General features: G+C 44.4%; 3 protein-coding genes and 1 long non-coding RNA gene across 12 annotated transcripts; 1 reads left to right on the top strand and 3 right to left on the bottom strand.

Moving 5' to 3' along the window:
* Nucleotides 1-1,080: 1,080 nt before the first annotated feature.
* Nucleotides 1,081-56,683, bottom strand: LOC117203061 (uncharacterized). 2 transcript variants are annotated; one of them, XR_007476580.1, is made up of 4 exons: nt 54,745-56,683; nt 54,354-54,473; nt 52,457-52,574; nt 1,081-2,570 (listed from the first exon to the last, which is right to left on the bottom strand). It is a non-coding gene; the product is annotated as an uncharacterized LOC117203061 (long non-coding RNA). The 2 variants fall into 2 exon arrangements; XR_007476581.1 differs by lacking the exon at nt 1,081-2,570 and adding an exon at nt 49,995-52,272.
* Nucleotides 56,684-60,884: 4,201 nt separating this feature from the next.
* ATPSCKMT (ATP synthase c subunit lysine N-methyltransferase) lies at nt 60,885-84,535 on the bottom strand. 5 transcript variants are annotated; one of them, XR_004485645.2, is made up of 8 exons: nt 84,205-84,396; nt 78,364-78,653; nt 76,685-76,822; nt 75,019-75,069; nt 67,889-68,042; nt 65,975-66,122; nt 63,904-64,028; nt 60,885-61,301 (listed from the first exon to the last, which is right to left on the bottom strand). XR_004485645.2 is itself a non-coding variant. In XM_033436596.2 (7 exons), exons 1-7 carry the CDS (start codon nt 84,230-84,232, stop codon nt 61,298-61,300), a joined length of 813 nt encoding a protein of 270 aa, XP_033292487.1. In that variant the 5' UTR covers nt 84,233-84,396; the 3' UTR covers nt 60,890-61,297. The 5 variants fall into 5 exon arrangements, 4 of the variants coding, with proteins under 4 accessions (XP_033292487.1, XP_033292485.1, XP_012390156.2 ...); XM_033436596.2 differs by lacking the exon at nt 63,904-64,028 and having other exon boundaries at nt 60,890-61,301; XM_033436594.2 differs by lacking the exon at nt 60,885-61,301 and having other exon boundaries at nt 63,287-64,028.
* Nucleotides 84,536-84,771: 236 nt separating this feature from the next.
* On the top strand, nt 84,772-101,728 carry CCT5 (chaperonin containing TCP1 subunit 5). 2 transcript variants are annotated; one of them, XM_049708242.1, is made up of 12 exons: nt 84,785-85,055; nt 87,771-87,831; nt 88,312-88,476; nt 89,595-89,793; nt 91,556-91,748; nt 91,832-91,981; nt 94,426-94,545; nt 95,155-95,340; nt 96,079-96,216; nt 96,627-96,807; nt 98,077-98,231; nt 101,426-101,728. In XM_049708242.1, the coding sequence occupies exons 1-11, from the start codon at nt 84,951-84,953 to the stop codon at nt 98,202-98,204; spliced, it is 1,626 nt and encodes a 541-aa protein (XP_049564199.1). In that variant the 5' UTR covers nt 84,785-84,950; the 3' UTR covers nt 98,205-98,231; nt 101,426-101,728. The 2 variants fall into 2 exon arrangements, with proteins under 2 accessions (XP_004274541.1, XP_049564199.1); XM_004274493.4 differs by lacking the exon at nt 101,426-101,728 and having other exon boundaries at nt 84,772-85,055; nt 98,077-98,275.
* A 2,426-nt stretch (nt 101,729-104,154) lies between these two features.
* CMBL (carboxymethylenebutenolidase homolog) lies at nt 104,155-126,411 on the bottom strand. 3 transcript variants are annotated; one of them, XM_004274492.4, is made up of 6 exons: nt 126,271-126,411; nt 113,976-114,209; nt 111,824-111,931; nt 108,706-108,848; nt 106,099-106,190; nt 104,155-104,937 (listed from the first exon to the last, which is right to left on the bottom strand). In XM_004274492.4, the coding sequence occupies exons 2-6, from the start codon at nt 114,188-114,190 to the stop codon at nt 104,758-104,760; spliced, it is 738 nt and encodes a 245-aa protein (XP_004274540.1). In that variant the 5' UTR covers nt 114,191-114,209; nt 126,271-126,411; the 3' UTR covers nt 104,155-104,757. The 3 variants fall into 3 exon arrangements, with proteins under 3 accessions (XP_004274540.1, XP_033292484.1, XP_033292483.1); XM_033436593.2 differs by lacking the exon at nt 126,271-126,411 and adding an exon at nt 126,169-126,189; XM_033436592.2 differs by lacking the exon at nt 126,271-126,411 and adding an exon at nt 114,319-114,511.
* Between the last annotated feature and the right edge of the window lie 17,768 nt (nt 126,412-144,179).

Here is a 144,179-nt window from a genome sequence, read left to right as displayed (position 1 = left end):
CACCCTCCATCGACCCTCATCTCACTGCAGAGGGTAACACATAGTTGTGTCTGACACGATCCACAGAGCACCCTGGAGCGATGCTGCCCCAGACCAGGGGTGAGCACATGACCCCCAGGCCGGCCAAATCATCTGATCATCTACGTGCTCTCTGTGGCTGCTCTCATGCTCGGGAAGCAGAGCTGAGTAATTGAGATGAGCTCTGCCTATCTGGCCTTTTACAGAGAAATGTTTGCCGACCCCGCCCTAGGCCATTTCAGGGGACACCGTCCATCCATCCTTCTCAACGCCGCTGGTCTGCTCACATCTATGGCTACTCACTCACCTTCTCTTTTCTTATTTTCCATGAGAAAATTACATCGGTAATAACGATGAGATGATATTCACTGAGGATATTAGTCTCCTAGGGCTGCTCTAACTAATTACCACAAACTGGGTGGCTTAAAAGCACAGGAATGGATTCTCTCACAGTCCTGAAAGCTGGAAGTCTGAAATCAAGGTGCCTCCAGGGCCAGGCTCCCTCCAGAGGCCCTAGGAGAGGATCCTTCCTTGTCTCTTCCAGCCTCCGCCAGCCTCTCAGGGCTGCCGGCGTTCCTTGGCTTCTGGCTACGTCACTCCAGCCTCTGTCTCCTCACGGCTTTCTTCCCTATGCATCTACCTTTTCCTGTTCTGCCTTTTTCAGGGGCATCTGTCACTGGACTTAGGGACTATCCGCATATCCGGATGATCTTGTCTCAAGATCTGCAACTTAATGACATGTGTCATGACCCTTTTTCCAAATAACCCCGGGGTTCGGTCACGGTCACTGGTCCCTGGAGTTACAACCTGGATTATCTTTACCTTTCGGGGAGGCCACCATTCAGCCCACGACACCCAGTGTTTGTGCCAGGCGGTTCTCAATTGAATATCATCCTCCCAACAGGTTTATGACCTAGGGACTGTTGTCCCATTTAATAAATGAGTAAATCACATCCCCAAGGGAGCACAGAAGGGGCAGACCCAGGATTCAGGTCCAAGCAGCCTGGTCCGGAGCCCACACCTGTAACCACTGAGAACACCCCAGCCCCGGCATCACTGAGGGCCTTTGTTCCCCGCACTGTGTGTGTGTCGTGCCCTTTACTCCTCACAACCACCATGGAGGGGGTGGACCGCAGGCCAAGCCCTGCAGCTGGGCCTCCCCCAGGCCTCGGAGTCTCGGGCATCTGCCCCAGATGGGAAGTGGGGCGGGAGCGGCACCCACCTCTCAACTGCGTGGCCCGGAGCGGCACTTCCTGTTCACAGCCCGCTGGTCAGCACCAGACACACCCAAGGGGGCCTGGGCCACCTCCCCACACGTACTGAAACTATTTACAAAATGTTCAAAATTCTCAGGGTTTCGGCACACAGTTAGCATTGAGTCATTCTCAATGAGTAAATGAATGTATGAATGAATGAACAAATGAATGAAGTTAACCAGGGGAAAACGAAGGTGCCTGCACAGCTTGGTCAGCTGAGGGAGTGGACAGGTGTAGCCCAAGGCACTGCTAGCCCATATTGGTGATTTCCTGCAAATTCTTAAAAGGCACCCCCTTCTTCAAGACTTCCATTTATCAAAAAATCATCATACTATACCAATCTTTGTTAGAACAAGACAGTTTACTGCCATCTACTGTAGTAAAATATACAAAGCTGCACCCTCTGTGATGTCAGTGGTGCCCCCTGGATACGGGCACCACTGTGCAATGCACAACCTGCACAACTGTACAGAGCAGCTCTGAGTGTTGATGGTGAGACCAGATGAGCAGCAGTGGCCAGGCCAGTCAGCAAATTGGAGTCCAAAGGTGTGAGGGGATCTCAGGAAGGACCTAATGCTGCTGGTATTGGCCCCTCATATTTTAACTGCTGGTGGAGAAAAGATATGGGGAGTGAAGCACAGGCTTCTTGCACCCCCAGAGGGTAAACATGTCTAATTTCCAGACCCCATGGTCCGGAAATGGGTCAACCAGATGCCCCAAGGAGCAATCAGACGCATGCCTGTGGGGCTGTCTTGAGCCCTGGCTGGGCTCTGGTTTTGGAAGGGCAGCCTGGCCAGTGGATGACTCCAACCGATGGCAGTGTCATATTGGTTTCAAAGGTCTGTGTGACACCAGGCTGCCAGAATGGTGCTGACATGCTGATTTTGGAGATTCTCACTCATGTCAGACACAGGACAATTTCAGGGTTCTGAGCTCCTGAAAAGCCACTGCTGACCCGTGGACCTGAGCCAAGTGTGCGGGTCTGTGGATTGGCTCTTGTGCACCTGTGTTCCACCCACAGTGCTGCCTCTGGTCCCCAGCACCCAGGGACAGCTGGGGTGCTAGCAGGTGTCCTTTACCCTGGCAGGCGGGGTGTGGGGGGTCACCCCAACTCTTCTGCAGTCTCCACGCCACATGGCAGGCGGTCCTGAGGCGGCTGCACCCATCTCCTCTTAAGACTTCCCCGACCATTGCCTCACAACACCGTGGGGCTTTGGAGACATCCTCTTCCAGCTCCAATCAACATGGTGACATCACACTCTTCCAGGCCAGCCTTTTTTATTTGATGTTTTTTTCCTGTTAAACAGGGTGTGTTGTTTTAGCAGTTTTAGGTTCACAGCAAAATTGAGCTAAAAGTACAGAGCATTCCCACATACTCCCTGCCCCCCACACACAGCCTCCCTCACCATCAACATCCTTTCGAAAATTTTTATGTCTATTATTATACTTTTTCACAAAGGAAAAATAAAATCAACATCAAGGCACACTTCACAAATGGGTGCAGAAAATTATGAGAACCACTGAGCACTTATAAGAGTTCACGTGCACACACACACACAATGGCCGGGACATACAGAATGCTATTTTTACAAACTCTTCAGCTCTTGGATAATTCAGGATTTGTCAGGCTTCCTGGTTATCTGAGAATACCTCGTGCATTGTCTCTGGGATAACTCAAGAGACTGTCTGCAAACCTTCAGGTTGACATTTTTACAGAAATAACAGTAAATCTAGTGGGACTCCTTTATGGCTGTACTTCCCTAGGTACAGGATGAGGGAGGAATACTCCCTGAACCAATGGACCAATCTTCTCACCCCGCCCTACCCCTGGGTTGTGGAGTGTAAAGCTGTGATCAACACTGAGAGAGAGCACATCCTAAGAACGCAGTGATGAGCATCTAAAGAGTTAAAAGACGCAGTTGGAAGATGTGCTGTTCTACCTTTATGCTATAAAATTAGTATATTTAACATGACCACAAAGAAGTTGTCATCCAAGTGTTACTGCATTCTCTGGGGCAGGGTTGCATTTGTAATCATCACTGACAAAGCACAGTAACACCCTAGAGGTTGTCCCTGGAAGCTAGTGTTCCTGGACAGCTCGAGGGACGATGTACATCGTGAATAATATAGTGTAACTAGCCCTCAGTAAGTGGTCCGGGGAGCTGCACAGGCAAGATGAGCTGTACTGTTTCAACACAAGCAGGTTCCAAAGAGCCATGTGTTGTGAGTGACCACAAGGTGAAGGATGTGGAATAATCAGGGACTGATGCCTTTGGCCATAAACACAACGAAGAGATGGTGCCTAGACTTGAACAGGAAGAGAGGGTGCCTGAAGAGGAGGAAGCACCTTCACATGCACTGGTTGGAGAATAAGTAAGTACGTAAGTATCTCTTCTCTACCGTGATTCCAAATCTTCGCTGATAAATCAATACACCTCAATGGGCCCAAGCATTTTTAACATGTTTCAGTCAAATTGTTAATATGGCCAGAGGCCCCACGAAAGAATATTTGCCCAGGATCCCACACAACCTATGGGAGGCCCTGGTAAACACCACAGTAGACACTTCTTGATGGGCCTAAGGAAAAGGAACTAATGGGCTCACAGATGAGAGCTGGGAGAAGCCAAGAGTACATCAGAGGAAACTGGAGAATGTGATAATAGGAAGGAGATTTTTAACAATAATAATAATAAAGGATTGATAGTATGGTTTGCATTTAAGAACAGTTATGTTGTCCCTACGTCTTATACTTTGGACAGAAGAGAAGAAAATCAGCTCTACACCTTGTCAGAAAATAAATACATTGAGATTTAGAAAGTATACACGCAACCCGGGACATTTTCTTCTCCAATAATATATCACTAACCTAGCCAACAGAACCAATAGAGACATTAATATAGGTTTAAACAAGTATATCTCCTAGGCAGATCCTTAAATTCCTTTAATGTTACATTAGGATATAAAATCGCTCATTTTAATGGGTTAGTAAATGCATAGTCCTTCAGAAGCCCCATTGACAAAAACACAACATAGGCAGAGGGAAATATACTGTTATTTCTGCTCTGGCTGTATTTCCATTTCCTAATAGCAATAATGAACTTGAAGCATTACATTTGCATACAGATAGGCCTAGATTCCTGTATCGCTGCGGCTGTACAGTTAAGCACGTCATTAATGTGCACTTCCCAGCCTCAAAACACAATTTAAAGGCCATTTTATGAAGAGCCAAATTACAGCAATGTACTTAAAGCATTAGGGCTGAGGCTTTTCCCAAAATTGTTGCCAACAGGGCAAGGTTCTATGGCACATAAAAGTCAATCACAAAGTTTTGAGCTGTTACAGCTCATGGATCCGGGCTGTTCTCTACATTTCTTAATGCCTACCCCCCCATCCATGGCATACTGCCACCCATTCCATTTCCCAAGCCTTGCCACTGTCCCTTCCTCCATCCCCCCTCCTTGCTCAATGACCACTGGGGCCATGCACAGCACTGAGCACCTGTGCAAATACAGGAATGCACAGGACCTACCCTCCAGCAGCTCAGAGGCTACTTAGGCCACCTGGGAGGCAAGCAAGCGCAACACAATGTGAGTATCACTGCCTTCCTGTCACCGTGAAGACAGAGAGAAAAGAACGTCTGCCAGGGCCCCTTTGAACAAAGCCTTGGTGAACATGAGTTCAACAAGCAAATGAAGGGACGGGGTGTGAGAAGTGGCATCCCCAGCAAGTGTCAAAGCACAAAGGTACGTTTAAAAACAAAACAAACTCACAAATGCACAGCTTTCTCAGGAAACAGAGGCACAGTGGCAGGTGGTGTGGCAGAATTGTAACACAGGGGAAGGGGTTGGAAAGTCAGGGCCAAGTGATGAACATCCCTTACTGTGAATCCAGTTCACCCTGCCGGCAACTGAGGGCCACCAAGGAGGTTTTACGTGTTTTGTTGGTTGCTTGCTTGCTGCTGCTATTGTTTCCTTGTGTAGGAAAAAGAGATGATAAGTATTCTGTAGAGCAGCAGTGTGGAGCATGACTGTGATGGCGTTAGAAAAGAGGAAGAACAGAGGCAGGGAGACCAGCTAAAGGCCATCCCTGTACTTGGGCACCAACCCAAGTTCTGAGTGGAACTGATGGACAGAGATCCGGGGCTGTGAGTGATATTTAAGAAGAGGATTCACCTCGGGCTTGGTGTCCAAAAAGAAGAGAGGGACAAGTTTCTACCTTGAGTAAACAGACAAAAGCTAACGCCATTTTTAAAACTTCAAGAACGTCAAAGAAAACACAGATTTGAGGGGTCAATAATTTTGACTTTGGCCATGACTTTTGTCTATCCACATGGAGAGGTCCAAAGGTCAAACTGAGGCAATTTGCAGGTGTGGAATTTGCATGGGTCCCAAGGGAGGGGTGAGGAGGACACAAGAATGGGGCAGTGGTCTTGCCAAAGGAAGCCAAAGTTGAGACCCTTCCCCCCAAAGGGGGAGACTGGTTTAAAGACCTTAAGGAACACCTAGAGATAAAGTCTATGAAAGTCAAGTGCTGTTGGCAAGGGCTGAACCCAGGAGAAAGCATCAGGGGTCACAGGCCTTGGAGGAACTGGACTTTCTGCCAGGTCACAGAGCAGGGTCATAAGTGAAGGGAGGAGGTGCTGGGGGCTGTCACACGTGGGGAGGAAGGGCCAGGGGTTGGTCTTATCAAGTCAGGTGTGGGTGGGACGAGTTCAACTGAAGATGCATCCACAAGATGGACCCCTAAAGGGCAAATGGAAACGTGGGTCTAGAATTCAGGAGAAAAGTCAGAGACACAGGGATGACTCCAGTAGTTCACACAGTAACTCACCATGTGCAGCTGGGCCCCCAGGAAAGCCCGTGGGTGGCATTTACCTTGGTGAATTCTCTGCGGTCTGGGGCTGGCCTCCAGCTGGGCAGCCCAGGTCTGTGCAGTGTCAGAGGGTGCAGGGCTGGGATGCTGACTCACACTAACGAAGCAATGCCATGTTCAACTACACCCAGACTTACCAGTTCACAGAGTGACATATAACTGTTGAGTGGCCTAAAGCCCCTGTTTAGTATAGCCATTGCGTTCTCTGTCTGTGAGTAACCTGGAGAGAAGACCTATGAGCGGTCACTTGGTGAGCAGGGAGTCAGGCCCTGTGAGCTACGTGGCCTCCCATGTGGTGGGAACAGCCTGGTGGCCTGATGTGCCAAAGGCCCCCAGGTGCCCCTACCTGGGTGTGCCTGACAGGCACGGGGAGCATTAGTCCCGCTCTTGTCTCCTTTCTCTTTGTTCCCCTCCTCCAGACAAGGTCTCTGTTGTGTCTCCATCAAATCACTCCCTAAATCCTACCCTATCATTCCAGCCTCAAGAACCTTCCATGCTCCCTAGTACCAAAGAATGGAGCCCAAACGCTGTCCCAAGGCTGCCCAGGGTCGGGCCACATCCCGCCTTTCCAGACTCACCGCTTCCAATATGATCGCACACATCCATTCACTACAGAAGGCAGTTAGTTGCTGCATCCCTGTCTCCTGCTCGCTCCGTGAGCCCCGAGTCCTCCTTTCGGTGGTACTAGTGAGGACAGTCCACATCAGCTGAGCCTCTTCTCTGCTCCAGGCACTGTGCAAAGGCCTGCTGAATACCTCTGGGTCCATCTAGTCCTCCACCCTGGGACATTATACAAGCCTTTGAACCCAGCCCTGAGCCTGGAGTCTACACTCTCAAAGATTCCACCACATGTAACTTACATGTCTGCACGGCACTTACGTGGTCCACACGGCACGATGTTTGTTTAATCAACAAGCGAATAGTTTAGATTTGTACTACGAGAAACCATGGATTAGAATCACGAAAGTAAGACCTTAAAATTAAATGCTTTGTTATCTTAAAACCAAATATTTTCCTTTACAATAAAATGAGATTGTCAAGACTGCTTCCCTAATTTTATTTATTTACTGAATTTTTTGGCCATGCCACGCAGCTTGCGGGATCTTAGTTCCCCAACCAGGGATTGAACCTGAGCCCACAGCAGTGAAAGAGCTGAGTCCTAACCACTGGACAACCAGGGAACTCCCTGCTTGCCTAATTTTAAAACCCATATTAATTTATTCTGTACACATCTCCTTGGAGGTGTAAGATTGCATTTCTTTTCACACATTCTGTCATTCAGACAGCTCCTCCCCCAGATCTCCAATGTAATCTGAAGTGACGAGGTTTTACTGTGGGAAGTGATCTCCTGCTGTCATGCGGCATCGTATAGGGGTTAAGCATCTTGACTTGAGACTTTGCCTTCTTGAGTGTAAAAGTTGGCTCTACCACAAAATTGCTGGGTGATCTTAGGCAAGTTAATTAACCTCTCTGACCCACATTTCTGCATCAGTCAAATGGGGGTATTCATCATGACCCATCCACCCCTCACTAGTGAGGTCCGCAGATAACCTGGGTATGGGATGGCATAGAGTAATCACTCAATAAACACCAGCAGTTGCTATTCTACACTATGTTCTAAAGACCTTGTTGAATATTTTATTTGTATTTTAAAATGGGATGAAAAGCTGTCTTTGCTCAATTCTATTCAAGAAACTCTTGGGAAAATTATTAAAATAAATAAATAAATATAAAATTAAATTGGGGGTGGTGGTGGTGTGATGAACTGGGAGATTGGGATTGACATATCTGCACTAATATGTGCAAAGCAGATAACTAATAAGAACCTGCTGTATAAAAAATAAACAAATAAAATATAATTTTATAAAAAGTTAATTGTAAAATTACTTGGTGATTATAAGCTGTGCACTACACCATTTTTCAACTTTTCTTTAGGTTACACAGTCTTATCAAAAAAAATGTTAAAAATATTTAAAATATTAAAGTGTGTTAAAGAGCAAAAAATTAAAGTAAAGTAAAATAAAATAAGTAAAACCACACACTTATTTTGGACCGATGGCCAATCTCTTTGTTTTCTCCTGCGTGGCCCTGTTGGAAGAGGGAGCACCATGCATCTGTGCCATAATCAGCAGCACTGACTCATTGCTAAATGAGAGGAAAGCTCAGGACTCTAAATTCTCAATCTTTCAGACAGTCTCACCATTTTCTAAGCATTGCACCAACATCATGAAATACTTTAAAATCAATAAAAACAGATCTGGCTGCAGAAAGCAATTATTCATACATTATCTAAAAACAATAAGGTAAAATATACTTTCCACTCAACTTTCAGGATTATATGTGTTACAGGTGAGTTTTTATTTTTAGCTAACTTTCCCCCCTTTCTTCTCTTTTTGCTCCAGTTGTTAGTTTCAGAGGGTCAGAGAGAGTTCAGTTGTAGAGAGAAAGTACTAAGTGCTGAATGGTTCTGTCAGGCTCCTGTATTTAAGGAGACAGAATTGCATATTACAAGAAAATGATTGTTCAGCTACCTTTTCATTAACAATTTGTCTAAAAGGAGACAGACTTAACTGCTTCTATTGAAGTTGGGAAGCAACAAATTGAATGTGTTCCATAAGGATTATGTCATACTTCAAACATACGGTGAGCTACAAACACCAAGACAGCACATTTGGAAATAGTGGTGGGTTCCAGGTTGTTTGGTGGCTGTTTAACTGAATAGCCATAAATTCTTCCAAAAAAAAAAAAAAAGGAACTTATCATTATCTGCACAATCTCAAGTGAAATACTGTAATGATTCTCTTTTATATATATTTTTGGTCCCTGACACATCACAGAAAAATTTCTTTGGGGGACCTATACGGAAGTTTACTAAGGAAACATTAGCTACAAAATACATCCCAGGTCAGTCCTTGTAACGGGTTTCCACGTTAGAGCGCAGAGGAGACCACCAAAGGTGAGGCGGGGAAAACTTCGGAATGAGCCCAGGGTTAATGCATAAAAGGCTTCGTAAACTACACCTCGAGACTGAGGTCCTGGGGCAAACAGTCCAACCAAGTTGCTTCCACATCCGTCTATAGAACAGGATGTCCATTTATTCCCCATCCTTACCCCATAATGTTCTAAATGAAATACTCTACTTTTCAACACTCCCAATGATAACATTAACTTGCATTGTCATAACTTATATGGCCAACAAGTATACAGCAGGTGAAAACCCCAGAACCCCAACTGCGGTTTATTCTGTTGTGTCTCTGAGACATGTTTCCACCAGGAAATCCACACTTGGTCAGTCATGGAAACATTACTCATTAATGTTGTATGTAAGTTCAAGTGCTCCGTGCCAAAACAGCAATTCTGGTTTCCTACTTAATAGAAAGAGATCACTAATTACTGCAGAGGGGGAAAAAACATACTGAAAAATGCCTAATTCCGCACAGAACAAAGGAAAACCACAGAGGCCACACTAGACCAAGCTGGTGCCAAGGGTCAGCTATGGGAAAAGAAGAGCATCATTAGAGAGGAGGAAGGGATGTTGTTTTCTAACGAATTTTCAAAGATACTGTTGTAGGTTAACAAGACTGTTGTCTTGTCATGCAGAAAAACACTAGAGCAGCTGTCCTCAAACCCTTTTGATAGCAAGCATTTTTTAACTACCCCTTTACTATCTTAAAATAGAATACATATAAAATATAGTCTATAAAAACACTCATTAAGGTGGCTCCTATCAAAAAAAAAAGACCAGAAAATATTAAGTGCTGGCGAGGGTGTGGAGAAATTGGAACCCTTGTGCACTGTTGGTGGGAATGTAAAATGGTGCAGCCACTATGAAAGATAGCATGGAGGTTCCTCAAAAAACTTAAGTATAATTACCATATTATCCAGCAATCCCACCCTGGGTATACATCCAAAGGAAATGAAAGCAGGAGCTCGTGTTCATAGCAGCGTTATTCACAATAGGCAAGAGGTGGAAATAACCCAAACGTCCATTGATGATGAATGGAAAAACAAAATGTGGTCTGTACATACTGTGGAATATTATTCTGCCTTAAAAATAGGAAGGATGTCCTGTCACATGTTACAACACAGATGACCCTTCAGGACACTCAGTGAAATAAAAAACTCACAAAAAGACAAATTCCGCATGGTTTCACTTATAGGAGGTACATAAAGTAGTCAAATTCACAGAAACAGAAAGCAGAATGGTGGTTAACAGGGGGTGTTTTTTAATGGATATAGAGTTTCAGTTTTGCAAGGTGAAAAAGTTCCAAAGATGATATAAAATATATATAAAATATATACATCCTAACGCAAACTTAATTTTAAAAATAATCATCACAGCGCCCTAAAACTGTAATAAAAAGGGGAAAATAAATTTGCAATAAAATGTACATATATTTCAACACAGAAAATCTCAGAGAAGGCAATACTGGAGGATGTAATGCAGTAGTCAGATGCTTGCTCCTGTTCTTAGAGACTTCATGAACACGAAAGCCATAGAGGTGAGTGGACAAGGTGACTACACTGGTAAGTCAAACCCCACAAGTGACTTTCCAGCTCTAACTCAGTCAAGTTCCAAGCAAAATGATTTATATGGTGGCTGCCTTCAGAAAATTTAGAGTAGCTCACACCTGTGCACGTGGAAAACAGAGAGTATTTTCACCCGTATGAAAGTCCCATGGCAGGAAACAACATGAGACTACGAATGTGCATCGCTCACCAGCTCTGAGTGTCGACATGGCATGTGTGATACAATTCAATAATTATTTTGTTTCATGAACAAGTAAATGAAAGAAAAGGAATCTGGGATTTCTACTCTCTGTTTCCTTGCTTTTCATAATCCCAACGCACTCCATGCAAAGGAAAACCCTTCCAAATGTAAAAGACAAGATGTAATCTTTGTCCTTCTTATGCAGCTTCTTAGAGACTGTCATTGAAGACACAGGCGGGCATGGAGAAACTCCTCGGGAATGAATGGCATGCTAAATGCTGTGGTTTAACCCAAAGTATCATGGGTTAGAATTCTCTTCCTGTGGATGACATGTTCAAAGGATGGTGATGACAAAAAGGATATTAGGAAGCTCTTTCTGCAGAACATATGGCCTAATTTTGCCACATTCTTTCCCCTTGAACAGGGCAATGGTGTCCTTGGTCAGTAACTCTGTGTGTTTCCTTAAGCAGTGCTGGGCATGGGCTTTGTCAATGTTCACTGGTAGAAACTATGTAATGTGTGGTTGTAATTGCTCAAATTGTAAGTATTATAAACGCAAACATCTACTGCATTATTTTTGTTGTTTTTAGGTCATTCTTCCCAAGATTTCAAGGCTTATGTAAATTTCGAGATGAACCATTACATTCCCTGCGAGTAAATTTTGAAATTCTGGAGGCTGCTTGGGTTGCGGTGTCTACTTGGCTGTACACTTGCAAAGGCATCAGTGAAAAGACCCCAGGAGCACCAAACATAATTAGAAACCTGATCTATGCTCAAAAAGGAAAGAAATAGTCACAGAAACTTAAATATTCAGGGTAATCACCTTTTAGTAAATAAATATTTAATTTTAAAAATTAAAACAAACAAACGAAAAAGAAAGCCCCATGGGACATTTGAAAGTCCGGCAGGACCCAGGGCAATCCATCCATGGGCAGTACTACCTCATGCACTGCAGGATGCAGGGTCCCTAGGCCATGCTCATTAAATGCCAGCAGAGCCCCCTGAACCTTGTCACAAGCAAAAATGCCCCTCCAGTTTCCATAATGTAGCACCCCCCAGGGAAAACCACCCCAACAGGAAGCAGTGAGAATTGCCTGACTAAACCATGAGACCCAGAGAGAAAATCAAGGGGGGGCCTCTTACCCCAGATTCTGTACTCTGCCAATCAAACAGCTCAGGCCCCACCCCTAGGCCCTTGCCCAGGGGAGAGCCACACAAGTCCCAGAATGCAAGCAAAGGATCCTCTCTGCAAAGCCATCTCAGGACAAAATTCAGATTTCGTGTTTTAATTTCTTTGACACACAGTTTATGCCCTCTCCACACAAGTCCCTGACGTGGAGTTTTATTTTACTTAAGACTCTTGAAAAAAAAAGGTTTCAGCCTCAAAGGAGCAAAGCACTAATGGTGAAAACCTATGTGCTGTTAGACCACTGAGGGAAGCATCCTTGATCTTCCTGATGGTCCCCAAATAATCCCCTGCTTGGAGACACCCAATCTGCCAACAACTGGCACTGATCCTGTATGGAACCTGAGTGTCCTTGCATTTTCACTTTGTGATTGGCATCTTCCTTCCTGCTTTGTGGAATTGTGTGGCCGCCTGGAGACTGAACAGAACTGGCATGGCTGCAATGGCACAACCAGCCTCTGCAGCTTCCTCTAGCCCCAGCATCTACCAGTGTTTAGAGGAAACAGAGACAAAGGGCGTAATGAGGAGTTACATCAAGGAGAAAACTATACTTAAATGCCAATCAGACACAAGTTAGCATCTTACCCACGTGCCGTACACAGAAGGAGAGGGGCAATGGGCTTCCTTCCAGGGCTAAGTCCACGTCAGAAGGATCTTTAGAGGTTCTAATGCCAGCCAGTTCTCCCTGCCCTCATGCATTTAACATACATTTATCGCACAATGATGTGTGCTGCTACTAATACTAAACACTTACTGCAAAAATGAGACCTAGTCCCTACACCCAAGCAGTTCCAACTGAGGGTGCTGATACTGCAACAGAGATAAACACAGCACCCTCGAGAATACTGTGGGGTAGGGCAGGGATAGGAGTTGGCAGTAAAAAGTGATAACTTCCCCCTCAGTAAAATGCCTGAGATCCTGAAATGATTAGGGCAAACGGGTTTCACATGCCTGAATGACTGAGAACATTAAAAACTGGAAGCAAGCTTTGTATCTAGACACAGCTGAGTCCAGGAACCTATTTGATATGCAATTTTCTACTTAGCAGAGCAGGTACGCAGAATTCAATTTGGGGGTGATCTGTATTCTATTCAGTTTCCACAATATCATTCAAATGTAGGCAGGGACGGGGAATTTATCTTCCTGCAAATTCACTCCCTAGGGGTCCGCTGGCTCACAGCATGTTTCAGTGCAAGCTAGGTGGGAGGCAGAACAGACAACAGCAAGAAATTACAGCCACAAATCGCCCTGCGGGAGCCTCAGTGCTAAAACCACTGGCTTTTGCCCGCTCCTATAATTGCAGACCAAAAACCACTGCCAGAAAAGGGATAACTAACCTGAAAAAACGGAAGCCTCTGCAGCTACCCAAGGAGCTGGTTTTGCTGTAGTCTGGAGCAGAAACATATTCTTTTCTAACATATTTCCTTGAGCTAAAATATTACCATTTTATCACGTTTTATCACTTCTAAAATTTGGAATGTGTTTTGCAGTCAAACTGCACATTTTAAACAGGAGTATTTTGTTCTCCTCCTCAACACACCAAAAATACTGCTATTAAATTGATAGTGTTTTACAATCAGTGATATCTTAGAATCTAGGAAATTCAGTAATTACCATGATGTAAGAATTATAGAACGACTAGAAACATAATACAGAGAGGCTAAGCATTGCTTTCCACACATATCCATTTCATCAAATGTGTTTTGTTTGCATCCCAGCGACCCAGAGGTTCAACTTTGGGAATTTCCAGAGAGATGTTAGACCTACCTCACACCTAAGGCCTTGCAAGGTGAACCTCCTGACCAAGGTCTCCCTGGGCAGGAGCCACCCACCTCTCACCAGTCTGAGGGTACACCAAGCCGAGACAGAGGAGTGGATTAAACCTCTGAGCTCAGCCCAATGTCAAGCCCTCAATTTTAAGAAAGGAGTGGCCCTGGCCACCATTGCCTTCTGCCTCTGGTGGGGCCAGTGTGGGTAGTGAGTCAAATCTGCAATGGCCAGTGTTTGTCCCAGAGTCCCTGCACTGCGGCAGGGCGCCTCTTCATTCAGCAGTCAAGTTTTGTGAATAACCAGGCAAAATGGTACATTTCTTGGAAGCGCGTGACTAACAATGATAGTCTTGGAGAAAAGGTATCCAGAGAATAAATATGATGCTGACACAGTCCTGGGATAAAGCTAATTGGCAGGGAATAGCTCACTACATAGTGGGGTTACCTTTAACCTTCCATCCTCTTGTTCATTCATCCTCCCTGGCTATCAAATCTCAAGCCCCTCATCTTGGGCACCAGAGTAACACACTAAGAAAGAATCAAAACTGATACACTATAGACATTTCCTTTCAAATTCTCGATCCCAGGACTAGCGAGAAATTTTTTTTTCCCCTAACCGGTCTAGGGTTTTCATAAGAAACAGCTAAATGTGGAACAAGGTTCAGAGAGCTTTAGGAAGGGCTAGAAATACCCCCACCTGTGGCTGACAAACTTGAAAAGGCCAGCGGTGACTTGAAAGCTGACTGTGGTGAATCCATTTAAGGAGCTGTTAATAGCCTGAACAGTAACACACAAGAGCCAAGAAATATCCATTCTCCATGGGAGCCTGTTTGAGCCAGGCATCTGTCAAAACACCTACAGAAGCAACCCTTGAGGTGGGAAATGCGAAGGGGAGCAATGCAAAAAAAATCCCAGACATTGTCAAGAAATGCAGTTTTGCTGAAAAAAAAGCTAAAGGGAAATATGAGGCTAATATTTGAGAGTGAGAAAAATATATGGCTTCTCTACTATTGTTTGGAAATTAAAAACTGGGAGGCAAAAAAGGCCTACATTAAGGTTTACAAACTTTGTTTTTAAAATGCTGGTAATGGCATAGTTTACCAAGACGATACAAAAATATAAAAGTCACCAAATGCGAGTGTATGTGTGACACTGTATATTCATGAGAAAAGACGGGATTCCAGAATAATGAAAAGACCTGAGTTTGGGTGGAAGCCAGCTGGATGCTGAGTGCTCCAAGGTCCCAGAGAATAGCAGAACCACAAGACAGAAGGAGCCGGGGGGGGGACTTCCCTGGTGGTCCAGTGGGTAAGACTCTGCACTCCCAATACAGGGGGCCCAGGTTCGATCCCTGGTTGGGGAACTAGATCCCGCATGCATGCCACAAGTAAGAAGCCCACATGCTGCAGCTAAGAGTCTGTATGCTGTAACTAAGACCAGGTGCAGCCAAAATAAATAAATAAATATTAAAAAAAAAAAAAGAAGGAGCCAGGGGACAAAAGTCACCCACCACCTGGGAACCCCCAGTTGGGCTATCCCATGAGTAAGAAACAAATGTCTGAAATTTAGAGGTTTGCTTGTTCAGTAACTGGTGTGACCCTAACAAACACACAGCTCTATCTCTACTGATGCACGATCTTGACGTTTCCTAAGTTCTCCGTGTCCATGTCTGTAAAATGGAAATATTAACAGCCCTTTACAGGTTTGTTGTGGTAATTAAGTTGGGAGGGGGATGGAAATCTGAACCTACAACATTATAAATCTCCAGTACAAGCTTGGATTTGTTTTTTTCCAAGGAATAGAGACAAAGAATGACCAGAACTGCAATGAGGTAAATAAAATTTAACATCATCACTAACAATAAGAAATAACTGGGCTTCCCTGGTGGCGCAGTGGTTGAGAGTCCACCTGCCAATGCAGGGGACGTGGGTTCGTGCCCCGCTCCGGGAGGATCCCACATGCCATGGAGCGGCTGGGCCCATGAGCCATGGCCACTGAGCCTGCACGTCTGGAGCCTATGCTCCACAACGGGAGAGACCACAACACTGAGAGGCCCGCGTACCGAAAAAAAAAAAAAAGAAATAACTAATTAGAAACAGATATAAGGGGGAAATAAAAATTTTAAAATATGACCTTGTTGCATGTGTTAGGCTGCAATGGGTTTCCATCTTAGAGTTCTTCCCTTTTGAGTCGTTCCTAACGTTGGGACAATTTGGAATTGTAAAATGTAGGATGTGAGGTAGAAAACTACTGCTTAAGACCTGCTCTTCCTCTGCCTTTGATTCACATGCTGATCTTCCCCATTAAATTAAGTGTGTCCTCATAGGGCAGGTAGGAACTTTCCAGAAGAAAGGAATGTGAGCAGAAGTGATGAGAGCTATTTCCAAGCCTGGTTCCTGTATTCCACCCCAACCCCCAGCCCCCACCAACAATCTTTCCCCTCTTCCTGCTGGTTGGAGTGCCAAGGATGAGGGTGACCTTGAAAGCCATGTGTTGAAAACTGCAAAGCCCAGCATCAGCCAAAGTCCCTGAATGAGCAGAGCCACCTGCCAACCTGCAGGGCGCCCCTCAGAACTCTCACAAATGGCTGATACTTTCGGCTTCTCTGATTTGAGGTCTTGTGTTACAGCAGCTCGTGTTACCCCAATTAATAGAGACTTTCCCTTCTCTGTATCTCCGGTGCTTACAGCAGAACATGGCTCAGCTATTCACTGAATAATCCAAATGAAACATCTATACCTGTGAGCAGAGCTATCCACAATTGCTCCCAGGTCTCAGAAAAACAAAATAAGACTTATACTTCCCAACACCCATCCTTCTCAAACTCTTCCAAAATATAGCAGAGGGAGGAACACTCCTAAACTCATTCTACGAGGCCACTATCACCCTGATATCAAAACCTTGCAAAGACGTCACAAACAAAGAAAGCTACAGGCCAATATCATTGATGAACATAGATGTAAAAATCCTCAACAAAATACTAGCAAACAGAATCCAACAGCACATTAAAAGGATCATACACCATGATCAAGTGGAGTTTATCCCAGGAATGCAAGGATTCTTCAATATATGCAAATCAATCAATGTGATAAACCATATTAAAAAATTGAAGGAGAAAAACCATATGATTATCTCAATAGATGCAGAAAAAGCTTTTGACAAAATTCAACACCCATTTATGATAAAAACCCTCCAGAAAGGAGGCATAGAGGGAACTTACCTCAACATTATAAAGGCCATATATGAAAAAACCCACAGCCAACATCATTCTCAATGGTGAAAAACTGAAACCATTTCCACTAAGATCAGGAACAAGACAAGGTTGTCCACTCTCACCACTGTTATTTAACATAGTTTTGGAAGTTTTAGCCACAGCAATCAGAGAAGAAAAAGAAATAAAAGGAATCCAAATTGGAAAAGAAGAAGTAAAGCTGTCACTGTTTGCAGATGACATGATCCTATACATAGAGAATCCTAAAGATGCTACCAGAAAACTAGTAGAGCTAATACATGAATTTGGTAAAGTTGCAGGATACAAAATTAATACACAGAAATCTCTTGCATTCCTATACACTAATGATGAAAAATCTGAAAGTGAAATCAAGAAAACACTCCCATTTACCATTGCAACCAAAAGAATACAATATCTAGGAATAAACCTACCTAAGGAGACAAAAGACCTGTATGCAGAAAATTATAAGACACTGATGAAAGAAATTAAAGATGATACAAATAGATGGAGAGATATATCATGTTCTTGGATTGGAAGAATCAACATTGTGAAAATGACTCTACTACCCAAAGCAATCTACAGATTCAATGCAATCCCCATCAAACCACCAATGGCATCTCTCACAGAACTAGAACAAAATATTTCACAATTTGTATGGAAACAGAAAAGACCCCGAATAGCAAAAGCAATCTTGAGAATGAAAAACGGAGCTGGAGGAATCAGGATCCCTGACTTCAGACTATACTACAAAGTTACAGTAATCAAGACAGTACGGTACTGGCACAAAAACAGAAAGATAGATCAATGGAACAGGATAGAAAGCCCAGAGATACACCCACGCACATATGGTCACCTTATCTTTGATAAAGGAGGCAGGAATGTACAGTGGAGAAAGGACAGCCTCTTCAATAAGTGGTGCTGGGAAAATTGGACAGCTACATGTAAAACACTGAAATTAGAACAATTCCTAATGCCATGCACAAAAATAAACTCAAAATGGATTAAATGTAAGGCCAGACACTATAAAACTCTTAGAGGAAAACATAGGCACAACACTCTATGACATAAATCACAGCAAGATCTTTTTGACCCACCTCCTAGAGAAATGGATATAAAAACAAACAAATGGGACCTAATGAAACTTAAAAGTTTTTGCACAGCACAGGAAAACATAAACAAGACGAAAAGACAACCCTCAAAATGGGAGAAAATATGTTCAAATGAAGTAACTGACAAAGGATTAATCTCCAAAATTTACAAGCAGCTCATGCAGCTCCATATCAAAAAAACAAACAACCCAATCCAATAATGGGCAGAAGACCTAAACAGGCATTTCTCCAAAGAAGATATACTGATTGTCAACAACACATGAAAGGATGCTCAACATCACTAATCATTAGAGAAATGCAAATCAAAACTACAATGAGGTATCACCTCACACCAGTCAGAATGGTCATCATCAAAAAATCTAGAAACAATAAATGCTGGAGAGGGTGTGGAGAAAAGGGAACCCTCCTGCACTGTTGGTGGGAATGGGAATTGGTACAGCCACTATGGAGAACAGTATGGAGGTTCCTTAAAAAACTAAAAATAGAACTACCATACAACCCAGCAATCTCACTGCTGGGCATATACCCTGAGAAAACCATAAATCCAAAAGAGTCATGTACCACAATGTTCATTGCAGCTCTCTTTACAATAGCCAGGACATGGAAGCAACCTAAGTGTCCATCAACAGATGAATGGATAAAGAAGATGTGGCACGTATATACAATGGTATGTTACTCAGCCATAAAAAGAAACAAAACTGAGTTATCTGTAGTGAGGTGGATGGACTTGGACACTGTCATACAGAGTGAAGTAAAGAGGAAAACAAATACCATATGCTAACACATATATATGGAATCTAAAAAAAAAAAAATGGTTCTCAAGAACCTAGGTGCAGGACAGGAATAAAGACGCAGACATAAAGAATGGACTTGAGGACACAGGGAGGGGGAAGGGTAAGCTGGGACGAAGTGAGAGAGTGGCATGGACATATATACACTACCGAATGTAAAATAGCTAGTGGGAAGCAGCCGCATAGCACAGGGAGATCAGCTCGGTGCTTTGTGACCACCTAGAGGGGTGGGATAGGGAGGGTGGGAGGGAGACGCAAGAGGGAAGAGATATGGGGATATATGTATATGTAGAGCTGATTCACTTTGTTATACAGCAGAAACTAACACACCATTGTAAAGCAATTATACTCCAATAAAAATGTTAAAAAAAAAAAAAAGAACATGGAGCTACAGCAGCATAAAATAAAGGAGAAATGTTATTTGCCAGGAAAAAAAAAAAGACTTATACTTCTCACTATGAAGAAAAAGGTCATCAAGAAATGAAAACACTGAAATCTGCGAGTATCTGGTCAGGGCATGTATAGAGTACATACAATCTAGAAAACACCCATGAATGAAGTAGCCATCTGCTACTTCCTCCAGCATTACCTCCCTTTATTCCAGGCATAGAATTCCAAACGTCTTTACAAACTTCCCATACCACTCAGCTCTGTGGTTGAGAGACTGACTCCACCGTCCCCTCCCCACCCCATGCAAGGTTCAAGCCAGATGGGCTAAAGTCAAATAGATTATTCCATCCCCCAGCCATGGAGATTGATTGGGGCATGGTTTTGGGAGTCGGGTCAGACCACAGAGTCTAAAACAGACCGGAATTAAAAGCGTGAATTCAGTCCCCTTCAGTATGCCACTGAGTAGCAAACAGTGCAAAAGATATTCCTGAGATAAGTTTAAACGTAAGGGAACAAAACACCCGTGGCTTTCCTATATGCTCAAAGAGGCAGGTCCAAAATTTAATAGTCAGTGCAGCCTTCATGGAGGAGTAATCCACCAGGTCAGAGAAGCTCAGAGCCGACAATTCATCATTTTATACTACGAGGATGGGCTGGGGGCACATCAGCAGACAAGGGTCTAAGCAGTACTGTGTAAGGAAACTACAACTAAGTGACATGTTCCATGTTCCATGTCTCATGTCCTAGGAGTCATTGGGCCTGCAGTAGTTCCGGCCATGACCCACCACAATCCAGCCCCTTGTGGGGATATAGGTGGGCAACTGTCACAGCCCACCATGTCTAGTGACCCTCAGTGACACAATGAGTGTTCCCAGGACACAGCAGGGCATTACAATAACAACAACAATAATAATAACCCAACACTAAATTGGCATGTCCTATTAGCCGTAGTGTAAACCTCCGCTTTGAGCAGGTAAAAGGTGCAAATCCATCAGTTGAGCATTTCTACTCCTGTGCCTGTTGGAGCCTGTGAGGTTGCAGCTCTGTGGCTTGACTTGCAAGACTGTTCTTTGAGTTTTCCAAGTCATACTTCTCTCGGTAGGACCCACTTTCCAAAGCGTTCTTTGGAAACCCATGGAGGCTGCGCTTCTAAGATGCCTGGGGTCAGCAATGCATTCCGGGAGCAGTGGGCTCAAGTGCGTTTGGCTAGGCCAGCCCCTCCATCCCGACATCCTCTGTTTTCTGAGGACACAGCTGGTGGAACTCACTACCCCCATGACAAAAGGCTACCACGAGAACTCTACTTCATGATCCTGCCTTCTCTCTGCCATCCAGAATGCAGTGGGTTGACGGTGTCCCTCAAAACTCATGTCTACTCCAAAACTCAGAATGTGACCTTATTTGGAAATAAGGTCTTTGCCGATGTAGTTAGTTAAGGATCTCAGGATGAGATCATCCTGGATTGGGGGCAATCCCTAAATCCAATGACTGGTGTCCTTATGTGAAGAGAAGAGGACACAGAGAAACACAAGGAAAAGACCATGTGAAGATGGAGGCAGAGGGCTTCCCTGGTGGCACAGTGGTTAAGAATCTGCCTGCCAACACAGAGGATTTGGGTTCGAGCCCTGGTCCAGGAAGATCCCACATGCCGCGGAGTAACTAAGCCCACGAGCCACAACTATTGAAGCCCACACGCCTAGAGCCCGTGCTCTGCAACAAGAGAAGCCACCGCAATGAGAAGCCCGTGCATCGCGACGAAGAGTAGCCCCCCCTGCTCGCCGCAACTAGAGAAATGCCGCGAGCAGCAGCGAAGACCCAACGCAGCCAAAAATAAACAAATAAATTTATTTAAAAAAAAAAACAAAGATGGAGGCAGAGATTGGAGTGATGCACCCACAGGCCAGCCACGCCCTGAAGGACAGGAGTGTCTCCTGAATGCTGTGGTGTCACTGGCCTGGGTGCTCGTCTGAGCGAGATGGAGCACGGTACCTTCTGGGTGATGACGAGTGATGCTGCTTCTGGTCCCAGAAGACAGATCTCACTGTCCAGGGGTGAGGGACGGTCCTAAAATCCGCCACTTCCAGGAAGTCTCTTCTTCCTCTATTGAAAGAGTGCACAAAGTCGTGGGAGCATACACCGCGATGCCCAACAGCCCAGCTTGGAACTGGGAAACAAGAGCCTGCACTGGACGCTGAGGATCTGATGGGGGCAGGGTCTCAGGGAGACACCGCAGTGCCCCGCAGGGAGGCAGGGGCTCACTCCGGAAACCTCGCACCCTCCCCTGTGCTGACACAGCGGCAGTCTCCAGCTAGGTGTCCAATTCTAGCCACCCTTAGTTGACCCCATGAATATAAACTCTCTTCTAGAAAATACACTCTATACATTTTTTTCTTAATTTCATGCCACATGTAACTGAGCCTGGAGCCCAGTGTGTGCTGGAGAGAAGACGGAATGTCTGGATTCCGGCACCAGCTCCATCGCTGATTAGGTATAACTTTGGTTGAGTTGCCTAACATCTGTTCTGAGGTTTCCTCACTTGTAAAGTGGGAATAAAATCCTTCTCTCAGAGAGTCTTTATTAAAATAAAAGCAAAAATACACTTTTTGAAACACAGGAGAAAAAAATGGAATAAAACCACGTGTAAAGCTGAGGAGATGCTCAGTAAATGGTAGCTACTTCCAAGATGAAAGCACTTCCAGGGAAACCAGGCACAGGAGTGCAGGGGCCACAGATCTTCCAGGGGAGGCAGCCATGCAAGAAGGGAGGCACCTAGTGGCCTGAGGTGAGGGGGGCCCTCCAGAGCTGGCCAGCCCCGGGTTCAAGTCCCCTCCCTACAGCCCAGCCACTCCCCAGCTGTGCAACCCTCAGCCAGCAGCTGAGCCTCTCCAAGCCTCGGGTCCCCATCTGTAAAAGGAATATTGACAGTACCCACCCCTAGGGTACCTACAGCAATTATATCAGGCTATGCATTTCAGTGGCTAAGAACAATTAGCAAAATGTTGATAATGATTGGAGCTGTGTGATATGCACATGGAGAATCATTTTAATGCTTTCCCTACTTTTGTACATTTGCAATTACCCATAATAATATTTTAACCAAGTGCTCAGGTCAGTTATTGCACATAATCATATACATTATTATTAATAATGTGCTTAATACCCATTAGCCCTTTTGTAATAGCCAAAATAATTTCTAAAATAGTCTTTGGTAAAAGAGAGAAGTTGTTACACTCCGTTCTTGGCATTTGGAAGATCATGGACCCCTTTAAGAATGTGATGAAAGATGTAGACCCACTTCGCATAAATATACACATAACCCATGCCCTGCACCCTGTCCACAAAGCCAGCCCAGGGAACCCCGGAGACTCCAGGCATCCCAGGTCAGGAGCTGCTGCCTTTCAGTTATGGGGAAGGGGCAGAACTGCAGTGATTCTCTGCCATCCTACACATAGTTTCCTGACTCCCCTTGGGTGACAGTGTACTGTGGGAAATCACTGAAGGAAGACTCAAATGATGAAACAGCTCTCAGCAGGAGAGCAGCCAATCTAACACAGATAACAAGCAAGACTTGTTTCATCTGTATGGTTGGTATTTATTTTTCTACCTCAGGACATTTATCTGAACATATTTTCCTTTTCATTTCCAGTCAGCATATGAAAGTTTTAGCGTCATAATTTTAGAGGTTTGAAAATTTGGTATAACTGTATTAGCCATCCTACTCTTGGGTTGAACCTTCTCCACAGCAATAAATCTCAGAAAACAATAAAAGTAAGGTGATACAGTGTATCATTTCTGATTCCAATACTATTCCTGGTTTAACGTATGACTTTTATGCCTTTGTTAACATTTTTATCTAGCTTTGTGAAAACAGATGGAAAAATATTTAACATGGTACAAAATGTAACCGTGAAATAAAAGCTCTAGGTAAAGCCATAAGCAAGAATAATCAGCTACAAAAATACCTCTCAAGTTGAATAAAATAAAGTTTCAACTGAACTATGAATTTTGAATACAATTACAGCCCAGTAGTTAGCAAATCATTCAGAAATAGATATTTTAGTGTTCTACTTTTCAAATTACAATGTGGAACTTCAAGCAATAAAGGGCAGTTTGAAGAAGTGAAAAGTCATAAAATGGGAAATGTAACATATCTAGCACGAGCAAGGGGAAATGGGAAGTGTGCAGAGCATCAAATGGGACTGGAATCAGTGTAAAATCCTAGGAGTAGTAATACCACTGATCTGAAAGTCCCAAGAGAGTGTATAATAAGGAAGGCTAGATGAGTTATGTTTTTTAAAAAATAGAGTAAGTACTCTGAAATAAACGTTGAGGAAAAATATAGACAATATCTGCAAAAATTAAAATCAATGTTGTTAAATGGAATTATCAATAGTAAACTGCTATGGCAACAAATGCAACTCCAGGATTAATTACATTACCATGAAACGTGATTAAATACTCCAGAAAACTTCATTAAAGTGATTATTTATCTACAACTGGTAAACCTCCTGTCTAAATAGTACTCACTATGCTCCAAGAAAAAAAAAAAAAAAGGCAAAGCTGGGCTCAAAACATCTCCCACAACAAACAGGAAAAAAATCTCAGTGCACCAAGAAGAGCTGAAGAACCTGAGGAGAGGCTCTCTCAGCTCCCGAGGCTCTAAGCAAGCCTACCCCTTGTTCCAGAAGGAGACATCATCTCCACCTTCCGGGGCTGTTTGTTCTACAAACCTCCTTAAAAAGATAGTCCAGAACAAAGGCTGCCAGTTCCTCCTTTACAAGACGGTCAGAAACACAAAGGGCAATTACAGTGACACAGACTTCTCTTCAACAACGTTAGATGTTGGAAGACAATGGAATAATATCATTGAGGTAATGACAAAAATCATAGTCTAGAATTTCATCCTCTCAAGAGGAAGGGAAAAATAAAAGATTCTCAGATGAATGTCATCATGAAGATGAACTTTCCAAAGTCTGGGATATAATCATAAAGCAAATGAAACTTATTAACATCCACTTTCGACTCACTTTCCCTTTAAAACTGCTAATGGACAAGTTCTTCTACTTCTGGATAAAAACTCATCCCCATGAATTTTCTGGTCACTGTTAAATTTAAAACTTTAAAAAGACCTAAATCACGAAACAAAAGTTCGATTCCACACTTTAAATATCCAGTCCCACAGAAGCATTCAAACTTCAAACCTTGATTCTAAGTTCATATTTCTTTCCTTCCCCAGGTCAGGCTTTTGCAGTTAGGAGGGGAGCTGCCTCTTCTCTTTTCCTTAGCTTATGTTTCTGCTCCTGTTTGCTAGATCCAGCTCTGACCCCTCCAGCTCAGGCAGGAAGCGGGAGGCAAGGAGATCAGGAAAGTTCTTACTGACAAGTACGAGAGGTAAGCCAGCATCAGTGCTCTGTGGGTTCAGCAATATCCACACTTTATCTCATGATGTGTTATGGACTGAACGTTTGTGTCCCCCCAAAATTCATATGTTGAAATCCTAACCCCCAAGCGATGGTATTAGGAGGTGGGGCCTTTGGTAGATGATTTAGTCCTGAGGGTGGAGCCCTCATGAATGGGATTAGCATCCTTATAAGAAGAGACACAAGAGCTTTTGCACTCTCTCTCTGCCATATGAAGATATGCCAGGAAGATGTCCACCAGATTGCTGGAAGTAAGATGTATAAACTCCAGTCATGCGACAAGGACATCCCAGGAAAAGTGTGGCACAATAGCAAGATGTGCAGACACTACATTTGGAGTCTCCCCATCAAACATCTATGTCCCCTCACAGTCACTATATAATCCACAAGCCCCATCTACATGCACAGGGTCTTGGGCCCGTCTTCAGTGCTCCATTCTTAAAAGTGGGCCATCAGCCAAGGGTCTCTAGACATATGAGGAAAGCCTCTTTATCATTCAGCTATTGCTATTTCCTGCATGGAAAAATAACCACAAAATCTCAAGACTGACAATTAGCAAGAAAAAAGAAATAAAATACATCCAAATCAGGAAAGAAAAAGTAAAATTGTCTCTATTTTCGGATGATATGATCTTATATATAGATAACCCTAAAGACCACCAAAAAACTATTAGGATTAATAAATAAATTCAGTAAAGTCACAGGATACAAAATCAACAAATCAGTAATCAGTTGCATTTCTATATACTAACAACAAAATATCTGAAAAAGAATCAACAAAACAATATTATTTATAATAACATCAAAAACAATAAAACCATTAGGAATAAACTTAGCCAAGAAGGTGTACACTGAAAACTACAAGACTTTAATGAAAGAAATTGAAGGAGACACAAATAAATAGAAAGATATCCTGTGTTCATGGATTGGAATAATTAATATTGTTAAAATAGCCATACTACCCAAAGCAATCTACAGATTCAATGCAATCCCTATCAAAATGCCAATGATATTTTTCACAGAAATAGAAAAAGCAATCCTAAAGTTCATATGGAACCATGAAAGACCCCAAATAGCCAAAGCAATCTTGAAAAAGAAGAACAAAGCTGGAGGCTTCACACTTCCTAATTTCAAACTTTATTACAAAGCCATAGTAATCAAAACAGTATGATGGTGGCATAAAAATACACACATATTTGGAACAGAATCAAGAGCCCAGAAATACACCTGTACATATACAGTCAACTAATACTTGACAAGCGAGCCAAGAACACTCAGTGAGGAAAGGATAGTCTCTCCAATAAATGGTATTGGGAAAACTGGATAATCCCATGCAGAAGAGTGAAACCGGACCCCTACCTTTCACCACTCACAAAAATTAACTCAAACTGGATTAAAGATTTAAACATAAAACTGAAACTGTAAGACTCCTAGAAGAGTGTTGGCGAGGGTGTGGAGGAAATGGGAACCCTTGTGCACTACTGGTAGTACTGTAAGTTGGTACAGCCATTATGTAAAACATTATGGAGTTTCCTCAATTAAAAATAGAACTACCAAGACTTCCCTGGTGGCTCAGTGGTTAAGACTCCGTGCTCCCAATGCAGGGTGCCCGGGTTTGATCCCTGGTCAGGGAGCTAGATCCCATATGCATGCCACAACTAAGAGTGTGCATGCCACAACTAAGGAGCCCACGAGCCGCAATAATAGATAAATAAATAAATATTTTAAAAAATAGAACTACCATATGATCCAGCAATCCGACTTCTCAGTGTATATACATAGAAAATGAAATCAATATCTTTTTTTTTTTTTTTTTTGGCCATGCCATGCAGCTTGCCGGATCCCAGTTCCCCAACCAGGGATCAAACCCGGGCCCCAGCAGTGAAAGCGCCAAGTCCTAACCACTGGACTGCCAGGGAATTCCCTAAATCAGTATTTTCATGGGATAGGATATCTGCACCCCCATGTTCATTGCAGCATTATTCACAATAGCCAAGATACAGAAACAACCTAAGTGTCCATCTATGGATGAATAAAGAAGATGTGAGACAGATATATACACACACAATGGAATGTTATTCATCTGTTAAAAGAAAAGAAAAAAATTCCGCCTTTTGCTACAAAATTAATGGATGGGTGGATGGATGGACCTTGAGGGCATTATGAGAAATGAAATAAGTCAGACGGAGAAAGACAAATACTGTATGATCTCATATGTGGAATCTAAAAAAAAGCAGAACTCACAAACACAGAGAGTAGAATGGTGGTTGCCAGGGGGTGGGGTGAGAGAAATGAGAAGGTGTTGATCAAAGGGTACAAACTTCCAGTTATAAGATGAGTAAGTTCTGGGGACCTAATGTACAGCATGATGACTATAGTCAACTACAGTTGATATTATATACTTGAAATTTGATAAGAAAGATCTTAAACATTCTCACCACCAAAACAAATGGCAATTATGTGAGGTGATAGAGGTATTAATGAACCCTCTTGTGGGAATCATTTTGCAACATGTAAGTGTATCAAATCATCATATTGTGCACCTTAAACTTACACAATGTGATATGTCAATTGTAACTCAATAAAGCTGGGGAAAAAAACATAAAATCTCAGTAGCTTATCCAAACAAATATCTGAGAAGTTATCTGAGAGGTTTGTTGGGAAAAAAAAACTGGTTGAGAATGTGAAAAGATAATGTCAGAAAGAGATATGAAGAAAGACAGGATGGGGCGAAGAAGAAAACAATTCCCAATAGAAGGAACCAGAAAAAATGCACAGGAAATGAAATATAATCACTAAGATATAATTTGTCTCATTTGTAAGCAAGATTTACACAGATAAAATAACGAAAACACTAGATATATAAACCCACCCACCCCTGAATGTGGAGAAAAGGGAATTACACACACACACACACACACACACACACACACACAATATTTGTTCAGACTTTTAAGGGGAGATCTGAGAAAGGGAAATATCTTTGTGTGAGGGTTACGTAATCATGAAACACAGCTAAATCCTGATTTTTCATAATATAAATTCAATACTAATAAAACTGTAATCTAAAACTAAAAGTCAAGAAATAGCAGTAAAAGCATCATACTTAGAGTTATGGAGGGAAATACATGAGAAAACAACGAACAGGTGTGGAAAGTGTTTGCTGACGGCAGTGGGGAAGGATGGGGAGAGGACTGCAAATTTCATTATAGCCTGTTATGCTTGGTTTTATGTATCGACCTGACTGGGCTAAGGGATGCCCGGAGAGCCAGGAAAACATTATTTCTGATGTGTCTGTGAGGGTATCTCCAGAACAGAGTAGCACTTGAATCAGTAGATAGAGTAAAGATCGCCCTGGCCACAGCGGGCGGGGTTCACCCAAGCCACTGAGATCCTGAATGAAACGAAAAGGTGGAGGAAAGGTGAATTCACTCTCTCTGCTTGAGCTGAGACATCAGTCTTCTCCTGCCCTTGGACAATGGCTCTCCTGGTGCTTGGGTTTTCGGACTCAGACTGAATTACACCATCAGCTTTCCTGGTTTTCCAGTTTGCAGAGGCAGACTGTGGAATTTTTTAATATACATATATATATACCCTATTCGTTCTATTTCTCTGGAGAACCCTGACTGATAGAGCAAGCAAAACAGTCTCACATTTTCTACATCCCATTGGTCAAATCAAGTCACATGGCCAAGCCCAGCTTCAGAGTTGGGGGAGTTTAAAAGCTAGGGGGCTGGGGGTAGAGCCATTCATTGGGCCCATTCACATGATCAACCTACCCCAGTACCCTGCTTTCTGGGGTTGTTAGGAGAACTGAATGAAGCAATACAATGACAAGATTGAAAAAGTAGATACTCAGGAAGAACTGAGGAATCTATAGTGGGTGTCTAACCTGCAATGTCCAAGGACAGAGTCAGCCTGCTCTGGACTCTTCTCTCCATTTCCTTTGTTCAGCTGAACAGTGCCCTTGAACTATTTTAATATTTGGCAATACATTTTACCATAGAGAATTTTTCATTCTTCTTGTAATTTTTGTGTTCTGAGCTGGAATGCTTCAGATTGAAGTAAGCTTAGATTTTTGACAAACATTGGTAGGACCATACATGGATCTAGGCCAGGAGTTTGTAAACTTTTCTCTATAGCACTCTAGAGGTAAGAGGGAAGGTAGGTATGAAGAAGGAGATGCAGCAGTTGAGGCATCTCTGCTTCAACAAGCACAAGTTTATGTCTTATCTCCTGGACTTCTGCAAATGATTTAACATGAACCAGATTCAAAACCCACTCCCCTAAGTGCTCTCTTTGGTGCCAGGCTGTCAGGCGAAACAGGATCCACCTGGAAATTCTCTCAGTATTAATGGACAGGTACTATATATTACAAGGTACGAAGAGCCCCAGGCAGACAGGCTCACAGAATTCTTGGAGGATAAACAACTGAGAGTTTGGAGCAAAGGTCCTAGTTGCAAGCTTAGTTCTCCCATTTCTCTCAACAACAGCTCTGCTGCTTTAATTGTGGGTTGTGGATTGTTACAGCAAGGAAGAGGGCAGAAAGGTTGCAGAGGTGCCTGTAGAAAGATGCCAGGTGGCATCCTACATAAAACCTTACCAAATTTGCTCCTTGCACCTGGGGCTCCCACATTTTATCACCTACCCTTAAGATGCAGGACGTCACTGGAGGTCAATAAAGTGTTCTATCCCAAGTTCCTACAAGTGTCCCTAACCATGTTATTTCAGGCAGGAACGTGTACCTAATTTGCAGGACCCAGTGCAAAAAGACAATGCAAGGTCCCTTGTGCAAAAACTATTAAGAATTTTACGACAGCGACCGTGGTGCATTAAACAAAACACAGAGCCCTTCTAAGCAGGCGACGCCGTACAACAGCCCGGGTGGTGGTGCCCCTGTAGGCAGCCGTGATTTCTGGACTACAGGAAGCCCACTGCTAGTGCAAAGGAGAGTCACAGCCTGCTGAGGAAGTGCTTAGAGACTGTTTGTTCCCTCCCTTTCACAGCAACACGGTCAATCCTATAACTTTGGTTTTCTTATCAAATAATTACACAAAAATAGCGAGTGAATGTGAAGGATAAACATTACTTTAAAGGCCACCTTTTCTCCTCCCTTATTCTAGAAAAAAATAATTAAATCTCTGCTTCAGGTGCCCTGCAGAGAATGGGAAGGGCACAGAGGAACAGACAGCAGCCCAGCCTTTAGTTTAAACCTTATCTCTCAGGAAAGCCCTTGTCTCCCTCTGAGGAACACCAGGCATCTGTGAGAAGCTGGGACAAGTAATTTGGGAAGAAGGGGATGTCTTCCCCAATGAAGTTCTTAGAATCTATGTAGGTATCTACCTGATCACACTAGAAGGTATGTCAACAATTCAGAATTACTTTCTTGTACATCCCAATGTGTAAGTACATTTTTAATTACAATGGAAGAGTTTATATGTGTACATGAATCTTTGCCCTTTGCTCATAACCAAGAGCAGAGAAAAGTTTTGCTGACCCTGAGTCACAGAGGTAACTTCAGAGCAATTAAGAGCTCAGTTCTGGAGTCAGAGAGACTCTTCTCAGGACCAGCGCCACCATTTTCAATCCCTGTGACCTTGAGTGAGTTAAGCCTCAGTTTCCCAATCTATAAAATGGGGATGGTAGCAGGTGAGGATTAAATGAGATGGTAGGTATAGAGCTCACCTACACCCTGGCACAGTGCAAACTCCTCACCCTATCTACTAAGTCTCATTATTGAGCCATGGATCCCACAAGGACGCTTGGTCTGATGTGAAGCTCTCTGGGGTTGAGTCAGGAGCAGAAGCAGAACCCCAGGTCTCCAGGCCTCCTGGGGACCCTCCGATCTGACTCCAGGGATGCCCCTGAGAGTCCTGCTTTGAAACTTGCCCCTTGTCTGTAGGCAGTTCCTCTGCCTCAGCTGCCCACCCAGCCCTGGGGAATGAGCCCTGAGTGGGCTCAGCCTGGGGCTGGGACAGCACATCCACTCAGGTTCCCCTGCTGTGTCATCTGCCCTCCCTCCCACCAATCCTCAGCCAGGCCAGACTTCCCAAAATGCGGTGACTGCAGCTCTCTACTCACAGCTCTGTTCCTTATCACCTTGGCCTGATACTGAGGCGCATCCGTAGCATGGCTCCCTCCAGGTGGACCCATCTTCTCTCTTCCACGTCACATCACCAGCCCATCCTAGGCTAGTCTCATTCCCAGCTGTGAACGTGCCAAGCTCACGTCTGCCTCCAGCTTTGTCCCAGCCCGAAGTCTTTCCCAGTCCTCTGCCTGCTCAACCTGACCTGGGGTTGCTCGAGCCTACAGGTGGAATGTCTGCAACGTATAACCTCTAGAAGGAATACAGTTTAATCTAGAACTCTCTGCTTTCCTTTGATTCATGTGGAAAGTATCAAGTTGGATCCCTATGACACTCATCATATCAAAATAAATCACAAATGGGTCAAACATTTAAATTTTTAAAAATCCATAAATATTGTTGAAGAAACTAAGGGCAAATTCCCTGATGTTCTCAAAGTAGGGAAGGACTTTCATGTATGATACAAAATCCAAAAGCTATAAATAGAAGATTTTTCAAATCTGAATAAAGAGCATTAAAATTTTATGCATGGCAAAAAAAAGACCAGAACTGGTATATGTTTGTAGCACTATGACAAAGGGCTCCTATAAATCAATAAGAAAAAGTGCAGCAACATCATATAAAAATGGACAAAGGACATGAACAGACTAGTCACGGCGGGGTTGGGGGGGAATGTCTTTTAAAACTGAAAAACACTCAGTCTCATCATTTAAAAATACAAATTAGAAACTACAATAGAATATTATTTTCCATTACTGGTTTTGCAAAGTTAAAAATTTTTTATAATTCATTGTGTAGACAAGAGTGTAAGGAAAGAGGCATTCTTATAAATACTCTTTTACACTCTTGGCTGGAGATGCAAACTGGTACAGCCTCTCTGAGCAGCAATTAGGAAGTATCAGTTGAAATTTAAAGTTTACATACCCATCAACCCAGCACTTCTCTACACATTGCTTGCACTGGATTGTCTGCTGTCAACCCTTCATCACTACCCACCCCTTCTAAAGTCTCTGAATCAGAAAAGAAAAGGGAGGAGCTATATTCCCCAGAAGCCGGTCGCAGGTTTGTTCTGAGTCAGTCCTCCAATAAGAAGCCCTTGCAGATGAGAAACAGGAGAGGAGCCACCACTGTTTTGCATATAGAGGTGGAGCCAGGCATGGAAGCCGGGAGTCTGATGCTTGCTTCCTGGTAAGCTCTTGAGAGCCACGACCTTGCACTGCACAGTGAGGTCCTTGGTGAGAGCTTCCTGGAGCTACAGCAATTTCACAGTGAGCTTCTAAGGACCCCCGACTCAGAGGCTTCGACCTGAGATTGCCGTTTGCATCTTCCCTAACCTTTGCTGACCTGGATCTGACAAGGATGTGTAAGCCCTCACTGCCTTTATTCAAATCTTTAACACCAGAACTACATGGACTGGCTTCTGTTTTCCTGACTGACCCCTGTCTGACACATTTATCCTTGGGGAATGTATTCTACAGGTATACTTGCACCTGTATGAAATCATGTATATGCACAAAAAACTTCATTATTTCTAATAGCAAAAGGTTGTAAACGACTTAAAAGTATATCAATGGCGGACGATTAAAAATATCATGAACCGGGCTTCCCTGGTGGCGCAGTGGTTGAGAGTCCACCTGCCGATGCAGGGGACGCGGTTCGTGCCCCGGTCCGGGAGGATCCCACATGCTGCGGAGCAGCTGGGCCCGTGAGCCATGGCCGCTGAGCCTGCACATCCGGAGCCTGTGCTCTGCAACGGGAGAGGCCACAGCAGTGAGAGGCCCGTGTACCGCAAAAAAATAAATAAATAAATAAATAAATTATATATATATATATATATATAAAATGAACCTAGAGATTGTCATACTGAGTGAAGTCAGAGAAAGAGAAATATGATATTGCTTCAACTTGGAATCTAAAAAGAAATGATACAAATGAACTTACTTACAAAACAGAAACAGACTCACAGACTTAGAGAAGGAACTTATGGTTACCAGGGGGGAAGGGTGGGGAGAAGGGATAGTTAGGGAGTTTGGGTTGACATATACACACTGCTATATTTACAATGGATAACCAACAAGGACCTACTGTACAGCACAGGGAGCTCTGCTCAATATTATGTAACAACCTAAACGGGAAAAGAATTTGAAAAAGAATAGATACATGTATTTATATAACAGAATCACTCTACTGGACACCTGAAACTATCACAGCATTGTTAATCAACTATACCCCAATATAAAATAAAAAGTTTTAAAAAATTTTAAAAATTAATGTAATTCATCAAATATAGTTGGTATTTTAACTCCTCCAGGAAACCTTTTCTATCTATTTCAGTAAAAAGCCTTCTTCTTTCTTTAGAAAAAAGAATGTTATGTATAGTTTAAGTAATTATTGTAGAGTCATATTTTGTTTAAAAATTGGCCATTCAATAATGTATTCAAGGGCTTCCCTGGTGGCGCAGTGGTTGAGAGTCCGCCTGCCGATGCAGGGGACATAGGTTCGTGCCCCGGTCCGGGAAGATCCCACATGCCATGGAGCGGCTGGGCCCGTGAGCCATGGCCGCTGAGCCTGTGCGTCCGGAGCCTGTGCTCCGCAACGGGAGAGGCCACAGCAATGAGAGGCCTGCGTGCCGCAAAAAAAAAAAAAAAAAAAATAATGTATTCAAATACAGCTGGGTACTCATTTTTTAAATATTATTATTGGTATTATTAATTTTTAGACATAATAACAAGATATTTCCTGGCTCTTTTTGATATTTCCACGTAAAAGAGCAACAGTTATACTTTATTCTGCTTTATATATAACATCTCCTCTCTTCCCAGTTACATGTGTCAGTAATTCCACCTCCCTTTTTTTTTTAATTAATTAATTTATTTATTTTTGGTTTGTTGGGTCTTCATTTCTGTGTGAGGGCTTTCTCTAGTTGCGGCGAGCGGGGGCCACTCTTCATCGCGGTGCACGGGCCTCTCACTATCGTGGCCTCTCTTGTTGCAGAGCACAGGCTCCAGACGCGCAGGCTCAGTAGTTGTGGCTCACGGGCCTAGTTGCTCCACGGCATGTGGGATCCTCCCAGACCACGGCCCGAACCCGTGTCCCTGCATTAGCAGGCAGATTCTCAACCACTGCGCCATCAGGGAAGCCACCCCTTTCTTTTTTTTTACTTAAGCAGTTTTGAGCTGGATTTCTGTCTTCCAAAGGCAAGAGTCCCAACGGCTCTAACCCTGGCTGTCCTCTCCTGAGCCAAGAGTCTATGCAGCCTCACACACCTCCCCTTTGAGTCATTCTATTAGTTCCGCTCCTAATCCAGTATCCCCTCCCAACACCGATGGATACTTGTACAGTTCTCTTCAGTGCTCCTTCCCTCACACCCACTCTGTCTTCAGGGTCTCAAGTTCTGCCTCAGGTGCCCTCCCCGCAAATCCAAGTGAAACTGCAAGAGACAGAGGTCATTTCCAGGAAGCTTAAGGGAAAAGATACGTACAAGGTGTTATGGTTTGAATTATGTCCTCTGCAGAAGATGTGTTCAAGTTTTAACCCCAGCACCTATAAATGTGACCTTATTTGGAAATAGGGTCTTGGAAGGTGTGATCAAGTTAAGATGAGGTCATTACAGTGGCCCTCATCCAGTATGACTGGTGTCCTTACAAAAAGAGGAGAAGAGACATAGAGACAGACACACAGAGAGAAGACAATGCAAAGAGAGATTGAGAGCATGCGTGTAACAGCAGAGGCACAGATTGGAGTGCCACATCTCCACATCAGGGAATGCCAGGAACAGCCACCCATCTCCAGGAGCAAGCAGAGGGCTCTGGACAGTTTCCCTCCCTCAGAGCCCTTGAAGGGAGCCAGCCATGCCAACACCTTGATCTTGGTCTTCTGGCCTCCAGAACTTTGAAAGAATACATTTCTGTTATTTTAAGCCCACCTAGGTTGTGGGAATTTGTTACAGCAGCCATAGGAAACTAATACATAAGGACACTGGGTTGTCTTGTGCTAGTCAAGGACAGGACAAGATGAAGCCAGGCCCTGGAACCCTGACAGGCTTGGTCTCCAGCCATCCCCTCTACAACCTGCTTTATTCTCCCGTCTCTCACCACAGGCCTTCTAGAGGGGCAAGACCACTCTGCCAGCAATTCCACTCTGTCAGCTTCATCTCTTATGACTTCCGTCACTAGAGCGACTCTAGGCTCTTGGTCAAAAAGCCCAGGGAAGGGCCCACTTTGGGTCAAGAGGCCCCTCGGGCAAATACTTGTGAGGAGGGACCACACTGCACGGAATGACTGCTTGAGCAAATGTGGCAGAAGATAGTTTCTGGAAGACAGGGACGATGGTTTGATTGAAGACTAAAATTCTACCTTCTCCCTCATATGCAGTCTTTCCCAAAAGTTTACTCTTCAAGATTCCTCCCTTTCTCTTTCTCTCTCTCTCTCTCTCTCTCTCTCTCTCTCACACACACACACACACACACACACACCCTTGAGATTCTCTGCTTTCTGAAGCACTGTTAAGAGAATAAACAACAAACCACACAACAGACAACCATGCATTCTACTCCACAGAATGTTTTCAGCTTCTCTTAACTCCCTATTATAACAACGCACCAGCCTATATTCTTAGAATTTTATCGATGAGTTATTGGCATTGCACATGGTGAAACTTTCTTGCAAACTCATTATTCATGAAGGTATACAACAGTTGTTCCTCAGGTCACTATGCCTTGATCGTACAAATGTCTTTAATCTGTGGGTGGCCATTCCTTGTTCCTGGTTTGTGGTTCATGTTTAAGCTAAACTATGACCTGGAGATTCCCTGGTGACTCTGCCTTGCTGCTGTCAACTGTTAGTGCGCACTTATTGCAGCACAGAGTGAATGGAACTGACGTGGTGGGTTTGAGGCCCCGCCTGGCTCCGATTGTTGATTACATATAACCCTCGCCTTCCTAGAGGCAGCTGAGTGGAGAAGAGTGAATGGTTTTAAGAGAATCCATTACAACTGCTGACAAATTAACTTAAAACATGTTCTTCCGACAGTGATTCAATAGCATCACCTTTGAAGACAAAGGACAGTGCAGTGACTGATGGGTATCTTCCGATATCAGCTTTACTTCTTTATCTAATGAAGGACAAGCTCCAATATCTTGATTTAATCGTATTACACAATCAAATTTTCTATAAGAATTTTGGAAATTTTCCCAACCCATATTATTGATTAGATCCATTGAGGTAGACTAGGTTATGCCACATTTACAAACACCCCCCAAAATCTCAATGGCTGTAAACATTATTTCTCACCCTGCTCCATAGATTGGCTGGGACTGCTCCGTGTAATCTGCATTCAGGGACACCGGTTGACAGACACTCTACCATCTGGAACATCACAAATGCTGTGGCAGAGGGGAGGGGAGATGACAAATGGTGCATTAGCTCTTAAAGGATTCTGCCTAGACAAACACCTGTCACTTCTGCTCACATCTCATTGGCCAAGGGAGCCACGTGACCATGCCGCTCTTCAAGGGGTCATGGAAATATAACGTTAACAGCTGAAGAGTACTAATGAAAACCAGAATCCACCGCACTCCACCTCTCTAGTGGAGAGTCAGCTCAGTTTTCTTCCTTTAAACAAAATTCACTTATTCCCTCTCCAGTCATTGATCCAGCACCTTTGGGTAATGTATGTTCGTCCTTTCATCCAGAGGTGTATTAGTCTCCTCAGGCTGGTGTAACAAATTCCAAAGACTGCAGGACTTAAACAACAGAAGTTTATTTCACGCAGTCCTGGAGGCTGGGAGTCCAAGATCGGCAAGGTTGGTTTCCCCTGAGACCTATCTTTTCGGCTTAGGACCTCACGTTATGGCCTCACTTAACCCTAATTTCCTCCTTAAAGTTCCTGTCTCCAAGTGTCGTCTCCTTGGAGGTTAAGCCTTCAGTATTTGATTTGAGGGGACACAATTCAGTCCATGAAAGGAGGTGATACACAGCGACTAAACTGGTCCTGGATGTGCCTCTTCTTGTCCTGGAGACTCACAGAATAAAAAGACAAGTTATCTACCCCACACACACCCAATTTATGAAGACGAAATAAGGAAGAGAAAACTCCAACAAACATTTCTATTTGGAAAGAAGGAAAATGGGAGGTATATAACAGATAGTGGCCTTCACCAATTCTGCAATCCCCTGGACAAATACTCTGAGGTCTATGCTGGGCGGGTGGGATATTAGTCCCGAACGTGCTCCCTGCAAGAAGCCTCATATCCGTCATCCTCCATAGGGCCTGGCCTCCTGTTACATGATGCTCCTTGACACATCCTGAAGTAGGCATCAGGGTGGATGCTCTGCTCAGGGGCTGCACGGCTTGCTCAGCCTACTTCCAGACCTAAATGTTTGGGGCCCAAGGGCCGTTTTAGGTCTTTAATAGTTATAGTCTCTTTTAGTCCAACCCGGTGATTCTTTTGGAAGTGTACCCCTTGCAAGTGTACCCCTTGTACCCCTTGCAACGATTTAGTCTTTTATCTATTTGATTCCAGAAAACTCCATCTGCCAACAGGCACAACCACAGTTACCTTCAAGACATGCCTTATTTGGATCTTTACTCTGGTGCACCTTAGCCCTTGCAGAGGTTTTAATAATGGTGTGATAGCCAAGGAAATATAATCATTTGAATGGTTTATAACAGTAGGCACAGAGGTCATGCCCTGTGCTGCAAGACTCAGATTTAATGTTTTTTACTACTAAAAGTTTCTCTCAATTTTATCTCCTGCTGCTTGGAATCTAAAATCAGTCAGCCTTTCCAATACTGCAAAGCCTCAAATCTTCCGTGACTTCCTGCTTGGAATCCAGCTAATTCTTTTCTGACCTTGTCTCTTACAATACTTTGTCAAGTGCAGCCAGCAGAAACCAACATGTTACTAATACAGGTGATCCTTGAACATGAATTTGAACTGTGCAGGTCCACTTATACACGGATTTTTCTTCCACAGTAAATACTATGGTACTACTTGATTCATGGTTGTTCAAGAGTCAACCCTATTGTTTTCCTGTCTCTTTCTCTAGAACTGCAAATTTATTAGGCATACAATCTGCCTTCCAAATAACTGTGAACAACAGTTTCACCAAAATTTTTGCACCTGCATAACGAGGATTCTCATCTTTCCAGGCTTTATCACAGTTTCTTCACTGCCTACGACTTGTCCTTCGAGCCAATGACAAATTATAACTTTCTTGCTATGCTAGCATCCGACTCCTGGTAGCAATTTCTGTATCAGTCAGAATAAACTAAACTATGCTGCAGTAAGTAACAGCCCTACAACTCCCATGGCTAGAAAAAATAAATAATTATTTTTCTCTCATGTTAACTGTTCATTATGCATCAGCCATAAGGGGGCACAGAGCGGGCTCTGCTCCCTGTCATCTTCACTAAGGGACAGAGTCTGACAACAACTCCACCATCTGGAACTGTTATGGCAGGAAGAAGTGAGTGCAGTAATTGATGCACTAAATCATAAAGACTCTGTCCACATCCTATTGACCAGATTAAGTCACATGGCCATGCCTAATTTCAAGGAGTTGGGGAATTCCAATCCTACCAGGCGTGTGAAAAGCAGACCTACCAAAATAATAATCAACAATCCTTACGATTATCACACTCACTTGTTTAGATCAAGATACCTAAGAATAAGCTCCAATAAATTTTCCAAAAGAAGACACCAATCTTCAACTGTGTTTCTATATGCAGGAGAATATTTTAGGCCACCTCCCAGACTGATCTTTAAAATATAGGTTCCACTGCCTCTTGCACTGTTGGTGGGAATGTAAATTGGTGCAGCCACTATGGACAACAGTACGGAGCTTCCTCAAAAAACTAAAAATAGAACTACCATATGATCCAGCAATTCCACTCCTGGGCATATATCCAGACAAAACTCTAATTCAAAAGGATACAAGCATCTCTATGTTCATAGCAGCACAATTTACAATACATGGAAACAACCTAAATGTCCATTGACAGATGAAAGGACAAAGAAGATGTGAGATATATATATATATATATACACACACAATGGAATACTACTCAGCCATAAAAAAGAATGAAATAATGCCATTTGCAGTAACATGGATGCAACTAGAGATTATCATATTAAGTGAAGTAAGTCAGAAAGAGAAAGACGAATACCATATGATATCACGTACATGTGGAATCTAAAATATGACACAAATGAACTTATCTACAAAACAGAAACAGACTCACAGACATAGAGAACAGACTTGTGGATGCCAAGGGGGAGTAGGGTAAGGGAGGGAAGGATTGGGAGTTTGGGATTAGCAGACGCAAACTAGTATATATAGGATGGATTAAACAACAGGTCCTACTGTAGAGCACAGGGAACTACATTCAGTATCCTGTAATAAACCATAATAGAAAAAAATATGAAAAAAACCTCTAAAAACATAAACCACAAAATCGAGGACAGCAGAAAAAAGTTAAAGTCTTGAAAATTTTAAAAAAAAAAGGGCTTCCCTGGTGGCGCAGTGGTTGAGAGTCCGCCTGCCAATGCAGGGAACACGGGTTCGTGCCCCGGTCCAGGAAGATCCCACATGCCACAGAGCGGCTGGGCCCGTGAGCCACGGCCGCTGAGCCTGCGCGTCAGGAGCCTGTGCTCTGCGACGGGAGAGGCCATGGAAGAGAGAGGCCCGCATACCACAAAAAAAAAAAAAAAAAAAATGCAGGTTCCACTGGATCTTAAGAGATGCTACATGAAAAAAGAATTGTGTGTTCCAATAAAGTTGAAAAAAATGGATAAAATATTTAACGGGTTTCCTCACTGCAGAAATTCTCAGGACCATCCCATGGAACGAGGGGACGTTAAAATACATTTGGGTGGGAGACTGGCTGTCATTTCTAAGAATATAATTCAGTAAGTGAATTATCTGGGGTGTGTTTAAGTTTTGTTTCTCAGGTGAATTAATTCTAGGCTTGGTTATTTTCAAGGATATAAGCGAAGGAATCCAAAAAATTACCTGTAACTAGGAAAGTGTGTCTGTGTGTTATGGAACCAACCCTAGCATTCCAGAGTTTCATATTCTGTGCTTCCATGATTTCAGGAAGCTTCCACCAGGTAGCATGGAAAGATGTTTTCATATAGATCATTCTCCTATCACAGATTCTCTCTGCTCTCTACTTCTGACCATTAATCAGGCAAGGGGATGGGGTGGGTCCTCTTCTCAAGTTGCCCTTTTTTAGGTGTTCCCTTCCCATAAAGACTACCTTGTCATTCATATTCATGCAATTTTACACACTTAACAGTAGAAGAAAGCTTTACCTAGATTCCATAAGCTTCATGGGCCTGACCCAAACCCACATGTGCAGCTTCATTGATCCCAACCTATTCCATACATCTTACGCAACTATTACTGGACATTACTTTTGACCACAGTGTAATTTCCATGCCCTGGTTTTCTATTTGCAGTACTAGGAGGCTGTGTACCTGTTTCTATCATTACCATTGCATTTACTACTTTAGCAACGCAAGACTGATTTATCGGGACTTCCCTGGTGGCGCAGTGGTTAAGAATCCGTCTGCCAATGCTAGGGGACAGGGGTTCAAGCCCTGGTCCAGGAAGATCCCACATGCCGCAGAGTTACTAAGCCCGTGCACCACAACTACTGAAGCCCGCGTGCCTAGAGCCTGTGCTCCGCAACAAGAGAAGCCACCGCAATGAGAAGCCCGCGCACAGCAATGAAGAGTAGCCTCTGCTCGCCACAAGTAGAGAAAGCCCGCGCGCAGCAACGATGACCCGACGCAGCCATAAATAAATAAATAAATTTATGATTTAAAAAAAGACTGATTTATCTCCTGACACTAAACTGCATTATGAACAATTTAATGTTTGATACCCTCTCAAGAATGAGTTGCTCTCTTGCTGTTCTCTTGCCTTATTTTCTTCAAGAAGGACATTGGGAGCCTGCTCAAGAAGGATGATGCTCCGTGGTTATGTCTTCTCTGGGAGTCGCAAAGAAGATGCCATCCACCTGCCAAGCATATGCAGGGGTGTTCCAATGTGAAACAGAAGCTTTGCTGATCAGTGAACAGAACAAACCACAGCTGCTAGTTTAGCTCTGGCTCCAATCAGAAGTTTCGACTTATCCCATCTCCAAGGGCTGTTTAAAGCTCTGATTCATGCATGAACTACCCAGCCCATACGGGGTGGGCCACTCAGCTCCAGCTGAAACTTTCTATTAGAATTTTATAGAGTTCAGGAAAACAGTGCTTCTGATACCAATCCATTGCTATTTTCCGATCATTACTTGCATAATGCCATTTAAAGTCACACACTCTTCATCTCTGATGATACAATCCGACTTGCTCGTAGGTAAAATTTGTGGAGAGCTGCTAAAAGCGATCCTCCCAACCAGCGCGCCATCTCCATCTCTTTAAATGAAGGCATTCGTCTCTGGAAGCCCCCGCTCCTGGCATTAATACACCCTCGGGAATAACTCCTCAAACCACTGCTTCTTAAACTTTCCCACTAAGGTACCCCTAAAGGAAGATAATGAAGGTGTCTGGAAGGAAATGCAGGAGGCATTTCTGAAGAGGTGTCAAATTCCTTTGAAGAAGTTCCTGTTTTTTCTTTTCTTTTCTTTGGCTGCGTTGGGTCTTAGTTGCGGCATGCAGGATCTTCCTTGAGGCACGTGGGCTTCTCTCTAGTTGTGGCATGCGGGTTTTCTTTCTCTGGTTGTGGCACGTGGGCTCTGCAGTTTGTGGCACGCAGGCTCTCTCGTTCAGGCGTGCAAGCTCAATAGTTGTGGCACGCGGGCTTGGCCTGTAGCATGTGGGATCTTAGTTCCCCAACCAGGGATCGAACCCATGTCCCATGCATTGGAAGGTGGACTCTTTACCACTGGACCACCAGGGAAGTCACTGTTTTGTCTTTTAAATGTAATTAAATTCTGTGCTCTACTCCATAGATATTTATGATTATTTTAATATAATCGTAAATACGGATTGAAGTACTTCTATCAGTCAGAGTCTGGACAGGAAACAGAAACCACGCCCATGATTTTAACTGAGAATTTAACATATAAACTTGATAACCAAGCACTGGTGACCTAAAAAATGGAAATAGGGGACCCCAAGGTTCACAGAGGTTGTAATGCAGAAAGCAACCAACCCCCCAGTGCTGGGAAACAAAAGGAAGCAGTTGGGATCCTTAAACCCTAGAAGCAGAGAGGCGGAGTCCCACAGGGGATGGAGCTCTCTGCGGGAGGAAACATAAACAGCAGTGCGGGTGTTTCTAAGGGGACCAATGAGATGGGTTCTGTACATGTGGGAAAAAGTGCAACCATTGCTACTGGAACATTGGATGCTGCGGGGTAAGAAACTGTCACTGGGCAGTCAGTCCCTGGGTGGTCACTAACAGGAAACAAACAGGAAGAAGGAGGTCCCTTCTTCCCCCTCCAGCCTAGCAGCCACGCTTTAGCGCCCCCTTTAGGCGGCACCCAAAAAGGAGCAGCTCCAAAGTAGAACCGTGTTTGCAGAGTCTCAGCCCAACACCCCAACACTGAACACGGAAAGGTAGAGGAAGGTGAGAGACAATAGCTTAACACAGTCTTTCATTTTTTTCCCAATATCAGTTCTAGTTGAATTCATGCTCCAAGAAGATGTACCATACTGATTCATCCAATGGCTCTATATACTTCTGGAAAAAACACTTCAGAGACTTGACAATGTGCCAGCATTGGCTATTACCAGCCTGGTGTGAATTAACTCATCAGGCATTTAGGAAGGTCCAAAGGCATGGTGTTCCCCTTCCAGTCCAGCCACTTCTGTGTGATGGGGCGCATACCACTTTCTCAGTTACCTCTCAGTTACCTTTACTTCTTAAAGTCCATTCCAATTTTATAATTACTGGAGATTATTATGGGAAAGCTCATAAGCATGGGTTTTGTGCCTGGGGAGTTGAGAACAGTGAGATTTCTAAGACTCTGCTGGGCACTGTGGACAAAGAACGTGGCCTGCCATTTCAGTAAACAACAAACGTTGTGGCCATCACGCCATCAGCCACTGTAGCCACCACCACCTTGGGCCCTGAGGGGATTCAGGATGGAGAAAAACAGGATACTGGTCCTAGATAGTTAAGGTGCATATCTAGAGAATAATTTCAATGAGCCCAGACTCTTGCATCTTCCCATACATAGAAAAGCACTAAAATCATTAACTTGAGATGTCTGGTTTTTGTGATCAGCAGTAATCTTTTGATGTTCAACTACGTGTTTTGTTTTGTTTTGTTTTGTTTTCAGCAAAAACTTCTTTGTATCCTGGCCCCTCCCTTACCTCTTCGGAGCAGTTCCTCTGAGCTATCTGAGAGGCTGCCTCCTGGGCTATAGTCTTCAGAAAGTTCCCCAAATAAAACTTAACTGGCAACTTTTAGGTTGTGAGTTTTTCTTCAGTCGACAGCACCCAGAAGTAACTTAAGGGTACTGGGAGAAGGAGAGCCTTGAAGAAAGGAGACGAGGGAGAAGGAAGTGAAACAGGAATGGAAGATGCTGAAGAGAATGAGGGATGAGGGATGTTAAGGTGGGAGCAGACACTCCAAGCAGGAGAGAACACCTGGCATCTCTGAGATCCTGATGACCTGAATTTTGCATGATGGCTCATCTCAGCCTTGTTGGTGGTTGTAAAATGTAATAGTTGTGTGCTCTACAATCCTGTGTAGAAACAAGATGGAATGAGCACAAGTCCCCTTAGGGGAAAGCCAGCCTTTCTTTTGCAGTAAGGAATTAGAGTCCAAGGTTGGACACTTAATCCTCTCTTCCCTTCACCACTGTAAAAATGGAGGGGGGAGACCTGTACGTACTGCCATTCACCACAAAGCATTTCTTCACATCAAACTCCCTTCATAGAGATGAAATACTTTGTCCTTCTTGGCAGAATGCTGTTATTTCGATGCACTGTATGTGTAACTCACTGCCTTGTTGAGGAAAGAAATGCTTCTAACTGGTTGACAGAAAAGACAGGTGAGTACCAAAGGATAGACCACGTTTGTGGCTAGACTTTGTGTGTGTGTTGCTGATGTCAAGATGCTTACAATTCCCCCTATAACTTTCCCATGAATCTGGTTACAAATCACTTGGTAATTAAATACCCTCTTCAAGATATCATGGCTGATTTAATGAGGGCCAAACCCATCATAACAGATTGTTAATCTGAGCTGGTGAGGTTTTTTTTCCCTTTGTTTCATTTTCAAAGATTTTTATTTGGTAATATTCTTTATTAGGCTGATAAGTTTTGAATTGCTTTTCATTTTATTATCACATTAGTTCCTTCTTAATGGTTTTACTAGAACTCAGAAGTCTCCCGAGTTTTAATAACCTCTCTTTTTTCAGTACTTATAGTCATGGAATTAATTATATAAAATCATGACGCTTCACTGAATGTGTCACTGAGCCAAAATAAGAAAATTCAATAGGAAGAATTAGACCTTGAAGAGTGATTGACGATTCATCTCACTACAGATTTTTCACTTTGAGACTTTCATTTGCTTTGCTGTAGCACAATTTCCTTTTTTTCCACCTCTAAGAATATCCTTCAGACTGAGGAATGCTTTGGAATTCTCTGAACTGGGGGTAACTAAACTTAAACATTTTAGACATCAGTTGATTTTTTTAAGTATAGGAAAGGACATGTTTTTATTCACCTAAGAATATTTTGTTTGTAGCTGGCTTTGTTTAAAGGAGAGACAATGATAAGGTGAACTACAAGAAATTATCAAATTAGCAATTAGCAAGTTTACTTAGGATCTTATTTTCATGTTCATCTTCCTTGATTAATAGTGGTAGCAAATCTCTTAAAAACAAATGTCTGTTAGTTAATGTCCTGAGGTCAAATCACCCTTGTTAAATCATAATTAATTACTTAAAGAACAAAATATCAGATATAACAGACTTGAAAAGAACAGAAATTTTAAATTTTATCTTAGATCTTGGAAACAATGAGGCTATCAAGTGGAAATCGGCAACCAAGTTTTCAAAAAGGAATAAATAATTAAATGCCCAAAATGATATTAAGAGTTGGGCAAATTAACTATGGAGAACAGTATGGAGGTTCCTTAAAAAACTAAAAATAGAACTACCATATGACCCAGCAATCCCACTACTGGGCATATACCCTGAGAAAACCATAATTCAAAAAGAGTCATGTACCACAATGTTCATAGAAGCTCTATTTACAATAGCCAGGACATGGAAGCAACCTAAGTGTCCATCAACAGATGAATGGATAAAGAAAATGTGGCACATATATACAGTGGAATATTACTCAGCCATAAAAATAAACAAAATTGAGTTAGTTGTAGTGAGGTGGATGGACCTGGAGACTGCCATACAGAGTGAAGTAAGTCAGAAAGAGAAAAACAAATACCATATGCTAACCCATATATATGGAATCTTAAAAAAAAAAAATGGTTCTGAAGAACCTAGGGCCAAGACAGGAATAAAGACGCAGATGTAGAGAATGGACTTGAGGATACGGGGAGGGAGAAGGGTAAGCTGGGACAAAGTGAGAGAGTGGCATGGACATATATACACTACCAAATGTAAAATAGATAGCTAGTGGGAAGCAGCCGCATAGCACAGGGAGATCAACTCGGTGCTTTGTGACCACCTAGAGGGATGGGATAGGGAGGGTGGGAGGGAGAGGCAAGAGGGAGGAGACATGGGGATATATGTATATGTATAGCTGATTCACTTTGTTATAAAGCAGAAACTAATACACCATTATAAAGCAATTATACTCCAATAAAGATGTTAAAAAAATAAAATAAAATATTAAAAAAAAGAAAACAGTTCCATTTACAATAGCATAGAAAAGAATAAAATATTTAGGAATACTCTTAACAAAAGTAGTGCAAGATTTGAACATGGAAAACTATAAAACATTGTTGAAAGAAATTAAAGATCTAAAGAAATAGAATGCCATCCCAATTTCATGGAAGATAACTTAATATTTTTAAGATGGTAATATTCCACAAATTGGTATTCATATTCAATGAGACATCTATCAAAATCCCAGCCGACTTTTTAACAGAAATTGACAAGCTGATCCTAAAATTCATGTGGAAATGCAAGGGACCCTGAATTGCCAAGACAGTCTTGAAAAAGAAGAAAGTTGGAAGACTCACACTTCACCATTTCAAAACTTACTACAAAGCTACAGCAATCAAGACTACGCAGTACTGGCATAAGAATAGACTTACAGGGCTTCCCTGATGGCGCAGTGGTTGAGAGTCCGCCTGCCGATGCAGGGGACACGGGTTCGTGCCCCGATCCGGGAAGATCCCACATGCCACGGTGCGGCTGGGCCCGTGAGCCATGGCCACTGAGCCTGTGCGTCCGGAGCCTGTGCTCCACAACAGGAGAAGCCACAACAGTGAGAGGCCCGTGTACCGAAAAAAAAAAAAATAGACTTACAGGTCAATGAAATAGACTTGAGAGTCCAGAAATTAAACCACTTATGTATGGTCAATTGAGTTTTGACAAAGGTGCATGACAATTCAACAGAGAAAGAATAAGTCTTTTCAACAGAGACTGGGACAACTGGATATCCACATACAAAGGAATGAAGCTGTAACTCTACCTCACACCATATACAAAAATTAACTCCAAATGAATCAAAGACTCAAACGTAAGAGCTAAAACTATTAAACTCCTAGAAGAAAACATAAATGTAAATATTCATGACCATGAGTTAGGCAATTATTTCTTAGATAACACCAAATGCACAGGACAATGAAAGATAAATTAGACTTCATCAAAACTAAAAATGTTTGTGCTTCAAAGGACACTATCAAGAAAGTGAAAAGACAACCCATAGAATGGGAGAAAATACTTAAAAATCATACATCTGGTAAAAGTCTAGTGTCCAGAGTAATTAAAGAACTCTTACAACTCACCAATAAAAAAGATAAATAATTTAATTTATTAAATGGGCAAACGATTTGAATGGACATTTCTCCAAAGAACATATATGTGGCCAATATGCACATGAAAAGATACTCAACATCATTCATCATTAGAGAAATGCAAATCAAAGCCACAATGAGATACCACTTCATACTCATTAGGATGGCTACAATAAAAAAGATGGACAATAACAAGTGTTGGTGAGAACGCAGAGAAACTGGAACCCTCATATGTCATTGGTGAGAATGTAAAGTGGTATAGCCACTTTGGAATGTAATTTGGCAGTTCCTCAAAAAGTTAAATATAGAATTACCATAAGACCCAGCAAGAGAATTGAAAACGAATGTTCTCACAAAAACTCATACAGAAATGTTCATAACAGCATTATGCATTATAGCCAAAAAGTGGAAACAATCCAGATGTCCATCAACTGATGAATGGATAATAAAGTCTGGCCTATCCATACAGTGGAATATTATTCAGCCATAAAAAGTAATGAAGTACTGTTACACGCTACAACATGGATGAACACTGAAAACATAATGCTAAGTGAAAGAAGGCAGGCGCAAGAGGCCACATATATAGTATGATTCCATTTAGGTGAAATTTCCAGAGTAGACAAATTCATAGAAACAGAAAACAAATTAATGGTTTCCAAGGGCTGGGGAAGTAGAGGTTGGGGGTTACTGCTTGTTGGTACAGGGTTTATTTCTGGGGTGTAGAAAATGCTCTGACGTTAAATGGTGGCAATGATTGCACAATTTGTGAATATACTAAAAACCACTGAACTGTACACTTAAAACAATCAGTGCCCTAACAATAAAGTACTAGTTCCTGTTTTAAAAAAAAACAAAGCATCAGACAAAATACTGATATTTGAAAATCTGATTATGTCCCAAAAATTATATTAAAAGTTATTACAATTAAGATGAAAATGAAAACACTAAAAATCATAATAATTTTCTTTAAGTGGCATCTATTTTCCTTAAATAGAATTTTATCATTGCTTTTTTTTTTTTTTGCGGTACGAGGGCCTCTCACTGTTGTGGCCTCTCCCGTTGTGGAGCACAGGCTCCGGACGTGCAGGCCCAGCGGCCACGGCTCACAAGCCCAGCCGCTCCGCGGCATGTGGGATCTTCCTGGACCGGGGCATGAACCCGTGTCCCCTGCATCGGCAGGCGGACTCTCAACCACTGCGCCACCAGGGAAGCCCTGTCATTACTTTTATACATCATAGAGTGTAGATGTAAAAATGTGTCATCAAAGCTACATTTGTATAGCATAATGGCTAATAAAATGGCAAAAAAATCACTCCTTCTTTCTTTTATTAGGATAATTATCATAAAATATTCTGCAATGATTATTTTTCAGTAGGAGGCAAATCACGTCTATTCATTGATTATGCTCCACTTTCTCCCTTTCCTCAACATGCTTACCATTTTACAAAAAAATTGATCAATAAAGTTTAATAAAGTACAGCCATAGTTAAGGCAGGTATTTGCAACTATTGAAGTTTATTCTCTAGTTTTTTCACTTTGCACTGACTATTCATTGACTCATCAAAAATTTCACCATTGTTCCTTTTGAAATATAGTGTGTGTATACGTGTTTTTAATTTTGGAAAAGAAATGGCAACCAGTCCAAGGAAACTAACTATAATCTGATATTCATTAAAACAAGGATCACTCTTAAAAGATAATTATAAAAATATGACAATTGGGGCTTCCCTGGTGGCACAGTGGTTGGGAGTCTGCCTGCCGATGTGGGGGATACGGGTTCGTGCCCCGGTCCGGGAGGATCCCACATGCCGCCGAGCGGCTGGGCCCGTGAGCCACGGCCGCTGAGCCTGCGCGTCCGGAGCCTGTGCTCCGCAACGGGAGAGGCTGCGACAGTGAGAGGCCCGCATACCGCAAAAAAATATATATATATATGACAATTATCTCATAACCTCAGATGATATAAATTGACCTACAGCTCTAAAGCTCAATCCGTTATTCTTTAGAAAATGTAAAAAACTAGAGAAGCTCCTGAAGGTTTAAAACACTGGAGGATAAAATTTCCATTATGTTTAACATCATTCCAGCACTGTTACTGTGGATATACAATAGATTTTAGAGGGCACTGATCATACTGGATTTGAATTGTAATTATCACATGTATCAATTGCTATCTTAATAGATTTCTTAACTAAAATACATTACAATTATAATGTTTATTACACCTTTCTTACGAGAAGCTTGCTTTTCAGAATTCTCTCACTAATCCATGAAAAAGGAGGGAGAAATCAGAGATTAATATCCCTATTTCATTTTTTAATAAGAGAAAGTGAGAAATGAAAAGCCATCAATAAGATTCTGTACACTAAAAATCCCATTGAGGACACGGGGAGGGGGAAGGGTAAGCTGGGACAAAGTGAGAGAGTGGCATGGACTTATACATACTACCAAATGTAAAACAGATAGCTAGTGGGAAGCAGCCACATAGCACAGGAAGATCAGCTCGGTGCTTTGTGACCACCTAGAGGGGTGGGATAGGGAGGAAGGGAGGGAGACGCAAGAGGGAGGGGACATGGGGGTATATGTATAAGTATAGCTGATTCACTTTGTTATACAGCAGAAACTAACACACCATTGTAAAGCAATTATACTCCAATTAAGATGTTTAAAAAAAAAAATCCCAAAGAACCTACAAAGGAGCTACAAGGACTAATGACTGGGTCCTGATCAACATATAAAAAACAGTTGTACTTTTAGGTACCAGAAATAAAAAATTGGAAATTGACTTTTTTAAACTACTATTTACAATAGAACCCCAAAACATGAACTACTGAGGTACAAATCCAATAAATATGTTCAAGATCTGTATGCTAAAAACTACCAAATGCTGGCGAAAAAAATTTAAATACTTAAATAAACATGAGATATACTGTGTTCATGGATTGGAAGACTCAATATTGTTAAGATGTCAATTCTCCCAAATTAATTTATAGATTTAATGCAAATTCCTTCAAAATCCCAGTAGACATTTTTGTAGAAATTGGCAAGCTTATTCTAAAATTTTCATGGAGAGGCAAAGGAACTGCAATAAGCCAAAACACTTTTTACAAAGAACAAAGCTGAGATTTACCATGAAGCTGTAATACTTAAGATGGTAAGGAACTGAAGAGAGATAGACACATAGATCAGTAGAACAAAACACACAGTCCAGAAGTAGACTCACATATATTTTGTCAACTGATTTTCAACACAAATGCAATGACAATTCAAAAGAGAAAGAACAGTTTTTTCAACAAATGTTGCTAGAATAATTGGATGGCCACATGCAAAGAAATAAACCTTAATTCATACCTTATTCCACAACATTTTACCCAAAATGGATCATAGACCTTAATGTAAAACCTAAAACTGTAACTATAAACCTAAACTACAAAAGTAAACATAGGAGAAAAACTTTGTGACTTGGCAAAATTTCTTAGATATGATATGAAAGTACAACTCATAAAAGATTGATTAAGTTGGACTTCATCAAAATTAAAAACTTCTGCTTTGCGACATAAAGAACAGCCTTGTGGTTGCCAAGGGCAGTGGAGGGAGGGATGTATTGGGAGTTTGGGGTCAGCAGATGCAAACTAATATTTATTGAATGGACAAACAAGGTCCTGCTGCAGAGCATAGGGAACATATTCAATATCCTGTGATAAACCATAATGGAAAAGAATATGAAAACGAATGTATATATATGTATAACTGAATCACTTTGCTGTACAGCAGAAATTAACACATTGTAAGTCAACTATACTTGAATAAAATAAATTTTTTTAAAAACTTCGGCTTTGCAAAATACACTGCTAAACGAAGGAAAAAGAGAAGCCACAGACTGGGAGAAAATGTTGGCAAAACATATGTCTGATAAAACACATGTCTGATATATGTTTGGATCCTAAATTTATAAAGAACTATCAAAACTTAATAATAAGTAAACAAACAACCCAATTTTAAAAACAGGCGAAAGATCTGAACAGACACCTCATTAAAGAACTGATTTGCTATGGGTAGCAAATAAGATTATGAAAAGATGCTCCCCATTACATCATTAGGAAAATACAAAATGATGCCCTAATAAGAAACCAGAACAAACCTATTGGAACGAGAGGAGAAAACTCAGAAAACCAATTGCTGATGAAGATGCCGAGCAAGCAGAACTCCCCTGCACTGCTGGTGGGAATGCGGATAATACAGCCACAGCCTGGTGATTTCTTACAACATAACGGACACCCAGCAGTTCTATTTCTAGGGATTTACCCAACTTCAACAAACACTCGTGTTCACAAAAAAGTAAAAATGAAAAATAAAATAAAGGGCTTCCCTGGTGGCGCAGTGGTTGAGAGTCCGCCTGCCGATGCAGGGGACACGGGTTCGTGCCCTGGTCCGGGAAGATTCCACAAGCTGCGGAGCGGGTGGGCCCGTGAGCCATGGCCGCTGAGCCTGCGTGTCCGGAGCCTGTGCTCCGCAACGGGAGAGGCCACAGCAGTGAGAGGCCTGCTTACCGCAAAAAAAAATAAAATAAAATAAACACTATTCAAATGTTTGTAGCGACTTTATTCATAATCATCAAGAATTGCAGGAAAAAAATCCAAATTTTTTCTACTGGTGAATGATAAAGTCGGGTATATCCATACAGTGGACCCCTACTCAGCAATAAAGATTAATAAACACGAAACAATCTCAAATGCATTTTGCTAAGTGAAAGCAGCCAGACTCAAAGGTTTACATTCTCTATGATTCCATCCATACAATATTCTGGAAAATAGAGGGAGAGGAGACAGATGAGTGACTGTCAGGGAGTGAGGGTGGGGAGAGGGTCTGACCACAAAAGGCACAAGGGAATTTTGTGGGTAACGGGATTATTCTATATCTCGACTGTGTAGTAGTTAGGCGACGGTACGCGTTTGTCTTTCTGTATGTAAATGATACCTCAATTTTTAAAAGCATATATCTTTCACATTTTACCATTAACACCTTAAAACATTAGGTTAAAACATTCTAAATGGTATTTTTATATGGTATCATTATTGGCCAACACTTGGAAGACATTTCCATTGATATATCCTTAGGCCAGAATACTGGTTTTTCTGAACAAAGGATTGACAACTGAAAGAAAAAGAACCATATCAAACCCACTTTGAAACTTTGAAGCTTTCTCCCTCTGTGGGAGAAAAACTGTAAATAGCAAATCCCTGTCCTTCATCATTTCCCTCCACAGACAAATGGAGCAGTAAGATCCTCGTTCTTGTTTTAATTCCAGCAACAGTTCCTTTGATTCTGGGACAAAATTCATCATAATCAGTCTGGATTATTTTCACATTTGCTAGCAGTTTGCAGGATTTGACCAACAGTCATATGGATAATTTGAAATATTTGTTTGTTCCTATCACGCTAAACATAATCCATTGCATTCTGTAGCAAAGTAATTCTTTATGCCTGAAAAAAAAATCAGAACCTTCTGTTTTAATGGAAACTCTTTTTATATAGGATCAAATCCATGTCTTAAAAAGCATCAAGTAAAAACCTTAACAAATAATCACCAAACTACAGAAGATACAAAACACCAATCTGTGAACCAAAGAGTGAAACAGAATAAAATGTCAATCCATCATGTACTTACCTCAGAGAACTGCTGAGCACTCAAGCTTCTTTTCTTCCCTTTGCCTAACTACTAAGTGGGTGGAAATGTTTTCCTTTCATTTACTGGAAACAAAAGTGATGCTGCATCAGCAGATAGGCTACGAAATAAAATAAAAACAAAAAAAAGACAAGATGATGCCTAGTTAAACGTGAACAGAAAACGACAAGAGGCTTCGTAAGGGTGTGAATTTTTGTGATCAAAAACTGTATTTGTAAAAACTAAAATGTGGAAGGAAAACACCTAACACCTCCTCAAGAACAGAAAGAGGACACAGCACATGCCAGGTCCCAAAATGCAAGAGAGACAGAATGGAAGATAAGATGAAGGTGAGTGTCTGAGAGAGGAGGAGAAAAGTCAGTTGAGCTGAACCGATGGACAGTGGAAAGTGATTTGTAAATTGTAAATACAAGCAGAAACACATGGTGAGTGTGAAACCCACTGTTCTATTTTGGAACCCACCACCCAAAATACTTAGCTTTTGAATTGAGATATTATAAATGAAAAATTGTCAGTAGAGAGAAATGTTATCTCAATTAGTGATTATGCTAAGAAAAACTTCTTCATTAGAAATTGCAAGTTTAGGGACTTCCCTGGCAGTCCAGTAGTTAGACTCCATGCTTCCACTGCCAGGGGCACAGTTTCAATCCTTAGTCAGGGAATTAAGATCCCATGTGCTGAGCAGTATGGCCAGAAAAAAGAAAAAGAAAGAAATTTCAAATTTAGACTCATTTACTCAGGAAGAAACCAGCACTGCGAGAATTTCATAGTCATCCAAAGGGAAAGAAAGTTTTAAAAAACAGAATGGATAGCAAAATGTATTCCAACTACGGCTTTTTTAATCTACAGAGAGACAGCTGGGTCAGTTAACTGCTCTTAATGAATCCATGTTAGAATAAAATATTGTCCAGAAATAAGATTATTACTGGGGAGGTTGGAGAAATCATGTACCACAGGAGAAGTAAGGAGATCTCTTAGCAGTGTGCAAACACTAGTCCTGAAAAGGGGAGGAAGGTCAATTCTGGAAACTACAGACTGACAAGACCTGGACCTCAGGAAAGAGTCAGGCTGAGAAGGTTTATGCACAGCAGCAAAAAGGAAGCAGACTCCTGCTGTATGTGACAACACGGACTAACCCAGATGACACCGTGCTGAGTGAAGTAAGCCTCCACAGAAGGACAAATACTGCATGAGTCCACTTCCACAAGGGATCTAAAATAGTCAAACTCACAGAAGCAGAGAGTGGAATGAGGGTTGCCAAGGGCTTGGTAGAGGGATAAAGAGGAGCTGTGTTCAGTGGGTATAAAGTCTCAGTTATACGGGATGAATAAATTCTAGAAGTCTAGGCCTTCCCTGCTGGCGCAGTGGGTAGGAATCCACCTGCCAATGCAGGGGACATGGGTTTGAGCCCTGGTCCGGGAAGATCCCACATGCCGCGGAGCCACTAAGCCCGTGCGCCACAACTACTGAGCCCGCATGCCACAACTACTGAGTCCACGTGCCAGAACTACTGAAGTCCACGTGCCTAGAGCCCATGCTCCACAGCAAGAGAAGCCACCGCGATGAGAAGCCCGTGCACCACAATGAAGAGTAGCCCCCACTCGCCACAACTAGAGAAAGCCCGTGTGCAGCAGCAAAGACCCAACTCAGCCAAAAATAAATAATTAATTTTAAAATATATATATATATATATATATATATATATAATAGAAGTCTACTGCTCAATACAGTGCCTACAGTGAAGAATTCAATATTGTACACTTCACAATTTGTTAGGAGGGCAGACCTCATGGTAAGTGTTCTTACCACCAAGACAAGAACAACTACAAAACACAAAAGAGTAGGAGGAAACTCTTGGAGGGGATGGATATGTTTATACCTTGACTGTGGTGATGGTTTCACAGGTGTGTGCATATGTCCACTCATCAAACTGTATACATTAAATACATCCAGGATTTTGTTGGGGGGTTTTTTGTGTATCAATTAAACTTCAATAAACCTGTTTTGTTTTGTTTTTTAAGAAAAATGTGAGAAAGTAAATAATAAAAAAAAATGAGTCAAAAAAAATATGTAGGGACTACAGAAGACAGTATGGATGGCTAGGAATGAATCATGGCAGGGTAGCGGGTTTTCTTTTTTAACTAGGAAGCCAACATCACTGGGTGTGGGATAAAGGAAAACAGTGTAGCTGGACTTTAGTAAGACATGTGAACAACTCTCCCCTGACACCCTTCATTCGCCCATTTATTCAACAAATACTATGGACCAACCGCCTAAGACATCCAGGCACTGTCTTCCGAGCTGGGACACAGTGATGAATTCCACGTGGAGGTGACATTCTGGCTACACGCTCATCTACACATCCTTGTAGTCAAGAAAGAGGGACACAAGCTGTAAGAGAGCATCACTGAGTAGAGTATAAGCTCAGTGAACAACAGCCTCCCAGGAGTGCAGCCAGAAGAGCAAACATACAGGTTACAGGTGGGGAGGTCTCAGGGTTCTGCCTCATTCTGTGGCTGCTTCCTTCACACAACGTGGATGAGAAGACTGATGGCATGGTGGTTACAGCTGTGGGCGGCACAGGGGCAACCAGATGACTGGATGATGAAATTAGGATCCAGCAGTCCCCTCAAAACCCCTGGCAGTCGGGCAAGTCAAACACAATAAAATTTCAAAAGGAATATATTTAAGGTTCTTTATTTGCTTCAAAAAACTAAAACCCACTTGGGTCAAAAAAAAAAAAACTCCATGAATGTGGTTTATATAAGATTATTATATGGGACAGATGACGACTTAGAAGCATAACTAAAAATTCCATGTGAGTTGAGAGTGTCATGTGTCGTCTAATTTGAAGATGAGGAAGGCGGTCATCCGTTTTCCTCTGTGCTGGTTGGGCCACATCTGGGGCCATGTCTGGGTCCAGGAGTCACACTTCAGAAAAATCATCATACAAACTCTAGCTTCTGTTAAGAGGAGAGTTACCAGCCTAGGGAGGTTAGTTTATATGAAGAGCTTGGAGAATAGAAGATTCACTGGGGACAGGAGACAGTCCCTCAAATCTTTGAAATTCTAGCCCCTGGAAGAAGAATTAGATTCCTTCAGGGTGATTCCCAGGGGGTAAAATTAGACCAGTGGGTGGGAAGTGCCAGGGAGCCTGGTTTCAGTCACGTTTACAGAAGGCATTTCCAACAGGGGTGCCCAAGGTAAACGGGCTGCCTGAAGGGCTGGAAGTGAACTGCCAGTCCCGGGAAGCATTCACTCAGGGCTCCCTAGACACAAAGGAAACATTTCAGACAGGAGTTACGGTTATTTAGAATCAATAACCTAAAGGTTCCATTCAGCACTGTCCGTGCATGTCACTTGTTAATCTACGCAGGATGTCCTTTTTTAGGCAGTACAAAAAGCAAAAGAGAATGCATTTTGGCTTTTAACTTGCTGTCAAAATTTGGTGTTGGGCGTGACCCATTCCAAACGTTAGTGGCAATCTCCCAGAGAAGGAGGAGGTAAAGGACACCAAGGGCGAAGGTGGGGGGGGGGGGCGGGGGGCTGGACGTGACCTACAGCGGCTGGGAAGGAGGGCGGTGGAGGGGAAGGTCTGGCCCAGGGAAGGGAATCTCTGCTCAGGGCTGCCCGCTTCCCTCCTCACCCACTGAATCCACCACCTCCCTCACCCACCTCCTGTCTTCCAGTCTCTAACTTTGGGGACTGCTGACCTAAATCATACAAATCACGTGTGTCTCTGTTCCATTTGATGATAAAGACACATATCAGGGGAGAAAGAGGGAAAGACCCGAAGATGAAAAGAAAGGACTTCCCTGGTGGTCCAGTGGTTAAAACTCCACATTCCCAAAGCAGGAGGCACAGGTTCGATCCCTGGTCGGGGAACTAAGATCCCGCACGCTGCACGGCAAGGCCAAAAAAAAAAAAAGATGAAAAAGAAATCACAAACAATATGTAACCAGCACGATGAAAAAGAAATCACAAACAACAAGTAACCAACACAAACCACTGAAATTCAGCTCTCCATCTTCACAAAAGCGCAGTTCTGACTGCCGGTGGATGTGCCCTGAAATACCCAGCTCTCCAATTTTCCACTCATTTACCAACGTACATGGTCACAACAGCCCAGCTTTCAGCCCCACAGCATTGCTGAGCAGGTCTCTCTCCGATGTGCTTTATTTTTTATTATTTTTTTAACATCTTTATTGGAGTATAATTGCTTTAAAATGGTGTGTTAGTTTCTGCTTTATAACAAAGTGAACCAGTTATACATATACATATGTTCCCATATCTCTTCCCTCTTGCGTCTCCCTCCCTCCCACCCTCCCTATCCCACCCCTCTAGGTGGTCACAAACCACCTAGCTGATCTCCCTGTGCTACACGGCTTCTTCCCACTAGCTATCTGTTTTACATTTGGTAGTGTATATATGTCCATGCCACTCTCTCACTTTGTCACAGCTTCCCCTTCCCCTTCCCCATATCCTCAAGTCCTTTCTCTAGTAAGTCTGTGTCTTTATTCCCGTCTTACCCCTAGGTACTTCATGACCATTTTTTTTTCTTAGATTCCATATATATGTGTTAGCATATGGTATTTGTTTTTCTCTTTCTGACTTAATTCACTCTGTATGACAGTCTCTAGGTTCATCCACCTCACTACAAATAACTCAGTTTCGTTCCTTTTTATGGCTGAGAAATATTCCATTGTATATATGTGCCACATCTTCTTTATCCATTCATCTGTTGATGGACACTTAGGTTGCTTCCATGTCCTGGCTATTGTAAATAGAGCTACAATGAACATTGTGGTACATGACTCTTTTTGAATTATGGTTTTCTCAGGGTATATGCCCAGTAGTGGGATTGCTGGGTCATATGGTAGTTCTATTTTTAGTTTTTTAAGGAACCTCCATACTGTTCTCCATAGTGGCTGTATCAATTTACATTCCCACCAACAGTGCAAGAGGGTTCCCTCTTCTCCACACCCTCTCCAGCATTTATTGTTTCTAGATTTTTTGATGATGGCCATTCTGACCAGTCTGAGATGATATCTCATTGTAGTTTTGATTTGCATTTCTCTAACGATTAACGATGTTGAGCATTCTTTCATGTGTCTGTTGGCAATCTGTATATCTTCTTTGGAGAAATGCCTATTTAAGTCTTCTGCCCATTTTTGGATTGGGTTGTTTGTTTTTTTAATATTGAGCTGCATGAGCTGCTTGTACATTTTGGAGATTAATCCTTTGTCATATTATTTTTTTTTGGCTGCATTGAGTCTTCATTGCTGCGCACAGGCTTCAGTGGTTGCAGCACGTGGGCTCAGTAGTTGTGGCTCATAGGCTCTAGAGCGCAGGCTCAGTAGTTGTGGCACACAGGCTTAGTTGCTCCATGGCATGTGGGGTCTTCCCGGACCCGGGCTCGAACCCACATCCCCTGCATTGGCAGGCAGATTCTTAACCACTATGCCTCCAGGGAAGTCCCTCAGATGTGCTTTAAAAAGTGGCATCTCATATGTGAATTGGAGCTAACCTTCTATCTGAATTTGTAAAAATTAACTTTTCACTGAAAAGTCATATGTATGGTAAAAATGCAAAAAATAATTTTTAAAATATGTAATGAAAGACATCTTCCTCTTACCTCAAGTCCCAAACGCCACCCACCCTCCTGAGATGCAAAAGCTATTATCAGTTTCTCCTATATTCATAGATGACTTCGGGCAGGATGTGTGTGTGTGTGTGTGTGTGTGTGTGTGTGTGTTAGAAACAGAACACATGTGTGAGCATGTGAATGCCCCGTGATGACATAAACAGATGCAAACATCACTGTTCTGTCCCTTGTTCGTTATACCTGACAACATCCCACGCTGCAACAACACCTATTGTTATAACACCAATTAACTCGCAGACCACTGGTGCAGAGAGTAGAGAAAAACCTGTAAGTCATATTGGTTCATGTGTGATTTTCCTGCAAGGGGAGCTTAGTTTGAATGATGAGAGCAGAATTGGAAGCTTCGGCTGGAAGGGAAGTAGCTCTCAGCCTGGGGCCCTTCTGTTGTACTTTAAGAAATTGTAAAAGGAGGGTCTGCATCGCCCAAGGGCTTGCACACTCCTGGGCTTGCAGCAAGTGGAAGCCCTAGGAGACTCATCGTTGCTGTGCTGTTCCCCCAAGCCAGCATTCCCACGCTATTTGAATAAATTATTATCCCCTGGGGCAGTCTCCAGTGCCACTGAGCTGTCCATCTGGACAGTCCAGGTAATCTCCCCAGGTACCAGTGATTCTTTCTGTTAATGCTCTGATTTCAAGGTTGCACCCATTTTGAATAGCCTCCCATTAACCCAACTTTTCCACAAGGCAGGTGACGTTTAATGTGCATTGTTGAAGAACACGTGTCACAGTACAGGAACCTCTCTCCGGAAATCACACGTGCATTGGTACGCGTCACTCTGCTGTAGTTTTTTTCACAGCTGCTCCAGACACACAGACCAGAAGGTACTAACTAGTCTCCAAACGATGCACATTTAGGCTAGGTCCAATTATTTACTTACGAAACTGATGCCATAATTAACTTGGTCAGATGTTCTTATGGACTGATTTGTGTCCTCCCAAAATTCATGTGTTGAAGCCCTAACTTCCAGGACCTCAAAGACAGGGCCTTTAAAGAGGTGATTAAGTTAACATGAGGCTACTAGGGTGGGGCCCTAATCTGGCAGGACTGGTGCCCTTACAGGAAGAGAAAGACACACCAGGGATGCACGTGCGCAGAGGAAAGGCCACGTGAGGACGCAGTGAGAAGGCAGCCATCTGCAAGCCAAGGAGACCAACCCTACTGGCACCTTGATCTTAGATGTCCAGCCTCCAGACTGTGACACATAAACTTCTGTTGTTGAAACCACCCATTTTGTGACATTTTGTCACGGCAACCTGAGCAAACTAATACAGATGGGTACTTTTCACCAGTCGTTTATTTCCCAGCATAGGTGGTCTGTCTGCACTAACCCATCTGTAGGTGGGGTAGACCTATCAGGCAGGTAGATGGGAATTCAGTTCTGCTTAGAAGGTATTATTACTCGAGGACCACCCTGTGCCCGCTACCGTGTGATAGAACCCAGGCTTCAGAGTTTCTCAAGTGTTGCTGACTGGGTAGACGGGATTGATTCCCGAGCAACAGAATGTCCCCTGCGTCCTGCCCAGGCAGTGAAATTGGGGAAATCGCAGTTTTAATATCAGAGGGTCTGGGTTTGAATACCAGCTCCACTACTTGCCTAGTAGTGCCTGGGCCTTAGCAAACGAATCTCTCTAAATGCCTCCATTTACCCCACTAAGAAATACCATGTCTACACTGCAGAGCTAACATAAGAATTAAAAATAAAGTATGTAAAAGGCTGATCACATGGTAGACAGTCATTACACGAGCACTATCATAGTTTCTGGACTACGAATTTCCATTCATAATTAACATTTTCAAGTCAAGAGAAACTTCCGGCAACCACAGTTTGCCTTTCCGAGCTGTCACGGATGTACCAGTTGAGTAGTATAGACTGGGGTAAGGGCAGGTGGAAGCAAGGAATCTGACACTTCTCCATTACAAATTCATCTCTTTTGGTCTTACTCAAATTCATATTAACATACTCCTTAACGAAATGCAAATGCCTTTGAAAATGTGGCTTAATAGCAGAGATGTGAAAAAGGGGCTACGAGATGGGAGGAGGGATAAATTAGGAGTTTGGGATTAACAGATACACACTACTGTATATAAAATAAACAAGAAGGACCTACTGTATAGCACATGGAACTATACTCAATATTTTGTAATAACCTATAAAGGAAAAGAATCTGAAAAATACATGTATGTAGAACTGAATCACTTTGCTGTACACCTGAAACTAAAACAACATTGTAAATCAACTATACTTCAATAAAAAATTTTTTAAATGTTAAAGTGTGAAAAAATGTGCAAAACCCAAAAAGGTAAAGGGGTAAAGGGTAAGAGCCTGGGACAAGGTCAGTGCAGGGGGAGGTAAAGGGAAGATCACTGGAACAGCAACAGCTTCGTGAACTTGCCTTAGGATTTTGCTGACTACCAGCTATGCGGTACGGGCATTCGCCTAATGTCTTGTGACACGCCGCCCCTTCTTCAGCTGTCACGTTCCCCACGGACAATACCGCAAAGCTATATTTATAGCCAACCGTACAAGACCTCGCCAAACGAATGTATCCACGGAGTTTGGGATATAGATGGAGTTTTGTGAAATTATTCTGACACAGCTGCCCAATTGCTCATCCTACAATATTACAGAGAAGAAAACTCACTTGATTCCTCCCTCGAATCCTTGAATTAAACCTAGTGATCGATGAGCTACTGTTTTATCCATCCTTCCGGGTAACGTTCACACCATAATATTAAATGAGAAAGAGTTAAGACATCTAATCTCCCTTACCTGGAAAAGGCATATGGTTTTTGTTTGTTTGTTTTGCGGTACGCGGGCCTCTCACTGTTGTGGTCTCTCCCATTGTGGAGCATAGGCTCCGGACGTGCAGGCTCAGCGGCCATGGCTCACGGGCCCAGCCACTCCGCAGCATGTGGGATCTTCCCGGACCGTGGCACGAACCCGCGTCCCCTGCATCGGCAGGCGGACTCCCAACCACTGCGCCACCAGGGAAGCCCAGGCATATGGTTTTTGTTGCTCATATTCCATTTGCATCAGTCCACTGGGTCACGAGTGCACCAATTCCAATACAACTGTAACACGTCCTTATTACAGCAACACTTCACTCCGAAGGGAGAAGGAGTCCTGCCCGAGAGGATCCTGGACGACTAAAGTTTTCTACCTGAGCGAAAAACTTTATTGTGTTATTTAGATGGAGATTTTCTTACATTTATACAAATATCCATCTTTTTCCATTTAAGTATATGACCTGCACCATCTTTGGGGAAAAAGAGCTCCTCCTGTTTAATACCTGCTATGATGAGTAGTATTTTCATTCGTCCAAAATAACCTAGTTCCTAAATGGAGCTCTTCAAGGAAGAGGACACTCCTCTGATGAAGAGGCAGCTGAGACGTTCCAGGGACAGTGACAGGTCCTCCTGCCACCCGGCGGGTGGGGGCAGGCACCTGGCAGGGGGTCCCACCCTCCATGTCCCCAGCACCATGGCCTGGCCCCTGCACGGAGCCCTTGACCCAGAGAGAAACCTGGCTCTCGTCTCTCACACCAAGTTCCTCTGGCCTCAACTTCATAACTTTAACTTCCACTAAGATTTTCCCAATTCTTCTGTTCTCCAGTTAAAATTCTCAACACCGAATCCCGTAGCTCAGCTCGCGTCTATCCGCCAGCCGCACCAGATGTCCAAACCTGGGCCGACAAACTGGAGAAGGGTCGGGGGCTTCTGGTCCTCAGAAGGCTGCTCCGGGGACAAGGTTATGGGTGAGGCAGTGTCAGAAGGGAATGAGGCACCGTTAGTGACCTATTTCCACCAGAGTCTTCAAAAACAGTCCCCTGGTTTAATCAGGACCCAGGGAACACAACTGTGTTCTCTCCAGCTGAGCCCTTGGCGGGGGGGTTATAGATTCCAACTTCCTTCTCTGGTCCTACACATTTCTCAGCTGGAGTCCTGATACGTTTCTCTTCACTCATCTGCACCCCAGTACTTCAACTACCTTGTTAGCAAATCACAGCCTCCTTGTGTTTGGGGATGCTGAGTTCTGCAGTTGTGTGACTCGCCTTCACCGCTGAAGGCTGCTGTGATGCCTCCCAGACCCCCGGAGGTTGGCGGCCCCGCTAAGATGGGAAAACTCATCATCATTTCAAGTCTTAGGACTCAGCCTGCTTGTGGAAGGATCCCTTCGGCAACATCCCCACCAAGTGGCTGTCCAGCCTCTGCTCCAGCATCTCCAGTGACAAGGGACTCACCAGGTCCAGAGGCAACACATTTTGACTTTAAATGACTTTATTAGGACTGTACTTCATCCTGAGGGTGAACGTCACGTCCCTCTGGCACACACCCAATGACCCCAGTTCACACCCCAGAGCCACAGAACAGGTCGAATTGCAGGGAAGCAGCCAAGTGTAGTAAGACCCTGCGCCTCCAGGTCAGGTTGTAACTGAGCAAGTTAATGATGACACACCACCACCACCCCACCTTGGTTAAAAAAGGAAAAATAAGTAAAGACGGTGCTACCACCCTGAGGATGAGAACGGGACAGTTCCAGTGCATGGAAACCCAGGCACACAGCCGTGTTATCACTTTCCTTTCTGCTGCTGCTTGGCAGCCCTTCAAAATCTGAAAGCTCTTTCCTCCGAACTGTCTCTCACCCAGGATAAACATCACAACCACTCTGTGCCTCTTAGGATGTCTTTTCAGGACCCTTTACCATCTAGAAGTCACTCTGCTTATCAATGCGGTTTCTTCTGCTCCCTTTTCTAATTCTAGTTTTTTACATCACCCATGTTAGTTTAGGGACAAACTGCCAAAAGCTTCCCCCGTGTGAGCCTGGAGGGGAGACCTGGAGAGGAGACCCCTCCCGGGGAGGCCTCCTTTGCGAGCATGGTCCAACCACACCCTCCAACGGCCCATTCTGGAGCCTATTCAGTCCTGATCATCAGGTCAGCAGGATGGTTTGCTGCCCTTCACAGCCGGCACATGGGAGAGTCCTCTTGAAGCTTAGCTCCCTTTAACTTCCTTTCCTCATCAGAGCTAAGGGAATGCTGGCTAGGGCCCGGACAAGTCTGGGCAGTGCCAAGCGTGGCTCTCTTAAGTACCAGTTTGTCTTAGCCCGGGCTGCTCTAACTGGGGGGCTTAAACACCAAGCATTTACCTCTCACAGTTCTGGAGGCTGGGGAGTCCAAAGTCAAAGCGCTGGCTGATCCAGAGTCTGGTGGGGGCCTGCGTCCTCGTTCATAGATGGCCCTTTTCTCGCTGTGTCCTCACGTGGTAGAAGGGGTGAGGGAGCTCTCTGGGGGTCTCTTTTACCAGGGCACTAATCCCGTTGATGAGGGCCCCACCCTCATGACCTAAAGCAAAGGCCCCACCTCCTGATACCATCACACTGTGGGGGGGGGTTAGGATTTCAACCCAGGAATTTTGGGGGACTCAAACGTGCAGTCCATAACACAGCTCCTCTACTTGGCAACCCTACCTGTCAAGAAAGGCAGTCCAAGGTGATTTCTTCCTTTTTCTAATTCCTTTCCCATCCTGAGAAATCATCTCTCCCCCTACAGAACTCCCTGGGGGCAGGGATACAGCTGAAGCTCTGCTATTGCTCATCCCTGCCCGTGTCCCCAAGGACAGGATGCTCTCCTCGAATGTCACTGTGAAGGCCACGTCCAAGTTCACAGCCCCCTTGACTTGGTAAAGAGTTCCCAAACACCACTCTGGGAGCGGGCTTCCTTGCTCCTGGGAGCTCGCCGTCTCTCTGGGACACTCCAGACATACCTTCCAACCTCGCTAGCAGGTGTTGCCTCCTCCAGGGCCCTCCAGACGGGGGGAGTGGGCTCATTCACACTGCCGGGCACCTCTCGCCCCAATGCAGCCTCAACCCTCCTGTCTCCATCAGGCTGCTGAGGGTGCAAATAACACAGCATCCATGTAAAAACAGCTTAAGAACAACATGGTTTTATCACTTCACCGCACAAGATGTCTTGAAGTCAGAGGCTCCAGGTCGGTTCAGCCACTCAGTGCGTCATCAAAGAAAGACCCAGAGTCTTTCCTTCTTTCTGCTCCTCCAGCCTCAGTATCTTGGGTTTCATCTTCATTTTTTCCCCAGTGGTTACAAAATGGCTGCTAAAACTTCAGGTGTTACTGCCGCAAAACCTTTCCCGAAGTTGCTAGCGGATGGACCCTCCAACCTCACTGGAGGAAACTGGATTACTTGCCCACAGCCCATCCTGACGCCCAGGGGATGGGATCAGACAATGGGCAGGGCCCACGTTCCCTGAACTCATCAACGCCTGACACCTGGATAACTGGTGCCTGTCACCAAGGAGAGGGGAGATAGCTGTTGGGCAGGAGGGAGCAGAGTCTGCACACCCCCTTGGCTGGTCTACTGGCACCCCCTGCTGCCTGGGTCAGCAAACTTTGCTGTCCAGACCAGGTGAGGAATACTCCACCATGGCCCACACGACTCCAACATCTTAATAAAGGGCTGATCACACTAGGGCCGCAGTGGGCAACGAGCCACACCACACAACCAAGGGATGTGCTTCTTGTCTGTCGAGACCTAAGTAGACTCCTGTCGTATGTTCTGCAACGGCTTCAAGATCTTTTCTGGAATGTGCTCGGCCAGGGCTAAGCTAGGAAATACACATACTAGCACAAGCTTAGAAGACTCCTGGTCTTGAGGACATTGAATTCTTCACAGCAGGTCTTTAATAATTTTGGCCATCAGGGAAAGTACTTTGGCAGTGGGGTAGTATCCAGTTGCGTGGTTTAAATATCAGGAATCTTACATTTTTTTTATTCTGGCTATCACCTGTCCTGGCGTATGCCGTCTCCCAGCAACGGTGAACAATGTATGTGGAAGAGTCTCATTTCCTACATCTTCTAAACTTGGTTTCATGTGCAGTTGGTGGAGCTAAGCATTTCGAGAAGTCTGAATGCCAGAGTTGGCTGAGGGTCTGATGAGGTGCCCACCTGGCACACCTGGGGAACACAAGCATTGCAATCCTGGGGCCATGCTTCCAGAGAAAGATGCGTTCAGATGGAAATGTGCTCAAGTCTTTGAGCACCTGAGTGTTAATGGAACCTCCAGGTCTGTTCACAAAGGCTCCTGTTATGCTACATGACCCCTAAGCTGTATTTCTACTGTTTTTTTTAACTTTAAATTTTATCAGGTTAGCACTTGCCTCTGATTTCAATCTGTATAGACATTTTTTGAATCCCATTTTTGACATCAAATATAGCAGCTCTCATTCCCTGCCTCGTGTTGTTTGCAAATTTGATCAGTATCCTTAACCTAGGAACTAAAAATCAATTAAAGACCCTGCAGATGCCATGAATCACAGAACTTCTATGAAACGGTCCATTTTTCTCTAAGGTTGCAGGACCAAGCATCATCTAATTCTCAGGAAGCTAAAGGAGGAACCCCCAAAACAGCCAAGTCATACATGACTCTGCAGATAGCATGATGCCTCTACAAGTCCAGCAGGAATATGTCTAGGAAATTATGGAATACCTCCAAGGTTCCACAAAACCCAGCCTCTGCCCACCCCACCCTCCTGGCAGGGAGCTATGAGAGGTCCCTCTCCAGATGCACCCAGCCAAGTTACAGGTCTGGCTGGAATGGAAGGTGGCAGCAAGGGGAAGACACCAAAACTACACACAGCGAGAAAGAATTTGTTCTTTGTAAGGAAATCAGGGACTATTGGGAAACGGATGGATGGTGACAGCTAAAAACCTGACACATGTCCCCAACATCCCAGCCCCTCACCCCAGACACACAGTTTCTCTCTACACCACCCACTGTTTACCTCTTCCAGAGAATTCACACACAGTGACATTCACTCACCTGTTTGTTTGTCTCTCTTCTAGAACACAAATCCCATAAGATTCAGGAACTTGCATGTCATTAACCATTGAATTGGAAAAGCTTATTATACAGCAGACACTCAATAACCATTTGCTGAATGAATGAATGAGTCCACAGTGGCTTCTCACTAAAATGAAGATTATCAAATTGATCATATTTTTATCAGTTTAAAGATGCAAACCATCTCACTTTATATCAAATCTCTCTTAAAATGCTTTGGTATTTAGATTTCAGGTATATAATTGGGAGTTTATTTTCCATGATACACAAGGATTATTCAACCACCATTCAATATTAATTTTTCAGATATGTGAAGCTTGTCTACTCACATTCAGAGGTTTTCCTTAACTTGTCTTTATCTAAATCAGTCAAGTCTCTTCTCATAAATGAGAAATATTAAATAAATGGCTGCTTTCATAAAATAAAGAAGTGACTAGCAGAAATAATATGCAACTTCTGTGAACAAGCTTTTCTTTAGTGTCTAAAATAATAAACGCCACTTACAGGCCACGGACTTTGTGCCATGAGTTTTACAGATCGGTCCCCAGCCCCCTATTCAGTGTATCATTATCCCAATGACAGGGCTGCTCAGGAAACCAAGGGAAAGCCTCTTGTCCAAGGTCCCTGCTAATGAGGAAGCAGGATCTGAACCCAGGTCTGGCTTACACCAAAGCTCAGGATTGTTTATTTTACTATTAAATCCATACCAACTACTCCACTATACCTTGTGTCGTCTCTGAATACCAGAGTTCATCATATCTGAGATTCTGTCTATGGTGGGTGACATACAACTACATCATGAAGTACAGCACTGCCAATTACAGTGATAAGACACCATCAACTGGAAGGTACATCACAATTTCAGACATGTTAAAATGTGTATTTATAGACACACATTTACACACACATGCACAGCTTAGATTCAACAAAATACAGTAATCCACTAACTTTGGAACAAATTATTCCTAATAAGTGTTATAAAATATAAACACTGGGCTTCTCTGGTGGAGCAGTGGGTAAGAATCTGCCTGCCAATGCAGGGGACACGGGTTCGATCCCTGGTCTGGGAAGATCCCACATGCCGTGGGGCAACTAAGCCCATGCGCCACAACTACTGAGCCTGTGCTCTAGAGCCCACAAGCCGCAACTACTAAGCTTGCCTGCTGCAACTACTGAAGCCCGCACGCCTACAGCCCGTGCTCCACAACAAGAAAAGCCACCACAATGAGAAGCCCACGCATCACAACGAAGAGTAGTCCCTGCTCACCACAACTAGAGAAAAGCCTGTGTGCAGCAACGAAGACCCAACACAGCCAAAAATAAATAAATAACTTAATTAATTAAATTTAAAAAAAAAATTTAAAAACTATATATATAAATACCTCTCTAAATCCTTCAGAAAATTAATTTTGACCTAGTACAGAAAAAAAAGAGATAAATCTCAAGTGTGAATAAAGTTACAGGAAATTGCAAACATTTACAAATGCATTCCCTCCTTTTAAATTGTTTCTTCTCATCTGTGGCACTAAAGCATGTTCTTTATAATGTGAAGAGCTGCTGACATCTCTCCCACCCGTCAACATGACCATAGCTCATCCATATTTTCACACACCCGAGTGCATGAAAAGCAGTAAGCACATTTGTTTTGAACACACCATGAAAGGAGCTTTAAATCTACCTGCTGTTCTCAACTTCTGTTTATTTTCTCCAAAAGTTAAGGAAAGCAATCATAATTTCTCATTCCATAACAAGGAAAAATATCCTCTTTGCTGAAGACACAGCCTTAAATCTCTATAAAATCAAAGACCCCCAACACTTCAGAAAACTCTCTGGATAAAGTTTATATTTGAATGACCAACTGGAAATGCACGGATCTTCAGGGCCTTTTCTTACTTCTCCTGAAAGAACTGGCATCGTAGGCCCACACGGTGTCTATCCCCTCCCCTGTGACCTGGGCCGGGGTCCAGTGTGGGAAGGGGAACCGGCAAGCAATGACTCTAGCCTCGTCCTCAAGTTCAAGCTCAAGCTTCTTCTCCAACTGCAGCATCTGTGGAGAACGACAGCCATCATTTCGGTGAGCGGATAGTCGGAGGAAATGATTTCTCAATGTCCTTTTGTATCTGCATCCCTGAAAAAAGCCTGTGCAAAATTACTGATTGTAAAAATATCACTCATGGGCATAAATACATCATCAAATAATCCATTAAAATACAGAAGTCACATGAACAACAGTTATAAGAATATTCTAGTATCAATTATAAAATTTGCCATTTATAGCAGATGTGTATCACAGAGTTCCACTTTCCTGACTAAAATCATGATGTGGCAGTAATTAATGTGAGAAGCAGCCTTAAATTATTTACCTACCTAAACATTTCAATCTACCTGTCTCAATCATTTATCTTTTTCCACATTTTTAACATGTCTGAAATCAGGATACATCGTACAATTGACATTGTCTTAGAATTATAATTGGCAACATTTTTTTTTCTTTCCCAACAGCAATGGTACATCTTAAAATCAACAGCACCTAAAATCAACAAAAAATGGTATAATTAGACCATGAAAAAATATACACATTCTACCAACTTGAAATATGATGAAATATTTCATAGTTTTTGTTTTGTTTTTTGGGGGGGGTTTTTTGCAGTATGCGGGCCTCTCACTGTTGTGGCTTCTCCCGTTGTGGAGCACAGGCTCCGGACGCGCAGGCTCAGCAGCCATGGCTCATGGGCCCAGCCGCTCCGCGGCATGTGGGATCTTCCCGGACCGGGGCACGAACCCGTGTCCCCTTCATCGGCAGGCGGACTCTCAACCACTGCGCCACCAGGGAAGCCCGCTATTTCATAGTTTTTAAAAATGCATCCATAATACACTAATTAATTTCTTGATAGTCAACATAACTTATAAAAAATAAAATTCTCTTATTTATCACTTTTGCATAATTTTATTACTAATCTATCTGTGAAGGAGGAGTTTTACTGCTTGCTAAGAGTACTGACATTGTAATTACGTCAGTAAATTAACAGCTGCTTAAAATTTTATCTTCAGGTCCTAAAATTATATTACCACCTTCACCTCCTAAAAACATCTTTTCTACTTTATTCCTTTGTTATTTTGGAATAATTTCAAATTTATAGAAAAGTTGCAAGAACAGAGCAAAGAACTCCTGTATTCCTTTACCCAGGTTCACCAATTTTTAACAGTTTGTCTTATTGCTCTCTTCCCCTCTCTCTGAACATTTTTTCTAAACCACTTGAGAACAGGTCGCATACAACATGGCCCTTTACTCCTTGATACTTCGGTGTTTTCTAAGAAAGAGACCCAGCACAATTATCAAATTCAGGAAATTTAACATTGTATTCCAGTAATAATAATTCCAATAGCATCCCAATTTTGTCAAATGTCCCAGTAATGTCCTTCACATTGTCCCACAGTCAGGCTCCCACACTGCATGGAGCTGTAATGGTTCCTCAGTCTCCTTTAGTCTCTCACGACAATAACCTCCTTTAAGAACACAGGCCAGGGCTTCCCTGGTGGCGCAGTGGTTGAGAGTCCGCCTGCCCATGCAGGGGACACGGGTTCGTGCCCCGGTCCAGGAAGATCCCACATGCCGCGGAGCGGCTGGGCCCGTGAGCCATGGCCGCTGAACCTGCGCGTCCGGAGCCTGTGCTCCACGACGGGAGAGGCCACAACAGTGAGAGGCCCGCATACCGCAAAAAAAAAGAAAGAAAGAACACAGGCCAGTTATTTACCGGGCGTCCCTCTGACACGGGCTCATGATGACTCGGTGCGCGCGTCCTTGGCAACGCCCCACGAGCGGGGCTGTGGACTTTGCAGGGCTCCATGGTCCCGAGTCCATGGGGTCCTCCTGCTTTGAGGGTGACGTACCACTCAGTCAAGGAAGGAGCTTTCTGGTGTCTCCAGTTTGGTTACTACTGCTCCTTTGCAATGGGTAAGGAATTGCGGGGAGACGCCTTGAGAAGATGCAAATGTCCTATTACTCATCCAGCTGCCCCACTCAATGCAGCATTCCTGATGATTCTGCCTGAGTCAAGTTTTACTGTAAGGATTGAAAGTGGCAATTTGCTAATTCCATCCTTCCTCCCAGATCGACAGTCAAAACGTCGAGGAATAGCTTTCCCCTCTGTCTCTCCATCACTGTAAGTGTGAACTCCTGGATTCTCACTTCGTTCAATGGGTTACAACCCACCATCGTCCTTGTTTATTCTAGCACACAAATTGTCCCAGCTTGGCCACTGGGAACTCCCTCAAGCTGGCTTCTCTCTCCTGTCGATGTGCCCCATCAAACATTCTGAGCACCTCCTGCTATTTGGGCTCAACAAAATGTTCCAGGCTTTTGTGTCTTCCCTTCCTCAGCCCCGGAATCAGCCATTTCTCAAACATTCCCGGTTCCTCTGAGTGAGAAACGATATTTAGAAACCAAGATCTGAGCAAAACCTACTCCCTTTAAAAGTAACCAATTAAATCAAGATGAACAATCAATAGGGCTTCTAGGAAGATTTTATTCCTCACCTATATATCTTTAAAGAAAGGTTTGGAAAAACTCCTCTAACCTGACCTATGGCTGCAGTGAGCCAGAATTCTGATTCTTCATTAGAATCAATACCAAGATAACAAAGAATAAATTCCATTAAGGATGGAATATTTCCATTCTTTTAACAGCTAGTAAAAGATTGCTTTTTTAAAAAATAAAAAAAAGGAAAAGTTTTCTTCCTTGAAGGAAAAAATTAAATAAGCAAAGAATAGGACAATATGTGTTTTTCCAAAATATCAGATGTTTCTTATGGTAATTTTGTTCACAGAAACGACAATTATAAATTTATTCACATTACCATTCTTCTTTTCTCTTTTACAGATCTTTTATTTCCAAATGACTGTCATATGCTAAGTCAAGATAAACGTACAAATGAAAGGCACTATTTCAATCATAAGAAATTAACTGACTAAATTACACATAAATATGCAACAAACCTGGGTCTTGATATCATACACAAAGAGAAGCCATGATGTGCCATGTCCGCCTAATGAAATTCAAAATTATTCATACAATTACACGTTTCAAAGTGACACGAACTCATCGTATTCTAATTACATCTTCAAAACTTTAAACATAAGTTGAAACCAGCTCAAAGGCGTAAGACACATTAGAGAAGTGCACCTGCAGCTCCAAGCCGCTTGGTCACTCCTCCCTGGAACGGGCTTCTCTTGGCTTCTGGAGTAACCCACATACACACCTGCTCTCCCCCTCCCCCTCCCCTCCCCTCCCCTCCCCCTCCCCTCCCCTCCCCTCCCCCTCCCCCTCCCCTCGAGTCCTTTGCTGGGGGTCAAGGCTCAGGCCTTACACGGCTCCAGCCCCTCCCCAGGTGACCTCAGCCACTCCTTGGCTTCAACTCCTGGCACTAATGTCCCACGAGCCCTCCCTCCCATGCCCCAGACTCCTGGCATCCACCGCCGCCCACCTGACATATCCACACGCGTCCCAGACTGCACAGGCCACGTGGAATTCCTGGTCTCCCCTCCCGTCCCTGCGCACTCTGCCTGCACCTTTCCGGGCTCAGCAAACTCCAGCAGCTCAGGCCAAACACCTCGGGCCGCCCTGGGCTCCTTCCTCCCTCGTGCCCCCAACTGGATCTGCCTGCTCACCCTGTTGGTTCTCTCCTCACGACGCATCCAGAATTGGACCACCTCTCACCAGCTGCTCCATCGATGGCCCAGATGCCTGCCAGAGCTCAGACCCCGTCCCCTGGCTCCTCCCCATCTGCTCCCCATGGCAGCCTGTGTCCTTCCCGCCCAAGCCCTGTCTCTTCTCTCCCCTGCTCCCCTCCTCCCGCCCACCTCCTTGCTGCTCCTGGAACCTGCAGGCACACACCCCTCAGTGCCTCTGCCTTCGCAGTGGTTGTTCCTCTGCCTGGACCGCTCTTCCCGACCACCCGGCCACACGGCTCCCCCCTCGCCTCCACGGGTCCCCTTTTCAGGACAGTCTCTGCCCCGTCCCTCTCTCGCTTCAGTTAGCCCCACGGCACTGACCCCCTTTTATCGTACGACACATTCTGTCAGTACACAGACATCTCACTGAATACCTGCTCTCCCCACTAGTGTATAAACACCTTGGGGCAGGGATGTTTTTCTTTTTCATCCACTAAAGTATTCCAAGCGAGCAGAACAGGGTCTGGTGCTTAGTGGGCCCTGAAGAAACACTTGTTGAATGAATGAATGAATGATAAATGATTCGGTCATGAATCATGTTTCTTGATCAGAACATGATGATAGTATTTTCATTCATCGAGTCATAACAGGATTCATAACTAAAATTAAAGGAGTCATCCTCTGAAGTTACGAAACTTAATAGCCCACTGGAAGAGTGTACTTAATGGGTGTATTTACACGATATTCATCCGTTCGTTTGACACACGTTTCCTGGGCCATCACTGGGCCGGGTGCTGCTGAGCTGGAGGTCTGGCAGCGAGGACGACAGGTCCGCCCTGCTCCTGAGCTCACATGCGCGGTGCCCATGGCCGACAGCACCAAAGCCATCGCACGAGGAAACGTGCGGCCATGTGTCCTCAGAGAGAGGAAAGGGCTCTGGAAGTCGGGGGTGTTGGGGCTTGTCTCACAGGGCGATCAGGGATGGCTCCTCGAAGGAAAAGACATCCGACCTGCGAGTGCTGAGCAGACGCTCCCTAACCAGGCCCAGAGCTGGGGGCACTGAAGTCAGAGGGAAGGACACACACAACCCCACACGGTACAGTTTAAGGGCCAAGAGAAGAATGGAGCTGGTGTGCAGAGGGCTGGTGGAAGCAGGACCGCTCGGGCCATGTGGAGGGCCGGGCCTTACCCTCACTGCTTTCAGGTAGCAAGAAGTCACAGAAGGGTTTTCAACAAGGACACAACCGATCTGTCCCACATTCCAAAAAGACACTCTTGGGGCATGAGCTTGTGTTAAGTGCGGCTGTTTACCATCCTAGCACTGGCCTGCCAGGTCCACTGGCACCCTTACTCCTGCTACGCCGGACACACACCCAGGATCAAAGGTCAGGGCCGCTCTCGTCTGAGCTACCACTGCACAGAGCTGCTAGGAAGCACCAGCCCGGTACCAGGAGCAGAGTGAGGATGTGTAACACCAGGGTCCCCACCTCTGGAGCTCCCTAAGCATCCTCCGGCTTCTCGCGGCCTCTGTGTGCTTCAGTTGCCATTGGAAACCTTTCCTGCCATGCTGGCTTTGTCCAGCCACCGAGCCACTGCCAGGAAACTGGCCAGGGAAATGCATTCTATTAACAGAAAATGGCATGATGGGGCCCAGACGGGTTGAAGAACTTTCCAGCGCTCACACGACCCGCAGAGGGCCGACCCGGCCCCCTGAGTCCCCTGGGAGCACTCCCCTCCGCTCACTGCCTCCACGTAGGCAAAGCTTGACAAGGGGGAAAGCAGGGCCCTCCACCCGGAAACCAGGGCCCCCAGACCCACAGAAGCCATCTGGGCCCTGCACCCCGATCGATCCCCCTGCATGGAAGACTCCAAGTTGGCTGAATCCCTCTTAACCCAGGGAACGTGGGTGCCTCGTGTATTTCACCTGCTCCCTTTTTCTGGGAACAGTGAAATGCTGCAAGTTCCTTATTGAAGATTTCTCTGTGTACAGAAGAATGGACAATAATCGTAACAGTATTCATCAAAATTATACACTCTTATTTCCCTTGAGTGAACAGCTCCCAAAACTGACTACAGAAGTGGTTAGAAGCACAAGGAACTAGAGGCCAGCAAAGGCCACTGCTGCCCCCCACTGGGACACAGCTGCTGCGGCCACCAGGGGCCTCTCAAGACAGCGAGGAATAAACAGCAACTTTCTATTTTTAGAAAGTACAGATTTCAAATTCAAGTTATTTGCCCCAAAATGCTAATTATTCCAAAAGAATGCCCAAACTTCACAGTAAGTAGGAAATAACCATCAAATTCCATAGCAATTCTACGATCCTAAATAGTTTTTTTTCTTTTCTTTTAATAACCAGGGATCATGCCTTTCTACCTCTTTTCATTTCTAGAACAGAAGTGTAGATGCGGAGGTTTCATCTTAATTTTAGGCTTGCTAAGAATTACGAACATATAAACTCCTGTCACTTTCAAGAATATCTAACAAAAGCACTTCTAAATAGACTCTTTAAAGAAAATGGCATCGCACTGAAAGTCCTAATAGTAAGACAAAACTTCTCCAGCGTTGAGACATCTTAAACAAAAAGTAAGGCATGAATAAGAAGGCATAACAACAAAAAAAGTAAATTTCTTTTTTGTTTAAATTAAAAACCATATCAGTCATACAGTGGCATTTCAGCAAACATCCAATTTTACCAAGATTATTATGGCTACAATTATATACTTTGAAAAGTGAAGGGGGATTTCTTACTATGGTCTGTAAACCAACAATTACAATGAGAGCATCCCATTCTGGTCACCTTTCCAAAGGCTAAACTTAGGATCATTTTCAGTCTGATGCGGCAGCATTTTCACTTGTGAAAGTACAGAGTCAGAGTTCAATACAAATCAGTCAACTGAGGTCAGCTGAAACTAGTCAACGCTCATGCACCCTGAAAATCATCTCACTGCAAAATCCAAGGAATGATCTACTCCAAGGGAACATCCCCTTAACTTTCCCAAGTGATTTCAGCAGAATATAAGTGAGTGAACGTGAAAATATCCACCCATATTAGACACCAGGAGCTCATAAAGCAGTTTTCAGACTGGAATTTTTAGGGCTTAGGTAGATCATTGAGACCTTTATCTGAAGCGAAAGTTTTAAACTACAAGACTGGATCTTTTATGATTAATCTTCTAGGGCCCTGAAGTACTTTGTTAAACCAATGATCTAAAATCCGATGTTCCCTCAGAATCTTGGGAGGCTGTCATTTTGCACATGGGGGAGCAGGCCTGAGATAGGTGGTCTGTTCGGGCTGGAAGCCCCCTCATAACCTAGAACCAAACACGCAGGGGGCAGGAGAGTGCATACTCACCATCTGGGGCACGCCAAAGACAACAACATTTGAGTACTGCGAAAAAGTGACCTAAAGGGGAGGGAAAAAACAATTCACAGATTAATTTTTGAAAGCCATACATTAGCTTAAGTTTTATTTCAAAATGAGTAGCAATTTCCCATTTCACCCAACAGTGGGTTTTTGCAAAGAGTGGTCCTTTTTAAGATCTCCCACATTCACACTTTCACCCGTGTCAGTTCATCTGTTACAGTTTTCCAAAAGTTTCCCGTAAGTTATCTCATCTCATCTTCACAGCCACTCCATGCAGGGCCGCCCGGGGTCAACTGTCAGAAAGGTAGTGACTCATCCAGGGACCACTGGTGCTCATCAAGGTAGCCCGGGCCGTCTGCACCCCTGGCCCACTTTCTACTCCACTCTCTACCAAACGAGCTTAGCAAGAGCTCAAGGGATTTCAGAACCACCTGTTTTTCCTGTTGAGCCATCCTTAGAATTCTAGCCCCCCTCCTCTTCTCTAAAATACTAAGTAAAAGATGCAATGAAATGGTCTTTAGTTGGAAAACTGGGGGAAAAAGTGCTTCGCCAGTCAAAATTCTTAGTGCCCAATAAAAGTTTTATTTACTCTATGGAGAGATCATTTACGTATATACAGAATAAAACTCGAGTGAATTTTTATAAGCTACTGATGACAATATTACAATGGGAAACTTATTTAAGAAAAAGCATTTTATGGAGCATTCCTAAAGCAAAATTACAGGGCACTTTTTAGAGAACAAATAAACTTAGAAATATCTTGTGCTTTATGAAGACATGAAGGAACCATGACAGCATGGTTGGTGGATCCCTTCTTTTCTCCTGCACCATCTCTGTCTCTCTCTAGGTATGTATACACATACACACACACACACACATACACACACTCACACACATACACTCACACACACACACTCACACACACATATACACACACACACATACACACACACACACTCACACACACATATACACACACACACATACACACACACACATAAACCACATATACACACACACACATAAACCACATATACACACTCACACATATACAAACACACAGGTACACACTCACATAAATACACACATTCACAGACACACACACACATACACAAACTCACACATATATAGTCTCACACACATACACACACATACACACACATACACAAACACACATACACACTCACACATAAACAGTCTCACATATACACACAAACACACATTCACACACACATACATACACATATACACACAAATAAACACTCACACACATACACACATACAAACACACACACACACCCCTACTATTTACCAAGAATGACATTAACAAGTTAATACCTATATTACGATGCATAAGACTTCCAAAAGAGATCAAAATCTTATCACTGCATAATAAATAGAAATGAGAACTTTTTAAATTGAGTAAATAAAATGTTAGTATTCACATGACCTATAAGTTATAAACCTGAAGTTTCTACTCTAAAGTAGTGTTGATTTGTAAAATGTATCAATTTAAAAGCTGTTCACATTCCATTATGCTGAAATATACACTTATATTTCTTCTTTTAATACATCTTCAGTTTTCAGTCATACTAATCATGAATTATAAAGTTTGGGGGTGGAGTTTCCTAGCACCATCCTCTGCCTTACTTACCTTCCACAAGTCTGAGATGTAAAATTTGGCCGATGCCTGCACCCCTTCCCGCCGAGCGCAGTATCTGGAGTACCAGACGAGCCAGGGGTTTAATTCATAACCCACAGCTGTGAATCCTTCCTTTGCAGCTGCTATCACCTGTGGGGAGAGGCCATGTTCAAAATAAGAAAAACATCAACTCACATAGTCAAATGATATGAAAACTTCCTATTTATGGTCTATAATCATAAAACATGCAATCAAAAGGTGTTTGTTCAAGACACCATTTAAAGGTGGGGCTCTGAAGTTACAATAGCTTTGTGGACAACGTAATGCCCGTCCATTTAAACTCAGTTTTCTTATTTTTCTGTCGAAGATTTCACCTTGAGCATCAGAACAGGCTTGCTTTGGACAGCTGCCTAATTCATTCTGGACTGGCCCACCCCAGGAAGGGCTGACAAAAAGCTTCTGAAAACCTGCCTTCTCCTTCCATCACTGACGGAACAGCAGCAGGCGAACTGAGCGAGCCTGGAGACTGTTTTGTGAATTAGCTGTAACATGCAATGAGAACAACCGGTCAGTGAGGAACCTGCAATTAATTACACATTTCCTTGGTATTTAAAGATGGTTCGCTCAAAATCGACAACAGGTAAAAGCAAAATGGAACGAGTCAGGATAAAGTCAAGTGCCGAACGTCCCCGGCCTCCAAAGGTGAGAGGGACGGTGGGCTGGGCTGCGGTCTCTGCTCACCCTGTTTTGCCACCACTGTTCAAGGGAGCAGCCCTGAAGGAACTGTCCCATCTACGGCAATTTCCCAAGTAACTACGGTGTCGCCCCTTTGCCATTTTCTTAGAAACCAGAAAGAGACCATCCAGAGATGTAAAGCGTTCATATCTGGATTTTAAAATGTCCTCCTAGTTAATATATAATCCCCTGATTTCTTCAAAACAAGTCACTCTTGCTGATTATTCCAGGTCACTACCACGAAACTGCAGGGTCCACGTCTGCAGGGGCAGTGAAAGGTGCTGTACCCTGCTGGTTTCCACACTAAGTGTTTCCAGAACACGAGCCTATGCTTCTGCTATCCTCACTTTCTGCTCATCATCTGGGGGGAGGCCTAAAGATGGTGCCACCTTGCCCAGCGAGGGACACCGTTGGCCAGTCAGTGGCTTTAAGTCTTTATTTATAGGTTCCCAGCTGGGGTCACAATGAGCTGAAGTCACTGAAAGTCTGATTTTTGGATAAGTGGGGCTCAACACATTGGCTCTTCCTTATTTAACTCAATATTACCACACAGGAATTATGATACTTGTATAAATACAGGTAAATGTAGAAGCATTTATGATGCAAAAAATGTAAAACAAACTACATGACTTAACATGTTTCTTCTGGTTATGTCACCTCTACTGCCTAAGTTTTTTAATGGACAACTTCATAATTACAAATTAGTTGTTCCTTTTTACCTGGCAGATCTACAGTGCACTTTCACCTTTAAGAAAAATTAAATCTGAGAAAAATAAATTCCAAAATCCCGCTGGAGGGCTTAGAAGTTCAGCCAAACAAACACAAAATTAAATGACTTTAATTAGGCTGTCAATTTACCAAGTCTTTGCATAAGCCTCACAAGAAATGTGAAACAGAAATTTCAAACCTTAAAACCTAAAACAACATAAACCTTAAAACATCTTCGCATAACTCACGATACGTCCGTCGCCACTACCGACGTCTACCAGGGGTCCTCTCCTGCATCGCAACATTTTCACAACATTTTCAATCTGCTTTGCAGTTGCAGGTACAAAAGGCAAACAGATTCTTCGGAAGGCTGGTGTTATAAACGGTGTGGCCACAGCATACACGACCACCAGCGTCCCCCCAACAATGCCAGTAAGTAAGAACCCCCAGTTGCTTTTCTTCAAACTGTTGCCCTCAAGACTTGTAGATGGAACACATCCTGACTGCCTTTCTTCTTTAAGTGTTTCTGGGGGTGTCCCTGGATTGAGAGCAAGCAGAAAAGATATATGTAGCACCAAATCGGAAATCCAAGGTAGTGGGGTTTTTTTTTACAATTCTTATTGACAAATAAACTCATGCTTTTTAAAGGATAATTTTGCTCAATACAATTTAAATTACAAATGTAGAATTCCACAATGAGTTCTAGAGTCCAGCAACTAAAGTGTTTTACAGAAAAGTATTCAATACTCATGGAAGACTAAAACCTTTTCTTTCCAACATATTGATTTTTTTTCTAGGCATCTTCCTTAGAAAACAATGTGTCCCAATCTATTTGGTATTTTATGAATCAGTATCCGTTAATTCAAATATTAACTATGTACTCCATATTTTTATGGTTCAGAACAAAGCCCCATAAAGAAATAAGCATGAAAATGTCTGATTATTACCCTATTTCAAATAGGATGAAAGTATTCTACATCAAAATTGGTCAGGCATCAATTATCCAGTTGTACAAATTCAATTCTGAAGTACAGAGGAGACAAAACTCAGGTTTTACTAAATATGGTAATAAGGAGATTTTTAAAGCAAATCCACAAAGAACAAAAAATAAAATAAGCATTTCAATGTTATCACAAGTACAGAATATAGCAAACTCTAGTCACTGATTACAGAGGAAACAAATGGTAACTTACATAACCTCCTCTTGAGTTTATCCTTTAGAACAGTACTCCTAATAGGATCTCAAGTTTTTAAAGTTGAAATTGACTTGAAATTAATTTCTAAATGGATTAATGATGAGCACAGCACAAGAGCGAAGGGCACGGCTGCAGAAGCTGCCAAGGTCACGACCCTGGCTCCGCCCCTCACTAAGAGCTGTGACCCTTCACCTCTCCGAACCTCAGTCTCCTCTGTAAGGTGAGGATCATGGGATACTTGTGAGGATGAAACAAGGGGATACAGGAAGAGCACTCAGAACAGCGCGCAGCACCTGAACCCCACAGGGAACAAGCCCATCGCTGCCCTGAACCAGCTCTCGATCTCACTGAGGCGCTAAGACCAAAACCACAGGAATCTGCAGGAAAAAGGAGAGTGAGAGGAGGGGCGACAACAGTCTTATCCATCGAAGGCAGTAGTGTTCATAGTTTTGGCGTTAGTAAGCCATACAAAAGGCCCACTGGGTTAGTCTCCTGCTGCTGCTGTAAGAAATAACCACAAAGTTGGTGGGTTAAAACAACACGCATAGCTGATGCGGATGATTATAATTTTTGTGACTTTCTGTTTGAATTTAAAAAAAAAAATCCCACAAGGACTGAGAGGCAACAAATATATAAATCAATTTTCACTGCAAAGTGAAGGAGCTGTTACAGTGGAGGATTCCTGGAATGAATGTCAATATTATGACACAGTGTGAGTGTGTTTCGTGTTTGGTAATTGCAATCATTGTTGCTTTTGTCGTGGTCATCCATTTACAATGCTTGGTGTCAGTCTATTTATCTCCTGTAAAAATAAAATAGTGTGTGTGTGTGAAAAAATAAATAAAAACATGCATTTATTAACGTACAGTGCTGGAGGTCAGATGTCTGAAATAGGCTGGCTGTGCTGTGTTCCTTCTGGAAGCTCTAGGGTAGGATGGGCCACCCGCATTCCTCGGCCACTGGTCCCACATCGCTCAACCTCTGCTTCCATCGCGACACCTCCTCTGACAGCCCTGCCCCCCTTTCCTTTATAGGAAAGGGATCCTCCCCTTGTGAGCACACTGGCCCACCCAGACAAGCCAGGATAATTCCCCCACGTCAAGGTCCTTAACTTAACCACATCTGCCAAGTTGCTCCCCAGATAGCGGCCTCGCAGGGTCCGGGGATTCAAACATGGACCTATTTCCGCCTACCATACCCATGAGATGTGGTCATCTGTCACAGCTGTGGTGAGGTCCAAATGTGAACACAGGACACACCAGAAGCTGGCCCACGGCTGTGAGTCACTGCTTGGGGGGATGGGGGGAGGAGCTGACCCACCTCAGCATCTTTGTTGCAGCTTTGTTGTTGCTGCCTGAGGTGCCCTGAAGTGAGTTTTACAACTAGTGTCACGGAGGAAAACCAGTTCAGACACAACAAAAGTCTATTGCTGATGCAGGCGATGGAAGTAAAGTAAAAGTAAAGTTTAGGAAAGTGATTGTGTTTGATAGAAAGCAAGAGTGTTAAATACATTCTCATTTATACTTTTCAGCATTGTATGGAGGAACTTACATGCTAATAGAAGTGCATTTGATTTTTTTTTTTTTTAAGTCAAGGCACATCTGTCCTGCCTTGTGTAAAATCCTCCTGCAGGCATTCCAACTGTAGAGGACAGTGGTTAGGAAGATTCCAGCCACACAACTCTGGAGTCTCAGAACTGAACAGGTTGTCTGGCACTAGTTGTTGCTAAGGCTCAGTTTCCTTGCCTGTAACATTCTAAAATAATACTATCCTTACAGAGTTATTGGGTCAGTTAAATAAACAATGCATATAAAGCCCTTAGCACAGCCCGAGAGAGAAAGTGATGACTACTGGCCACTATTATTATTACTCTCAATACTATCACAGGGGGACTCAATAATTTTTAACAGCTTTATTGAGATGTAATTCATATATCATACAATTTGCCCATCTGATGTGTACAATTCAAAGGTTCTTAGTAGATTCAGATATGTGTAACCATCACCATAGTTAAATTCAGAACTTCTTCATTACTTCCAGAAGGAACCCCTTATGCTTTTAGCCATCACCCCCCATCCTCCCCCCTGCCCCTCTGGCCCTAAGCAGCCACAAATCTGCCTTCTGTCTCTAAAGAAAGCAGACTTGCATGAGTGAAATCATACAGTATGTGGTTTCTGTGAGTGACTTTTCACCTAGCATAATGTTCTCAAGATTCATCCATGTTGTACTATGTATCAGCACTTTATTCCTTCTTATGGCCAAATATTTAATATCCCACTGTATGGATAGCCCACATTTTGTTTATCCACTTGTCTGTTGATGGACTGTTTCTCTAGTCAGCAAAAGCCAATAGGGAGTTGAGTAGGCCAACACGAGTCAGATGACCCAAACGGTTTCACCTGTGTACACATGGGCCCTTCAACTTAATCAGCAAAAGATGTGATGAACTCCTGGTCTTCAGGGCCCCCATTAGCCTGAGTGAGTGGTGGGGGCCCAGTGGAGACAGTTACAAGGCAGGTTGTGAGAGATGCTCTAACGTGTACCAAACGCCATGGGAATACAACAGGAGGTGGAGGAAAGACTGATCCCAATGATGGAACCGGGAAGGTGTCGGCAGAAACAGAATCTGAGCGGGGCGTGAGGGTACAGGTTTCCCCCACTGTCCAAAAGCAGAGTGTTTCCAGGAAATCTTTCATAAGCCAAACAGCTTAAAGCAAAAGAAATCTAGGTGAAGCACGGATGCTCCCAGACACAGTTCAGGGCTGTGGCGGCTGGATGCTGAGTGTGGTTTCTGGGGAAGGAGCCTGGTGGGGCTGCTCCCGCTGCCGGGGTGCACACTGCCTCCGGGACAGCTTCCTGCAAAACTAAGTCAGCACGCTGTGTTCCCTTTTCCCCCTTTGTCATGAAAGCAAAAACCTTCTTTGGACTCCTTTCAGTTTGGGAAAACAGGGGCTAATGTAGGTTTTTCACAAAAGCAAAGTGGTGTAAAGTTCATTTTCAAAAAGCACAGGATGCCTGTATTAGAAAAGGGACATTCTCAAAAGAAGGACGGACACCTTGGAACCAAGGCATGGAAGGCGGGGGAGCAGTTTGATGAGCACGGGGTGGGAGATAAAACAGGAAGGACGGGGGAGCCCCTGCACACCAGGTTAAACATGTACTTTATTCTTATGCACTGGGATGAAACTTTCTGTGCAAAAGCACTACAGTATTTGTGTTTTTTAGAAAGTCAACACTGGCAGCAGTGTATCCCTTCATGAAATCACTCAATCTTCTGCGTCAAGTTTTTAGACCTGCAAAAGTCTTTCAACATCACAAAAACTTGTATGAGCTTTTGAAGAAGTTACTATGTAAATCCAATGTATATATCCAAAATATTGCTATGTCCGTTCAGTAAAAAATGTACTGATTTTTATCAGTGAAAACCAATCCTTAAAGATTCAAAGCCAAAATCAAGACTGCTTCTACAAATGTCTAATCCTCTGGATGGAACATGTTAGATTCAGTCTTACTGTCATATAAATGACATAAGATTTCTGTCACATGTGCTCTTTTGAACATGGCAACATTCCTTTACATGAGAGCTGTGGGGACCACTGGCTATTTTTGAGCACTTGGAGGGAGCCAGTTGTTGAAAGTAAATGACCCAAAAAAGTGAACTTCTGTTGTCTCCAGCCTTGCCTAGTTACTGACTTCTGATAATGGTTGAAAATCTCAATTTTCAGTGACAGATCTGGGTCAGCCAAAGCTAGTGGCAGTGACAGAGGCACAAAAAGGTACAGGGTTCTTATCCAAGTTCAAGCCAAAGGAAAAAGGCCAGGAAAAAAGGACAGGCCTTTTGGGGATTGGGACCTGCCGTTTGTTTAAAGTGGGGTTTATATTTGAACATCACAATATTTTAGGGCTGTTCACCGTGTACTTGTATATACATACAGGCTGAAAAACTACAGCATATATTTTATGTCCCTTTAACATATATTATTTTGTCCCTTAAGAAGCCTTTCTTGTACTGGTCTAACGTCATTTGTGTCTTTTTGAAATAAAGAATGTATTGACATTAGAAAAAAACTTTTTTTCCATGTTTTGACAGGAAATAAACTGCATAGGGGACATCATTAGACATTTTCTATACTTCAGGACAATCTAATGAACCAAATGGATTACAGGATTCATCACTGTGAATGAGGAAACGCTGACTTGGCCAAGCCAAAGTGAATTGAGACCAGAGCCAAAATGTCCTCGGAGCATCACTGAAGTGGGCCAAGCAACAGGAGAGGTTAAATGCCCACCACCAACCATCCAGTGACAAAGCCAGTTCTTAACTTTCAGGCCACAGTTAAATGTTATAACCCACGCATTCATTTCAACATCTGAGCAGCCGATAAAGACTAGGAATAATACAGCAGGGTAAGTCCCTATTCTACAGCAGCTAGAGTGCAGGGAGACTGGAAACCCATAACAAATAAGTCTAAGCCTAGAAAGTATTACGTCGTGATCAGCACTCCGAAGAAAAAGCAGCAGAGGGGATTCAGAGGACCTGGTATTACTTAGATAGGGTTGCCAGGAAAAGATCTTTCAGAGGCAGCACAACACAGGGCTTCAGAGCGGGACTCTTAGCGTAAGGCCAGGCCATTTTGCTTCTTACTAGCTGGGTAACTCTGGGCAAGTTACTGGAGTATTCGTGCAAAACGTCGATCTCTTTAACAAACACAAACAAATCTCTTTAACAAACACATAATACAAACAAACAGAGCTTGCTAGGGACCAGGCACTGTTCTCCCTGAATCCGTAAAGCAGCCGTAAACAGAGATGCTACTGTTACTATTGCCATTTTTGCAGACAAATCACTTCTCCAAAGACACAGCTAGTAAGTGGCAGAGATGTGATCCCCACCCGGACAGTGTGACTCCAGTGCCCACATCTCAGAAGACCGTTCCGGATTAAGTGAGTTATTCGCTCTGAAGCGTTGAGAACAGCTCCTGGTGGCCAGATACCAGGACCGCCGCAGGCACAAGCACTGAGCACCGAACCCCAGACCTCAAGCCCGAGCAGCGGCCCCGCAGCTCCCTGTCCCGCCGCGCCGACACGGACCTGCTGCATCGCTGACATCCCGGCTGACTGACCACCAGGCCCAGGAAGCCCACGCCGCGCCCCAGCCCGCGCCCGGAACACACCATCACGCCCGGCCGCGCTCACCTCCTTCTTCCATCGCGAGATCTCCGGTAGCTTTAAAAACAGGAAGTGGGCTCTACCATCTCCTCGGAGCCGGGGTGGGAAGGAGGGAGAAAATAATGCTCTAAGTAAATGAGCTCCTCGTTGGGAACCACTGTCAAGAAATAGTCAATTTTATAGATTTAATAAATGTTGAACTTCTATCTACTCCTGGCTTGTGGGTTCTCAAGTTCCCGTCCGTGTCTTCCAACTTCCCCCCACAGCTTCCTGGATGATAGAAGTTTCCGAAGGCCGCTGATTCCAGAAGGTACTGTCCGGCGTTAAACTACTCTCTAGTAAGAAATAAGTCTCAGGCGGCCTGTACTGCGCATGCGCGAGCTTTTGCGCCCGCCCGCGAGAGCAGAGTGTGTTCTTGCTTCCGCGGTAGTTTCCGCCGGTTGCGGGAGAGTAACTGGAGTGGCTGCATCATGGCGTCCGTGGGGACCCTCGCCTTCGATGAATATGGCCGCCCTTTCCTCATCATCAAGGATCAGGACCGCAAGTCTCGTCTTATGGGACTTGAGGCCCTCAAGGTAACGGGACGGGGACGCACTGGCGGTGGGATGAGAGGACGCGGCCGAAGCCAGTGGCTCTGCGCCTGCGCCGCTTCACAGCGGTTCTGCCACGTGCTCCCGGGGAAGGTTCGAGGGAGCCCCTCTGGTCTCCAGTCCTACGGTCCACGCCTCGGGCCCGGGAAAGGCCAACGTATAAGCCCTTAGTCCCATTTGGCGGTTAAAGAGGCCCGCAGGCGCCCTTCAGAGTTGGGTGGGGTGGCTTGGATTCACAGGCGTTGAAGGCGCGTCCCCGCTGGTTTCTCCAGCCTGCAGTCCTTCCGAGCAGCGTTTTTAGCAGTAAGATGCAGCGGAGGTATTCTCAGGTCACCTGACCGGTTAGGACTCTGATTCTTAGCCTTCAGGCGGTGTCCCTACAACAGCCCCAAAGGAAATGAGTTTAATTTTCTTTGTCGCTTCCTAAAGGCTTAGTCATTTACAGCGTATTTCATTTTTGAGTCCGTTTATGCATGACGTATTCCAGGACGTGGGGTCGTAAAAATTTACAAACGAGCTACAGAAGTGAAAAGTTGTCACCAATAACCATAAGACTGCAGGAGTGAAAAGTTGTCACCAATAACCATAATACAAGATTGTGTGCGACCAAAATCACCAGTTTTGGGAGGGGTGGCAGGTAAAAGTTGGAGGGTGTCCTTCAGGCGTTGGAGAGAGGATTGATTGGCTTTTGATCAGGGATGGAGTTATGTTTTGAATGGGAAAGAGCTAGCTTCCAGGAAGAGGAAACAGCGAAAGCAAGGACCGGGGCAGGAGAACGCATGGCATCTTGTAGAAGACAGCACTTCGGTTTTAACAGCACAGTCTACTTTAAGTTACAGTGGCTCCGAAAAGTGGAAGTTCTTGCATGCCCCGCAATCGAGATGTTATCCTGAGGGATGGGAGGGGAGCCATTGAAGGGGATTTGAACAGAATCACAGTTTAAGTAGAACTAAACTTGGGGAGGTAGCATTTAGGATGGAATCCATGACGTTGCTGTGTATGGACCGTGTCACCAGGTCAGAGGTGTCCCTGTTTGCTTAGTTTTTTGGGGTTTTACTAAATTAAGCAGTACCGTTCTACTCCGGGCTGTTTGTTTGACTTAGGACAAGTTACACAACCCAGTGGGGGCAATACACCCCCGTCGAGCTGAGGACCAGAGTTAAACGGGGTAACGTAAGGAGTGGCCGCCCAGTCTTGGTATGTGGTAGATGCTCACACCATTTGTGTTACGTATTCAATTCCATTTTTCACTTCACAGAAAGTAACAGCCAAGTACATGCACCCAAAATACCAGTATAACAGAAGGTCCAGGTTATTTTGGACCTGCCACATCTCGTGTAGTTCTCGCACTCTGAGACAGGTACTATTTTATGGAATAGGAAACTTGACCCCACAGCAGTTAAGGGATCGCTTGAGGTCCCAGAGCTAGTAAAGAACAGGATCACGGTTCAGGCCCACCTTTGTGTGACTCCGCAGCCGGTGGTCTAAAGCCCACTTCTCAGCCTCTGCGCTGTTGATATTTGGGGCTGAATCCTTCTCCGTTGTGGGGTCTGTCCTGTTCAGGATGTTTACGCCTCTACCCACTGTGGTCCCCTCCCTGACTGTGGCAACCAGAGGTGTCTCCGGGCATTGCCAAATATCTCCTGGCGGGCAGTATCACCCCTGGTTAAGAATATATATGCCACGCCCCTATAGGCCAATAGGTTATTGGCCTATAAAAATTCCATTGTGCAGACCTATCAGTCAAGGTGTATTTTGAGGATTACCAGTATTTTCACAAACCTGGTAAACTTTGTGTGTTTTGTTACCTGTTAGATGGGGTGACGGGTAGGCTTCACGGCACGTGCGCGCTTGAACTGCTTGGAGACTTGGTCAGGATTTTGACGGGCGGAGGGTTTTCTGTGTGACCAGAGGACCTGTTGGGTCGCAGGCACAGGTCCTCACTGGAAGGGGGCGGGGTCTCAGACTGTGGAGGGCTTTGAAGAGCAGCTGGAGCTTTCAGACGTGAGAGTTGAGGTGCTGGGGAGTCATTTAAGCGCTGGGGACTGGAAAGTAACATGTTTGAGAGAAATGGATAGCTTAGCTGGATGGAGGATGAATCCGAAGGATCGGTGGTGAGGTAAGAGACCAGGAAATCTGTAAGGTGCGATGAATCAGGGTTAGGTCAGTGACGGCGGGAATAGGAACACAGGGAACCAGACAAATGAGTGTAATCGTGTGGGAGGAGGAAAGGATGCATTCAGGCTGCTGTTATTTTCAGCATTGACCACCTTGTGGGATGTGTACTGGCTGGACCACCTGAGAGAGGAGTGTGCAGTAAACCGTAGTGCGACAGTTCAAGGTGCTGTGTGTTGACGGCCAGACTCTTCACATGACGTTAGCATTGCACAGTGCTCTTGCAAGGCCTGTCAGGTCAGACTGTCTATTCCCTGGGCTATAAAATGGGCCCGTAGAACCTGCCTCATAGATGTGTTGAGGATTAAAGGGAGAACACAGAGCACTTAGTTCTGTTCTTTTACATAAGAATTGTCTTCTAACACTAGCAGTTGGGAAGTGGTCACCGTTAGATATGGACCTGTCTGCTGCTACTTCTAGAGAATGGAAAATGTGTCATAAGTGATTTTTATAACCATCAGCTCTATGTTCTTAACTCTTAAAATTATATGTAACTTGAATATTGGCTTTTTCTGTTTCATTTAGTCTCATATAATGGCAGCAAAGGCTGTAGCAAATACAATGAAAACATCACTTGGACCAAATGGTAAGAGACTAACATTCTCTGTTTTTTAACAAAAGTCATAAATCATAAATAGTCAATACAGTATCTTTGCCGAAAGTTAGGAAATGAAGGGAGGCATCCTCTCCCCTAATGTGGCCAAACGTTTTTGGTGTATTCCAGACCTTAAACACGGTTACAGTCATAATGTGCATACAATTTTAGATTAGGTGTTTTATCCACTTAACAATTACCATTAGCATTTTCTAAATCATAGCTGTTGTCTTTTGTGACATTATATTTTGTGATGACTGTTACATTTTGTGATGCTGCATAATTTTTTTGCCATTTCTCTAGTTTTGGCCATTTTAAATTGTTTCCAGTGTTTTGCTTTAGATTAGCCAATCTAGAAAGGTCTCCATGGAGATATTCCTTTATGTATGTTGAATTATTTATTTATAATAAATTCCTAGATAGGAACTGGGTCAAGAGGTCAAAGCCATTTTAAACATTGGTGTCTTTTAGGGCTCGATAAGATGATGGTGGATAAGGATGGCGACGTGACCGTAACTAATGACGGTGCCACCATCTTAAGCATGATGGATGTCGATCATCAGATCGCCAAGCTGATGGTCGAACTGTCCAAATCACAGGATGATGAAATTGGAGATGGAACCACAGGAGTGGTTGGTAAGAAAAGGCAAAATGTCCTTTCTCATTTAAGAGGTGTTATTTAATATTACAGGCCTAACACGCCTGCTGAGAATGTTTATTCTGAATTAAATCATGAGGAGGCAGTCGGACAAATCCAAATGGACACGATACAAGACAAGTGGCCCAGGCTCTTCAAAACTGTCACTGTCATAAAAGAACAAGAAAGGGGTGGGGAGTAGAGTTAGGCAATTATTCTAGATTAAAGGAGCTAAAGAGAAATGACAGCCAGCTGTAATGTGTAAAACTTGGTTGGATGCCTGGTTTGTTTGTTTTTCCTAGCTGTGAAGAATGTTTGGGACATATGGGGTCATTTGTGAGTCATGTGTTAGAGTAGTATCTTATCGATGTTAAGGTTCCTGAGTATGACAGTTGTGTTACAGAGATGCAGGAGAATGACCTTTTCCTTAGGAGCTGTGTTGAAGTATTTAGGGGTTACATGTCTGATTTCTGCAACTAATTTTCACATAGTTGAAAAGAAAAGGCACACATCTGTAGAGAAAACAAATGTGGCAAAATGTTATTAATGAGTAAACTAGTGTTCATTTTACTGTCATGAAATTTTTTCTGAAGGTTTGAATGTTTTAAAAGTTTGGGAGGATTGATAAGATGAATATCTTTAATGTTACTTTTTCTGTATCTGAAATTTGAATTAATTTATTCAGCAAATATTTCAAATATTCATTGGGTACCAAGCACTGTTCTGGATGTGCTTGGAATACAGCAGCATTAAAACAAACTCCTCATCTTTGTGATGCTGAAATGAGAGGGAAAGGCAAGGTTGGGGGGAGGATAATAAACAAATTTTGTAATCCTTTTATCGCCAACATAAATGTCCCTGAACAGAAATCCCTGGGCCAGGATACATAAGTTTTTTCCCCTTTATAAAAATGTTTGCGATTTATGTTCTTTACATTCTGTATATCACCAAGAATTGAACATACAGGTTAGAACCGAAGCAGAATTAGATTAGATGGCCTCAGCCTCTAAGATGCTTCCAGCTTAACTCTGGAACCTTCATATTTCCAGTGGTAGCATCTAATTTGTTTTGAGTTTTAGCGATTTCCTGAGCCAGGTGTGTGCTGTCTCATTCTCAGTCCTGGCTGGTGCCCTGTTGGAAGAGGCTGAGCAGCTGCTGGACCGCGGCATTCACCCCATCAGGATCGCCGATGGCTACGAGCAGGCCGCCCGCATCGCTATCGAGTACCTGGACAGGATCAGCGATAGTGTCCTCGTCGACACGAAGGACACCGAGCCCCTGATCCAGACCGCGAAGACCACGCTGGGCTCCAAAGTGTGCGTGTACAGTACAGTGTTGCTGGGCGCGTTCACAGAGTGGGCAGAGTTTGTGTGCTTGTTCAGAAAGGCAACTGAGAATTATCATTCATGGTTTCCTGTTGATTTAATGAGCTGCTTTCGGTTTGTGTTGTTATTTTGGTTTACTCTGTCTTTACTGCAAATGTAGACGGGCATTTTGTGTTTTAGCTGGAAGCTGAATTTCCAGGTTTGGTTATTAAGACCTCTTGACAGTATTTGGAAACTATAGAGTTCTTTAATTTGGCAGGATAGGACAGGTTAGCAAAAGGTCCTACTAGTGGGATGTATTAATTTTTCATAGCACTTCTTTCTACCATTTCTTTGCTAGGAAGCCTTTTAGTGGGAAAGTTCTGCTTTTATTCATTCAACAAGCAAGTTAATGATCCAGAATTTTGATTTAGTATGAAGGGGCAGTCTTGAAGTTTGACTTAAGCTGAAAGTGACTTACGTTTGGAACATTTACATAGTACTGACTGTGTGCCAGGCCTGCTGCCAAGTCTTGGGGACTCAAGACAGTCGTTGCCCCAAGGACTCAAAGCAGCGTCAGCCCCAGGACACACTTACTTTGAACAACGGTAGAGACTCGTGGGCTCTTGTAAAAATGTAGCATAAAAATCCAGTGTAAGGTGCCTTATTACGCTGTTTTTCTTATCCATATCAGTTTGAGAAATTTTTTAATTTGTACCAAGAAGGAAGACATGGTCTCAACTTAGAGGTCAGGGGAAGTACTACAAAAATGTCTGCTGCTTTCTGCCTTCGGGGAAAGGCATCCACTGCAGCACTGTGTTAAAGCAAAGCAGTCTTCGGTGGTGCCAGCTGTCCCCTTGTTGCAGGTCTGAGCTGAGACAGCTCCAGGGCAAGGGTGACTACCCAGGGTGGCCTCTGTCACAAGTACAGCATTGTTTTTCTCCTGGAAAGCAGGCATTACCCTTTCTTGAAGTGCACAAGTCGTGTGTTATTACTGCTTTCTAAGTTGACCCTGCTTGATTTGCAAGTCTTTATAAAACCCCAGTATGTGTAGGTCTTTACTATAGAAAATGTCCAAATGGATTAACGAGGGCCAGATATCCTCAACATAAAGCAAAACGTTGTATATCAGTTACTTAGGTCACACGTATTTTTAGTTTCATGGTTATCTGTTCTAGGTGACCTAAGATTTCAGGCACTGTATTTCAAGTACTAGAGTTCCCTTGTGGTTTCTCCAGAATCAAATTAAAATTACTGAGCAGTCTTTTCCGATGTTTCAAAACTTTCAAAAAAGATAACGTCCCCCCTCCGTAACTGATATGGTCAAGCCTTTCTCATTAAGTGCTGCACCTCCTGTGGATGAGATTGGCTTCTCCTTGGTGGTTTCATCGCCCTCCCATTCTGTTTTGGACTTCAGAATGTTAATAGTATTAAAAAGTGGCAGTCTTGGTAAATTTTTGGTTCTTGCCGTACTTTAGTGGTCTCTTAACGTATATTCATGATGGAAGGAAATAGTAAATTTCAGTTATTGTTAGTGAAAATAAAGATGGAATTATTTTCCCATCCCAGGTTATGATTCCCTTTGGGGGTCCCTGCATCCCAGGTGAAGAATCTCTGCTCCAGACGGTTGAAAGTGAAGGTCGTGGTGGCATTCTTTTTGTACAGTATCTGTGGGTCGCAGTACGTTGTGTCATATGAGTTACCACATCACGTGTTGTGCTCTGGTTGCAGTCACTGTTCAGTGAACGTGAAAGGTTTGTTTCATGTGTTTCAGGGTTAACAGCTGTCATCGACAAATGGCCGAGATTGCCGTGAACGCCGTCCTCACTGTGGCCGACATGCAGCGCAGAGACGTTGACTTCGAGCTCATCAAAGTAGAAGGCAAAGTGGGCGGGAGGCTGGAGGACACCAAGCTGATCAAGGGCGTGATCGTGGACAAGGATTTCAGTCACCCGCAGATGCCCAAAGTGAGTCAGCGCCTTCTGCAGCTTCAGGCTTTTCCCTCCTTAGCCCACTGGTTTGTTCATAACGTTTCTGTCTCTCACTGTAGCAAGTGGAAGATGCTAAGATTGCCATCCTAACATGTCCGTTTGAACCGCCGAAACCAAAGACGAAGCATAAGCTGGATGTGACGTCTGTAGAAGATTTTAAAGCCCTTCAGAAATATGAGAAGGAGAAGTTTGAGGAGATGATTCGGCAGGTAAGTCTTACCGTGGCTCTTGGTGAAATTTAAAACTTTGAAAGGGTGCAGTTAGTTAGCTCCAGGTAGTGAATACATGTGGTGCTGATCTGTGTTAATCTTGCTACTTTGTGTGGCTACAAATAAGGTATTAAAGGTATAGGCTTCTTTCCTTTATTTTTTCTTTAAGTCTTATTTTTTGTATATATAAACTTATTTGTCTTTGGCTGCGTTGGGTCTTCGTTGCTTTGCGTGGGCTTTTCTCTAGTTGCGGCGAGCGGGGGTGACTCATTGCGCTGGCTTCTCTTGTTGTGGAACACGGGCTCTACGCGCACGGGCTTCAGTAGTTGTGGCTCGCGGGCTCTAGAGCACAGGCTCAGTAGTTGTGGCACACAGGCTTAGTGGCTCCGCGGCATGTGGGATCTTCCTGGACCAGGGCTCGAACCCGTGTCCTCTGCATTAGCAGGCGGATTCTTAACCACTGTGCCACCAGGGAAGCCCCTCCTTCACTTTTAAATTATCAAATGGATAAACATTCACAGTGAGAAAAAAAATCAAATGGTACAGGACGGCATAAGGGGGCAAGTCTTAAAATGGTAACGTGTCTGGGGCGCATGAACGACTCGGCCTGTGTATTTGGAGCTGCACTTTTGATTTTATGTGCTTATTCTCCTGGACACATCTGAGCTAGTGTGTGCCAGGTTTGAACAGTTGTAGTGTGGCTTACCACATGTTTGAGACTTCCAAGTATAACTTTCAGACAAAAGAGTTGCTGAGTAACCGAAATCAAACCAGAATGCAGTCATAGTCATCCCAGTTCATTGCTTCAACAAGTCAAGAGTGTTATTTTATGAATACTTAACTTTCTCTCTGGCTATTAACGTTTTACACGTGCCTGCTCTCCGACGAAACGGTTTCCTCTTTTGGGGACTCTGTCCTTGGGAGTTTTAAACACCAGCACTCAGGGATGCATGAACATGGGTCTCTATTGAAACATTATCATAGCAAACAAACTAGAACCTGTTCCAGTGTTTTTGAGGGGAGGGGGGAATAGTTGAGTTCATTTATGCTTTCATGGTATCTCTCTGCTTAGTATATACCAGACGCTGTCGTGGGCACTGGATATACGCAGTAAACAAAGCAGAGCGCTTGCTCCTAGGGTGCAGAATAGGGGGAAAGCGGGTCGGGGGACTGTTACAGACGCTGGTCAGAGGGCCTCTGAGGGCGTGGCCTGTGGGCAGAGACCTCAGAGAAGTGAGAGCCGCATGGCTGGGTGAGGAGCGTTCCAGGCTGCGGCGAGGTGGGAGTGGGCAGCATGTGCAAAGGCCCTGAGGCTGGGAACCGCAAGCTGAGGGGTTGGGTATGCTGGCAGAGGGTTGTAAATGAAAGCTTGTTACCTGGGCTCTATCTAGGGTAGCCATGGGAGTGCTGGCCAAGGTGCCCTGCAGGAAAAGGGGACAGGAACCAAGATGCCAAGGGGGTCAGGCGGACCGTGTCGATAGGTGTGCAGGTTGCCAGGAATGCTAACAGGAGTGGTGATGGGGCTGGATGCCAACACTGTCAGGAATGAGAGTGTGACCCAAAGAGGGACGCTGTGGGTGGCCGGGAGAGGCAAGGGCCCCTCCTGTTTGGAGCAGGTGGGAGGGAAAACAGCCATTTGAGGAGGAGGCGTGGCATGTTGGTTTTTCAGGGGACGCCAGCGTTCGTTCACAGCCAGAATGGAAAGGGAACATTGCCAAGAAGGAGTTTGGCGATGGGCTCAATTCCAGAGGGCCACTGGAAGCTTCCAGAGGGTCGGGGGAGGAGGGGGAGAACCAGGTGGGTGGGTGGAGACAGGAGTGAAATGGCAGCTGTGGGACACGGCATAGTCCTTACCGCCCGGGGAGGGATTGACAGTACCGATCGCTGCCGCCGTCCTGGGACGAGCCACTTAGCTGTTTGTGGCATTGGGGGCGGGGGAAGGTAGTGCTAGAATCAGGGTCACCTCTGTCGGCCTGTAAATTAGCCTGTATCTTGTTCCACGGAGGATAGCCTACTCAAGTGCGAAAAGCAAGCTACAGAAAATTGTATCGCAAGATTCAACTTTTGTTAAACACACACACGAATAAACCGCTTCATAGGTGTTCGTGGCAACACAGAGCTGTGACCTTGGTTTCCGGGGGACAGGGTTTTGGCCTTGTTGACGTGCCTCGTGTTGCTTCACTTGTAACGGTGGCATTCACGTGAATTGCTAATGTTTAAAGCTTTGTTTAAAAATGAGGTGATTCCCGTTGATACGTGTTCAATATTTAGAGTTTAGAGATGACAGAAGGTAGACATTTGGGTATTTCTTTTCTTCTCTTTTCTGTGCATTATTTTAATGCACCCACCTACACACCTAGCTATGTTTCTCACCGTTTTTCAAACAGAAGAGCTCAAGGAGTACTTACTTTTTATTAACATGATTGCGGCATTTCTTTCCCCAGATTAAAGAAACTGGCGCCAACCTAGCCATTTGCCAGTGGGGCTTTGACGACGAAGCAAATCATTTACTTCTTCAGAATAACCTGCCTGCGGTTCGTTGGGTCGGAGGCCCTGAAATCGAGGTAGGAGGCTCCCTGTGAAGAGACTGTGAACACGGGTTGAGCTTACGGTGCGTTTCTGTACGTGAGGCTGCAGTGACCTCGCTCGCCTGCAGTCAGCACACTGCCAGGGCTCCACCGATAAGAGGAGGGTGCGCTGGGGAGAGGAGAACGCTAGAGTCTTTGTCACCATTTTTATATGTGTTTCTGATGTTTCACGGCACTTGGAGACGCTTTCCCCTCTCTCCCTGGCTGTCTCGTAGGCACTCTGAGGCAGGAGCACAGGCTGCCCACTTGACTGTCAGCCCCATCAGTACTGAGAGCCATTGCGGACGTGGTCCGTAGCCCGGCACACGTGGCCCCGTGGCTGCTCGTGGCGGGGACGGGTGGGGAGCTGAGGGCTGCGCACGGGGTCATGGCACTGGGCCGCTGCAGCCTGACCAGGACACCCAGCTCTTCAGAACCTTGCTCAGTGAGCCAGGCTTTCGGGGCAGACTTTGAAACGTGGGCCAGGCTGGGGCAGAGGTTCTACTGAACACGGCGCTCGTGGGTCAAATGTGGCTCCTCCGTGGTGCGATTCTGAGAGTCCCCGCTCACCAGCCTGGTCTTCCTTTCCCCCGGCCTGCCGGTCAGCTGATCGCCATTGCCACGGGCGGCCGCATCGTCCCGAGGTTCTCAGAGCTCACGGCCGAGAAGCTGGGCTTTGCGGGTCTTGTGAAGGAAATTTCATTCGGGACCACTAAAGACAAGATGCTGGTCATCGAGCAGTGCAAGAACTCCAGAGCCGTCACCATTTTCATCAGAGGAGGAAATAAGATGGTGAGAACACAGTTGTTTGTCCTACATTTTTTCAGAATTTGGAACGTGATTTGGCTTTTCCCATAATGTACTTAACTGAGACACAGTTACCTTAAGAAAGATGACAGCATCTTTCTTAGAGAAGCAAGGACACGTCAGGAATTCCCTGGCGGTCCAGTGGTTAGGACTCAGCACATTCACTGCCAGGGCCTGGGTTCGGTCCCTGGTCAGGGAACTAAGATCTGCAAGCCGTGCGGTGCAGCCGGGGAAAAAAAGGACATGTCACAACGTAAGATACTGAAGACCGTGTTCCACTGTTGGGTCTACGAGGCCCACTTGCCTTTCCTCTGTCTCATAGGTATAAATGGGGAACCTGAGTGGTAACCATAGGCATGCTCTTCATTCACCAGGAATGGGTTTTTAGTGCATCGAGATGAGTAAGACTCATTGTCAGGGTGTTTCTTTGTCGTTTTTGTTTGACCCCCTTCACTTGGGCATAGGTCCTGGAATGAGTCCCTGGCTGCCCTGTATTTTGGGGTTTTTTAGCTACATTATAGGGAGGAAAAGTAGAATAGATAGAAACCATCTGGCAAAGAACTTTCTGGCACCAGTCTTTTTAACCAAGGATATTACTGGGGACGAGGTAGGAATATTTCCAGTACCCAGCAAGCGCTTAGATTAAACCCCAGGTGCACGGTATTCGGCTCTAAAGTGATTAGATTGTGATCACGTTAACTTAGGCAAAATTGTTTTCCCCAGATCATCGAGGAAGCCAAACGATCCCTTCACGATGCTCTGTGTGTCATCCGGAACCTCATCCGTGACAACCGCGTGGTGTACGGCGGAGGCGCTGCTGAAATAGCCTGTGCTCTGGCCGTCAGCCAGGAGGCCGACAAGGTGAGTGAGACCCGTCGCAGACTGTGCAGCGGGGATGCTAGACCCCAGGCGTCCGACCTGCGTCGATTCTCGTGCCCGTGTACTCGAGGGCGGGTTACCACAAACCAGCGTGTCTCAGCCCTTTTCAGACCTTGCAGCCTCAACAGCAAATCTCTGCACTCTTAATGTTACTTGAAATTCAGAATTAGACGTCGTACCTGCAGGCACAGCAGGAAGGGCTGACCTGTTCCGACTTCTCACACATGTACCTTCTCCATCCTTATCCTGTAGTGACGTTTTCATAGGACGGTCTGTCCTTAGAATTCTTTATGAGTTAGTTTTTCAAAGTTCGCGATTTAATTATGTTTCCAAATAGCTGCTGGCGGGGGGCATTGGCCAAGTACGCTGACCGTAACCGTGTGCCCTTCCAGTGCCCGACCTTGGAGCAGTACGCCATGAGAGCCTTCGCCGACGCTCTGGAGGTCATCCCCATGGCCCTTGCCGAAAACAGCGGCATGAATCCCATCCAGACTATGACCGAAGTCCGAGCCAAACAAGTGAAGGAGATGAACCCTGCCCTCGGGATTGACTGTATGCACAGGGGAACAAACGGTGAGGCACCATCACCGCTCTGGGGCTGCGGTTCGACTTAACTTGAAACATTACGTGCTGCGTGTTATCCTGTCTTTTTAAATACTTAAACACACTTCAGGTATTCAGGTCCTGAATTTTAGAACATTTCATTTAATTACCTTGGGAATTGTTAGACTGCTGGTCTTGGCAACCTACAACTAATTTTAATAACAAAAAGCTGCAGTGCGGTATTTATTCCAAAGGTGACTTCCATTTTAGAAAATAATTTCCATCTTACCTTTTTTACGCAAATGTCTGTCGGTGTGGGTTCTGTATGACCTATAAGACAGCTCTGAAATTGACTTTCGGTTTACAGCTGATTCTGTGGTCGTGTCCCATAAATTCCAGGGTGTTTTATAAATGGGATGTACTGTAACTTCTGTAGCACTCGCATAGTTCATCTGCTGAAAAGGTAGCGCAGCTTTAGCATGTTGGAACGGTGGTCCTGGTGATTCCCAGTGATTCCTGATGGGGCCGTCTCTGGGGTTCTGCAGTTAGTCCTGACCACAGAGTCTCCAGCAGTTGGTGTTTTGGTTTTGTTTGGTTTTTTTGTGGTACGCGGGCCTCTCACTGTTGTGGCCTCTCCCGTTGCGGAGCACAGGCTCCGGACGCGCAGGCTCAGCGGCCATGGCTCACGGGCCCAGCCGCTCCGTGGCATGTGGGATCTTCCCGGACCGGGGCACGAACCCGTGTCCCCTGCATCGGCAGGCGGACTCTCAGCCACTGTGCCACCAGGGAAGCCCTTGGTGTTGTGTTGTGTTTTGTTTTCTTCTGTTTTTACTTAGAACTGTAGGTATATTCTGGGTTTTAGGTTAACAGCCCAAGGAGTTGAGTAACAGCAGCAACTCCTTGTCAGACACATATTTCAGTTCCTTTAACTTGAATGCCCAGGTCTTCGTTGGAGTCACTTTACGTTTCAGGCACGGTCACATCGGGCTTACTCTCAGTAAGTGACGGCATTGGGTGTGCTGTGGGATGAGGTGTTGCTGAGCGATTCCCCCTTCGGCAGGTCACTGAGAAACTCAGCCTGTGGTTGAGGAGGCCCTGTCCCCACAGCTCTCTGGAAACCAGGCTCACATTCCAGAATGTCCTGGGAAGCAGTGGAAGTATATTCTTCTGAAAATATAACCGGGACTAGTGGCTTCCAAATTTGTGTTTCTTAAGTTTTACTCTAATTCCATAAATTGGAGCAAGGTATTAGTAATAAACATGTATGCTTTTTTATAGTAATTTATATGTGTTTTTCAGATATGAAGCAACAACACGTCATAGAAACCTTGATTGGCAAAAAGCAGCAGATCTCTCTTGCAACACAAGTGGTTAGAATGATTTTGAAGATTGATGACATCCGTAAGCCTGGAGAATCTGAAGAATAAAAAAAGAATTTAGAATAAAATGTAGAAGTAAGATCCACTACCGTGATTAAATAAATGGGTGTCTCGTGATGCATCTAGTTATTTATTACTATGTCCTTCATTAGACACTGTAGGTGCTATAGCAACAGTAGCTGTTCGGTAGCTATAGTTTGACTTGTTCAGAGACCTGGAATTGTAGAGATGTGATCTCACAGGTTTTTTGCATTTGCTATTAAAGGGAACTCTTTAAACAGCCTTTATATTCTGCTCTTCAAGTTAAGAAACATTCACTGTAACATTCATCAAATGCCTTAACTGAAGGGGTTTGAGTTGATTTTTTTATTCTTTTTTTCAATAAGCCGTAGGACCTGTATTTAACAGCTTTAAATGTTCCGTTTGTTCTCAAGATTTATTTTAACACTGAGGAAGTACGGGCTTGGTCCTATTTATTTAAATGCTGCATCTGTGTAAATGGGTGGATCTTTGACTGTAGAGACCCGTCAGAGGTGAGTATCCACCAAACGATTGTGGGATGTCTTAACGTGCTTTTAGGTTACACTGACGTGTGCTAGGGCGTTATTACTGTGCCACTGAGACCGCGTTAACAGCGTAACCTTCACGTAGTCCCCTTGGCGTTATCCTGCCCTGGCTCCACCCTAAGCGCAGGCCAGCATGTGTACAGAGAAGGCCAGAGTGGGCACAGACTCCTGCACCACCTGCAGGTGCTTAGAAGGGCGATTCAGAACCCTGTTGGCGTTTTCTTATCAGAGGAACAGAACGAGTGGAGGTTAGAGTGAAATGTAGAAAAATGGGTTAAGTGGGAGGAAATACCTTGCAATGACCATGTATGAGTAGATTGGTATTGAATTAATTCTGCTTATTAAAATAATACTGGCTAACAGTGACATAGCCCTTACCAAAGGCCAAGGTGTGTTCTGAGAACTTTACCTGTTCTCACCACCTTGTAAAGGAGACAGTTTTCTTGTTATTCCCATCCTACAGGTGAGTTTTGATCATCGGCCAGCCTCTTCTGGCCAGTACATGGTAGAGCTTAGTCAAACCCTGGCAGTCTAACTCGAGAGTTCCCCTCTCCCCATTGGCTTGTGTTTGATTCTCTAAAAGGATGTTTCTTAGAGAATCATGATGATAAAGTTCACTCTTGTGCCACCAGGGGGAGAGGATTTGGACCAGTCAGGTTCCATAGAATTAGGAAACGATCCAGGGTTCCTTCTCCTGGGGACCTGGGTGCTGACCAGTCCTATCTATTGGGTCGTTGTGTTTTCTCTACGTTAATGCATTGGTGGTTTCGCTAGGAAGCGTAGTAGTAAGCGCCAATACCATTCATCCTAATGAACATACAACCTGGTACACATTTCATCATGAAATGGATTGTGAAGTGGCACTATCATCACTTACACTATTGCTTCCTGGGTGCAGCGTCAGAATGCGTCAAGTTTGGGATCATGTCAGACTTAGACCCACTTAGATAAATGTCTTGACCTAGTAGTTCAGGTGAGTTGATTTACAAGGGTGGATTCTAGCCTATAAAGAACATACAGCAACTTGCTTTGGACCAGTCTCACAAGAAGGGGTTTGGGGTTGAATGAAAAGAGCTACGAAACCGCTCCTCCAAAGAGTGGACCTCACAGATGCTTCTGCTGGTTTTGGTTGAGAGAAACTATGTGGCTTATGAACAAACTCGTACACATGTTGTTTCACAAGCTTTTGGCTTTTTCCGGAAAAAGCACCTCTTCAGGGTACCACGTTACCTTTTATCTTCCAGTTCCAAATGGCTGGTCGAGTTTATATCCCTTGTACTGTAGCCGACCCCGTGTGCATCAAGAGCACACACCTCATCCTGTGTGTATCAAGAGCAGTGAAGGCACTTGACCCTGAAGCCGGATTCCCACGCAGGGCCCAGCATTGTCCTGTTGATTCCCAATTCCTGCACTTGCGGCTTTTTCAGTGTTTTTGTTTGTTTGTTTGTCCTTTAGTTTGTTTTGTTTTTTGGCTGCACCGTGCAGCTTACAGGATCTTAGTTCCCGACCGGGGATCGAGCCCGGGCCCCAGCAGTGACGGCGCCAAGTCCTAGCACTGGGCCACCAGGGAGTTCCCTATTCAATGTTTGTTAGGTGGCCTGGTCTTTAATTATAAACAACCACTCAGAAATACAAACGCTTCTGCAGGGGCTGAGAGGCTAGTGGGTTGTATGTGACCGAATGTCTTTAATCCTTTCTTTCTTTGTTCGTGGTGAAACAGCTCCACTAAAGGGGGCGGGGGGTGGGGGTGGGAGTAACGAAGTAACAAATAATTGAAGTACTACTAGGCGTGGAGAAGTGTTTCTGCATTTCAGGTGCTTCTTGGGGGTAGCCGGGCAGACGGGGCTCATCTGAAGTGCCAGGAGAGAGGGCACCAAAGACAGGTGGCTCCTTGGGGAGCGTTGGGGGAACGCAGTGGCAGCAGCGAGGGCACCTGGAACATGCTGGATCCTGAATGCTGTTGTAACGTCTTACGTAGGTGATAACAGCGGTTTTCAAGGGGCTGTGAGGTCAACAGTAGTTTCTAAGAGCTGATTTGCCATTTTCACCGTGTTGACAGGTGCACTGATGGTGCAAAAGCAGTGACGGGTAAAACTCGTGAGTAGGGATCGGGTGGTGGTGCTAGAAGCTGTATTCCTCACCACCACCCGCTTAGAAAGCTGCTGTCACTGAAGGGTGACCTCGAAGCAGTGCCAGCCACTGAGCCATTAGATTTCGGCCCCAGAGTACAACGCGTCTCGGTGCTCGCTCGACACAGCAAGTGTTTGAAGCACCTCACGTAACAGGCATGGCAGCCGCCTCAGCTGGACCGGCCCCTCCCTGTGGACACCGTCTTTATTTAAATGTGACTGACAGCCGGTTACTCACACGTCTGCGTGACAGACGGCTGCTCAGAAATGAATTGTGACCCTGTCACTTCAGTGGAACACCTACAACAAAAGTACCGTAGTCCGGGTGGCTTAGACAACACAGTTCTGGAGGCTGGCGGTCCAAGATCAAGGTGCCGACGGGTCCGGTGTCTGGTGAGAGTGCTTGTAGGCGGCAGCCACCTGCTCACTGTGTCCTCAGTGACTCCGGGAGGGTCTCTGGAGTCTCCCTCTTTCTCCCCCCACCCCCGCCAGCAACGACTGATGGTATTTGTGCGTGGCTCAGTAAGCTAGTGTTTTCCAATCATCAGTATATTACGGTCTCGTTCTTGTGTAGGTGGACCAACGTAACAGAATGAAAAGTTGATTGAAACTACCACTTGTTCTGTTTTGGAAGAGACTAAAACAGAATATGCACTGTTTTCCAACTACTGAACATATCGATGTGGCCAGACTGCACTGCACTGAATTGAATGTGTTGTTAGAAGCAGATGTGAGAACCCACTGTCCTCTGCTAAGAGAGACATCGAGAAGATTTGCAGAAGTGGAAAACAACGCCACTCTTCTTCTTTTGTTTTGGAAACTACAAAAAGTGTATATTAACGTGTGTTCATTATTTTAAAATAAATATTTGCCTTAATTTTTTAGTTTTATTTTCTAACGCTAAATGCCAACGGGTGTAACTGACAAAAACATAAGCTCTTGGGAGGAGGGGGGAGGGTCCTCAATAAGTTTTTAAGCGCATACAGGGATCTTGAGATAACAACGTTTGAGAATTACTGCATTAGCACCTGAAATCCTCATGATATGCCGGTCATTGCCAAGAGACGCTGCATAGTTTGCACCATTCACTCATTGAAATAAACTCGTTTATACAGCGCTGAAAATCTGCACTTACCAAGACTTACTGTATGATCCTGACCCGTTTCAAGGGCGGTTGAAGCTGATAGTGTGAACTTCCGGCCTCTGTGCTCGCACCCATGGTCATCTGGCCAGCCCCTCCACCCCCCTCCCGGTGGCAGGCAGGATTCCAAACCAGGGTTCAGTCTGGTTACGCAGTCATCCAATCACTCTGATGTAGGTGCTGCCGTGAAGGGACTTTGCAGACGGCATGAAGTACTAGTCAGCTGACCTTAAGAGAGGGAGGTGATGCAGGTGAGTCCCGTGATATCACAGGAGCCCTTCGTGGTCACAGAAGGGAGGTGCAGGCGCGAAGGACTGGATGCCCCCCTGCTGGCCCTGAGATGCAGGGACCGTGTGCAGGCCCTGAAGACAGGCCTGAAGGGGCCGAAGAAGGAAACGGGGCCTCGGTCCCGAACTGCAAGGGACGGCTGTGGCAAAAACTGGGGTGCACACTTGGTCCTTGAACAACACGGGTTAGGGGCGCCGCCCACCTGTGCAGGTGAAGACCCCTGAGTGACTTACAGCCGGCCCTTTGGCCCTCCATACACTCAGTCCCACATCCAAGGATTCAACCAGCCGCGCATCGTGTAGCTCTGCAGTGTTTACTGTTGGAAAATACCCACCTGCAAGTGGACGCACGCAGTCCAGGCCTCTTGTTCAAGGGTCAGCTGTATTTGGAAGTGGATCCTTCCCAGACCTCCTGAAGGGAGCCTAACGAGCCAGCAGGTGGACTTTGGCCTTGTGAGACCCAGAGCAGAAAAAACAGCTGAGCTGACGGAATAATACATTTGTCTTTAAGCCACAAAGTTAGTGATCATCTGTCACAGCAGCAGTAGGAAACTCATACACTCCCGTCATGTGTGGGGTGGGCGGTGTTACCCTAGATTCCATCTCTTCAAGCTTGCTCCCTCAGTTCCCCATCTCGGGTAGTCACGAGTGAGCCTCACCAACACGTGGCCCTTTCTGGGCACCCGACGGGATCGCGCTTCCAGATTCTGTGACCAGCGGGGCCGTGTGAGCAGCTCAGGCCAGTGAGGGGAGAGAAGCATCACTTCCAGGCCAGAGCGTTGACGAGCCATGCAGGGCCCTCCAGGGTGCTCTCCTCTCAGCACAGCCAGGCGCGTTATTCCAGGCGGCCACTCCAGCCTGGCCCGTGGAGGGACAGTGATGGGAGCCCCCTCCAGCAGCCGTGGGCATGGAGCAGAGGTGAGTCAGGGCTCTTGGACAGGTTCACCCTGAGAGCTGAGGTCCCCGTGCCTGACAGAACCTCTCCACTGCACCTTCAACCCCCTCGCACCTTCCACCAAGTAGCTCCCCTTAAAAAGCAGAACAAGTCAAGCCCCTCTGGGTCCTGAGTCCTGGGCTCTTCCCTCACGCCTCTCATTTTCTCTACAGCCAGCCTGGTTCCCCGCGCCCTCACCTCCTCTCCACTCCACCCACAGCTGCCCGGCCTCTGGCCCAGCCCGGGACCCCTTCCCGGGGCCTCTGCAGGCCCAGCGACCACGGAAGATGAGGGACAGCTCCCTGAGGCTGCCGGGACCTCCTTGCTCCCCGGCTTCCGGACGAGAAATTTCCCCGATTTCCCTCCCGGAGCCCCAGCCCTGACAAGAAACGGCCCCCAGTCAGCCATGCACATTGGGCTGAAAGCCCACCCTCCACCCAGGACCCAAGCCGGCCCCCTCCCCGCAGCCCCACCTGGTGAGAGCCTCCTGCAGGGCCGGCCCGGTGGAGAACAAGGTAGCCCTTCAGCATCTGCAGAGCCTGCAGGCCAGCGGGAAGGATGGCTACGTGCTCTAGTCGTGAGCACTTGGCCAGGTAGAGAGATCCTCTGGGCCGGGACTGAGAAGGACGACCGCTGGGCTGTCACGTGGGGGATGATGGGGTTAACAGCATCAGCAGGATGCAGCTACAGTATGTGAAGTGGCTTGACCGTTGCAGACACGCACGCCCCATGCGGTTCCCACCCGCCACCCATGGTTATGGAAGGCTTGACTTGGGAGGGCTACTGAGGAGCTGGGCCTTCGATTTGATGTGATTTTAACTAATTTAAATGTAAAAACTGAAACTTTACCCTTGACACCACCCTTCTGGTTGAACACAGGAGAGATTTGTGATGCCACCCCAGCCCCAGGGACCCGAAAACGTCACTGTCTGAAACACCACTGCCTAGCAGGGAGCTGGATGGCAACGCTCATCCATCGTTTTTTATTAGCTTTTAGAAAAAGCCACAGATTCAAAAACTCAGAAATTAAGTCTTTAGCTTGATATGATTAGGTCAGTCATTAAAACCTTATTTTAATCTCAAAATTTCTCATAGTGCAATATATGAACATGACAAATTCATCTGTATTAAGACAGAGAGAAAAGTCCAAGTAAGGTGGGCTTTACCTGAGTTTACATTTCAGGCTCTTCACGGTTTTGCCATAGCATTCGTTTTAGAGGATGTGCTCAATTCAAGGCCGGAAGGCCATGCCTGATCTGTGAGCTGGTCCCTGGATAGCTCTAGGTTTTTCCTAAAGTTAGCACGTTACTCTACCATCCAAATTCTTCAGGTCCCGACCTGTTGTTAAAATTTTTCTTTATGCACATGTTAAAGGTTAAAGTATTTCATACATTAACTTTTCCTACTGAATTTGTGTTTCAGATGAATTTCAGGATTCCTTGATTCATCTTCTGTAAAGTGAAAATGAAATCAAATGATCTAAGCATTATCAAAGCAAATTTCTGGATGCGAGCTATTTTGAGAAAGTTTGCCCTTGGCCTTGGCTACACGTACTTGTTCAGCCACTCGAGCAAGCTCCTTCTTGCCTCATCGATATAGGGCTTGTCTTCAGGCGAACAATCTTCTCTCTTGCGATGCACGAAGCCGTGCGTTTGCCCAGAAAACGTTTTAATTTGATATTCCACTTCGCAGTTTTCTTTCAACTTCTGAGTCAGCAGAGAGACCTGGTTGGCAAAAGAGTTCATGACGATAGGACTTTAACCCTCTAGCAATATTTTCCATTCTCCAAATCTTCCCTGAATGCTTATCAAAGAGCTTTAACATCTGTGCTTTAAATTAAGTTCCATAGCTATCATGAATTTTTCACTTTTAATTTTAAAATCGGCACAGTCCGCACCTCTGGCAAAGGAGAGAATTCAGAGCGATATAAAAATGATACATCAGGGGACTTCCCTGGTGGTGCAGTGGTTAAGACTCCGCACTCCCAATGCAGGGGGCCCGGGTTCGATCCCTGGTCAGGGAACTAGATCTCACATGTGTGCTGCAATTAAAGAGCCCACGTGCCGCAACTAAGACCCGGTGCAACCAAATAAATAAAAATAAAATACTTTTTTTAAAGATATATCAATTATTTGAAATTGTATTAATATATTTATATATTATTCAATATATACTTCAGTCTATTTGCATATACCATATTCAATGTATTCAATATGTAATTCATAGATTCAGGTGTAAGTTGTTTAAAACATATCAATAAAATGTATCAGTTATGAATAACAACAGTAATTTCTAAACAACTGCTTTTGAACCACAGTTTCCATCTGCCTTTTCCTTATCAACATACTGGATTTAACATAGCTGTGTCTTCACTACTATATATAAAATAGGTAACCAGCAAGGACCTACTGTATAGCACAGGGAACTATACTCCATATTTTGTAATAACCTATAAGGGAAAAGAATCTGAAAAAATATATACATATACATATATATATGTATATATATATATTTTTTATGTATAACCGAATCACTGTGGCGTACACCTGAAACTAACATGACATGGTAAATCAACTATACTTCAATAAAAAAATTTTTTAATTAAAAAAAACAAACAGAGCTGTGTCTTTAAGGACAGAGATCTTATGATAACTCATGGGTTCCACGCGGAAGGGGCACGGGCAGGGAAGTAACCAGCCATCCAGCCATGGCAGGAGCACTTAAGGGGTTACAGACCCCCTCAAAGTCCCCGATAAAACACACCTTTAAAACTTTAATGTTGAAACGTATTTGGAGCAACAAATGAATCCTTCGGGATGTTTTCCCCAAAATGTCAAGTCCTGCTATTAAACACAGAGACGAGAAGAGTTAAGATGCCAACTTACCTGCTCTAGAGGAATCACAGCATCGTTTTCAGCAAAAATGAACAACGTGGGGTTCTTTAATTTGTACACGTCTTCAGAGTCTTTGATGATGCCTGGAGAATGGGGGCGGGACAGGGACACACGGTATGACTCCCGTACATGTGCCACAGAATACGATGTGAGTTAGATTTTTCAAAAGAAAACATATGCTTTGGGGGTTTTGTGTCTCTTCTTTTTAGCAATTCCACAAAAGTGGCCTGTTCTATAAAACTGGGCTCAAAGAGGTTACTGAGTCTGAGGTCCCTTCTCTCTACCTCACTCACCAGGAATCAGGCCATTAAATGACGGCTGTAGACCTGGCCGGCTGCTTGGCAGGTAAAGATACGCAGCAGCCTGAAAAATGCTCCCTCTTGGGACGTGTCTTCATTTACCAAGAGGTGATAACTTTCAAATCTGGACCATCTGACCACCGCTGTTCTGGAAGTTTCTCACAGTTTACTCAAGCCCCAAGGTTCTGACATCAGGGTTTGATGGGGTATTTGTGCTCAGAGGAGACCACATGTGTGAAGTCCCTGGGCACGGCAGCGGGTCCCAGCAGGTCATTCATAATAATTAGTTTTCATCCTTCTAAAGTGCCTTCAGAATTTTAGAGATCATTTAGTCAAAAGCATGTTGGACTTTGGGGATTCAGACAACTTTGAGTGTGCCCACTCCTATAGGAAAATAAGTAAAAGTTTCAAACTCCACTGTCATTCTGAGATGAGAGGAGTTCTAAAGAAAAGATCATTCTGGGCTTCCCTGGTGGCGCAGTGGTTGGGAGTCCACCTGCCAATGCAGGGGACACGGGTTCGCTCCCTGGTACGGGAAGATCCCACATGCTGCGGAGCAGCGAAGCCCGTGCGCCACAGCTACTGAGCCTGTGCTCTAGAGCCCACAAGCCACAACTACTGAAGCCAGTGGGCCTAGAGGCCGTGCTGCGCAGCAAGAGAAGCCACCGCAAAGAGAAGCCTGCGCACCGCAAGGAAGAGTAGCCCCCGCTCGCCGCAACTAGAGAAAGCCCGCGCTCAGCAACGAAGATGCAACACAGCCAAAGCTAAATAAATAAAATAAATAAATTTATTTAAAAAAAGAAAAGATTATTCTGGCACTTGTCAAAGACGGTAAGGAAGATTTTATTCGAGGAGACCACGGCAACAAGGGTTTGCAGTGAGGGAGGGACACCAGACTCAACCCCAAATGCAAGGACAAGTGGGATTTTCCACCACGGAGCAGGATGGGGGCCGGTGGATGGAAAATGACTAAGGAATCATCGGGCTACGGGGATTCTGGCCAGACAGTATTTGACAAAGCCTTTGCTGAAGGCAGGCCAGGTGACAAGGCATGGGGGGGGGAACAGGAGGAATTTGATCACATATCAAGGATGGGGAGTTCTCGCTAAACTGACCCAGTGGGCCAAGGAGAGAGCCCAAGGTCGGGACCTACTCAGATAGAGGACTCACAGCGGAGCCTGACTCAAGGGTGGTCACAGAGAATCCCAGTCAGTATGGAGGAAAAAAAATTGTTTTCCATTTCCTGTTGGCAGTATAGCAAAGCCAAGTAAGCCGGAGAGCCTCCCCTTAGCTGTAACTCCTCTCTAGAATGCAGGGAGCCACGGGCAAGAGGGCCACGCTTTCCACCCTATTCTGTGAAGGCCACGTTAGGCGGCTGCACAGCGCTTTGAGGCCCCTGGGCTCCAAGTCCCGCCCGGCTCCGCCGTCGCGCACTGCGCAGAGGCGGCCACGAGGGGGCGCCGGCGAGCAGTCCACTCCGGAGCGCCTTGTGCTAATTCACACAAAGGCGCCGCGAGGGCTGCCAGCCCCATTGTGCACAGCGGCAACCGGCAGCTTGCTGCTGCCTTTGAGTAAGTAAACAGGTAAAGGGCTTTTTTTTAATGCTAAAAGTAAGTGAAAATACCGCAGTGAGGAACCATTAAGCCAAATAAGAATCATTAGTATAACTGTTGGATATACTATCATGAAAGAAAGCCAAGGTCGGATGTTTCCATATCCTCACTTAGTAACCATTTCTATACACAGATATAATGTTCTTATGTCATTGGTGTGATACATTTGGTTTGTTTGCATGAAATGTTTATGTTGCTATTAACATTTTAGAGTCAGTTTTCCCTTTCCCTGTTTTCATATATATACACATATATGCGTGTGTATATATAGTGTGTGTGTGTGTGTGTGTGTGTGTGCAGGACTGCATGCATGCGTGAGTAGTTGAGAATTAGTCATATCTTGGAAAAATCTTTTCACAGCTATTGCTCATAAAAATATTGCTTGATATTAACCATTATCACAGAAAGAAAGTTATCCCCTTCATCCTAGGTTAAGAAATTGAGACCTCGGATTAGGGGATTTCCCCAAAGGCACACTGTCAGGACCCAGGTTCCCTCTGGTTAGATATTACATACTTCCGCCTCTAGCTTCAGATTTTTAAAACCAATTCCTTAAGATAGGCCATCTCTGCTCCACTGGGGTTTGTGTTACCCCAGGACCCTCAGTTTGGGAAGAGGTTCGTGGCCTTTGTCACTCAATCCCTCCTCCAGTTTTCATTGTGTAAAAATGCACAAGGCAGGTTTACCGTAGATGGACACCCCTGCCCTGAATTCTGGGTATTTCATCATCATGTGATGCACAGCAACTCCACCCCAGCAGAATCCCACGACTCCAATTTTCTTGGCATGACAACGTTGTTTCAGATACTTCAAGACCGCGTCAACTTCTCTAGAATGAAAGAAAAGTTATTCAAGGGGAATCCCCTGGTGGTCCAGTGGTTAGGACTCCACACTTTCACTGCCGGAGCCCGGGTTCAATCCCTGGTGGGGGAGCTAAGACTCAGCAAGCTTCTGGCACAGCCAAAAAAAACAAACGAGGTATTTTGTGGCCCCTTGAAAGTACACTGGGCAGCAAGCACTAGTGGTAACAGGGCTTTCTCAGCAGCTGTTCCTTGAGGTTCTGAGATCCCTACTTTCAGAGCTCCGTCCTCACCACCTCCTGCCTGGGTGACGAGTAACAAGTGACATCTCTCCCCAGCAAGTCTCCCTGCCAAGCCCAGCCTCTCCCAACCACCTGACAGGGTGGCACAAATCAGACCATCTTGAGCAACAGCCTTCCACAGCCTCAGGAGAGATCAAGGCCCAAGGCCACAGCGTGGCTCTAGGGCTTGATCCCAAGATCCAGCCCCAGGGAGCTCCTTCATCTCCTCTCTCTCAACAGGGCGCAGCCTCAATCAGGAGGCAGCTCCCCACCTCTGTCTGACTCAGCACATTCCATCCCCCTGCCCGACACCCTAACTCTGCATCGCCTGTTTCCTCCCATGCCCAAAGAGCACAGTAGTATTTGGAAAGCCACGAGGAAGAGGCAAGCCCGAGGGGACGGGGAACAGTGGCTCTGGCCTTGCAAATGGTTCGTTTGCAAATTGGTTGTCTGGAACTCATACAGCTTCTGCAACTAGAAGCACAATGCCAAAATAGAGGTAGTGCTGCAAGGCCGGCCCGGAAAGTTCTGCTGGATCTGATAAGGAAGAAACGCTGTCTGTTTGCAATTAAGAAAAAAAAAAAAGGAGAAAGCAATTCTATTGCACGTTCTTTTTCTTTTAATCGTAAGATATCTTTGAACACATTTAAACATATGTATCATACCATTCTGTGTGCAAGTAGTTATTTTCATAATGTTAGAAGAGCTGTAATTAAGTAATTCTGCAAAATATAATGGAATAAGGAATAGTTTTTGTCATTTTGTTTTTCAGTTTTTCTCGAATGCTTTGATCTTAAGAATAACTGCCTTAACTGGAGGGGACAAGAAGGAAGAGGGCATTTCTATAAACGTTCTTTCACTGACTCAAGTGAACCTATCTTCCTTTTGTTGCCGAGTATATTCCCCACTTTCCTGGGAACACCAGAACTTAGCTTTGGATGAAACTCCCTTCCCCATGCTTGGTCCATATACTTTGGGAGGGTCAGTTCCAGGAGGGGAGTATGTGGCTCTGGCCTGGCCAATCGCAGCATAGCAATCTCCAGCCACAACGATTGGTTCAAGGATGGACTTGTGACCCAGTCATAACCATCAGGACAAAACGAGAATTTTGCTGGTTTGCTGGGAAAGGAGCCAATGGGAGGCTAGGGCTGCTGCAGCCATCTTGCCACCCAGAGGCAAATGCTGCCTGACAATGGAGCCGGCATCAGACAAGGGTGCTGCAGGATGTTGGGAGGTCGAATCCTGGGGATACCTTCTGAGCTATAGACCAACCTCTGCTTGAAGCCAGAAATTACCTCTTTTCAGTACTATAAGCCAATAAATTCCATGACTCCTTAAGCAGTAACCATTCAAGATGGGTTTTCTTTCAAACAAAAGATATTTGACTAGACACAAGGACTTTAGTCTAATTTCCAAGTTAGTGTCTCCATTTTATGTCTCATTTTGATTTAAAATGTGTGGCTCTCCTTATCCCCTGTGGAGAGGTACCTCTGGGTGCTCTAATGCCCTCCAGAAAGGATCACCCTGATTTGCGCTCACAGATAGAAGGCAGCCCCACAAGGCTTTTCCTCAAAATGTCCTAACTATTCCCCTCCACGCAAAGCTGAATTTCATATTCACATCACAGGCTCTCGGGGTCTCTTGTGTTTCTACTTGTATTTTACTCATAACTTCTTGCTTCATTTTGTTTTTCCTGGGCTTGCAGTCTGAGTCCCTGGGAGGGAGGCCTGGAAATGGATAAAGGTGTGGGAAGTTGGGTCCCCAGTGATCTCAGAGTCCACCCTGGGGAAGGCAAGGGAGGAAGCAGGGCAGAAAGAGAAGCTGTGCTGTGCTGTGCTGTGATATGGGAGAGGACAGCGTTCAGGAGGATGCCTGGTCACGGTGAGTCGGGGGCTAGGGCTGGGGGACCCCTTTGCCCTGGGCTCAGGTCTTCCTGTTCAGGAGGAGCTTGGCACTAGAGAACATCCCTGCCTCTTTCCCCGCTCCATCCTTATTCCTCCAGACCAAGAAGAGGGGATCTGAGTGGCAGCTGAGCCCTCTGGTCCTTGCTTCTGGACTGACTGGAGCCAATTTAATAAAAGGCTGCAATCCTGGGGGATCCCCCCCTTTTCTTTCCACAGTTCCCTGGACCCTGGCAAGACCACAGTCCTGGTCTGGTGGGTCTGGTCTAAAGACCCAGTTTCCCCGAGGCAGGGGGTGGGAGGGTGGCGGTTTTGGGGGGGAGGGGATGGCACTTGGGGCCTCAGTTTCCAATCAGCGGAGTGGAAGTGGGGCTGACGTGTTCTCTGATCTCTCTTCTCTGCCTGTTGTTTCAACTGGTTCTGCAACCAGAGGGGAAGGAGGGAGTGTTGATCTACGGACCCCTATAGCCCAACTGTCAAGGAAAATGGGACCCCCAGGTACTTCAAGGAAGCTCTCTCAGCATCAGTGCCACAAAGCATTTCCCAGAGAGGAAAGCAAGTGAACTTACTGGCCAGCAGGGTACTTGTTGGTTTCTAACCAACCCTCCGCTGCAAAGACTGTGCTAAACGAAATCGGTTTCCTTTACGCCTCAGGAAGGACTCTGCGAGCTGTGGCCTCTGAGGTCGTACACGGCGGGAGGGCGGGCAGGTGGGTGGGTGACCGAGGAAGCCAGACCCTCCTCTCCCTCCTGCCTTTTCCCCCCGGGGCCCTGGGGCGCCACCAAGACAGCCACGCTGGCTGGTAACGTACTTGGGACTTACTTATCGATCCTTCTGGCATCTCTTGTCTTCAACCACTCCGGGAAGGTGGACCAGTCCCCTGAGGGGTGCCATGGCTCCTGTCCTACAAAGAAGTCTGGAACAATGGTTCTGTAAAATAGGGACATGCATCCTGCTTAGTTTCAGAACTGTTGGGACTCCATATTTGCTTCTGTTCATTAAGAACTTGTCACGTTGGCGGTTCTGGACCACAGGAGAAGAAAGGTAGTGGTCACAAGGGCCAGCTGTGATCGCAGCAAAGAGGCCAACTGGCTCCAGGCCAGAGCATCTCAGATTTCACAACCGAAGGTGCAGGGCCTCTGGCAGCGGGCTGAGAGCCCAGCCCGTCTGAAATGCCGAGGCCTCGGTCGTGCACACTCCCCGCTAGCTGTGACGCCCAGGACAAGGGTTCCCAGGCGGCGAGGGCCTGGGCGGGCGGACACAGGCTCCCCTCCTGCCCCTGAGGAGTCGCACCTCTCAGCTGGCCTTTCGCATTAGCCTCAGGCCAGAGGGCACACCTGGTGAGCGGCCCAGTCACCATGACCAAGCAATTTCCCAACCTCCGCCCAGGATGCCAACAGGGCACAATGTCCTGCCCCGAAGGTTTGGTCTCATGCAGGCTCTAAAAGGGGCCGCGGAGCAGACACGCCAGCTTGCGGGGTCCATGTCAACCTTCCTTCCGCACCAACCCCGGGGTGGGGCAACGCGGCCCCCGCCAGAGAGCCGGTTCCGGAAGTAAAGGTCACGGCCATGGATGGAGGAACACAACCTCTCCTGCAGGGGTGGGAGGAGCACTGAAATCTGGGTCAGAAGAATCTAAGTTCAGGTCCCTGTACTGCCCCGTTCTGCCCTGAAACCTTAACAAGTCACTTAATGACTTTTAGCCTCTTTTTCTTGATCTAACAGAGCTGTGCACCCTCAGAGGATTATTCTGAAGGCAAAATACTTAGATAAGGGTGACAGGCTTTGTAAGTCACAGGCATCTTTACTCATTTTTATGTTCCGTCTCCAGCTAATGGACCCACCCAAGACAACGGAAGCCACCGTCCCATCCAATCTCCTCGATGCAGCGGGTGACCTGGGGCAACTGAGACCTCCGCCTTCATGCCCCGGTTTCCTAACCATCAAAATGGGAACAGTGACAGCCCCGCCTTGTCCGGGTTGTTGGAGGGATGACGGGCAATTACCCAGGGAACGCCCTAGGGCCCCGGTCTGGCGGAGCCAGAAAGCAATCAGGGCTGGCTATTGTTTTCATTACTGGTATTGCCCTTGGAAAGCTAAGTTGCCTCATCCACAAGAAGAAACGTGAGGGCACGAAAAAGGGGAAAATCAAGTGGGCGTCCTCTTTCCAGTCAGCGGGAAATTGCATCACACGGCAGCGGGGGTGCTTCCCTTCAATGGGTTTCTCTTTGTAGGAAAACGAGATGGGTGCACGCTTTGGTTTTCAGCTCCTCTTTTTAAGAAATAAGAAAACAAAGGGAATTGGGGTGCACCACACTCGGGGCTCGCTGAGTGAAGCTGGGCTGGCAGGGATGGCCCCTCCTCTCTCTCCTCCGTGCTTTACTGAAGCTGCTACCAACAGCACAGCGGTGCGGGGCAAGCAGGTGACAGCAGTCACCAAAGGTGGCCATGGTCACACAATGTGACAGAGACAGCCTTTGGGAGCTGAGGTCTCACTCTGCCAGTTCTGGAAGCCAGTCTAACTCACATCAGGCCATGACAGTTCGTGTTCAGACCAGGATAACTACGTGTGCCCTGTGCGTGAAAGCTGACCCCAGGCGGAGATGCTTCAAGGGCCAAGTAATGGATCCATTTCAGAGCTGGCGAGTTCTGCCCTAGGTGTCCTGTACCGGTGTCTGCGCAGGGCCTCACATCGGGAAATGACTCTCCCAGCGTCCAACAAGTCTACAGGGCTAGCCATCCTAGGAGGACCTGAAGCCCAGACATTGGGTTGGGAGCAGTTGGCTTCCACTGGACACTGGCTGTCGTATGTGACAGTCTCCATTTACCTGCACCCCAGTGAGATAAGAAAATACATCATGTACATCAGAATATACTCAGGGTTTTTTGGTTTCATTTCCTTTGAAGGGAACAAAATACAGAAATTTATATAAATTTAAGCAAAAAAAAAAAAGAAGAAGAATTTTATACGTACGTGTATCCATTTCCTGCAATCATGTCGGCCATATACCTGGTATTGGGCAATTGCCAGCCGAATATATCTTGAATGACAATCACAGCTTTGCCAGCGTCCACGGGGGATGCGGTGAGATAAGCCTTGATGTGCTCAACTTGAACTTCACGCCCCAACCCTCCGTACTCTATTCTATGGCCAATGTCACAAGGACAAGGGTGAGCTTCGTTAGCCATTGGAGATGTTTAAGTCAGGCTACAGAGAGACACATGCATTACACTGAGTGGGGCACATCCCAAGATTATAAACAATGAGAAAACTAAAATCAAGAGTACAGGAAAAAATTAATTTTAACTATACTTACAGTGTATTCATGCAAGAAATCAATGATAACTTCTGGTTCTGGGTGATAAGATTAAGCTAAGAAGAATCCATTCCCAGGCTTCCCTGGTGGCACAGTGGTTGAGAGTCCGCCTGCCGATGCAGGGGACACGGGTTCGTGCCCCGGTCCGGGAAGATCCCACATGCCGCGGAGCGGCTGGGCCCGTGAGCCATGGCCGCTGAGCCTGCGCGTCCGTGAGCCTGTGCCCCGCAACGGGAGAGGCCACAACAGTGAGAGGCCCGCGTACCGCAAAAAAAAAAGAATCCATTCCCATTACAAACAGAAATACCAGAGTGAATGCAACTAACAAATAAAAGTTAAAATGGTGGAGCTCAGAGGGAAAAGGAAGCTAATAACCCCCTCCCCGGGTGAGAGAGGAAACTGGAGGTCAGGGTCAGGGTGGCAGGAGCAGATGTGAAGGAGCCAGGGTGCTGGGGACAGGGCCAGACCCAGAGACAGGCCCTCACCTAACCAGTGCTTAGGACTCTGTGTCCAGTGAGGCCTTGGGACCCCTTGAGACAGGGATTTGTAACTGAGACTTTCCCACACAAGGTCTGAGCCCTCAAAGGTTCATATTTAGCAGACAAAATTCAAAACAAACAACAAAAGAAAAAAGAAAAACTCTGCCAACCAAGCCTAGGAATATGGTAAGGAAGCCCAGGAAAGGAAAAAAGCAACCATAAAAAATAAAATAATAAAATAAAACTGGAAAATAAATGAATGTAAAGTCTTCAGCAACAACAACACAAAAACCAGTCCCCCAAATGTGCACCATCCTTTTGAAGTAGGAATACCTAGGCTGAGAAATTGACAGAACAGTGGACCCCGGGCAGGGAAATCCCTGGGCACCTGGCAGAAACAAATGCAAGACTTGCACAATCCAGGCCGAAAAATGCTTCCCACTGAAGAGGTGCTTACTACAAATAGCTTCACAGGAGGAAGTGCTCCAAATAAACACTCGTCAGGAAGACTGATGGTGGGGATGGGGGTAGAAATGAGGAAGAGACCCAAACACACTTGACCAAACAAACAGCAGGAAAGGAGAAGAAAAAGAACAGTAAACCTATCAACCATAAAGTAAAAAATAATGTGGGCTGAAATAAATCCAAACAAATGTAAATATATTAAATTCACTGTTTGAGACAGATTCTCTAATTAAATTTTTGTTTTTAATTCAAAGAGGTTTCCTTGGAAAGGAAAAACTAGGAAGCCTGAACCCAAAGATAGAGATCTCTTCATTAGCAATTAGAGAATATACAGTCTTTTCAAGCAGATGTGAACAGCTACCAAACTGCCCACATATTAACCCACAAGTCAACAAAAATTTTATATAAAACGTGTTATATTAGCACAATGAAGAAATGATAATAAACGTCCAAAAGGTTTAGAACCGAATTACAATGAAAACACTCTGTAGTGAAAAGTTGAAGCAATACACTGGTACTTAGAGAAATATTGATACCCTAGATTGCAGTCAGAGAGAAAAACACTTTCCCCTACCCTCTTAGGTTCAGCAACTGAGGGCCTGAGAATTTAACCGACAAAAGTCAGATTAACAGGAGAAAAAGCATACACGTTATTAATATTTTTAATTTTTAGCACACAGTGGTTTTGCAGAAAACAAGTGAAAACCCAAGAAGCAGTTAGACACATGGTTTATACAGCATTTTAACAAAGGGTGAGAAATTGTGGAGGCATGACTGGGAAATATATGGGGAATCTGGTGATGAGAGTTGCTCCCCTCATGGGGGAGAGGGAATTTATGCCCTAATTTTAGGCAGAAAGGGGGAGGGAGAAAAACTCTTTTTGCATCTGCTGTTTCCTAATTGCCTTCAGCTCAAAATAATCAATACGCCAAAGTACCATATTTGAGGAGCGTATCCTTTGATCCTCTTCAATTGCATGTATTAGACAAAAGGGAAGACTGGAGATAAGTTAAGCATTCAATTCAAGAAGTGAGGGGAAAAATTAGAATAAACCCAAAAGGAGAAAATAATGAGATGAACATAAACAATGGAGAAACAGAAAGTGATTAAAATCTGATTTTCGAAGTTATAAAATAGGTATATCCCCAGCAAACCCGATCAATAAAAAGGAAAGAATGATAAAGAACACATAACAACAACAGCATAACAATATGTGGAATGAAAAAGGTGACGTAAGTACAGATTTTTCCCTTTAAAAAAATCACCAAAAAATTAGTATGAACAACTTTACGCTAATAAATTTAGAAACAGAAAAAACTGACAAATATGCAGAATGAGAGGAAAAAATTCCTAACTTCAAAAATATAAAAGAAAAAAAAGGTGATGAGACAGCTCGAGATTAAAAGAGATTAAAGAGAAATGAAATCAAATGCACCATGTGAATCTTGACCACATCCTGGTTCCAGGTTAAGAACCGCTATAAGAGACACTCGGGGAACAAGTGAGGAAGTGAATATGGATGACAGTGGATATTACGAATTAATATTAATTTTCTACGGTGTGGTAATAGAAGCTATGTAGGAGAATGTTCTTATTTTTTAAATATGTGTGCTCAAGTTGGGGATGAAGTATCAGCATCTGCAATTTACCCTCAAATCATTATAAAACACATGCACAGACATACATACAGAAACATAAAGCAATTATGGCAAATTGCAAACAACTGTTGAATCTAGGGGATCACAAGTGTTCATTTTCTTCTGGTTTTTGAGGAACAACAAGGAACAGTGTAGTTGGAACAGAAATATCAGGGAGAGAGCGTGGTGGGAAACACTGCTTTGCCCAGAATCCTCCAGCAGCTTCCATCTCACACCGAAAAAGCCAAATTCTTGCCACGAGAACAGTAATGGTGAAAAGAGCGAGAAAGGTCAGGGTCTGGATAGATTTTTCAGGTGCAGCCAATTGGTTCTGCTGACAGATGGCATGCGTAGGATATTTAACAGAAAGGAGTCCGTGGTGACTAGGTCTTTTGCTTGAGCAACTGGAAAAGGATGGAATGTCTAAATGAAAGGGGAGAGTGCCGAAAGAGCAGGTTTGAGGAGACCAGGACTTCAGGCTGTGGCATAAGCAGTTTGAAATGTCTATGAGACATTCACATTCCTGTCCAGCGGCCAGCTGGATAACAACGCCCAAGTTCAGGGCAGGGGTCCAAGCTGAGGACATGCATTTCAGAGCGATCGGCATACACGGTGGAACCTCATTATCTGCAGATTCTGTATTCATGAATTTGCCTCCTTGCTAAATTTATTCGTAACTCCAAAATCAATTCTTGCCGGGTTTTTTGCATCACCCACAAATCTGTGTAGAGCCACAAAAAATCTGAGTCACTGAGATGCACGTTCCCAGTCAAGGTCGAACGAGGCTGTGCTCTGTCTTCCTGTTTCAGCTCTCACGCTGTAAACAAGTGTCCTTCTCATGGTCTATTTAGTGCCACACGTTTGGTAACTTTGTGCTTTTTGTTGGTGATTTCATGGGCAGCGCTAAAGTGCCGTCTAGTGATCGACGTGCAAGAAGGCTGTGATGTGCCTTAAATACGTGTTAGACAAGCTTTGTTCAGGTGTGAGTCACACTGCTGTTGGCCATGAGTCAATGTTAATGAATCAACAATATGTAGTAAATATATATTGTGTTTCTTCATACAGAAACACAAACAGAACAAGGTTAAATATTGACGAGTTGATGGAAACGTGACCAGAGGCTCGTAGGAACCGACTACATTTCCCTGTGGTCCACTAGCAGCTAGTTCAGCGTTCACGGCAACTTTACCGAACACAACTTCTGTGAATAATGAGAATCAGCTGAACACAGTATTTACAACCTTGAGAGTGAATCACATCATTCAGGGAATAACAATAAAGAAGAATGCAGAAGATGGAGCCCTGGGGTCCTTCAGTACTTAAGACTTCCTTTGGGGAGGTAAAAAGGGACTAGTGACTGTGTCTGAGAAGGACGGGCCAGTGAGAGAGGAAACCCCAAGTGTGGTGTCCAGGAGCCAAGCCAGGGAAGGGCTTCAAGAACAGGAGAGTGGGGCTTCCCTGGTGGCACAGTGGTTGAGAGTCCGCCTGCCGATGCAGGGGACGCGGGTTCGTGCCCCGGTCCGGGAAGATCCCACATGCTGCGGAGCGGCTGGGCCTGTGAGCCATGGCCGCTGAGCCTGTGCGTCCAGAGCCTGTGCTCCACAACGGGAGAGGCCACAACACTGAGAGGCCCGCGTACAGCAAAAAAAAAAAAAAAGAACGGGAGAGTGTAAGCATAACGGAATCACTTTGCTGTACACCTGACACTAACACAACATTGTAAATCCACTATACTTAAAAATGAAAAAACGTGTATGCACCAAAAAGAATTAATTTTTATAAAAAAGAAAGAAAGAAAGGGAGGGTGTAGACCATGCAACATTCTGCAGGAAGACCCGAGGGTGCAGACAGGGTTGCCCACCAGGCTCTGCACGGTGGAAGTCAGGCTGAGGGCGTCCAGAACAGGTTTGCAGGAGCGGGGAGGGCGGGACTGCCGGGGGCTGAGACAGAAGAGAGACAGGGAGACAGGAAATACAGAAAGCTCTCTCTAGACTGTCACCAGTCCTAAAAAAGAGAGTGAGCAAAAGATGGAGGGAAGATGTGGAAACAAGTCTTTTTTTTTTTTTCTTTTTCTTCATGGAAGAAATGTCAGCATATTGGCTTGTGGATGAGAATACACCACGGAGAGGGAACCAGTGGTCTCTGGAGAGAGGGGTGAGGCCAGCACAGCAGAGGAGGCACTGGGCAGGTCCTCCCACAGCCCTGGGAGAGAAGGCAGAGGGTGAGGACACAGACACAGGTGGGTGGGTGCTGCCAGGAGGGAGGTTGTGGATGCTCCCACCTGCCTCTGTTTGCTCAGAGAACTAAGAAGCAGAGTCAACAGATCAGGGTAGAAGGAGGAGATTGGAGGGGAGAATAGAAGTGGAAAATGAGGGCCCGGAACATAGGCAGGGTCAGCGAGGCCGTGTCCCCCAGCCAGGTCCAGCTGCAGGGCGCAGGCAGGGAGAGGCCGGCAGAACAGACGGGGCTCTGCCGGGTCATGACAGGGGCAGGAAGGCTCTGTGACTCCTCAGGAGGTGGGATGGACACCAAGCAACCCAGGTGAGAAAACAAAGCCCTGTGAGTCACTGCCTACCACACACAGAGATCCTGTCAGCCTCCTTCAAAGGTGCGAATCCCATTATGGGGGCCCCGCACGCATGACCTCATCTAAACCTAATTGCCTCCCAAAGGCCCCGCCTCCCAATACCATCTTCAACATGTAAATGTGGGGGATACAATTCAGTCCATAGCAGTAGCTAACTGTAAAAAACACTTATAAGAAAATGGGGGAAAACTGAACTGACTGGATATTTGATGATATTGAGAATCATTTTAATGGGGGGGGGAAGGGAAGGAGGAATAATGTTATAACAGTGATGGGTTTTTTTTAACGAGTCCTTATCTTTTATAGCTACATGCTGATGTGTGTACTGGGACTTTCCCAGTAGGCTGTGGAGATTGTGGGAGAGTGTCTAAGTACTGACAGTACTGGAATTGGGTGGTTCAGGAGCGTCCATTGTACTAGTCTCTCAACTTTCTTTTTCTTTTTAAATTTGTTTATTTTATTTATTTATTTTTGGCTGTGTTGGGTCTTCATTGTTGCACGCAGGCTTTCTCCAGTTGCGGCGAGAAGGGGCTACTCTTCGTTGCGGTGCATGGCTTCTTACTGTGGTGGCTTCTCTTGCTGTGGAGCATGGGCTCTAGGCGCACGGGCTTCAGTAGTTGCAGCACACAGGCTCAGTAGTTGTGGCTCACGGGCTCTATAGCACAGGCTCAGTAGTTGTGGCACACGGGCTTAGCTGCTCCGCGGCATGTGGGATCTTCCCGGATCAGGGATGGAACCCGTGTCCCCTGTGTTGGCAGGTGGATTCTCAACAACTGTGCCACCAGGGAAGCCCCTCTCGACTTTCATACATGCTTGAGATTTCCCACAACAAAAAGCTTTCAAACTTTTATTAAATTTTAAACACTGTAAGATAAAAGTCTCCGTAAAAAAGTGAGAAAACAAGATACAGACTAAAAGAAGAAATTATTTTCAAAGCAGAGGCCATAGTATCCAGATAAAATATATGAAGAATTCTTAGAAATTAACAAAACAAAGACAGCCCCAATAGAAAATGCTCCAAAGATATGAGGCAATTTACAAAAGGATACACCTGAATGGCCCGTAAACATGTGAAGAGATACTCAACCTCACTGGTATTTAAGGAAATTATAACAAGAACAACAACAAGACACCATTTTACCTCTTGCAGATTGGCAATAAGTCTATTAACACCAAGAGATGGTGCCCAAGCAGGGAAACGGGAGGGAGTGTAAACTGATACACACTCTGGGAAGCAGTTCAGCAAAGGCAATGAGGAACACACCCTGCAACCCAGAAATCCCCCCACTGGTGTATTCCCTAGAGAATTTCACACTCTCGTGTGTGTGTGTGTGTGTGTGTGTGTGTGTGTGTGTGTGTGTACACACAGACACATGCAGTGGGTATGCAAGGCTGTTCTTGCCACCAAAATGTGGCAACAATTGCAAGCAATATAACGACCATCAGGAGAATGAGATACGTTGCCATTTATTCATTGTCGTGGGTTGAACTGCGTCCCCCAAAAAAGATACTGTTCAAGTCCTAACCCACAGAACCTGTGAATGTAACCTTATTTGGAAATAGGGACTTTGCAGAGGAATCAGGTTAAGACAAGGCCATCCTGGTGAAGGTAGGTGCTAATCTAATTAATGGCTGGTGTCCTTAGAAGAAGAGAGAGAAATCTGGATACAGACACAGACACACATGGAGAGACAGCCTTGGAAGACACAGGCAGAGTCTGGAGGGGATGATTCTACAAACCAAGGAACACCACGAATTGCCAGCAACCACCAGAAGCCGGGAGACAGACAGGGAAAAACTCTCCTCTACAGGTTTCAGGAAGAGCACGGCCCTGCCAACATCTTCATTTCGGATTTCTGGCCTCCAGACAGTGAGAGAATAAATTTCTGCTGTCTTAAGTCACCCAGTTTGCGGGAATGTGTTACAGCTAATACACTCCTAAAAAGAACATTACATAGCAGTTCAATGAGCAAATTCCATAGATATTTATCAATACAGTAAATCTCAAAAATATAATGCTATATAGAGAGACAATGAAAGAAATGAGATTGAGTTATTTGTAGTGAGGTGGATGGACCTAGAGTCTGTCATACAGAGTGAAGTAAGTCGGAAAGAGAAAAACAAATACCGTATGCTAACACATATACATGGAATCTAAAAAAAAAAAAAAAAAAAAAAAGTGGTTCTGAAGAACCTAGCAGCAGGACAGGAATAAAGACATAGAGAATGGACTTGAGGACACAGGGAGGGGGAAGGGTAAGCTAGGACAAAGTGAGAGAGTTGCATGGACATATATACACTACCAAACGTAAAATAGCTAGCTAGTGGGAAGCAGCCGCATAGCACAGGGAGATCAGCTCGGTGCTTTGTGACCATCTAGAGGGGTGGGATAGGGAGGGTGGGAGGGAGACACAAGAGGGAGGAGGTATGGGGATATAAGTATATGTATAGCTGATTCACTTTGTTATACAGCAGAAACTAACACAACAATGTAAAGCAATTATACTCCAATAAAGATGTTACAAAAAAAAGAGAGAGAGACAATGGTTTTTTGATGCTAAGTTAATACTAAAACCCCTGAATAATACATATTTTTTAATTAATTAATTTTATTTATTTTTGGCTGTGCTGGGTCTTTGTTGCTGCGTGCCAGTTTTCTCTAGCTGCGGCGAGAAGGGGCTGCTCTTCGTTGCAGTGCACGGGCTTCTCATTGCGGTGGCTTCTCTTGTTGCAGAGCACGGGCTCTAGGCGCACGGGCTTCAGTAGTTGTGGCACGCAGGCTCAGTAGTTGTGGCTCATAGGCTCAGCAGTTGTGGCTCATGGACTCTAGAGCACAGGCTCAGTAGTTGTAGCGCACGGGCTTAGTTGCTCCGCGGCATGTGGGATCTTCCCGGACCAGGGCTCGAACCCATGTCCCCTGCATTGGCAGGCAGATTCTTAACCACTGCGCCACCAGGGAAGCCCAGGACAAAATGTTAATATCTTTTTTTTTAAATAAATCTGTGTCATGTGACTATAGGTGGCTATTACATTATATCCTGTACTTTCCAGAATGTTCTAAATGCTCATAACTAGAAATGGCTAAATTTTAAGGAAAGAGAAATTAAGAGCTAGTCATTTGACCAAAGAAAACTTTGACGGCATTTTTCATAGCTTTGTTTCCATAAACTACATTATGGAACTATTATAAGAGAAGTCAGAACAATCCAGTATCAATAGCAGTAAACTTTATGTCCCACTGCACATTACTTGTTGAGAACTTATTCCTCAGGCTGATTTCTTACCTGGCTGTCCTATGAGGATGCGAGACCACAGAAAATAAGCAGCCTTGAATCTGAATCTTTTTACTTACCTTCGATTGCTATCCACTTTCCAAAAGGAATGTTTACAGCTAAGACAGCCACTCTCTGAACTGATCCTGAAAGGCCTTTCTCCCACAGAAAGGGGTGCTGGCTGGAAAGGCCTGGATGTGCCACACATGAAGGCTGGACTCCTGCCAGACACTTCACGGGGCACAGCAGCCAAGCCCAGCCAGTGTGTCCCAGGCCAAGGCCACAGTGGGCAGGGTAGACAGTCTCTCTGTGGGCAAGAGCCTTGGGAAACATACCCTTGACACTCTACTGATTGTACTATACGTAAACCTTCTGTATATATATTTCAAGATTTGGGCTCTTTTCCCTCCCAAATGACACATTTGTTAAAACACAATTTTCAGAAAAAAAGTAAAACTCGACTCCTATACAGTTACCAAAATGAATTCACATTAAGGATTGTATTTTACTCATGTGATAGGAGGAAATAAGGCAGATGTTACCACTGGTCCTAAGGAGAAAAGAAAAGGGCACTAATTTATATGGAGTACAGGGATGTTGAGATGAACTGTAAATGGAGACAAAACCAATTTTTCCACAGTAGGGGAGGAAGCCAATTAATTCTCCACCAGACAGGACAGAATTTACAAACCTATCAGTTACCCCCAACTTTCACAGAGCTGCAAAACAGCTCAAATACAATGAACAGGGCTAGAATCAGACAGCCCGGAAGGGTGGGCTATAGTCGATGGGTACTTTTCCATTGAAACACAGAGTTTCTTCTATGACATTATAAGGTCACAGTGAGGGATAAGGTTTCCTCCTGTAAGGGGATGGGACTGTGGGTCTGACATGTATGGTGGGGTCCTCATAAAATGTACCAAGAAGCGCTTTTCTGTATCATGTCAGGTGGACTTGGCAACACACTCCAGCCACCCTGAGATCAGATCTGTGGTTTCCACCAGTAACGCCTCCAGAAGTCAGAGTTCTCTTTATGACACGAGGGATGGCCAGGACATGCTCCAGCAGGGGAGACCCTGATGGGCACATTCTCTGTCAGTGCCACCCAGGATGCAGCACTAAAGTACATGTTTCCCCCATAACACCCATGCAAGATCCCACATAATTGTGAAGGACTACGAGACCCGTCCCCTACAGACTGACTTTTCTGGCCCCTTGACAAAGATTCTCTCCTTGACCGAACTCTAGTCAGGATCCTCTGAACTCTCTTCTCAACTAGGCCCTGGCTTTTGGGCTTTGTCCAGTTTTAGTAAGAATCCTGCTAAGTTGGTTTAGCAGAATCCTCCAGCCTCCTATCTGATTCGCTCCCTCATCCTCCATCATCCCCCAGGTGATGTCCGATCACCCTGGCTTGTCTTCTGCAAGAATCCTGTTGGGTCAGCTTAGCTGGAATCCCTTTATTTCCATCCACTGACCCCCTACTCTGCCCCTTGGCTAGAAACTCCCACTTTTCCTTATATTCAGAGTTGAGCCCAATGTCTCTCTCCTACTGCAAGATCCCCCTGGAGTGGTACCTAACCCCTATCACGATGGTCCTGAATAAGGTCTGCCTTACCGTTTTTTAACAAGTGTCACGAATGAATGATATTTTCTTTGACACCCTCCAGTCCTCCTTCACACAGCAAATGCCTCCACAAAATTGTAAGTCAAAACCTACGGGGATCACTGGTGCGTGTTTGACCTGCAAATTCCAAGGGGCTGCTGTGTCCTCCCCCCTTTCCTAAAATGTACCATCCGGAGGCATTCTTTTACTCCAAACAAATTTGTGCTTCTTGACTTCTTTTTCTGAACCAGTTATAGGATCTGCCTGGTTCCCTCTTTAATGAATAAAATAGAATCTTTAACACATGTTCATTTTTCTATCTGTATTAGTCATGATTTTGCCTTTTGCTGAAACTTATCTTTTAACTGTATAATTGAACATTCCCCTTTTCTCACTGGAGGGCAGAAGGCGAGAAATGGGTGGTCAAGTATGGTTGAGCTAGTGTGGTTTCCTGCTTTCATATCCCCCAGGATTTAAATAACTCAGAAGTCACACTTCCCAAAGCAATGAAGATCTCCAAAAGAAATAGGGAAGCAGATTTTGGTAAGTGAAGGGGATTGGTGTTGATGGGAATGCAACAAGCAAAGAAGTCTAGGAATAAAATGCTGGCAGCCTCAGAGATTTAGAAATGGAAACACCTGAAAGGGCATCGAAAACAACTACAGGACCTCTAAGGTGGCTGCAGGGGAAGGCTGGGGGTTTCCTTTACGGGTAAACACTGTAACTTGCATGGCAATTGATCTTCCATCTTGCAGCAGGGAAGGCAGGGCCCTCCTTATCCTTAGATGGTTCTGTGAACATCAACTCCTCCAATTATTTTTATTTTTCAATAATCATGGTTGTGTTTTCCAAAGGGTACACGGTCTTGACAGCGTTAATTAGAAACCTAGATGGGATGAAGCTAGATTGGCCTGTGAACTGTCAATCATGTGGCTGCCTCTGGCCTTTTCTTGGACTGTTGTGAGGCCTGGATGGCATTCCCCCAGATACCCACAGAGCTCACTTCTGACCACCTTACTTTAAATGGGCTTTGAAAACAACAGGTGGCATGTCCATCAGCAAGTAGCCCTAAATCGCAGTGCCCAGCGTCAGCAAGGCCTGGGACAGGCCACCGCTTCACCTCCTGACCCGCATGGCCGAGTGCGAACGGTACAGTCTCTCCTGGCAACACGGACCCAGCATACAGGACGCTACACGCCTAGACCAGACCCTCCTCTCTTTTTTTTTTTCTTTTTTTTTGCGGTACGCGGGCCTCTCACTGTTGTGGCCTCTCCCGTTGCGGAGCACAGGCTCCAGACGCGCAGGCTCAGCGGCCATGGCTCACGGGCCCAGCCGCTCCGCAGCATGTGGGATCTTCCCGGACCGGGGCACGAACCCGCGTCCCCTGCATCGGCAGGCGGACTCTCAACCACTGCGCCACCAGGGAAGCCCAAGACCCTCCTCTCTTAACACCCATCCTTAATAAAGGCTGCAAAATGTGGAGAATGAGCTGGACGCAGATACGCTCATTTTCCCCCCATACTTTTATATCAGTAGTAAGAACTATACGACCAAAATGTTCAACTGTAGGAAAACGGTTACAAAGAGTATTTAATGGCACGGAGGAAAGGATCAAGACATAGTGTTAAATGGAAAAAAAGGAATACAAGTTTATATACAGTATGATTTCAACTGTCTATTCAAAATGTATGGCTAAACAATACAGGAAAATATACCAAAGTGGGAGGGCGGGGTTGCTTTTCTGCAGTGACAATGTACTGCTTTGATAAAAGCTGGTGTTGAAAATGGACTTTAATAGGTTCATTACCTGTGCACCTGGCAAAGACCTCCTTTGCCTCAAGCAAACGCATGCGCAAGTTAGAGCGGAGCGGACCTGCAGCGCGATCCTGGGCTAGCGAAGCGCACGTACCTCGTCCAACTGCCTGAAGGACGCTGTCCTTACGCGCGGAGGACGCCGGACCGGAGCGGGCAACGCCGCAGCCCCGCGGGACACAGGGGAGACGGTCAGGCGCAAGCCGAGGGGGAGGCGCCTCCTTCGGGGACGGAAGTGGACGCGGTGACGGAGGGCGGTGGGATCCCGGTGGACCAGTGGCTGTCCTGGATTCCCGGCCTCCGGGGAAGGCTGGAGCCGGAGGGAGGGGCAGGGAGGGGAGGTCGGGAGGAAGAGGGAAGGAGGGGAGGAGGGAGACGGAGGGAGGGGAGGGAGAGAGGGAGGGGGGAGGAGAGGGGAAGGGAGACGACGAGGGGGGGAGGGAGACCGGGAGGAGGAAGACAGTCCGCCTATGAAATTTACATGTGCGCCTGTCTCCTGAGACCTGTGACTTCTTTACTGTAAATCAAAATTAGGCTATTTTAAACAGTAGATGACTACATATTCATACTTGACCTCCCTCCCTCCGCCGCCACTCCATATTTTGTCTGGTCACCTAACATTGTGATAACCAATTCAATTGGCTACAGAGAAGGGTTAAGAAAGAAAACCGGAAGAAATGTTGATTAGGAAAATAAGTGACAGGGGGAAAAGTAGCAGCAGCTTCTTGACGCCACAAGAATTTCACCAAAAATCTCATGACCCGTGAGATAGAGCCTTACTAGTTAAGACGCTTCCAGTTGGAAAAGGTGTGAATTCTGATTGAGGGTGACTTTTTCTTAAGGGATCTTTTCTGCAGAGGGATGGCAAATCAGTAGTATAAAAAGCCTCGAGGGGTAAGGTTTGTGAGACTTAATCTGATTGTTAAAGGGCAGTTTTCAGAAAAAGGCAAAATCATGATGCTTACACAGATATAAAAATGACCTGTGTTGAAAACTTTACAGTACTCATTAATTAATAAGAAAACGAGGCAGATGTTAAAACTAGTTCAGAAGAAAGTTTTTAAAAAGTGCACACATATGGAGTAAAGGAATGGTGAAAGGAAAATGCAGACAGAGGCAAACTGGCTTTTTTTCCACAGGATGGGGAACGAGGTCAATTTGCTTGTCTGTCATCTACCTACAACTTACAGAATTGTGAAACAGCGACCAGACATTGGAAGACAAGAATCAGATAGCCTGGATGGTGACCTCTAGGCAAGCATAGGTTTCCATCGAAACACAAAATTGTTTCTATTAGACTGTTTCTAAGCATCTTCCAGCATCTTGGAAGTACCAGTTACATGGAAAGACCAGATGTGACTGATTACACATCATTTTTCTCTATTTGCTAAATTTAGCTCTCCAAGCATTATTCCTGACATTAATTAACACTTATTAACATGAGGGATTTCATATTCGCAACTCTATGCCTTGCCAAAATTTGCCAACTCAGCGTTAAACTTATGCACGTACTTAAAAGTAATTTTTTAAAAAGTTGCCTCCAAATCAGTCTCAGTTGGCAAAGTTGTGCAGTGGATTCCAGTATTACGAGACAGCGCTATATTATAAAGTACACCTCTGCTACAACATTCAAAAACAATTTATATTTACTGTTTTCCCACCTATTTCCCCAAAACTATCTCCCAGACCCCTCTCACAGTCTCCTCTTTGTCTTAACGTTCACCTTCCCCCTGAACCTGGCTGGAATCTCCGTTGTCCTGCCTCTTCCTCCCTGTGGTCTCCCCAATTTGGGGAGAGGGCCGCCCTCTCTCTTTCCATTTATGCAAATCCTTTCCAGCTTTCAGAATTCTTCTTCATGAAGCTTGCTTAAGTGCTACAGCTCTTGATTTTCCTTAACCTGCACTCCTAAAAAAAAATGATTCCTTTGGCATTTTGTACTACAAACTGGGTCACTGGATCATGTAACATCTTCTAGTTGATGAAAACCTTGCTTTCACAAGTGTAGTAACCTGAGGTTTCTCAAGGCAGGCTGTGAGTGTTCTCTGCTCGAAACACCTGAGTGCAAGGAGAGGATGCCTCCTGTGTCCATCTCCTTGCATTAAACCAAAGACGTGTCCCTTCTCCTTAGACTCGTTTTCCTTCACTATGAAATGAGGGATTAGACTAGATTTGGTTCTCAAACTTTAGCACGCATCAGAATCCCCTGGAGGGTTTATTAAACCACAGAGTGCTGGACCGCAAACAGAGCCTCTGATTCAGGAGGTCCAGGGGGAACCTCAGGAATTTGTGGGTCCAAGATTGTGGGTGATGATGCTGGTGTCCCTGGTCCAAGGACCATATACTTTGAGAATCACAGTGACAGCAAACCCACTTGGCTGACCATCAAAACCATCTAGGGAACTTGTAAAATTCAGATGTCCTGAGCTCAGACCTACTGAACCAGAATCTTACAGGGTGGCACTGGGGAAACCGTATTTCAAAAAAACTCCCCAGGGGCTTCCCTGGTGGCGCAGTGGTTGAGAGTCTGCCTGCCGATTCAGGGGATGCGGGTTCGTGCCCCGGTCCAGGAAGATCCCACATGCCGCGGAGCGGCTGGGCCCGTGAGCCATGGCCGCTGAGCCTGCGCATCCGGAGCCTGTGCTCTGCAATGGGAGAGGCCACAGCAGTACATACCGCAAAAAAAAAAAAAAAACTCCCCAAATGACTCTTACGATGGACCAACTTTAGGACCCAATTGAACTAGAGAATCTGTATAGGCCATGTCAGTGTCAACCTTCCATGATTTTATGTTATAGGTTCAGCAAGGAAAGCCTGGCTGGAGGAAGGCAGGTGCAACTCTCAGGATAAAATAAATCTTATAGGTCCATCAAACTAGAAACATACAAGAAAAGGGAATCCTGGGAAACATAGATCAGCTTAGCCCAGTGGGCACATCGACAAACCATCGCACCATGGCTGGGTACCCTTCCAGTCCTCCCCAAGGCAAAGGTGTTATCCTGCTAGAGATACACTGGTTTAGCATTAAACAGAACCTTTCACGTGCCAGTTTGAAACATCTGCAACTGAATTACTTCACTGCCTTGGGATTTCTCCAAAATAATGTGTAGGTAATTTTTAAATATCTGAATAAGTCAAAGAAGCCACCAAAGTGTTACCACCCAGAACCAACGGAGGGTGGGCCCTAAACATAAATTCTTGCTTCTATCTTAAAACGTACAAACTGCTTGCAACACCCCAAATGGCATTTTTTTCACCTTCACCAGTTTTAGTTCCAAACTCCTCTGGAAAATTCATCACAAGTTAATATTTAACTCTAAAAAAAAATTTTTTTAAAGCTCTATTCTTATAGAAACTCTTAGCATAAGTGAACACTGGGATTTCACAGAGTTCCTTAATAAAGAGCTGTGACTCAGCAGTCACAGCTGGTTATCCCTCCAAAGTTATTTTATTTATTATTATGAAATAAGGGACTAAATTCCAGGAACTGAGTGAACCCAAGCTGAATTAACAAACCGGGCAAAGTTAAACAAGACCGCAGACTCTGCTAAAGCCCTGTATGAACACTGACCTTGAAGGCAAGGTCAGGAAAAGTATTCCATGGAACTGCTCCTCTGAAGAAATTTTGGAACAAAATCAGAAGTGCTGGTGTGTTTGAGAACATCTCCCAGGAATACCTGGGGGAGAGTGTATTGCAGTTCATCTGTTCCCATTTCTGGGGCGGTGTTGCTGACTCAGCCCCACCCCTTGAAGGCAGCTGCAGGTAGCCAGCTGGGAAAGCACTGAGTCCTGGGTGCAGGGCAGGCATTGCTGCTGAAGGCAGGTCGGAAGGCTGGGTAGAAAAGAAAGCTGGTTTCTAGATGATTCTTGAGCCATTAAGCCATCTTGTCACCCCCAGACAGAAAGCCTAAGTTAGCTTTTTTTCACTTTTTACTATGAAACTGTACAAATATGCAGAAAAATAGAAAGAAAAGCTCAGTAAAGTCCCATATTCCCCTGATTTAGATATAATTATTGTGACTATTTTTGCAGTTTACTTCATTTCTTTTTTTTTTTTTTTTTGCTGAAATATATAGGTTATGGACAACATGACATTTCGCCTCTGGGATTTCACACCCTCCTACAGTCTCCTCCCACATTGTACAGGGTTGGTCCAGTAGAATGCGGAAGTAGTGATGGCCTGTCTCGTCTGGAATTAAGTTACAAAAGACACATGGCTGCATCTTGCCTTCTCTCTCTCCCTCTCCCTCTCATCACTTGCTCTGGGCGAAGTCAGCTGCCATGTCGCTAGTAGCCCCATGGAGAGGCCCATGTGGCAAAGAAAGCCTCATGGACACAGATCCCCAAGCCCCAGTCAAGTGTCAGATGACTGCAAACCCCACCACATCTAGATGGGAGCCTCCTGAGAGACCCTGCGTCAGAACCACCGGCTAAGCCAGTCCCAGATTCCTGACCCTCAGAAACTGTGCAAGATAATAATTTCTACTGCTTTAACCTGCTAAATTGGGGGCTAAATTGGTAGTACAGATAGAATACATTTGGATACCTTTGCAGGCGGGGTACTGTGACAGAAACACAAAATGTGGGAGTGGCTTTGGCACCAGGCGGTGGGCTTTGTTGAGAGCATCGGTAAATGCCTGGAGCACCTTGAAGAAGCTGTGAATTAAAGAGTCCAGGTCGTTAAAGATTCAGGTCAGAGCTTGCAGGAAAGTGTCAGAAACTGGAGGAAGGGATCCTGGTGATGCTGTTGCCTACAGTCACGTGGACAGAGGAAAATGCACCCGATGAACTCGTGATCTAGTCAAGGAGATTTGGAGCCAAAACGTGTTCAGTGCTGCCTGCTTTCCGCTAGTTGCTTATAGTAAGATGCCAGAGGAGAGAGAGAAATGAAAGGAAGGGTCGTTAAGCAGAAAGGAGCTGGGACTGGAAGGTTTTCAGCCGGGCCAGATGACAAATTATGCTAGAATCAAGGAATGGCTTCCAAGCAAAAGTCCAAATTCAGGGCCCTGCCAGAAAACCTGTGGTCCAGAGATAGACCCTAGGCTGTGCCTGTAAATAATTTTTAAAAGATTTCAGAAAGATATAAAGCCATACCCCATAGTCCTTTTGTCAGACAAAAGGCCCTCTAAGGAGAGTAAACGTGTGCCTCACTGCTGTGGCCCGAATGCTTGTGAGATTAAAGGTGTACCTCACATGTGAGGTCACAAGAAGTCGGCAGCCTGGAGGAGGGCCCGCACCAGAACCCAGCCATGCTGGCACCCTGGTCTCAGAATTCCAGCCTCCAGAACTGTGAGGAATAAATGTGTGTTGTTTATAAATTACCCAGCCTGTGGTGTTTTGTTACAGCAGCCCCAGTGGGCCAAGACACTCACAGACCCTCTCAATCAAAGGATAATGCTCCTCAGGGCTTCCCTGGTGGTCCAGTGGTTAGGGCTCCACGCTTCCACTGCAGGGGGCATGGGTTCGATCCCTGGTCAGGGAACTAAGATCCTGCATGCCAGCGGCACGGCCAAAAAAAAAAAAAAACAGTGCTCCTAGAAGCTTCGGATCATTGCCCCTCTGCTGTCTGCAGAAGCCCTATCTTTGTGGAGAAGGGCTCATCTCAAAGAGATTTAGGGGTGTTGACTTTGCCTAATGGAGTAGATCCCATGGAGATTCGCAGGAGATCCATAAAGTTTTTATGAGAATTATGTGTACAGAATCATTACCAACTTGGACTGAAAGGGACAGAGCCAGTACAAAATAAAAAGAGGTCTTTGGACCCTCAAAGTTCTACTGGCAGGAAGCAGGCTGAGAATATTACTCAGCTGCTAACACATGATACCTTTCCTTTCATGGAAAAGGAAGGATGACTCACAGGGAAAAACCAAGAGCCCAGAGGGCAGTCCGAAGCCTTGGAGTATGGTTCCCAAGACCTGAGACATAATTAAGGAACTTAGGATGCTTGCTTGGCTTGGAATCTATATGGACCAGCAACTTCTTCACGCTCTCATCTTCTCCCCTTTTCAGCAAGAGTTTCTAGAGTGGTTATTCTGTCTGTCCCCTTGTATGTTCAGTAGGAGAGGGTTTACGAACTGAATATTCGTGTCCCCTTAAAGTTCATGTTGAAGCCCTAACCCCCAATGCGATGGTATTTGGAGGTGGAGATTTTGGAGGTAATTAGGTTTAGATGAGGCCATGGGGGTGGGGTCCTCATGATGGGATTAGTACCCTTGTAAAGAGACCAGAGAGCTAGTTCTGTCTCTCTCTCTTCCATGTGAGGATACAGTAAGAAGTCAGCCAAAAAGAAAAAGAAGTCAGCCAGCTCCAAGCCAGGAAGAGAGTCCTCACCAGAACTCAACCATGCAGGTACCCTGATCTTGGACTTCCAGCCTCCAGAAATGGGAGAAATAAATGTCTGTCGTTTAAGCCCCCCAGTCTGTGGTATTTTGTTATAGCAGTCTGAGCTGACTAATACAGAGGGGGAGGGGTGAAGCAGATAACTTGTCAAGAAGAACTGTACTGGAGAAACTGGATTTAAGGAACTATAATAAATTTATAGACCTGATTTACATTATGAGACCTGATTTACCCGGACCTGATTTACATTATGAGATTCTGGACATTGAGCGGATGCTACAATAGGATGAGATTTCTGGGGACTCTGGAAGGGGCTGACTGTATTCTGCATGTGGGAAGGATATGAAATTTTGGTGGACCGTGGTGGTCTGCAAATTGGCCCACAGTGAACCCCGCTTCCTGGTATTCATACTCTGTGCAGCCCTTTCCCCCACAATGGACCACTGTTAATCTGTCTGACCAATAGCATACGGCAGAAGTGATGGTATGTCATTTCTGATACTTATTTATTTTTATAAGTGTGGCTTAACTCTCTCACTCACTGTCAGATCACTTGCTCTGGGAGAAGCCAGCCGCCCTCTGGAGAGGCCCACTTGCTGAGGAGCTGAGGCCGCTGGCCAAAATCAGCAAGGAGCTCTCTTCCAACAGAGAGAAAACAAGATGCCTGGGCCATCTTGGATGCAGAGCCTCTGGCCCCAGTCAAGTTTCAGATGACCGCGGTCTGGCCAGCAACTGGATGGTAACCTCCTGAGAGACCCTGAGCCAGAGCCACCCAGCAAAGCCACTCCCAGATTCCTGACTCTCGGAAACTGTATGAAATACTAAATTTTTTAAAGTCGCTATATGTATTAACCATGTGTTTCTGATGTTTTTATCTCTGGGGCCTGGAAAGACTGTGCCTCCCAGGGCTAGCCAATTCCCAGGGATAGAACATGCCTTTCACAGGCACACATGAAAAGATGCTCAACATTGCTAATCATCAGGGGAACGCAAATCAAAACCACAATGAGATATCACCTGACACCTGTCAGAACAGCTATCATCAAAAAGACCACAAATAACAAATATCAGCAAAGACGGTGAGAAAAGGGAACCCTTGTGCACTGTTGATGGGAATGTAAATTGGTGCAGCCACTGTGGAAAACAGCATGGAGTTTCTGAAACAACTAAAAATAGAGTTACCATATGACCCATATGACCCAGCAATTCCACTCCTGGATATACATCCAAAAAAAGCAAAAACACTAATTCAAAAAGATACATGCCCTCCAGTGTTCATAGCAGCATTATTTACAATTGCCAAGATATGGAAGCAACCTAAGTATCCACCAACAGATAAATGGATAAAGAAGATGTGGTATACATACAATGGAATACTACTCAGCCATAAAATTTTGCCATTTGCAGCAACATGGATGGATTTGGAGGGCATTGTGCTAAATCAAATAAGTCAGACAGAGGACAAATACTATATGATATTATTTATACATGGAATCTAAAAAATACAACAAACGAGTGAATATAACAAAAGGAAGCAGACTCACAGATATAGAGAACAAACTAGTGGTTACCAGTAGGGAGGGGAGGAGGGGCAATATAGGAATGGAGGAGTGGGAGATGCAAACTATTGGGTGTAAAATAGGCTACAAGGATGTATTGTGCAACATAGGGAATATAGTCAGTATTTTGTAATAACTGTAAATGGAGTTTAACCTTTAAAAATTGTATAAAACATTAAAAATTTAAAAAGAGAACATAGCTTTCATAAGCAAACCAGTTAATCCAGAGCCCACACCCCAACCACCTCCTCCATCAGGCTCTCACACTCTGGGCCACTATCTACCTGCACCAGTGACCGCATAGCCAGGGACCAGACAACTAGAGATAGCCCCCATGCCCCAGAGTCCACTGAAATTTTTCAGACTAGACAATCCTAAGCCCGCTTTCCCTGCCTTTCCTGTCCCTTCCCATAGAAACCACAACAAAGTCTCATGCCCACATGTTCCCCTCAGTCCCTCTGCCTCCAGACTGACCCAGGTGCTTCCCCATGTAGCTCACCTGTGGTGTGGTGTAGTGTGCTCCCTTCTCTTGGGATGTAGGAGTATAGAAAACTATATTTTCAATGGCACTCATATTCTGATCTATTGGCCTTGCCATACGTAAATAATAATAAAACCTACATTTTAAAATAGCATAATTTGGGGTAATTTGTTACACAGCACTAGATAACTCATACACTTAAATATATAGATATAGATATAATCTTTTCCTTCATACCACAATGCCATCTTTACACCTAAGAAAATTATCACTTACTCCTTAATATCATCTAATGCTTAGACCATCTTGTAAATGTCCTCCATCTCCCTAAAAATGTCTTTACAACCGGTTTGTTAGAGAACAGGATCTAAACAAGGTCCCCCTATTGCATTTGGTGTTCTGTTTTTCAAGTCTCTTTTCAACATAGAATTTTTTAAAAGGCAAAACCCGAGTCTCCTATAAACATAAAGGAACTAGGTATTAAATATTTAATTAACTCAGTAATAAGGGAAGCAGCAAGATGATTACGTTGGTTAAAAGAAACTTTGAGAAACTGAGGCATCAGAAAATGATTGCTAAGTTAGATTTTTTTTGTAAAACTGGTTAACAACCTCCAAGAAAATAAAAATTAAAATCAAAATCTTTTTGATGATCTTTGCTACCAAATAGAAATCATTTGCATCTCTACCAGACAAAATTAATCCCAGTTGCTATCAGATAAGAATCATCTGCATCACTCAGTTTTATACATGTTGTCATCTTTATCCACAGAACTGTGAAATACCTTCATTAATCTTAAATAGCCTGAAATGAAGGTGCACGCCCCTAGCATGTTAGGCAATGCCCCAGCGTGACATTGAAAAAACAGGACACTAAATCATCACTTTTCTATTTCCAAGTTTTGAGATTATCTTTTTTCTTAACATTCTTTTATCTAGAAGAGTCTCCCCATTGGGTTGTTATCCTGTACAACAGGGGTCCCCAAACCCTGGGCCGCAGACCGGCACTGGTCCATGGCCTGTTAGGAACCAGGCCACACAGCAGGAGGCGAGTGGCGGTGAGCAAGTGAAGCTTCACCTGCTGCTCTCCATCGCTCCCCATTGCTCACATTACAGCCTGAACCATCCCCCCATCGCTTGTATTACTGCCTGAACTATCCCCCATCTCCCCCATCCATGGAAAAATTGTCTTCCACGAAACCGGTCCCTGGTGCCAAAAAAGTTGGGGACCGCTGCTGTAGAAGTTCCCACATTCTGACTTTATCTACTTGCTTCTAATGTACTTCAATAAAATGTGATTTTTAGATCAATATCTAGTTGCTAAAAATAATACCACATGTTATTAAATGGATGAAATGTTTTGGTGTCAATAAGAGTTATTAAATCATCATGGGATGTTGAAATAATGTTTTATTAACTTATTCTACTATTAACCTCAAATTCTATATGTAGGATTCCCTTTGAGTATTCTAAAGTAGGGGATGTAGTCTTCTTTCAAAGATGTTACCCAAAAACTCGGTTCGCCTCTTGGAGAATGCCAAGCCACAAAAGACAACCAAGCCGAAGAACAGAGAAACATAGGATTTATTACTTGCATCGAGTAAGGAAAACACCAGGGATATTTCCCAATGCAGTGTCTCCCCAAGAGCAAAATTGGGGAAGTTTTAAGCCAAGGGTATATGCATATTCACAAGGGGACTTGGGCAGAGGAGAATTCAGTCTAGAATTGGGGAAAAGATTGACAGAGTCCAGGTTCTGGTTGATTGACGTCTCAAGGGTCAGCAGAGGTCAGCATCATCATTCCCTAGCTTCCAGTTATTCTGGTGGTTGAGTGCTCAAGGGGGTTTGGATCCTGCAAGATGGCACAAAAGTGAGCTTCAGGCTAATCCTAACCTTCAAACAGAACTGGGAGTCCTTATAACTGATTTATTGTCTCTGATATGATTAAGTTATTTCCCTGGCCTGGTCAAAGGCAGGCATTATGGACAGGCTTAGATCACAAAATGGCTTAGGCCAAAATGGCCTCCTCAACCTTTTTGGCACCAGGGACTGGTTTCGTGGAAGACAATTTTTCCACGGACTGGGGATGGGGGGGATGCTTTCGGGATGATTCAAGCGCATTACATTTATTGTGCACTTTATTTCTATTATTATTACATTGTAATAGATAGTGAAATAATTATACAACTCACCATAATGCAGAATCAGTGGGAGCCCTGAGGTTGTTTTCACTTGCCACTTACTGATAGGGTTTTGATATGAGTCTGCAAGCAATTTATATATTATGGTCTCTGTGCAGTCAAACCACTCTGCTAATGAGAATCTGTATTTGCAGCCACTCCCCAGCGCTAGCATCACCGCCTCAGCTCCACCTCAAAGATCATCAGGCACTAGATTCTCATAAGAAGTGCACAGCCTAGATCCCTCACATGCACAGTTCACAGTAGCGTTCATGCTCCTTTGAGAATCTAATGCCACCACTGATCTGACAGGAGGCGGAGCTCAGGCGGTAATGTGAGCAATGGGGAGCGGCTGTAAATACAGATGAAGCTTTGCTCACTCACCCGCCGCTCACCTCCTGCTGTACAGACTGGTACCCGTCCGTAGCCCAGGGGTTGGGGACCCCTGTGTTAGACAGTATGTCTGGTTCTCTTCTTCCGGGACACCCATTCTATCTGCCTACAGAGGCATAAACCTGAGACCTTCGTTTGTTGACCTCAAACACAATTCTCCCCTCCTTTTCTTCCAGAGTCTCTCAGTGTCTAACAGAGGCTTCTTGGTGGTTTTCTTTGAAATCCTGGGCTGGAAGTTTGAGGGGGCTCTCCTTCCCCACCTCCTTACCTCCTCCACTCTTCCTTCTCAGACGTTCACGGAAGGCCCCGGAACTTCTGCTTTTTGTAACGTACACTGGCTTTTCTCCTTGACATCAATTTCTGCTTGGCTCTGCTTCTCCAGAGTGTCTTTAATGTCTTCAAAGTGGTTTTGTTGCCTGGTTTTGCAGACGGAGCCCCACATATACACCAGGGATTTCTTCCTGTGTCTCTTACAGGAAGAGAGTTCCTTGAAGCTAATGTGGTACCAACTTGCCAGGAATATTAGACAAAAGAAGAGCATTTACTAAAAGCAGAGGGTCTCCTTTTCCTTCTGGCAAACCAAGGATGACAACCTAATTCCTCAGTCTTGAATTTGAGAAACTCACCCCTAATTTGACACCAAACTATCCTAATATATTTACCTATTTTTATTTTGAAAAAGTTTGAAAGTATGAAAAGGTCAAAAATCAGTACAATGAATAATTTGTACTCTCTACTGAGATTCAAGTGTTAATACTTTGTCTCATGTGTTTTATCTCTTTTTTTTCTGATCTGTTTAAAAACAGGTTGCAGACTTCATGACATTTCATTGATAAATACTTCTGTGTGCTTCTCTAAGAATAAAAATCTTCTTCCACATCACCACAATGCCACTGTCATATCTATGAAAATTATTAATAATTCCTTAATTCGTCTAATATTTGTTTCATATTCAAGTTTTCCAGTTGTTCTCAAAATGACTTTTATGGCTTTTTTCTTTTTCTTTTTGCAATCTATAAATGTTTGTTAGATCAAACTGGTCAATAATGCTATTGAAATCTTCTATACATTTACTAATTTTTGTTTACTATTTTTTCAGCAGATAAGCATCTTGAGAGAGGGATGTTTGTCTCAGTCTCACTGTGGATTTGTTTATTTCTCCTTTCAATACTGTCAATGTTTACTTCGTGTATTTGAAGCTCTTTTTATTAGATGCACACACACTTCGGATTTTTATGGTTTTCTATTGACAATCTTTTGATCATAATAAAATAGTTCTCTTTATCTCAGACAAAACTCTTTGTCTTGAAGTCTACTTGAGTAATATTAATATAGTAATACCAGTTTTTTAAGCTTATGTGAGCAAGGTGCATATATTCCTTCCCATTACTTTCAACCATCTTCGTGTTTTTATATCTAAAGTGAGTCTTTTGTAGACAACATATCATTGTGTCTTACCTTTTTTTAATTGAGGTAAAGTTGATTTACAATATTACTTAAGTTTCAGGTGTACAACATACTGACTGACAATTTTTAAAGATTATACTCCATTTATACTTATTATAAAATACTGGTTATATTCCCTGTGCTGTACAGTGTATCCTTGTAGCTTATTTATTTTATACATAGTAGTTTTTACCCCTTCATCCCCTTCCTCTATCTTGCCCCTCCCTCTTCTCTCTCCCCACTGGTAACCACTAGTTTGTTCTCTGTATCTGCGAGTCTGTTTCTTTCTCTTTTTTTTTTTTGCGGTATGCGGGCCTCTCACTGTTGTGGCCTCTCCCGTTGCGGAGCACAGGCTCCGGACGTGCAGGCTCAGCGGCCATGGCTCACGGGCCCAGCCGCTCCGCAACATGTGGGATCTTCCCGGACCGGGGCACGAACCCGTGTCCCCTGCATCAGCAGGTGGACTCAACCACTGCGCCACCAGGGAAGCCCTCTTTTTTGTTACATTCACTGGTTTTATTGTTTTAGAGTCCACACATAAGTGACAGCATGCAGCATTTATCTTTTTTGTTACATTCACTGGTTTTATTGTTTTAGAGTCCACACATAAGTGACAGCATGCAGCATTTATCTTTTTTGTTACATTCACTGGTTTTATTGTTTTGGAGTCCACACATAAGTGACAGCATGCAGCATTTATCTTTTTTGTTACATTCACTGGTTTTATTGTTTTAGAGTCCACACATAAGTGACAGCATGCAGCATTTATCTTTTTTGTTACATTCACTGGTTTTATTGTTTTGGAGTCCACACATAAGTGACAGCATGCAGCATTTATCTTTTTTGTTACATTCACTGGTTTTATTGTTTTAGAGTCCACACATAAGTGACAGCATGCAGCATTTATCTTTTTTGTTACATTCACTGGTTTGTTTTATTGTTTTGGAGTCCACACATAAGTGACAGCATGCAGCATTTATCTTTTTTGTTATATTCACTGGTTTTATTGTTTTGGAGTCCACACATAAGTGACAGCATGCAGCATTTATCTTTTTTGTTACATTCACTGGTTTTATTGTTTTGGAGTCCACACATAAGTGACAGCATGCAGCATTTATCTTTTTTGTTACATTCACTGGTTTTATTGTTTTGGAGTCCACACATAAGTGACAGCATGCAGCATTTATCTTTTTTGTTACATTCACTGGTTTTATTGTTTTGGAGTCCACACATAAGTGACAGCATGCAGCATTTATCTTTTTTGTTACATTCACTGGTTTTATTGTTTTAGAGTCCACACATAAGTGACAGCATGCAGCATTTATCTTTTTTGTTACATTCACTGGTTTTATTGTTTTGGAGTCCACACATAAGTGACAGCATGCAGCATTTATCTTTTTCTGTCTGACTTGTTTCACTAAGCTTGATTGTCCTCAAAATGACTTTTATGACTTTTTAGAAAATCCAGGATCCAATCAGGATTCACACATTTCTTCTGCTTGCTTTATCTTTTTTAAACTAAAATAACCCCTGTGGTGATTTTAAAATATGTTCACAAATTTTTTGATTCTCCCGATTCAAAAGATGGAACTTTCCTTTGAGTGTGGGCTGTCCTTATTGACTCACTTTTAATAAATGGAATATGCCAGAAGTGACAGCTTGTGCCTTCTGAGTAGTTCATATGAGGTATTGGGGCTTTCTCCTTGCCTTCTCTTGGACCACTGTGTGAGATACTGTTCATTGTTGTTTAAATAGCTTAGGTCTGGGGTAATTAGTTACTCAGCAATAGCTAACTAATACAGTGTCCATTTAACTACCCTCCCCTGTATTTCCTGTGAACTGGAAAGTAAGTTTAAAGGGTTGATGTAGTTCAGGTTAAACATTTTTGGCAAGAGTCTGAAGAACTTCATGTTCTAGGACATCAGGAGGAACATAACGTTAGGTGTCCCACTGTGAGTCATGTTAAGTTTGATCACTTGGCTCCTTTACTAAAAATCTTGTTCCACGTGGTACAATGAAGTATGGGGAAGTTTGTGTTTGATTAGAGATCACAGTATGTATCAAAAGAACTAGGGCATGAGTCCTGATCCTACCCAAACTGTTTCAGCTTCCTGCCCTTGGTTGAGTCATTTATCAATTTGCAGACTTTTGACAGAGGGGTAGGGTGGGAGTAGGGCTGGCACCCCCAACCCCCATGTTGTTCAAGGGTCAATTGTATTGAATTATCACAAAACAGCTGTGGAAAGGGCTGTGCATGACTGTCAGGCAGAGATTTCTACTCCATTCTAAATGTCTGCAGCATCAGGACTCATGTTTGTCTGAAGCCCCCGGCCTGAGTAGCCTCAGTTAACTGGAATGGTAACCATCCTTTCCTCTGGGTAAATACCTTTTAATGGGGGAAGATTTAGAATTAAATATCCAAACTTTATGAAAGTCAAAGCCATAGTATTAACATGAAATTTCTCAGGTAGGATTTGTGCATATTTGGTATTTTATGTTCTTGGAATATTTAATAGAATTTGACCAATTAGAAGGTCAGCCATTTATCCCCAATTTAAAATGTGTAACTAAATAGTTAATTTAGATTTGTGATTCAAGGCTGGAGTCTTACTAGGTTGATTCATCATACTGAAAGGATTAAGAGAACTTAAGCTTTGCTTCTTTTGTAAATTAATTTATTAGATTTCCTATAATTATGTAGTATTCAGGAATCTTTTTTGTTGTTAATTTGGGCAACAAAAATACTTTAAAGGAAAATCAGTTACATTACATGTATAAATGTTGTTTAAAAGAGCTGAAGATGGTTCATTAACTTAGTAAATCCAAAAACCTCTTTCAACTGATGCCTCAGGTTTACTAGATGTATAATAAGAAGAATGAGATCTGTAAACTGAACTTTAATAACTAATAAGAGAATAAGGATTTAGGATTTGTAACGTTCATATATGGGAAATTAAAATGTAAAGCTAAAATAAACATCCACACAGTTCTTTCTGTACCCAAAACTACCCTCAAGGATGCCAAAAAGTTATCCACAAATCCATGCCTTCGCTTATTCATTTCTGGCTGCCAATGTATTGAATACTTTCTAAGGTCCAACCGAAGTGCATCAAATTTCTAAAAGTTTTAACTTCTATCTCTCCATCTTCAGATCATGTGTAAAACTGCCCTGCTCCAAATCACCATTTTACTTTATTTGTATCCATTATATGGACTTGATCTTTGCCTTGTCATGATTTGTGGGGACAAGTCATGGTAGTTATTTAATAATCTATATTTATGTAATAAAAGTGAATACAAGAGAAATGTTAATTTACCCTCAAATTACTAGAATAAACACTTCAAATAAAATTAAAGTGTCATAAACTACAGTTTAATATTTCTGCTGATAAAGTAGTTTTGAAATAAATAACATTACAGTTAATGAATTTAAATAAAGAGTCATTTATAGCAGCTCTACTCATAATTGCCCCAAACTGGTAACAACCCAAATATCTTTTTATTTTATTTTATTTATTTTTATTTTTATTTTTTGTCTGCATTGGATCTTAGTTGCGGCACGTGGGATCTTTCATTGCAGTGCGCAGGCTTCTCTCTAGTTGTGGCGTGCAGGCTCAGTAGATGCGGCACACAGGCTTAGTTGCCCCGCGGCATGTGGGATCTTAGCTCCCTGACCAGGGATCGAACCCACATCCCCTGCGTTGGAAGGCAAATTCTTAACCACTGGACCACCAGGGAAGTCCCCCAAATATCTTTCAGTGAGTGAACAGATAAACAAACAATGGTACGTTTATACAATGAAATACTACTCACACAGAAAAAGGAACAAATTATTTATACACCTTGCAAAGGGTTCCTGGACCCAATTCCAATGTGTGTGTGGTGCGCGTCTGTGTATGGATGCTTCCCCATATCAACGAGCAATTCTTGGGTGCCCGTAAGGGTGTCCAAGAATTCAACTAAATCTACCTGGAGATGGAACCAGATTCCACAGGTAAAGGGCTCAATCTCACAAGACCACTCTCCACTTCACACGCCAGTGGAAGCCTGTGCTTCTGACCAACTGGCTACAAATTGGAGGTTCCAACGACCCCCTCCAATTCAGGATGCCAACCCCAAGTCCAGGTTGCATCCTGTGCTTCTGAACAACTGGCTATAAATCAGGGGTTCCCATGGCCCCCTCCTTGGGTTCCATTAATTTGCTAGAGCAGCTCACAAAACTCAGGAAAACCCATTTACTCACAAGATTACTGGCTTGTTAGGAATCAAGAGTCAGATGGAGAGATACATAGGGCAAGGCATGGGGAAAGGCACGGAGCTTCCATGCTCCAGGCCCTCTCCCCAACCTCCACGTGTTCACCAACCCAAAAGCTCTCTGAATCCTGTCCTTTTGGGTTTTTATGGAGGCTTCATTACATAGGCACAATTGATTAAACCATTGGCTGTTGGCTAATGGTTGACCCTCCAGCCCCTTCTCCCCTCCCTGGAGGTTGGGGGGTGGTGGTGATGAAAGTTCCAACCTTCTGATCCCTTAATTGATTCTCCTGGTATCAGGGCCCCAATCTTGGGTGGGACTTAAAAGTCACCTTCCCTGAAGAATTTCAGGAACTGAAATTCCTGAAATTTCAGGAGGATAAGAGACCAATTATTATTCCCTTACTCTTTTTTTTTCCCCTTTGCTCTTATGACTCAGGAAATTCTAAGGATTTTGGGAGCTGTAAGCCAGGAACTATGGAGGGAGCCCAAATATATACATGAGAAATTTATATTTGGCCGTCTGAGTGAACAAATATGTATAAATTACAATATTGCACACTCAAAAACATGAACGGGTGAGTGAAAGAAGCCAGTTTCAAAAAGTTACATAGTACATGATTCCATTATACAACATTCTGGAAAGGCAAAACTGTAGGAAGGGAGAACAGGCCAGTGGTTGCCAGGGGCTGGGGACTGGGAGAGGGGTTGACAACAAAAGAGCACGCAAGAGGATTTTCTGGGGTGTTGGAATTGTTCTTTAATCTGATTGTAGTGGATACACATATCTACACGTATGTTAAAATGCACAGAGCTGTGTACCAAAATCAAACGTGTATTTTACAGTATGTACATTTAAAATAATTTAAAATATGTAAAGAGACAAATATAAAAAAGGATAAACAGTAATTCCGTACCTGGATCTTTTTCTCTAGGTATTTGTTGCCCAGTATTCTGGTGAAAAAGGGAATTAAATCCTGTTATCAAATTCCTTAATTTCAAGAGAACCCCATGAAAGGAGTATTGTCATCATGTGTTTCTTTTTCAGTGAAAGAGCAAAGAGGTCCTTCCTGAAATCCTGAAACTGAAGGCAGGAGTCTTCACTTATATCCCTTTTACTATAACTTGCTTAATGAGTAATATTCTATAACCTGTCTTCACCGACTTAGCTCGATTTAATTGTCCTTGCAAACCGCATTCCCCCCAAGCTTCATGTAGCTTAGACAATATATCACAAGTAGATGACACCTCTGACCTATGGGGTCGCTATGGTAATGGTTGCTTAAGTTGTTTTTCAGAAATTGGACAGTTCTCCAAATTCGATCAGGATAACACTGCCATTTTCTGAACATGCATCC

Source organism: Orcinus orca, chromosome 3, assembly GCF_937001465.1.
Source record: "Orcinus orca chromosome 3, mOrcOrc1.1, whole genome shotgun sequence".
Classification (NCBI taxonomy): Eukaryota; Metazoa; Chordata; class Mammalia; order Artiodactyla; family Delphinidae; genus Orcinus; species Orcinus orca.
Note: the sequence above shows the minus strand (reverse complement) of the source record. Positions and strands in the feature narration are given on the sequence as shown.

Bases quoted from the DNA above. Each gene is read 5' to 3' on its own strand.
- ATPSCKMT (XM_033436594.2), bottom strand. From the start codon at position 84,232: ATGTGGGCACTGGAGTCACACTGTCCGG. The intron at 78,654-84,204 runs GTGGGGATCACA...CTCTCAATCCAG, and splicing joins ACTGGAGTCACACTGTCCGG to GGACACCCCCAGAAACACTT. The intron at 75,070-76,684 runs GTAAGTAAGGCA...CCTCCCCTTTAG, and splicing joins ACATCTCAGACTTGTGGAAG to GTCACTTTTTCGCAGTACTC.
- CCT5 (XM_049708242.1), top strand. From the start codon at position 84,951: ATGGCGTCCGTGGGGACCCTCGCCTTCGATGAATATGGCCGCCCTTTC. The intron at 95,341-96,078 runs GTGAGAACACAG...TGTTTTCCCCAG, and splicing joins TCAGAGGAGGAAATAAGATG to ATCATCGAGGAAGCCAAACG. The intron at 96,808-98,076 runs GTGAGGCACCAT...TGTGTTTTTCAG, and splicing joins TATGCACAGGGGAACAAACG to ATATGAAGCAACAACACGTC.
- CMBL (XM_004274492.4), bottom strand. From the start codon at position 114,190: ATGGCTAACGAAGCTCACCCTTGTCCTTGTGACATTGGCCATAGAATA. The intron at 111,932-113,975 runs GTACGTATAAAA...CCTATTTTACAG, and splicing joins ATTGCAGGAAATGGATACAC to AACCATTGTTCCAGACTTCT. The intron at 108,849-111,823 runs GTAAGTCCCAAG...CTTTCATTCTAG, and splicing joins GATGCCAGAAGGATCGATAA to AGAAGTTGACGCGGTCTTGA.